This window comes from Notechis scutatus, chromosome 1, assembly GCF_049901735.1.
Source record: "Notechis scutatus isolate UNSWTSFEM ecotype Mainland chromosome 1, rNotScu1.2, whole genome shotgun sequence".
In the NCBI taxonomy this organism is placed as follows: Eukaryota; Metazoa; Chordata; class Lepidosauria; order Squamata; family Elapidae; genus Notechis; species Notechis scutatus.
The window spans coordinates 49,664,460-49,808,638 of record NC_142009.1 but is presented as its reverse complement, the minus strand read 5'-3'; the positions used below and the strand labels follow the sequence as shown (position 1 = coordinate 49,808,638).

Here is a 144,179-nt window from a genome sequence, read left to right as displayed (position 1 = left end):
CCCATTCGGTTGGGCTTGCTTTAGGTGGGGCGTTGCTGACGTCTTGGCAACGTTGACAAGTAGCGACCCAGGCCTCGATTCGTTTGTCGATTCCCAGCCACCAGGCATAGCTCCGTGCGAGTGCTTTCATCCGCACGATGCCGGATGTCCGTCGTGCAATACCGCTAAAACAGTTCGTTGCAGTTTGCTCGGGATTACGACTCTATCGCCCCACAAGATGCAGCCCTTTTGAGAAAACAGTTCGGTTTGGCGTGCTTTAAACGGCGCCCATTCAGGTGATAGCTGTTCTGTTGGCCAACCACGCTCAACCCAGCGTAGGATGTGTTGCAAGACCGGATCTCGTTTTGTCTCGAGGGCAATGTCTCTCGCCGTCAATGGCGGCGCGTGTAGAGTCTCAATTTGCAACGTTGTGATGGTTGGGGCTGGATCTTCAACCGATTCTGGAAGCGGTGTTCTGCTCAATGCATCAGTGTGGAGAATTGATTTCCCAGGGCGGTGTTGCAAGGTGTAATTGTACGCCGCCAAGAATTCAGACCAGCGGGTCATTCTGGGGGACAATATATACGGGGTTGGTTTATTACCCACAATAATCCCCAGTAGTGGTTTATGATCAGTAATTATTGTAAACGCACGCCCATACACATATTCATGAAACCTTTTAACTGCCGCCACAATAGCTAAAGCTTCTTTATCCAGCTGACTATAATTTCTTTCAGCTTTAGCTAAAGTTTGTGAAAAATGTGACGGGAGCTTCTGCTCCGTTCGTAATACGTGGGCTAGGATTGCTCCAACCCCAAAAGGTGAGCGTCACAAGTAATAGTTAACGGCAGAGTCTCGTTGTACTGCATAAGTACAGAATCAGAAGTTAGCAATTTCTTTACTTGTTGGAAAGCGTTTTGTTCACGTTGTCCCCAAACCCACGTTGCTTTTTTGTCTAAGAGTCTATGTAATGGTTCAGCTACGGTTGCTTTATTGGGTAAAAAGACGTTATAGAAATTGATAAGTCCAAGGAACGCCTGTAGATCTGCCTTGTTCCTTGGAGTGGGGGCCTTCTTAATTGCCTTTAATTTGTCCTCAGTGGGATGGATTCCTTGACTGTCCAGGAGGTATCCCAAAAACTCCACCCTTTTGGTACATAACTGGCATTTATTTTTTTTAACTTTGAGGCCTGCGTTTTGGAACCTTTGCAAAACTATGCGGAGTCGTTTTTCTAGAATGTCTCTGTTCGGGCGGCAATGAGCACATCGTCGAAATACGGTACGACCCCTCTTATTCCTTGTAACAGCCTTTCCATTAAGCTCTGAAAAATTCCTGGAGCGACGCTCACCCGAACTGTAGCCGGTTGCATTTAAATGCGCCCTATGACGATAGTTTGCGCCTCCGCGGTGGCCGGATCTACAGGCAATTGTTGATATACCTGGGCTAGGTCTAGTTTAGCGAAAACTTTCCCGCCACCCAGGGAATGGAGCAGGTGTTGCACTACCAGCACTGGATACGCACTTTGCTGAAGTGCGTGGTTTAGGTGGCCCGGTAGTCTCCGCAAATTCTCAGTGACCCATCAGGCTTGATAGGCGTCACTATTGGGGTTTCCCATCGGGCGTGGTCGGTGGGTTCCAGCACGCCCTGTTCTATTAGCTTATCGAGTTGTTCATCGATTTTAGGTTTCAGGGCGAACGGCACCCACGCGGCTTAAGGCGGATGGGTGCTACCTCGGGGTTCAAGTTAAATGAGATCGGGTCCCCTTGTACTTGCCTAGTCCGTTCGCAAAAGCGTCTTGGAATTCTTGCACGAGGGCTTCCTCCCAATCGTTGCTCTCGGCATGGTGGACTCGGCTACTGTGATTCCAAGCGGTCTGAACCATTGAAGGCCTAAAAGACTAGGCCGGTCACGGTCCACGACAGTCAGTGGCAGTGCGATGGTGCGGTCCTTGAAAGAGACCTGGAATCGGCGGGACCCGACAACGGGAATTCGGTTACCCTGGTAATCTTTGAGGATAACCCTTTGAGGGTTTAGGTCTTGGCGGCGAATCGTCGGAATGAGCTGTTGAAGCGTCTTCCAGGACACCATCGAGAGGGATGATCCTGAGTCCACCTCCATTACACAAGGTTTGTTTTCGATAGCGACCTCTACTCGGATTTTCCCGGCATCAAGGGATGTAGCGTGGCCTATGGTAATTGTTTGGTGGGTCTCTTCCCGCCTGGTTTCTTCACGCCTGGTGGAAGTGGTGGACGGTTTGTTTCTGTAGGAGTGGCTTCCCCATTGGTGATTCAGTTTGTCTCGGGGTGTGCCGAAGAATCCTGAAGACTGGTATTCGGCCTGTCGGGGTTTGGAGTTTTGTTTGCTTCTGCAAACCTTTGCGATGTGACCTCTTTTTCGCAAACGCGGCAGAGTGCGTCGAGGAATTTGCAGCTGGATCGGGGTGATTCGCCCCACATCCTGCACAAGGTCGAGATGAGGGTTGTGTGAACTGGTCTCGTTCCGTTCGAGTCGGTTGACCTCTTCCTCATCGCTTTCTGATGGGGATTCTAGGTCCTCGTGGTGAGTCGATACCGGGTGTCTCTCTGAGCGAGGCGAGGTATCTTTGGCGAGTTGACGTAGCGGTGCGTTGGTGCGGCGCATTCGGGCTGCCGACTTTTTGGTCGCCTCCGCTGCAGTGGCTTCTTTGAGGGCATCGGTGAGGCTGATGTCCCCTTAGCCATAATTTTGCTCTGGATCGTGCCGTCTTCTAGGCCCAGAACCAGGCGGTCTCGGAGGGCTTCTTCTAAATCAGAGAATCCGCAGAGGCCTCCAAGGTTGCGGAGATCTGTGATATAGTTGGCAAGGCTTTCACCTTTCCGTTGGTCCCTCTGGTAATATTCGTGTCTTCTGACTAAGGTTGGCACGGTGGGCGCGTAGTGAGCCCGTAGTAAAGGCTCGAGGACGTCCCAGTCCATCTCTTTTACTTCGGCTGGCTTGGCAAGTGATTTTGCCATTTTAAACACGGTAGGCCCGCAGTGAGTTAGAAATATAGCTCTTTTTTGCCGGTTGTTGCATCTTTCAAATTGTTGGTCTCCAGAAACATCTGGAACCTATCCATGTACGACTCCCAGTCTTCGGTTTCTGGGTTGAATGGAGCGGGTGGTATGGCACCGCTGGCCATGTTGCCGTTGATGGTGCGTGTTCGACCACGTGCTCTGTGTGTTGCTCTGTAAATCAGTCAGCTCTTCGGTCTCCGTATCACACCCTCGTCGCCAGTGTTATGTTTGGAGAGTAATGGAGACCAGACATCTGACCAGTGACTTCAACTCTTTATTAACAGTAAATAGAACAGAACAGAGCAAGGCTATGAGCAGCAGTAACCCTTTTATAGGGTTGGCTGCTACCCTATTAACCAATAATAAGTGCATAAGGTCCAAACCAATAACCAATAGGAAGTGTCCTAGGTTTGGCCAATCAGGGCTTTTATGAACCAATCCTTGTTTGCTGTTCAAGGACCAATCAAATGTGCAGGCTTCCAAAACCTACTTTGCATTTGGCTTATTTACTTTATTCATTCACAACAGTGCCAGCAGTCCAGTCATGCCTGGGATTGAATCCATCTGCCTAGAAAAGGGGCAAAGATAACCAGGGATAAGATGGAAATCCTCCAGAAGGAGGAAAGGCTCTTATTTAACTTTATAGAAGAGCTCAACTTTAAATATAGAAGGCAAAACATTCTATTATAAAGTATAAGCTGGATCTGAAATAATTGTTTTATGTTAATTATTTTGTGGTGATTATTTTAAGAATTTCCTTTGACTGAATTCACAAAGTTGGTAATATCGTTGACTAAAGCAAGATTTGACCACTCAATATGGACCATGTGCTTTAACTGCCTCAGAGAAACCTGAGATGTTTTTTCTTTTGATGGTGCACATTTCTGAAGCCAAAACAATTTAAATCAAAAGTTAAACAACATTTTTAAAGTTACAATTACTTATTTTTATGACGCATGGATTGAAGAACTGTAATGTCTAACAGTGAGATGACAATTGTTGAAAAGCTTTAAAATGTTGAATTGATTTTATCAGACTTGTGATTGAAACTGATTCATCAAAAGATTCTATTTCAACTTTCTTAGTTAATCCAAACAATGAAAATTGAAAGTTGGATATCAGATTTTCTCTATTAGCAATGTAACAAAATGTGAGGGCTCATTGACTGATTTGCTTTTGTGAGTGATTGGCATTCTTTTGGAACAGTGTTTTAATGTATATAAATAGATTTAAGGGGAAAATTTATTGTTAAATATGTTGCTGAATTATATTCTAAAAATGCGGAATTTGATTGTTCTTGAAGAACTCTAGATGTATTGGGTGTGGATAATTTTTAAGAATTACAGTATTTTGTGTACAGGTAGACCTCAACTTTATAGAAAGTTAGCACCCACCCCTCTCCTAGAAGAATGAAATATTCTAGTAAATATTAAAAAGGCAGAATATTATATTTCCCTGGATGAGAAAAGGAGAAACATGTTTTAAAGACAAAGCAGCTTCCTGCAGGTAGCTCCCTGCCCCCCCTTCAGCTCCAGGGTGATGGGATTAAGACATGGCCCTCAGAAATGATAGGATTACCCATCTCTCACTACATGACATCTGGGAAGATTGCATCAGCCAGCACTCAGGTGAAGCCATGTGGTCCAGACAAAGTTGACAAAGTTAGCTAAGACCCCCGCCTCTGGGAGTCTGACAGCCAATGGGATACATTTCTTACACAGGAACAGGAAACACTAAGGAGGGGCTCAACAGAGGGTATAAAACCAAGGGATTCTCAGCATCTCTTCCCTTTTCACTCAGGAGATCCCAGGCATGTGGTCCTGTCCACCATTAAACCTTTCCAAGCAACTTCCATGAATCCAGTGTCTTTTTCCCCACTTGGAACTTGTTGTGAATCAATAAAAAGTAACTAGGCCCAAATGCAAAGCAGGTTTGGAAAGCCTGCACACCTGATTGGTCCTTAAACAACGAACAGGGATTGGTCCATAACAAGCCCCTGATTGGCCAATATTAGGACACTTCTTATTGGGTATTAGTTGAACTTGTTGCACATATTATTGGTTAATAGGGTAGCAGCAAACCCTATAAAAGGGTTACTGCTGCCCATAGCTTTGCTCTGTTCTGTTCTATCTACTGTTATTAAAGACTTTGAAGTCACTGGTCAGATGTTAATGAGACCCTACCCATCGCCGTCACATGCGATGCCTCACCATTTGGCGTCGGCGCTGTCCTCAGCCATACACTCCCAGACGGAAAAGAAGCACCCATCGCTTTCTTTTCAAGAACACTCAGCAAACCCGAAAGAAACTACAGCCAATTAGATAAGGAGGCACTGGCCATCGTCGCAGCAGTAAAGAAGTTCCACGAGTACCTCTACGGCCGCCGATTCACCCTCATCACGGACCACAAGCCGCTGCTAGGCATCCTGGCGGGGAACAAGGCCACCCCGAACATCCTATCCCCCAGGATGACAAGGTGGTCTGAGTTCCTCGCCGCCACGACTACCTGGCTCACACACAGACCGGGTAAGACGATCTCCCATGCAGACGCGTTGAGCCGCTCGCCGCTTCCCGACCTAGACGACGATCCAGCTCCCACGACGACCACCCTCAGCATAGAGACATTGCCGGACCTACCCATAACCGCGTCAGACATTGCCCGAGAGACTAATAAAGACAAGCGTCTGGCGCGGGTATTACATTGGGTAGCAAGGGGATGGCCAGAGAAAGACAGCGATGATGCATTCAGGACATTCCGAAACCGGCAAACAGAACTGTCACTACAGAAAGGTTGTTTGTTATGGGGGGACAGGGTGGTCATACCGGAAAAACTGCAAGGGAAGGTATTACAATTATACACGAAGGGCACCCGGGGATTGTGAGGACTAAAGCTTTAGCCAGAAGCTATGCTTGGTGGCCAGGTATGGACAAGGAGATCGAGGCCTGGGTAGCCAAGTGCTCGCGCTGCCAAGAAACCAGACCAAATCCCCCCGCAGCACCAATTTTAGAATGGGAAACGCCCAGGGGACCATGGTCGAGACTCCATATAGACTTTGCCGGGCCCACAAAAGGGAACACATTCCTCATCACGGTGGATGCTTACTCCAACTGGCTGGAGGTAAGCAACATGAAGACCACCACAACAGACGCAGTAACCAAGGTCTTAAACAAACTCTTCGCAACCCACGGTCTCCCGGATGTCATCGTGTCAGACAACGGACCCCAGTTCACCTCACTGGAATTCGAAAGATTCCTAGCGGAACGAGGCATACGACACGCACTGACAGCGACGGCGCATCCGGCGGCCAATGGTAGGGCAGAACGGATGGTTCAATTTACAAAAAGAACCCTCCAAAAGATCGAACACGGGGACATACAAGAAAAAATAAATAAAATGCTCCTAATACAACATATCACCCCTAACACAACGACTAACAAAAGCCCGGCAGAATTACTAATGGGGAGAAAACTAAGGTCACCACTCGACAGACTACACCCCACATACAACCCGAAAAACCCCGGACTCATCTAGCAAGCACCGGGTTTTTGCACCAGGCGACGCAGTCTATGCAAAAAACCTTACCGGAGACCCACTATGGGTACCGGCAACTATAACCCAACTGACAGGACCCCACTCCTACCGCTACGGACAACCGACGGACAAACATGGAAACGCCACATCGATCAAATAAGATCAAGAACAAAAAACACAACCGACACGCAACCAAACACAGACGACACCGATAACACAAACCAAGAGGGGAGGGAAGACACAGAGGATCAAATAGGAAATAACCAGCAATACTCACCAGTCAACAGCCAGCCCGAAGTATCACCAGGAAGGAACAGCCAGGCCAGCTCAACCAGCCCGGAAAGACCAGGCAGGAGCGGCGAAAGTCGCAGCTCGACCAACCCGGGTAGACCGGGAGGGAGCTGCAACAAGAGGCCCAGCGACACCTTCCAGGAGGTTCCATCGACAGGGCCAAGAGAAACAGAAGTCCCGACCGAACCGGCCGGGAACCAAACAACAACTAAGCTGCGCAAGTCAAGTAGACAAGTACGAAGCCCCGCCTACCTACGGGACTACGTTACGTAGGACCGAACCAAGAGGGGAGGGGTGTTCTGTACAAGTCAATTTACATACTCGTAGCCCCCGTCGCGATTGGTTAAGGCGCGCGGCGACCGGATTGGTCGAGCGAGCCGCACTGATTGGTCCGCTGCGAATCCCCCGCGATTGGTGGAAACTAATCGCGGGAGATTCAAGCGGTGTCATTGGTCATGACCGCCGCGGCTCGAGAATAAAAAGCCGCAGTTTTTCCCTTCAAGCTCAAGCTGTATCATGAGCCAATAAAGAGCTGAAACCAAGTCACTGACTCCGAGCTTCCTTTCTCGACGGACACGACAGCTCCCATGATGTGGGTGATTCCCATCCTGCTCGTTTTTTAGAGGGTTTTGCAGACTTGGTTTTGTTTTTTTCAGTCAAACCTTTGGCAAGGGCAACTGAACCCCATCTCCTTTCTGGATAGTGTGAGCCTGCTTTTCATTGTTGCTGGTTTCTGCCATCTTTTTTCCTTGTGTTTACTATTGCATTATTTTACTCTCTTTTTTCCCTGTGGAGCTTGTTTACTTGTTTTGCTTATAAAGTACCCAAGGTCTCTGAGAATTAAGCAGTGCACAAATTTAATAAATACTATTGCCCCACTGTAATCCAAGGTATAAGAACTGACCTCTAGGCCATAGACAGGGCAGAAGCCACATTATTCCTAGTGTGGTGATGGGGAAAACAGTCAGGTATTTTTCCCACCAGTCAGCTAATCAGCATGATCTGCTGGCCCTCTAGAAATAGACTGTTGGTTGTTATCATTGCAACTGGGAGATAGTGAGCTCGTCAGCTGATCAGGTTGAGCATGTTGAATAGATTGATAGGTGGGAAAAGCACTCTGACATTTATCTTGACTGGATCACTAATGTTCTGCTGCTAACAGCAATGAGAATTCAACTGTCTAGGCTGAATTACTGAGAGAATGGTAGTTACTTCGTTATTTTGTGGGGTTTTTCTGCATTGCTTCAGGTCACTTGCTCCTTCATAACAGAAAACCTGTAAACTTTAGCGACATCAGAAGTATCTATCACCCAGCAGAAAGGGAAGGGAAGGGGGAGAGGGGTACCCAATTTAACATTCAGCCTGGGAACACACGAGTGCCCAGAGAATTCATGGTAACTGGGCCCTTTTATTTTTAGAAAATAAAGAAAATGGTGCCTGTTATGTTTGGAGAGTAATGGAGACCAGACATCTGACCAGTGACTTCAACTCTTTATTAACAGTAAATAGAACAGAACAGAGCAAGGCTATGAGCAGCAGTAACCCTTTTATAGGGTTGGCTGCTACCCTATTAACCAATAATAAGTGCATAAGGTCCAAACCAATAACCAATAGGAAGTGTCCTAAGTTTGGCCAATCAGGGGCTTTTATGAACCAATCCTTGTTCGCTGTTCAAGGACCAATCAAATGTGCAGGCTTCCAAAACCTACTTTGCATTTGGCTTATTTACTTTATTCATTCACAACACCCCTCCCCCTTGGGTTCCGTTTGAGGGGAGCTGTAACAAAATCTTCAAGGTAGACAGGCCGTTTGGTCTGTCTGGATGATTTCCGTGGCTCCACCGGGCTTGTTCTCAAGTCCGGTTCCGGTGGAGCGTTTGGATGATCTTTATTAAGTTCCGTTTCGCTGCACAGTGATTCTGTGCTGCTTCCGTTGTTGTTGTCTCCGCCAATCAGTGTTTCTTCGGGGTTTCGCAGTTCGGTTTCCCCCGTGTTCAAGTCCCATGGAAAAGTCAACTCCCTCCCCGCTTCAATCCCCGGTACTTCGCTGGGCCGTAGGTTTCCCGTTGGCCTGCTATCCGTCGTATCGAAGTCAATTTCCTTGATATTTCCTCCCCTCAGTTGGTGAACCCGGGAGCCATGGGCGTTGGGTAGTAATCTCGAACGGAGTTGGTCTATGTGGCGTTTCCACACCCTCCCATCATCTGTTAGCAGGCGGTAAGATTTAGGCCCAGTGAGGTGGGTAACAGTTGCGGGTATCCATAAAGGGTCGCCGGAGAAGTTTTTGGCAAAGATTAAATCGCCTACCTTAAATTCCCGGCATTTGCTGCTGGAGCCGAAAGGCTTTTTGGGTGCGTATGCGGGGTGGAGCTGGTCGAGGTGCGATCGTAGTTTCCGCCCCATAAGAAGTTCGGCGGGAGTTTTGTTGGTGACGCTGTGGGGCGTGATGTGCTGCAACAATAAAAGCCGATTGATTTTCTCATCGATGTTTCCGAATTCCATTTTGTGGAGGGTCTTTTTTACAAACTGTACCATGCGCTCTGCACGCCCGTTCGCCGCAGGGTGCACGGGCGAGGTCAGCGCATGGCGGATGCCCCAGTCAGCAAGATATTGTTCAAATGGTAATGCTGTGAACTGTGGGCCGTTATCCGAGACGAGGACGTCCGGAAAACCATGTGTGGCAAATAACCTGTTTAATTTGTTGATAACTGAGTCCATTGTAGTTGTGCTCATTCGATGGATCTCGAGCCAATTTGAATAGGTATCGACTGTAATAAGGAAAGTGTGCCCTTTTGTAGGCCCCGCAAAGTCAATATGGATACGGGACCATGGTCCTCTCGGAGTTTCCCATTCGGTTGGGCTTGCTTTAGGTGGGGTGTTGCTGACGTCTTGGCAACGTTGACAAGTAGCGACCCAGGCCTCGATTCGTTTGTCGATTCCCGGCCACCAGGCATAGCTCCGTGCGAGTGCTTTCATCCGCACGATGCCCGGATGTCCGTCGTGCAATACCGCTAAAACAGTTCGTTGCAGTTTGCTCGGGATTACGACTCTATCGCCCCACAAGATGCAGCCCTTTTGAGAAAACAGTTCGGTTTGGCGTGCTTTAAACGGCGCCCATTCAGGTGATAGCTGTTCTGTTGGCCAACCACGCTCAACCCAGCGTAGGAGGTGTTGCAAGACCGGATCTCGTTTTGTCTCGAGGGCAATGTCTCTCGCCGTCAATGGCGGCGCGTGTAGAGTCTCAATTTGCAACGTTGTGATGGTTGGGGCTGGATCTTCAACCGATTCTGGAAGCGGTGTTCTGCTCAATGCATCAGCGTGGAGAATTGATTTCCCTGGGCGGTGTTGCAAGGTGTAATTGTACGCCGCCAAGAATTCAGACCAGCGGGTCATTCTGGGGGACAATATATACGGGGTTGGTTTATTACCCGCAATAATCCCCAGTAGTGGTTTATGATCAGTAATTATTGTAAACGCACGCCCATACACATATTCATGAAACCTTTTAACTGCCGCCACAATAGCTAAAGCTTCTTTATCCAGCTGACTATAATTTCTTTCAGCTTTAGCTAAAGTTCGTGAAAAAAATGTGACGGGAGCTTCTGCTCCGTTCGGTAATACGTGGGCTAGGATTGCTCCAACCCCAAAAGGTGAGGCGTCACAAGTAATAGTTAACGGCAGAGTCTCGTTGTACTGCATAAGTACAGAATCAGAAGTTAGCAATTTCTTTACTTGTTGGAAAGCGTTTTGTTCACGTTGTCCCCAAACCCACGTTGCTTTTTTGTCTAAGAGTCTATGTAATGGTTCAGCTACGGTTGCTTTATTGGGTAAAAAGACGTTATAGAAATTGATAAGTCCAAGGAACGCCTGTAGATCTGCCTTGTTCCTTGGAGTGGGGGCCTTCTTAATTGCCTTTAATTTGTCCTCAGTGGGATGGATTCCTTGACTGTCCAGGAGGTATCCCAAAAACTCCACCCTTTTGGTACATAACTGGCATTTATTTTTTTTAACTTTGAGGCCTGCGTTTTGGAACCTTTGCAAAACTATGCGGAGTCGTTTTTCTAGAATGTCTCTGTTCGGGGCGGCGATGAGCACATCGTCGAAATATGGTACGACCCCTCTTATTCCTTGTAACAGCCTTTCCATTAAGCTCTGAAAAATTCCTGGAGCGACGCTCACCCCAAACTGTAGCCGGTTGCATTTAAATGCGCCCCTATGCGTGACAATAGTTTGCGCCTCCGCGGTGGCCGGATCTACAGGCAATTGTTGATATGCCTGGGCTAGGTCTAGTTTAGCGAAAACTTTCCCGCCACCCAGGGAATGGAGCAGGTGTTGCACTACCGGCACTGGATACGCACTTTGCTGAAGTGCGTGGTTTAGGGTGGCCCGGTAGTCTCCGCAAATTCTCAGTGACCCATCAGGCTTGATAGGCGTCACTATTGGGGTTTCCCATCGGGCGTGGTTGGTGGGTTCCAGCACGCCCTGTTCTATTAGCTTATCGAGTTGTTCATCAATTTTAGGTTTCAGGGCGAACGGCACCCGACGCGGCTTAAGGCGGATGGGTGCTACCTCGGGGTTCAAGTTAAATGAGATTGGGGTCCCCTTGTACTTGCCTAGTCCGTTCGCGAAAACGTCTTGGAATTCTTGCACGAGGGCTTCCTCCCAATCGTTGCTCTCGGCATGGTGGACTCCGGCTACTGTGATTCCAAGCGGTCTGAACCATTGAAGGCCTAAAAGACTAGGCCGGTCACGGTCCACGACAGTCAGTGGCAGTGCGACGGTGCGGTCCTTGAAAGAGACCTGGAATCGGCGGGACCCGACAACGGGAATTCGGTTACCCTGGTAATCTTTGAGGATAACCCTTTGAGGGTTTAGGTCTTGGCGGCGAATCGTCGGAATGAGCTGTTGAAGCGCCTTCCAGGACACCATCGAGAGGGATGATCCTGAGTCCACCTCCATTACACAAGGTTTGTTTTCGATAGCGACCTCTACTCGGATTTTCCCGGCATCAAGGGATGTAGCGTGGCCTATGGTAATTGTTTGGTGGGTCTCTTCCCGCCTGGTTTCTTCACGCCTGGTGGAAGTGGTGGACGGTTTGTTTCTGTAGGAGTGGCTTCCCCATTGGTGATTCAGTTTGTCTCGGGGTGTGCCAAGAATCCTGAAGACTGGTATTCGCCTGTCGGGGTTTGGAGTTTTGTTTGCTTCTGCAAACCTTTGCGATGTGACCTCTTTTCCGCAAACGCGGCAGAGTGCGTCGAGGAATTTGCAGCTGGATCGGGGTGATTCGCCCCACATCCTGCACAAGGTCGAGATGAGGGTTGTGTGAACTGGTCTCGCTCCGCTCGGAGTCGGTTGACCTCTTCCTCATCGCTTTCTGATGGGGATTCTAGGTCCTCGTGGTGAGTCGATACCGGGTGTCTCTCTGAGCGAGGCGAGGTATCTTTGGCGAGTTGACGTAGCGGTGCGTTGGTGCGGCGCATTCGGGCTGCCGACTTTTTGGTCGCCTCCGCTGCAGTGGCTTCTTTGAGGGCATCGGTGAGGCTGATGTCCCCTTAGCCATAATTTTGCTCTGGATCGTGCTGTCTTCTAGGCCCAGAACCAGGCGGTCTCGGAGGGCTTCTTCTAAATCAGAGAATCCGCAGAGGCCTCCAAGGTTGCGGAGATCTGTGATGTAGTTGGCAAGGCTTTCACCTTTCCGTTGGTCCCTCTGGTAATATTCGTGTCTTCTGACTAAGGTTGGCACGGTGGGCGCGTAGTGAGCCCGTAGTAAAGGCTCGAGGACGTCCCAGTCCATCTCTTTTACTTCGGCTGGCTTGGCAAGTGATTTTGCCATTTTAAACACGGTAGGCCCGCAGTGAGTTAGAAATATAGCTCTTTTTTTGCCGGTTGTTGCATCTTTCAAATTGTTGGTCTCCAGAAACATCTGGAACCTATCCATGTACGACTCCCAGTCTTCGGTTTCTGGGTTGAATGGAGCGGGTGGTATGGCACCGCTGGCCATGTTGCCGTTGATGGTGCGTGTTCGACCACGTGCTCTGTGTGTTGCTCTGTAAATCAGTCAGCTCTTCGGTCTCCGTATCCCACCCTCGTCGCCAGTGTTATGTTTGGAGAGTAATGGAGACCAGACATCTGACCAGTGACTTCAACTCTTTATTAACAGTAAATAGAACAGAACAGAGCAAGGCTATGAGCAGCAGTAACCCTTTTATAGGGTTGGCTGCTACCCTATTAACCAATAATAAGTGCATAAGGTCCAAACCAATAACCAATAGGAAGTGTCCTAGGTTTGGCCAATCAGGGGCTTTTATGAACCAATCCTTGTTTGCTGTTCAAGGACCAATCAAATGTGCAGGCTTCCAAAACCTACTTTGCATTTGGCTTATTTACTTTATTCATTCACAACAGTGCCAGCAGTCCAGTCATGCCTGGGATTGAATCCATCTGCCTAGAAAAGGGGCAAAGATAACCAGGGATAAGATGGAAATCCTCCAGAAGGAGGAAAGGCTCTTATTTAACTTTATAGAAGAGCTCAACTTTAAATATAGAAGGCAAAACATTCTATTATAAAGTATAAGCTGGATCTGAAATAATTGTTTTATGTTAATTATTTTGTGGTGATTATTTTAAGAATTTCCTTTGACTGAATTCACAAAGTTGGTAATATCGTTGACTAAAGCAAGATTTGACCACTCAATATGGACCATGTGCTTTAACTGCCTCAGAGAAACCTGAGATGTTTTTTCTTTTGATGGTGCACATTTCTGAAGCCAAAACAATTTAAATCAAAAGTTAAACAACATTTTTAAAGTTACAATTACTTATTTTTATGACGCATGGATTGAAGAACTATAATGTCTAACAGTGAGAAGACAATTGTTGAAAAGCTTAAAAATGTTAAATTGATTTTATCAGACTTGTGATTGAAACTGATTCATCAAAAGATTCTATTTCAACTTTCTTAGATAATCCAAACAATGAAAGTTGAAAGTTGGATATCAGATTTTCTCTATTAGCAATGTAAACAAAATGTGAGGGCTCATTGACTGATTTTCTTTTGTGAGTGATTGGCATTCTTTTGGAACAATGTTTTAATGTATATAAATAGATTTAAGGGGAAAATTTATTGTTAAATATGTTGCTGAATTATATTCTAAAAATGCGGAATTTGATTGTTCTTGAAGAACTCTAGATGTATTGGGTGTGGATAATTTTTAAGAATTACAGTATTTTGTGTACAGGTAGACCTCAACTTTATAGAAAGTTAGCACCCACCCCTCTCCTAGAAGAACGAAATATTCTAGTAAATATTAAACAGGCAGAATATTATATTTCCCTGGATGAGAAAAGGAGAAACATGTTTTAAAGACAAAGCAGCTTCCTGCAGGTAGCTCCCTGCCCCCCCTTCAGCTCCAGGGTGATGGGAAGATTGCATCAGCCAGCACTCAGGTGAAGCCATGTGGTCCAGACAAAGTTGACAAAGTTAGCTAAGACCCCCGCCTCTGGGAGTCTGACAGCCAATGGGATACATTTCTTACACAGGAACAGGAAACACTAAGGAGGGGCTCAACAGAGGGTATAAAACCAAGGGATTCTCAGCATCTCTTCCCTTTTCACTCAGGAGATCCCAGGCATGTGGTCCTGTCCACCATTAAACCTTTCCAAGCAACTTCCATGAATCCAGTGTCTTTTTCCCCACTTGGAACTGAACCCAGAAGGATATTTCTTCCAACAACTTATAATCACAAGTGAGCCCAAAATTTCTGTTTGCTAAGTTAGGACTTTGTTAAGTGAGTTTTGCCCCATTTTACAACCTTTCTTGCTACAGTTGTTAAGTGAATCACCGTGGTTGCTAAGTTAGTAACACAGTTGTTACGTGAATCTGGCTTTCTCATTAACAAAATCTGAGACTGCAACCATCATAAATATAAGTCAGTTGCCAAGCATCTGAATTTTGATGATGGGGATGGTCGTAAGTATGAAAAACAGTCATAGGTCACTTTTTTCAGTGCTGTTGTAAATTTCAATGGTCAGTAAATGAGCTCTTATAAATTGAGGACTAACTGTAATTGGAAAAAATATTATTCTGGCTTTTAAGGATTGAACTCAAGCCACATGTTTATCCACTTATGAAAAGGTAATCTTTTTTACTCATCTAATCTTAATCCTATTACAATTACTACTACTACTACTACTAATTTACTAATCATAAGATGATGTCATAAATTTTCCTCTTGCACAAATTTCATAATAATTTATAGTAGCTTTTCTACAATCTTTTTGACAAGAGGCAAACATGCGCAATGCTAACAAGCACAATGTTGCCTCTGAACTCTTACAGAAAATATATTGTCTGGGCCCAGATTGAAATCTAGCCCCTTTTAATATCACACTTGCCCTCTTGAATTTATTCCCTAACCCATCCCCTCTACCACCATTACTACTACTACTATCATCACCACCACTGGAGATACACCGGCAAGATTTGTGAAATGAGCTGAGCTACAATTGGCAGGAAATCATATATTGTTCGAAGGCACAAACTAGAAAAGCCATATTATGCTTTTAGTGGAAAGTGTGAACCAGGTCACAGTTTTTCTGTAGTATATGATTGAATATGACAGAACGTGCTTCATGGAAGGTCATGTCCTCTGTTTATATCTAGCACAGAATTGTCTACTTTGATTGTCGATCAAAGTATCTCAGCACTATGACTATCCTTAACCAGGTTCATTGGCACTAAAATGACAATAATGATGTCATTATGTAAAGGATCCTAGCATCTGGTTTTACAGTGATTTGCTTCATTTTAATCACAGTATCATGCTGCATTTATCAGTAGTTCCATGCTTGCTCCTCCAATCCCTACCTCTCCTCCAAAGATGCCCATGCCAAGATTAAAGTTGTTCCTGAATCTTGGGACAGAACTAAATACCTTCAGCATGCAACTTAAGCGTCTGGCTTCATGTGATGCATGACCCAGTCATTAACTTAAAACAGAGTCCCCAACATTTCCAGCCCTATGGACTGGTGGGGGGAAAGAGAGGTGGTTTCGTGCAAACGGCCGGCAAGCATGCGCACAGCTCCATTTGCACGAGCAGCATGCATGCATGTCTGCTTCTCACTTAGTGCATGTGCTCGCCCGCTGCTCACATAAGTGAGGATGTGCATGTGTACCCTCACCAGCTGTTTCTGTGGCCCAGTTCCATGGCAAACCCTTTATGGCCCACAGGTTGGGGACCCCTGACATAAAAGTCATTGTGGGGTCTTTGTGTTTATATGTAAATTTCAAATTCAGGTAAAATCTCAGTTTAACAAAGCGTTTGTTGGGAAGGGTGTCCATTAATCCTGAAACACCATTAAATCCACCCACCACACAAATGGGCACGTGCACACACTTCTTTCTTTCCTTTCTGGGAGGTCAGCTCCTGAGAAAATACCCTCCCTTTCTTTAAGGAAGCCAGGCACTCACAAAGTCAGCTTTCTAAGGCTCAAGGATGCTCTTTTTTTTTTTTTTTACCTGCTCTGACTGTCAGTAAGGAAGTGCTAGACACCAAGGTGGAAGAAAGGATCACCATTGCTATCACTAACCTAGGCTATTTTTTGCAAGCCACCTACCTACCTTGTTGGCTCAATCAACTTACCTTCCCAGAACTTTCCTTCTCCCTTTCCCCAACCTTAAATTAAAATATGAAGTACGCATACATCTCTTTTTTGGGGGGAATGGACAGGTCTATTATTTCAGGATGCCATCTAAATGTAAATGTTTTCATTATATCTGAAGGCCATTACTGTGAGATCCACTGAGGCAAGAATTTACCATAACTTGATCTAGATCACCTACAGTAGCTGCCTTGAAGGCAACAGACAGGTAGGAAGTTACATTGTCCTTCCTTTTTTTAAAAAAAAAATAATCAAATTCTAACACAAAATGTTATGGACTTTGTTTCCAATACGGATGCCGTGATACACATCAGCCTTATTTCTGAAATGTTGATATGGCACTTGTAACTACAATGTCCAAACACTCTCCACTGCTGCTCGGTTCCTGGAAAGTTACAGTATTCCTCAGTAACTGGAACCCAGCCAGCAGAAGTGAATGAGAGGCAGGAATTTCCTGTTTCATCTTGCCTGAGACCCACCCTCAGCACCTTCATCTTACTGGAGCAAAGATAACAATAAATTCTAGATTACATGCATAGTAAATGGTTGTGCTGGGTATTTTATGACCATAAGCTTCCCTTTTGTGTCTGATTGACATAAATAAGTTTGTGCTTCTAAACAGGAAAAAAAAAATCATGAGCAAACCAAAAAGAGTGGATAAAGTATAGTATAATTTTGGATTTGGGAGAATGAGACCCATTGACAAGCTGGTGTCCAGTTCAGCATTATGTCTTGTAGGATATTAGGGTCATCTTTCCATTATCTCTCTCATGGCAATCAGATTTTATATACCAGGACTACCATATTTGGTCAGCAAAAATACAAATGTCCACTAAATGGCAGCATGTAGCACAAATGACTCTAATTCTTTATTGCTATTTAGTGGTATTTGGAATTTTTGCAACCTTCTCTGATAACCTAGCCTTGACCTTTAGCATTTTAAAATTGAATGTATACAGGTGAAACTTGAAAAATTAGAATATTGTGCAAAAGTTCATTTATTTCAGTAATGCAACTTAAAAGGTGAACCTAATATAGACTCATTACATGCAAGGCAAGATAGTTCAAGCCGTGATTTGTCATAATTGAGATGATTATTTCTTACAGCTCATAAAAACCCCAAATCCACAATGTCAGAAAATTAGAATATTACATGCAATCAATAAAACAAGGATTGTACATAGAACAATATCGGACCTCTGAAAAGTATAAGCATGCATATGTACTCAGTACTTGGTTTGGGCCCCTTTTGCAGCAATTACTGCCTCAATGTGGCGTAGCATGGAAGCTATCAGCCTGTGGCACTGCTGAGGTGTTATGGAAGACCAGGATGCTTCAATAGCGGCCTTCAGCTCTTCTGCATTGTTCGGTCTAATGTCTCTCATCTTTCTCTTGGCAATGCCCCATAGATTCTCTATGGGGTACAGGTCAGGCGAGTTTGCTGGCCAATCAAGCACAGTAATCCCATGGTCATTGAACCAGGTTTTGGTGCTTTTGGCAGTATGGGCAGGTGCCAAGTCCTGCTGGAAAATGAAGTCAGCATCCCCGTAAAGCTCGTCTGCGGAAGGAAGCATGAAGTGCTCCAATATCTCCTGGTAGATGGCTGTGTTGACCCTGGACTTAATGAAGCACAGCGGACCAACACCAGCAGATGACATGGCTCCCCAAATCAACACAGACTATGGAAACTTCACACTGGACTTCAAGCATCTTGCAGTGTGTGCCTCTCCATTCTTCCTCCAGACTCTGGGTCCTTGGTTTCCAAATGAGATGCAAAAGTTGCTCTCATCAGAAAAGAAGACTTTGGACCACTGAGCAACAGACCAGTTCTGTTTTTCTTTAGCCCAGGTAAGACACTTCTGATGTTGTTTGTTGTTCAGGAGCGGCTTGACAAGAGGAATACGACATTTGAAGCCCATGACCAGGATCCGTCCATGTGCGGTGGCTCTTGATGCACTGACTCCAGCCTCACTCCACTCCTTGTGAAAGTCCCCAACACTTTTGAATGGCTTTTTCCTGACAATGCTCTTCAGGGTGCGGTCATCCCTGCTGCTTGTACACCTTTTTCTTCCACACTTTTCCCTTCCACATAACTTTCTATTAATGTGCTTTGATACAGCACTTTGGGAACATCCAACTTCCTTTACTATTACCAATTTTGAGGCTTTCCCTCCTTATGGAGGGTGTCAATGATGGTTTTCTGCACAACTGTCAGGTCAACAGTCTTTCCCATGATTGTGATTCCTACTGAACCAGACTGAGAGACCATTTAAACGCTCAGGAACCCTTTGCAGGTGTTATGGCTTAATTAGCTGACTAGAGTGGGACACTTTGAGCCTAGAATATCGAACCTTTTCACAATATTCTAATTTTCTGAGATTGTGGATTTGGGGTTTTCATGAGCTGTAAGCCATAATCATCTCAATTATGACAAATCACGGCTTGAACTATCTTGCTTTGCATGTAATGAGTCTATCTCATATATTAGGTTCACCTTTTAAGTTGCATTACTGAAATAAATGAACTTTTGCACAATATTCTAATTTTTCAAGTTCCTGTAAGATTAATATCCTGCCTTTCCAGTATTCTAGGACTAGGACAGTAATCTGCCTTTCCACTAACAATCAAGCCAATTTACATAATATTTTAAAAAAGAAACAGAGATGACATGTTAAACTCCACTAGAATAATTGAAAGAAGAACTATTCCAGCAAGGTAACAAGAAAGTTTCAATTTCCCAACACTGCTTTATATCTGTTTTATTCAGCATCTTTCTATCAATCACACCTAAGTTGAAAACAAATATAAATGCATACGTTTGATTGCCACAATACTCAAAAATAGAACTAAATTTCAGAACTAAAAAGCTGCTAAAGGGACAGTTAAAATGATCAGGACATTGTGAGCAATTTCCATGCAAATACTGGTTATAATAATAAGAGTCATTCTTTTTTTAAAAAAAAGCAAACAAGACCAAGAAGACAATGGAGGTTTATAATACTGGGCTTGGTATGACTTAGAATAACTTTATTGTCACTTTAAATGTACACTTATCAGCATACATTAAAATGAAATTTCATTGCATACAGCTGTCAAAGGGTCACCATCTCCAAAACATGGACAAAATGGGCAGGACATTTTTCTTTTCCTCACTTATAGAAGATCTCTACATTAGCAATTTAAAATACCACCCAGATATCACTGAGTTGATATACCACTAATGTAGACATATTTAGGATGTGAATTTTTATGGGGCTACTATATGAATTTTTGGCCTGCCCAGCAAGGCTTTCTTTTCTTTCATTTCTTCTCTCATGCTGAACTACCTCAGAAAACCACATTAAGCATGAAATGGGGTTTTTCTGTGATGCCCTGGAGTTGGAAGAAAATCAAGAATAGTGAGTACTGGATAGATAAATAGCTTCTTTCAAGATGTTAGAATCTTAACTTGCATTCAGAAAAAGACTACCATGTAAGACTACCATGTACTGCCTGCTCCAAATTGTATTTTTCCTAATTGCTCTGGTCTGAGCCAAGTCTTTCCTCATCACCACCCTCTCTTCATTTAAGTGAGAAAGGTCAGTTTGATTTTTCCAAAACGGATACAAATCTTTAATTTTAGATACTACATTTCCAAGGACTGTGCCAACAATGTGACAGAGGAAGAAAGAGGGTCTGCTTGCATTGCAGCTGATGTTGCTCTGAAATGGTAGGGAAGGTCACCAAGCCAGCCCTGGAATTATGGCCACGAGACAGTCCAGAAATTCCATGCACTGCGCCAAAAAAACCCTAAACCAAAACAGACAAAAGGCTCACGTGGTCCCCCTGCACTGTAGTAGGTGGAGCTCCTGAAAGGGTCATTCACTACTCTGGCAAGCTTATCTCACATGGACAGCACAGACACCTGCCAAGTGTTAAAGCTGATTTGTGTTTTGAAAATTCCAAAAAGTTTGCTAATGTTCAATCTCTTTCTCTTTTACACAGACCCCTACACACAGAGACATACACACAAGCATAAACAAGTACAGAGATTAAATGGCATAAGAACTTCGCATAGTAGGAGCTAAATAATTAGGTGAATCCCTTCCCATTAGCTCATGTCAATGAGCTAAATTATGTTCAGTTGAGCTATTGATTCATCTAGTCCGATGCCTCCTGCAGAATATGTTTCTGCTCTTTCTCCCACAAATCCTTGTAACATCAGTTATATATTACTACCTCAAATAAATTAACACATAATTCCCACAGAACTGTCTCATTTCTCATCTTTTCTCATTGTCTATGAAGATTCTCAGTCACCCAGGTCATGGTTGTCCCAAAGGTGCTTTTTCAAGAGGCAACTGGACTTTCTAGTTTTTCTTTGAGGACGTTTCGCTTCTCATTCAAGAAGCTTCTTCAGCTCTTCAGTTGCTTCTTGAAAAAGTGCCTTGGGAACATCTTTTTCTCATCTTCCCATCTTTCCTACTTTCTTCTATTGATTTCTTATGATTTATCAATTGTTGTTTGTAACTTATGATTAATGATTGTAACTATAATTAAGACCTACCCTGTGAGCTTATGCATCGGAGACAGATTCCTTGTGTGTATGATCATATTTGACCAATAAAGAATACCTATTCTATTCTATTCTATTCTATTCTATTCTATTCATTCTATTCTATTCCATTCTATACATAAATACATAAAACTATTGTCCAAGGATTTATTTGGAGATTAGTTTATGCCAACTAATCTCCGTATGCTCTCTGAACAGTTAAATTTACTCTATTTTGTATATCATCGACAGGAGGTGCACCTCAAAAATTTGCTCATTGCTTTTTTTCTTTTATAAAGTTTAAATCCAATTTCCTTGCTTTCTCACTCCAAACTTTGAAAGCCATTGGTCAGAGATCCTAATCCAACTTTTTAAACTTTACACTCTGCAGATATATTGGCACCACTGCAGCTCTTAGTGGGGTTGATTGTGGTTTCTGAACTATATTAAAATGGAAGGAAGTGATTGATATGGCAGACAAGAATATTATTTTAACACAAAAGAACAGATCCAGAAAATCTTTAATATCATTCAACTAAAATTAAGCCAGATGCCCCCTTGTGATTGCATTTATAATGACATTATCCACTCAGTAATCTGATGTTGTGGGGCAACTTAACCAGGCAGGCCCTGTTCTATTTCTGAGGAAAATTTTTGTTCTGGGGATTAATGATGGTAGAATAAATATATGTCTGAAAAAAGTGCACTGGTTTTTGAGTCTATTTATTGATATTGCACTACTGAATATAATCTGGAGTAGCAGTAACGTAATCTGCAGGAATAAAGAGTAAAAATGTTTTTATTCTGTGAACTAATAACCAACACTTGTCAGTAATAGAGTAAGATCTCCCTCTCTCTCTCTTTCAAAAATCTGTTAAATAAATTCATTTTCTCTTTCCTAGCTTCCTGCAAATAACCTTAAAAGTGTCCCTCAGTAGTCCTTGCTATGTTATTGTTCAGAGCAGCTCTTTAAGCAGCCAAGACTTGAACAAAGCAAAGGAAAAGTACCCCCCTTCCATCAGAAAGCCCCTAAAGCTATGGCATTTCTGATTTGTGCCATAAAACCCCGTCCCCAATTTTCATAAGTACCTTCTTTGGATCCAGCTGGGTCATAGAAATTTAAATGCCACTGTTTCAAGGGAAAAGCGTATGTCATCCAACAAAAGATTTATCTCTGTTACAACAGTCTCATCCCTTTCTGAATATATGAACAAGCTGCTTTTAAGTCTGTATCATCATCATCATTATCATCATTATCATCATCTTGTTGTTATTGTTGTTGCTGCTGCTGCTGTTGTTATTCAGTGGATTTTTCTCATTCTTAAAGTAAGTTGGTACACACACACACACACACACACACACACACACATATATATATATATATATATATATATATATATACACACACACACACACACACACACACACACACACACACACACACATACACACATACATACATACATACATACACACAGGTCCCCTAAGGAAAGAATTCTATTCCTGACTTTTAAAACATCTGTATTTTCTTTCAAGGAGTTCTATCCCTTAAGGCGCCTGAAAACTGTAATTGCACAATAAGAGAAGGTTGCAAAAGAACCATCAGGATGAAACATCCAGAAGAGCAAATACAGATAAAGCATTCGACAACAATCACCTGAGCTTGTAACTTGCATCTTTAATACATGCATTCCTCCCGCTTCCTTCCTTTCTTTGTTCCCTCAGTCAGGGACCACAGTCTCAAAGAATCAGTGTGCCTAACAGCAAAATAAGCCACATGACAGGCTCAAAAGCAGCCAGCACAACTGTCTGTGATGCCTGCCAATGAACCAGATGCCGCCACATATTGGCATCTGGGATCTGGAATATCAAGCCTGTTCTCCCTGATTTGGCTGGATATTCTGATCCAGACTGCTGAAGGATACAAAAGACAAAGAAAATAGAAAGGGTGAGAAGGAGAAATCACCTAAAGATAACCTCCTTGGGACTGACTTATATGTGCTCCTATTTCTTCTTTGCTCATCTATAACATCTAACAGTGTACATCAAAAACAGAGGACCAAATTGGCTACTCTTCAGAAACCAGAAGTATTTGTTTACCACAGTTGATCTTCATAAACTACCTTTCTTCAAAGTTGAGTCCGTGTTTATTCTCTTCCAGTATTGATCTGTCAAGAAGAGAGGACCAGGTATCAGGGTCTGTTATGTGAACTTCAGGATGAAATCCTAAACATAAAGTGAAGGATGTAAACTCTGTGGAGTTCGGTGAATATATAATACATCCTGTTATATTTGGGGTTGAATGAATGAAAACCAGAAAATGATCTTCAGCTAAAGTTCTTTATTAACACAGTGAAACAACCAGCAACAGTCTGGCTGACAGCGCTCCTTTTATAGGGAGCTGTTCTCCCGCCTAAATGGTGGACGTGACTGAAGACTTCAGCTCTTGGTTTCAGTAACTAATTACAATATTTAACACTCCAAATAAATATAACTGCCTGTTTCAAGGAAAAATTATTCCTTTCTAATGGATATCACATTTGTACTTCCTGACAATGGATAACAGTTCCCCTAGCATTGGTTTCTAAAGTAAAGTTGATTGTGTGGCTTTTCTCTTATTTTTAACCAGGCCTTTTAACCAGATATGGTGACCTCAGCCCAGTGTTTGTTGAATATCAACCATTTTGCATGATAGAGGAGTGACATTAGTGCTCCTCCAGTCCCTAATATGGCTAAAATAGGAGAATACAAGTGCTCCAGGCAGAGTCTTTTCTGCAATCTTCCACACTTACATAGACCATGCAATCTATGCTCATCAGGAACCATCAATGCAGCTTTTTTTAAAAATAACACAAACCTTATTTATTTATCCAAGGTTTTTTTTTAAATGAACCCGGGTGACCATAGGCCAATTACCTTTAAGCCTCAATTCCCTCATCAGGTCATTTTGAGGATAAAATAAAAAGGAGGATCATTATTGTCCTCACAAATTAAAACAGGCCTCTGCTGATTAAAAATCTGAAATGAATAACTTAGTTCTTCAGTTTAGCCCTTGGAGAGCTACTTTGGTCTCTTATTTTACTACTAGAGATTGCATGGAATATAAAATGACTTCCTCACAGCAGTCAGAAGTTCTAGGGGTGAAGCATTTCCCTGTATTTGGCCAATAATGGAAACATTTGCATTTATAGATAGGTTAAGCATAAGTCAGTTGTCCCCCATCTGACTCCTAGGGAAGTGGCTTACAATCCCAGTGAACCAATTTCTGCATAGGTTTCTACCCCAATACTTTAAACCTCAAGCATTCTGATATTTCCATGTGCAAAGTAGAAAAATGAAAAATTCATCTATCTTAGCATCTCCCTTCTAAGTGATGGTTTAGTGGGGTGGGTGCAGAGGTGGTATTCAGCAGGTTCTGACCAGTTCTGGAGAACTGGTAGCAGAAATTTTGAGTAGTTTGGAGAACCGGCAAATACCATTTCTGACTGGAGATTTTACAGTATCCTTCCACGGGCACACCCACCAAGCCCACAGAACCGGTAGTAAAAAAAAATTGAATCCCACCACTGGGTGGGTGGGTTGTGGCTTACATGAGTGTCAACCCCATTATTGCACCTTGTTCAACTACCATGGTTAAGCTAACCGCAGTAACATAGTATTAAAATCCAATCTGTTCATATTATGTCTTGGCTGAAATAAAAGGAGAACTGATCCAGTGTCGCATCTTATAAAGAGAACATGTGGCAATCAAAACTCAGGAATAGGCAAATAAATCTCAATCTTCTTTTCTTATCATTGACTGTAATTTGGGGGCTCTGCAGAAAGTTTGATGAGGATGTCTTTTCCTCCCAAGAGAGACAGCAATATTTGTTATAGATCATATTTGAAGACATAATATGATCAGGAATGTAAGAAGTATAAAGTGATAGATAAAATAATTTACAAGTGCAATATAAATGAGAAATAGAAATAGCTGGTGTTCAGAAGGGCAACTTTTTGCCCTTACTCTGTGAAACCTGGCTGGACAAAATGATGAGCTAAACAGTTTCCTGCATATTAGGGCCTATAATTCAATTAATTTGCCTTTCCATCATATTTGGGGAAGAAAATTGCTCAGAATTTTGCATAGTGCCAAGGCAAGACTATTCAGAAATACGCCGCTTATTAACCCCCAGTCAAATTAGAAAGAGGTTTTGCATTGCCGGTTTTTTGAAAGAGCCTCTGACCATCACGACATCTGTTGTTTTCTTGGCCAGCCCTCCCCTAATTCAGTTTTCAGCTTCCCTAGCCAGATCATTTGCCAGCTGGCCAATGTGGTTTATTTCCCCCAGAAGGGCTTTTCCCAGATCAGCCAAACCCAGGATCTGGGGTTTACAGCTGCAAAAGAATCAGGGTGATTGTCCCTCCTCTGCATCGTTCAATGGATGCCCAGTATAAGGCTATATCATCTCACAAGCAGAAACGCTTTAATTCTCACTGGGCATTATGCTTGCCAAGAAGACAGAGGTACAGCTGTCATTGGAGAATTTTTGCCTGTGGTCCCCAACAGCTGGAGCATTGCCTTAAGGGTCACCCGGTAGCAGAACCTGGTCCTCTAAAACGAGTTTCTGTCTCCTCCGTTTTGCATCAGCACTTGCTTGTCCAGCAGCAAGGACACAAGGCCACAATTCGTCTTGTGCTGCACAAAATAATGCAATGCTTCTTGACCTCACTTTAACCTCCTGACTTTCAGAGAAGCATCTCTGGTTATATTCTGTCTTGTATCAAAACTTATTCCTGTTTTGTGAGTTCTCTCCCATAGCTACCCTGATAGCTGTGGGTGCAAGTGTTTATCTTTTACCAAAATGTTTGCCAGAGAGCTGGCTTTGGCCTCTTTCCCACTTCCAGCACTCTTGGGTATGTTGGGGTACAAAAGAAAAGGCTTCCTCAAAATGAGTTCAGCTACTAGTGGCCATATGGGTGTCTGGTTCATACCAATGGTGCAGAAATGGTTTTCATTGCCTTTCTCTAAAAGGTCTTTTTGAATTCTCAGTCTAGTTTATAGTTCTTACAGTCTTAGGAGTTCCTACTGGTCTCCCATTTAAACTTTAACCAGAAATTAGCTAAAGTTAACTAGGGACTGTCCATGCAGGGCTAACTGTTCCCATAATTTCCAATTAATGTGGCCACTGCCTGGCATGGACTTTTAAAAGATGAACTGTGGGGAAAGGTACCATTTTTTCTGCACTGAGGCTTGGCTAAACTTTTAGCCTAATTACATTTGCTTTAGTGCATCCAGTTGAGCCTATGTACCAAGTTGATATAAAATGTCATCAAGAAACATTTCACTCTTTTGAACTTCTGCCACAGTTTCAATCAGTTGCCAAGCAGCAGAGAAGGTGACCGTCTTGTGCATTTGTAGGAAGTGGAAGAAAAGCTGCTTTTCTGGGAAGCAGAGGGGTTTTTTTTTTTTTTAAAAAAAAAAAACACCTTAAAAAACACTTTAAAACACTTTTTTAAAACACTTTAAAAAAAAACCCTCCCCCCCAAATTGTATGTGAAAGGTGTTAAGTATTAGTGTACTTCAGACTCTGAGACCGATAGGTTGTATTGGATTTTGTTGCTTGCTTTCTTCTCTTGGAAATGTACATACTTCAGAATTGTGAGAAAATGAGTCTAAAATGTTTCTCACTTAGATTACAAGCATTTCCTGATTAAATATTCTCCACCACCTCCATCTAAACAGCAGGATTCAACTGATATTTGAACTTCTTCTCACAAGGCATTAAGAGCTTTCAAAGCAAATAAGAGCTCATTTTATTACTTAAATCACTATCATAAATCTTATCAAAGAGGAAGTTGCTGTTTCTTCAGCTTCCCCTTCAGTGTCCTTGAGAAAACAAATGACATGACAATTACAAGAAATTGCAATGGGTAATACTTCCCATGCCTTTGGCGCTTGTTTAGTTTACCTCACTTTTTTGCACATGAATTTGATGGTCAGGTCCACTTTGTTACAGTTAGTTGCCCTCCAAGTTTTCTTTGCCCGGGACTCTTAAATGCTTTGGAGAGTTATTTGCATATATGCCTTGCAGTTCTAATTCCATTCACTTAGGCAGAGAATCCTGGAGCACACACGGCCCTTCTGGGAAAATCACATACTCAAATGAGGGCCTCTAAGCAGAGTTTTCCATCCTGATACAAGGATTGAGACTCTAGGAGCTCAGTTGTGAGCACAGACTCACAAGATTTTACTTTTCTATAACTGAAAATATTGTTTTCTTAGAATAAAATCAGCCACAGATTACGTTTGATTTAGATTCGAAGTGAGGTCTTCACAAGGAAGGAGCTGCCTCACTTTAGAATTGCCAGGTGGGAGATATCCATAGATTGTCTACAGACTGCTACTATGCTCTCTTTGTATCACATGCAGGATCGAAATCCCCTCTTTAATGAGGGTGTGAGGGGATTTTAATCCAGAATATGATACAATCCCAGCAAATAATTAACTCTACCTACAATTATATGGGTGGCTTCTTCCCTTCTTTCTTTTTTCAACAATGGGGGAAATAAATATTATTTGCTGACATCAAAAACAACAGCCCTTTCTGATTAAAAGTTATTTTTCTACCTGATTGGAGTATTCACTAGGTTAAATCTTCACTTTTAATAGGATTACTCTATAGAGATTGCAAAACTGTGCACACTGGATAGCAGTAACAACAGATAGAAAATATATTTTCTGCCATGTCTGGATTTTTGTAGCCCAGACATTTTAGCCCTTGTTTTAAAGAACTATTTTCAGTTCTGTTTTCACTATATAATGATGGGATGAGGAATAATAAAAAAGATAATATATCTGCTGTCAGATGGTGAAACAGTGATTCAAACTTTTTGTTCTTGTGAAAAGTTGAAGTTTACCTTGACACGTTGGAGTATTGCACAAGTCTTCTTTTTCCTCTCTCGGAATTCTTATTTTCTTCATGCTTCCCAACCAGTCTTCCATTGCCATCAGCCCTTCTCTCCTTGCACCCCACCTTCTTAGGAGAGGAAATTATAAAGATGTAAGTTGGGAGCACATAACATTCAGTGCTAGTATTCAAAGATCTTATCCGGGCCCTTTTTTTGTAAGACACTGAACCCTTCTGTCTTCCTCACACCATGCATTTTTCCATTCTCTTCTTCCAAATGCTAATGGAAGATTCCTGCTCAGTCTTAGGTTTTTCTTGATTGCATCCTAGGTTTTTCTTCCAAATATTTTGAGTAGTTATGCAAGAAAATAAGCCACCCAGAGGCATTGACTGTGAGCTGGGTGGCTATAGAAATTGAATGAATGAATGAATGAATGAATGAATGAGCTAGCTAACTAGCTAGCTAACTAACTTTAGGTTAGGGGTGGGGGCATCTCTCAACTGAGTCCCAAAACTCAAACATACATATTTTTTTTAAAGATCATTGAAATTTGTAAGGTGCAGTAAGCTTTGACGATGTAGTTAGATCACTCGTAAATCCCACTAGTGAGTTACCAGCTGAGACCACCATGAAGACAGACATTGGGTAATATCTGAGGCTAAGAAATGGGCCTCTGTTTATGCAATGAAAGTTCCATCCCTTTCCACCCTTATTTCTCTCCCTTTGTTCCATGGGTACCCCATCTTCCAGAGCAGGTTTCAGGATTAAGCAAAGACACATCAATTTCCCCAGCACGTAGCACATCTTTGGATATGGTGCTATTTTCCCCTCTGCTGCCTTAATCATTTGTTTTCATTCATTTATTCTTTTTCCACAGGGAGGGGGGGGAAATTGTTACCTGATTCAGAACTGACACAGTAATCTTAAAAAATGCTGCTAGAAGGATATCAACCAATCAAGAGGCAGCAGCGCAGCCAACCAGCCCAGAACACCAGCCCCTCCCCCAGTATTTATAGAGATGGCAGCTCCGATCACACACTGCTTGCACTGGCACGAAGCCGAAAGTACCAGCCTGAGGATGGCGAGTGGGACCTCGCCAAAACGTCGCCAAGATACTCTTAATCTTACACGGGAAAAGACCCGAACACACCTAGACACACACACACACACATATATATTATACTAAATATATTATATTAATTATATTATTTTTAAAAATGTATAGATGAAATCCGGGCAAAAGCAAACCAAAGGCCCACTCCTTCTACTTGCTTTGGGACTGCAATTCCCAACCTCCTGCTGGAGAGAAGACTATCCTAGAAAGACTCAAAATTCCAACAATAAAGAATGACTAAAGGTTCACGGTCACAACTGGAAGTTTTCTTCTCTTCCAAAACCATCACATGGCCACTGCTGGAAGGAAGCTCTGCATTTCTCTCAGCTTCAGAAATTTCCTCACCTCTCAGCACAGGAAGTTGTTGTTGCAGCTCACCTGAGGGAGTTCCTGTTATGTAGCAGTGGAAGAGTTTTGTTCAAATGAAGTTTTGGAGAATGATGTAATATCAGATAGCCCTCCATAATAGTAATTCTTTTGGTGACCTGGTTACAGCCTACGGTGTTATTACAGTCTCGTGGTTTGTGTTTTTATCACAAGGGGTGGAGGTAGGGGAAATCAGGAGCAGGATAATTTCAAAAGGAACAAAACAGAGCTTCCAGATTTCCTTTGGATCAATGAAGTCTTTTCCTTTTTCCACTTTATAGTAGCACCAGTTCTAGCTTCCAACAGATGCAGCCTGTCAGATGCACATAGGGAATGGCCTGTAAAAATCTTAACTTCCAGTGTGAACTAGGATAAATAGCAGGAATTACTAAAAAGCCTAAATATTTCTTTACCAAAGAAATTTACCCTTTGGTCTCCAAATAAAACTAAAGGAAACAAATAGACAAGAGTCTGTACTATACAATAATGTATAGGCACCATGTAATTGATCAGATTGTGTACATTTACACAGATAAAAGAATACTGCTGTTCATAATTCAGATCATCTGATTCTTTTTGCTATATGTCCCATTAGGGAATTGCCAACTTGATCAATATTCCTGGAAATGGTTTAATTCTTCTTAATTGGGGACTTTGCCTTCATTGTAAACAAAAAGCTCTTCATTTCTACTGTTGAAGAGTAAAAATTTCACTCCTTCCTCCTGTAATCCTGAAACAGCAGTCCCCAAATTTCTTGGGAGATAACCCATGTTAAGCTCCCTGGGAAGTATTTCAGAGCCATGTAGACTGTTCATAAGAGATAACAAGTGAGAAAGGCATAGCATCAGGTGCAAATAGAGGGAAGGGTTGCCAGTGTTAGGATGAATTTAAGGAAGTAACAAGGCACATGTTTGTATGGTATTTTAATATATGCTTTTAGAGCTTAATATCTTAATGAGTCATCCTAAAGTAGTTATTACAGATTTTTACATGTACTAACACAATGACCTTTTAAAAGAGCGAGCCTTTATTTAAATTAATATTAACTTTAGGTTGTCTTATTCTCAATTTGACAAAATTATCAACAGATTAAAGACAAACTGCCAAATCACAATTACTCCAATTATATCAGAAGTCAGCAGTCTTCTGAAGCAGCTTTTTGGCAAATATATTAAGAAAACAATATTCATGAAAAGCACAAGAAATCCCTTGTAGACATCTCATCTATCCCTTTTCAGTTGGGCTTGTTCATGGCACATACAATGGAATTCCAATTGTGAAACACCAGTGCGTGTAAAAGGTTTCCAAATATTCTTTCTGATAGAGCACTTTAATATAAAAGTCCAAATTTTCTCAGAACAGTTGTTTGAAGACTCTCCTCCTTAGGAGGGATTCACATTGATAAAACACATAAAATAATGTTTCTAAACGAAGAAACAAAGTTGTAACAAAATTTAGAAGCTAAAACACTTTTAGAATTCACCCAGGCAAATAAAAACACATGTACATGTAAGTGGAATTCTACAAACTTGAACATTTTCCATGTAAGCAAAAAGAAAAAAAAACTACCATAAAAATATTAGAGTTATATGAAAGCATGAATTACCATACAATAAATGCTAGCTTTCCGTACATCCATATATTTTTCTGCCTTATATTTTCTTGATCCATTTAAATTACTAATAGTTATCTAGATGAGAGATTTTTTGATCTTGTAGTGATTTAAAACTTGAGGTTAAAATTAGTGCTTTAAAACAAACATTGCATTGCAACCAACAAGCACAAAATAGCAATAGCTAGATTACATTTTCCCATCCTTTAAGAGATGACACTTAACCATTTTGGAATTACATTGCATGATACTAGCTTTCATTCTCCTGCCATCCCCCTCTCCAAATTAGACATATTAAATGTCAAGTTTTGCAGAAGCACCATAATATTTTATTTAGCATATGTTATTGATAAGTTATTTTTCCCCCTGTTCTCCAGTCTACTTAAATTCAACTGTGCCAAGGCTACCGAAGGATAAAAAAGGGGATTCTATGAGGGGTGGGATTCACATTTTTTAACAACCAGTTCTGTGGGCGTGGCTTAGTTGCTGGGCATGGCTTGGTGGTCATGTGACTGGCTGGGCATGGCCAACTCAATATCACTCACATTGAGGCACGCATCTCCTCGCCTGGCCTCTCATGACTGTGGGGATGCTGCAACAGTTGTAAGTGTGAAAAACAGTCATAAGTCACTTTTTTCAGTGCCATTGTAACTTTGAATGGTCACTCCACACAAGCAAAGTACCAGCAAAGAAGGGGGGAAAAACTCCACAGAAGTTCCAGAGACTGGAAGTCTAGTCCTGCCAAGAATGTCATAAGGGTTAACAGAGGCAGTTTCTGTAAGCAACACCAGAATATTTCCTTCCTGCCTCCCTTACAGGATTAGGCCAGTAATTTCTTCTAACAACCAGTTCTCTGAACTGCTTAGAATGTTAACAACTGGTTCTAGCGAATAGGTGCGAACTGGTAGAATCCCACCCCTGGGTTCTATTCAACTGGCATACTCAATAGATATTGGAATGTACAAGAGAAATTCCACAACTCATCATCATTTAAAATAAAACCAAATACAAGGAGTCCATTCTTATTTGCATAATCCCCCACCAACACCAGGGCTAGATGTGACTTCAGTCACAAGGCAACTGCCAAAAACGGTGCCAAATCTTTTCCATCCCATGATTTGCAATGGGGGTAAGGATATACGTGACATGCAATGGCAAACGCTTGTAATGCCCTGCAATTAGCGCTACACATGATTCCAACACAAAAGAAGAATTGAAGTCAGTCCCTAGCAGTGTGAACTACACCTTTCTTTTGTCCAATCAAGTTTAAACATTTCAGATGGTGTTTGGATTCCAATTTCCAATTTATTCATCCTGGTCTGGAAACATCTAAAATCTTCATAATGGCAGCAAGCCAAGAACATTGTCTGTTGGAAGTCTGCAGCCTAAGCATAGACATCTTGTACAGTTTTTTAGTTAGATAATTCGGTCCAATCAATGGTGGCAAAAAACGGGTGTGCTTTGATGTCTTCAACTCCAGCAATTCCAGCACCAAGACGTTCCACAGAATTGAATTGCAAAAGCTGAAAAGAAAAGAACACACCAATCAACCCAAGCTTGTCTGGTTATAGCTCATCAGCATAGAGGATTGCATCCTCTGGAATTAATGCCTACATTTCAATAATATTTATAATAAATTTAATTTTTCCCCAATATGGCTATTAAAAAATACTAGCACATTAAAAAAATCAGGATCAGGATAGTCTCCTCTCATAGTTACAGTGCTAGTTTTATCATATAGTTGGCCATCCTCTTTCCCCTAAGACATTTATCGTTAGTACATTATTGTTGCAATATAATAGCCTGTTTGTTGGAACCTGTTTTTACATATCAATTACTTTGGAGGATGATTTTGATATATTTTAGAACATCTTCTCTTCCATCTTTCACAGCAATTCTGAAATTACTAATCTTAGAACTAATTACCTCACCTGCCATTATGTGGAGAACATGTAGTGAACAAAGCAGCATGTGATCAACCATATTGAAATGGTTTCCATGCTACTGATCAACTTAAGTATCTGTGTGTTTTTTGAGACTGAAAGACAAAAAAATAAAATAAAATTTTGTACTGTTAACTTCTATTTCTTCAAAACTGGTTCTCTTTTAGAGCCTTTATAAATAAGTAACAAATGTAGCCTGATAATCTGGTTGATTTCCCTTGCTTATGTGAGGGTAAGCAATACCAGCGCTATAGAACAGGGTAAATTATCAGAATTGTACAACAAACATGACTAATAATCTTTGAAACATCTGGCAGAGGTCAAGACAGTAAACTGAAGCAACTGATTCTAATATTGAAATGTAATTGGATTTATTTATTTCACTCTCAGAGCAATCTTTTCCTAAAGAACTCAACAAAGCCTATGTATTGCTCCAAATGCCCTCACCTAGGAAACATACATAGTTTAAGGCAATTACCTCCCTGATAACTACTATATATAGGAAGTAATGGAGATGTCTGCATACATTTTATAGGAAGGTAAATGCTCTTTCCTGTAAAGAAATCCACACAAATTCTGTTCTCTTCTTCTATGACAGGTTATTATTCCTTTTATTTATTTTTTCAAAAACCCTGTAAAAATATTTTAAAAGATCAACGTCCAATCACCAATTTTCTTTTATCAATATCATATTCATACAAAACACTATCAGTTCTTCTAATATGTCAAGCTTATTCTTTACTGAACCCTTTCCTAACCTGTCAAATGGACATATTGATGTAAGAAAGTTCTAGATTCATAAAGCATGTCTTCTGAAGAATCACCTAACCTAAGTATAATCTGATCAGTCTGAATCTTCAGATTCATAAACTGAAGACCTTGCAGTTTGCAACCAGAATTAGCTGATGAGAGCTAAATCAGCTCATTAAGAATGTAGTCAAAGTCCCAAGGCCAGCAACATGTTGCAAATTAAGAGACAGCAGAGGAAGTCAAGTGTTCTGCTTGAAAGAAAGAAACACTGACCATTAGTCAAACTGAGAGATAGTTTCTAGAGATGGCTATTTTGAGGCAAACCTATCTCCTACCTGTGACTCCGATTGTATGTTCTTGTTGGATTGTCATTTTAGACCAGAAAAAGATTATACTTGAATCTTCCTGAACTTGAGCTATCTCTCTGGATTCTTTTGTAAGCTCTTGTGAATATTTTCTACACAGAAACCTTTTGAGTTTACAATATGCTTCATGTTATTTTGGTGAAAGATTTACAATTGCAACTTATCTTGAACTTGTTATCAGAAGCTGTATGTATATTTAACTGGCAATAAAGAATATTCCATAGACTTCTCTGAACAGTATAACAAATCTGCAGGATGATTTGACAAGGAAGAATTGGCCATATCCTTGCTATTTCTCACATTCTCTAAGCAATTGCCTAAGTTGCAAATTGTGATCATGTGATTGCAGGATGCTGCAACCAATCATAAATGTGAGCCAATTGCCAAGCACCCAAATTGTGATGACTATGGAACTGGTGCAGGTCAAAAGTCCTTTTCCCCAAGGCCATCATAACTTTGTCATTAAACCAATGGTTGTAAATCAAGGACTATCTATAGTGACTTGACATTAATTTTACAATATCTGTAATGTATCCCAATCTCTAAACATAATTATATCTGGTCACCTATTATACAGTATATTTAAGCAGACCTGTAAGTAACTTTATGCTTGTGGCTTCCCTGTTGTATTTAGATTTGTTTTTACTAAACCTGATTACATGTGAAACTTAAGCTGTACTGGATCTTTGCCCTTTGCTTGTAAGGCCTAGACTACTGAAGTATAATGTTTTTAAGTTAATGGAGAATACACAAGTTTTTAATTATAACACTAGAAATGTATCTGAGTAAACATGTAATAAAAATGAAATATGAAAACTTGTCATAGCTCATAAAAGCATGTAGAATTAAAGTATTTCAGATAAAATATTGGCTGCTATGTAAATGTAGGGAGGAAGGTAGAGAATGGCTTCTGGAATTCTTTTCTTGACCAAAAATAGACATAGGAGGCATCTGTATTTAATTTTATAAGTAACATGTTGCATCTATTTAAGTGTACACTTATTCTCTTCTTCGTGTTGCATCTCTGTGTATGTGCACCAGGAAGCACGGAGTGAACTGCATAGGTTCTGCTCTGAATCAAGCGATGAAGGAGGAGGAAGGTGGAGTGAGAAAAGCAGGATTTCAAGCTGTTGTCCATGACCTCTTCCATATGGATATATATCTGAGAGTTTCTTCAGCTTTTTTCCCCCTCTACTGCTTTTCAGCTGAATCTCGCCTATTTCAAACTTGGTCTTCTTTTGCCAGCTTCTCCCATAACACTAGATTTGTTCCTATTCTGTTCTGTTCCCAGAAGACCATCTTACTGATGGATGAACACCTTTACATAATTTTCTAATATGGGGGGGGGGGCCCCTAGGAAGACAAAACCAGTGCTTGAGTATATATCTGAATTATCTGAATTTTATCTGCAACAAGAACCTATTACATTATACATGAGACTTATTAATGGCAGTTAACTGCCAGTAATTTTATTTCAAACTATCAAATATCAGCTCCTTTAAGCCTTAGTTGTTTCTGAAATAATCCTGAACATTCCACTTACTGGTTTGTAAGTGCAGATTAAGAGGAAGAAAAAGAATATATCAGCAAATACCTGTTGTATTAAAACACTCTGTTGTCATTGTTAAGAGTAAGATATTTTATACTGCCTCTTATATTTATTAGCCTACAAAAAATACAAGGAAAAAAGATGGACAGTCTCCACTTAGTGTGGATGAAAACTAAATTTCCTTTTACCTGATTTTAATGAAGGTGTATGAGACAACCAGTGTTTAAGACATCAGGCTAGAAACCAGGTCATTGAAAGTTTTACCCAAAAAGACATCAGGGTGTCCTTGGGCCAGTCATTCTCTCTCAGCCCTAGGAAGGAGGCAATGGCAAAGCACTTCTGAAATCTTGCCAAGAAAACTGAGGGACTAAGTCCAGGCGGTTACCAGGAATCTCGAAGATACACAGATGCACAATGAAGGTATGTCACAGAATGGATGCCTATTTGCACTACATGCAAAAGGTATTTGTCTAAATCATATGGGAAAAGATAAAAATACTGCTTGATGGGTAGTCCCAGCACGGGGTTTCAGTGAAAACCAATGTGATCAGATCAGACAGAGGAAACTAAGAGGAACTGATGCTTTTCAGACAATTAAAATATTTATCTTAAAAAGTCTTCAAAGAGGCCCAAGGAGCTTTGGCAGCTAAAGACTCACAAATGAAATGTAAAGAAATGGTAGAATTGATTGCTAGTAATAATACTAAGTAGGTTTTTTTTAAAAAAAATGCACATTAAAGTCAAAAGGGGGGTGAATATATACATAGAAAGTGAAGTGAAGTCTTCTTATCTGCAACTTCTGATGGAAAATGTTTGAAAGGAAGTAACCAGCAAAGCATAAAAATATTTATAAAGGATAAAGGAACTGAAGTTTACATTTCTTCCTTCTTATGAGTCTGTCACATTTTAAATAAGCAGTTCAAAAGAATAATTTCATTTCTAAGTTTCCTTTAAAGGGAACTATAGCATAATGCAGTTGTCTTTGGTATTATTTGGGGCGCATGCCTTCATATGCATACATCTAATAATCAAAGAGAGAAATTTTCTCATAAAATGTATTCATTTGCACATCTTAAGTTGGCTCTGCCACTTAAAACTGCTCTAACCCTCACTTAGTAAAATAACTCAGATAACAAAACAAGCCTTCTTTGTGAATATACATGAGTTAGTAGATAAGCAGTCAGAAAACAGTCACTAGATCCTCTTCTGGAAAATATAACAGCTGATACCAGGTGGAAAAGTTAAGTACAAAGACATTTATGTTCTCAAGGCTTTCCCAGTTACAAGGTGGGGGGGGGGACTTTTAATATGAGAAAGAAAATGCAAAATAAACTGCATTAAAGCTGCATTGTTCAAAAGGAGACTGGTTATTATGCTAACTGGGACAGCTTTCAAGAAATATGATGTCAATTAAGAGAGCCTTAAGAATTTCATCTGTATCTTCAGGTAATCAAAATAAGAAATAATGCCTCTGAAGTATGTAGCTACTAGCTGGCTAGATCGGGGTGGGGTGTTATTTTTTCAATGAGGTCACGGATTTTGAAATCCATGTCATGGGACACATTTGGCATGTATCTGCACACTGTTTCTCTCCTAGACATTCTGTGATGGGCTGACCCAAGCAACCTGTGAAGCGGGGTGGAAGAGGAAAATCATAATGACAAATGACTAGCTATGCCAAGAGTCCCTTTTTCCTTTTCCTGACAAAACTTCCTCAAAAATGAATGGTAGTTTCCTTCGAAAGACACACAAAAGAAAGTTGATTTACTAGCCAATGGAGCAGACTCTTCAACTGTAAAGTCAGCCACATGCAGCCCAGAGATGAAACACTTCCTTTTGGACATGGGTAACCTTGAACCTGGGGGAGGAGGGAAAATAACAAATGGTCTGGCATAAAGTGCTAGATGTTGCTATGTATGGCTTTAATAAACTCCCAAAGATACCAGTGGTAAAATTCCATTCATTTTCAGTCTCCTTTCTGGGATGGAGAATAAAATATCCTCTATTCTACAAGTCTAAAAGCTAGATGAATTTTAATTGATCTTAATAGCACATGTATACTTTTATTCTTATTTATTTATTTTAGGAGACTTTTCTACTACTCCCGCTGAATACTGACTATAAATGGTTTATAATCCTATCTGCTTAAGTAGATTAAAACAATAAAAATAACCACAATTTTTAAAAACTAGATCTGATCAAAACATAAGAATCATAACATTCACACAACAGGACAGATTTAAATCAGTTTGGCTCCATCGTCAAAGTTTATTACAATAATCAAGTTTTAGCATGTTTCTAAATCCTAATAGATTATGCTAACTTTAATATTAAAAATATACTTTTACTCCCAAATCATCTATGTCAGGAGAAATAATTAAAGATAAATCAATGGATTTCTGCAGCAATTTTGTGCCCTAGCTGTATTTGGTGACAACAGGTGGATAGGTCTTTTATACTTCTTTATCATTCCTTTCCTCCTTTCCAAAATTAAATAATGAAGTCCAGTGTTCATTCGTGTTTACCTGACAAAACTGGCTCCTATGTTTTTTATAATTGTATAACTGTAGGACTTTTCTACTCTACACATTAATAGTTTAGTTTCTTTACTTGTTCATATATTAAACAGAATTTTACTGCTAAGAAGATGTAGCTACTGGGGACACTAAGATAAACCACAATCCTATTAGTATATTTTCAGATGCTGATTTTAAACATTTCTCCCAAATCTTTTATAAAAGCTTCTAAAGATAAATAGGAAAGATAGGAAACCCTTTACACCATCAAGTATGAAAAGAACAAAGCTAATTTTATTAATGCTGTAAGGTGATAAGAGGCTGTCATTTCCATTGAGTGGGAAAAAAAATCCATTTATTACATTTTTGTAATATAATAAACTGAACATTTTTGATATGTTCAGTAAAATATATGGCATACATTTTAGCCGTGGCAAGGAGTACAACATTTATACATATTCATCATGAATTTACCTGTTGAAGGAGTGATCTGGCTTCTTCTGAAATGTGATCTGGCAAGTTTAAACAGGTATGAGTATTTATTCCTGCTGGATGGCACTCCAAGAGAGTCTATGGCAAACCAACAAGAAATGTGTCATATTCATGTTATGGTAAAGAATGGCAATGCATATTACTATATTCAAAAACTTAAAATAATCTTCCTTAATTTATGCTAATATTTCCATAACTATTAATCAGAAAGTGACTGATATTGCTGACTGGAAATGAAGGAGGTTGTAATTCAACTAGCTGAGCTAGTTAATCAGGGGTAATAGAACTGATTATCAGTAGAACAGAACAATGCAGGCTTGCATTATTTTGGGAGCTTTACTTTTTGAATATTCATTATCCATGCCTAAAATCTCATTCCTGTTGTGAGATGGGAAAAAATGGAGGTGCAAACCAAGGTATACAGATTCAAACAGGTAATTATGACCTCTGTGAATATCCCTAACAATAATGGAACAGAAAATCTCATTAAAACACAAAGCAATTACAGTGGGTATCTCCTGACCAAAAATTGTATGTAGACTTGTTCTGCATTGTGCATATACATACTGTCCATTTCCACTGCAAACAAATCTGGAAAACAAGCTGATAGATTGTTCCCAAAGGTGTTCTGAAAATGTGAATGGGGGCACGAGGATCAAGGAGGTACAGACCTCTGCTCCATTTCTCAGCCAGATTACCCAGCCTAATTATGTTCTTTTACACGGACATAACCTAACCTAATTCTCATCAACTTCAGGAATAGTGGAAATTATATTTCAACATACACCAAGGCTAGAAAAAGGAAATTAATTCAGAAACACGTTAGGACAGGGATATCCAACCTTGGCACCTTTAAAACTTGTGGACTTTAACTCCCAGAATCCCCCCAGCCAGGGTGACTGGGGCATTCTGGGAGTTGAAGTCCACAAGTGTTAAATTTGCCAAGGTTGGACACCCCTGCTTTAGGACAGAGTTCCCCCAGCTTTCCGGCTTTGCGACTGGCAGGAGGGATGGGTTGGTTCTTCACAAGCAGCTGGCAAGCACACGCATGCACGTATACTGTTGTGAAGCTCCATTTGCGCAAACGGCAGGCATGCATGCCTGCCACTCACATAAGTGGGGATGCGCATGCGCTCACCTGCCATTTCCACAGTCAAGTTGCAAATAGCTCACAGCCCACTAGTAGGCTATGTCCCAGAGTTTGGGGACCTCTGCTTTAGGGGACATCATTTTCTTTCAGAAGAAGCAAAAGGAAAGAGGCTAATGAGCCCATCTTTCCAACAAAAAGACATGTCTTCTTCTTACATAATTTAACCCTTTCACCAGGCTGGAGGCAGGAAGATGAAATTGGAGGAAGAGATTGATTTGTTGAACAAAATAATGTGGTCCCAGGTTGAGCCAAACAACTATTCCAAGTAATTGTTGTTTTAAAAAATCCCTTTGAATCTTGGTTCATCTTCCTGAAGATCTATAAAGATGGGCCGAATTCAAAACATTAAAAATCTGTTCTATTCAAACGAGGAACAATTAAATAAGATACATCTTTTTCATGAGTTCACTTCCAGAGTTTACCCCAACAACTTGCATTCATTGTTAATTACTTCCTGTTCCTTTGTGTTACATTTCAAAGGGAATACTTCTTTTCCATCTATAGTTTTGTCCCCCAAAACACATTATGTACTTTAAATCCCAATAGCATGTCCTATTGACAGCACTAATTTTTTTTCCTTGAAAGAAAAATACATATTCAGTGTCTGGATTCATCCCCATGCTAAGTCATATGTTCAGTTTCAGTTTGAAACACTATGTGAACTAGTAATGTGGTATAGGCTATTGTCAGGAGTGGGATTCAACTGGTGTTACTACCAGTTTGGTGACTATATTTTGCGCGCATATGTGTGTTTTGTGTGCACGCAACTGATGTGTGCTGTGCGTACATGTAAAATAACCTTAGCCTGTGCTGCCAGGACACCTGAAAAGCGCTGCGCGCAAGTGCGCAGCGTTTGAAAAGCCTCTTTTTCCCTGCTTTTTCAACCTCAGCTGAGCCGCACAAAGCAGCTGAGGTTGAAAAAGCACGAAATAAAGGACAGGTAAAAGCCAGGGTGGGTGGGTGGGCCAAAAAGCAGCAAGCACAGAACTGGTTCGGTGTCTGCTGCTCTTCAGAGCTACCGGCTCTATAAAACTGGGCAGAACCAGTAGCATCCCATCCCTGGCTATTGTTTATGGCTTAGCATGTTGTAAGCACCTGGCCATCTGTGGTTATTTAGCAAATGATATATATGGTCGAGTGCCAGTTTGGTCTAGTAGTTAAGGCACCAGAACATGGGAGACCATGAATTCAAGTCCTGTCTTAGCCATGAAAGCTAGCTGGGTAATTTTGGGCCAATCACTCTCTCTCAGCCCAACCCACCTCACAGAATTGTTATTGTGAGCAAAATAGGAGGAAGGTGTTTTACAAATAACTCATTACCTTGAGTTATTTGTAAAACTAATAAAGGTAGGCAATAAATGCACAAATAAAAAGTAGTATCTTCAATTGTTCTGAAGTTTTTTCTTACAATATGAAAGTTTCTATCTTATATTTTTGTTGCTCTATAGTATGATATTACTAAACTCTCTAGGCTGCAAAAATCCTGATGTCCACTAAATGGCAGCAAAACATTAGTTTTTCTGTATCTCTTAGCTGCCTTTGGATATTTACAGTCTAGAACTAATTCCCTAATTTTCTGTAGGATTCAGGGCATGGCATATTTTTTTTCTTACCGTTCCAGTAAGGAGCTCAAAGAGAAGGGCACCCAAACTCCACCAGTCACAGGCCTCCGTTTCTTCAAAAACAACACCAACTTCTGAATGAAAGGTGAACACAGTTAAAATTCAAACATCAAATACCCTTTCAAACTTACATTTGCAAGAAGGCTCAGACCATAACAGAACACCTTTCCCCAATTATCTAGACATCACTAGGCATACCAGTTTGACACAGCAATCAGGATTGTCAAATGTTTATCCTCTAAACACAATACACACTATTGAGTTCACCCATCATGCTAAACCATAAATAGTTTGAGCTTAACATGTTGCATAAACCAACCATTGTGGTTTGTAATAACTGTGGCTTTTTCAACAAATTGTTGTTACAACAAGCCATAGCTAAGTATGATGCATGCTTCACTATCACCCCCCTCACTTGGCTGAAGGAACAATCTAATTAGCTGAATTAAAACAATTCCTAATAATCCCAAATAAAAATAAAACACACTAATAACAACATATAAAATGACAAAACATATAACACGTTCACAATGGTGACAACAGAAACACCGTAACGGGCACAGTGATTTCAGTCAAACCCACACAGGTTGGTATTTCTCATTCACTTTGGTGTATTCAGGGAAGGAATTCCAGAGTCAGGACCTGCCATTTCCATTCTGAAAGGAGCTACATCTCCTCTTCATGTAAGAAACAGGAATCTGCTTCTAGAGCAATTGTCCTCACCCTGGTGCCCTCCAGGGCAAGGAATTATGCAAGCTGTTTTTCTGGGCATTTACATCTGGAGGTCTCTAGGTCAAAAAAGACAGCCATACCTCCTATTTTAGTGAAAGGACAGGATTATAGAATTCACTGAGCAGCCTTGAGAAAGCAATTATCTCTCAGCAATGTAGCATGCAGTAGATTTAGCACTATAATGAGAGCCTTTTATCTTTAAGTGCTGTTGTTTTTAGGGTGGGGTACATTATAAATTAAAAAAAAACATGGCTATTGTAATGGATTTCTGGCAAATTTTGCCTGAAGTGAAATCAGAAAGGAATGGAATTTCTGGGCAAAACCTTTGCGCATTGAACCTTTGGGTGGTGATGCAGCACAGAGGCTGAACTGTAGGAGCTTCCTTGATGAGATCGAGGTTTCTCTATGTGCACCTATGATTGAAAGGTAGCAGGATAAGCTTTGCAAGCAACTTCTTAGTGTATTTAGAGTTGCAAAGCTTTAAAGAGTTTGACAGTTCATGGGCATGCCAAAGTATATAACAATGGTATATAAAGGTGTATAAAAATGATATAACTTCTACACTCCAAGACCAGAAATATACAACATTTCTTCTCTGATATTAGTTTTCAAACCAAAAAAATGTAGCACTAGAACTTTTTATACATTTAGATCATATTAACAAGGCCTGACCATAATCAAAGTAGAGGGGGGTGGACTAGAGCAGGGGGTTCAAGTAGAAGACCTCCAAGGTCCCTTCCAATTCTGTTATTCTATTATTTTGTTAAAGTAATGTATTAATTTAATAAAAAAGCGTTATGAAATGTTGAAGTTTATACCAAGCTCACTTTTTGTTCAACATCCTGTTACAGGCATATCTGTCCATGGTAAGTACTTATAGTTATTGTATGAGTTGGATAGACCATTAGATTGTACCCACATAATTAATTAAAATGCAAAGCAATATAACTTTGAATACCCACAAGGCTCAATCTGCAAATCTATTTTAAGCTATGATTTTGTATCTCTTCACCATACTTCATTATGAACGTTAATATTAGGTGGGCCTATGCAACTATGCCTATGATTTTACTGCATAGTTATGAGGAACACCTCTACACTTGCAGTGATCATACATCCAGATCACCCATTATTGTGGAAATTCTACTGTTTAAATGTTCTGGTGGATTTTGGGGTCTCGATGCTGATCCTCTCCCTCATCCAGGAACAATTTTTCCTTTGTGACTAGTCTAAAAGAAGGCATCTGAGTCCAATGTGCACAAAGTTAGCTTGCTGCCCATTGGTACTGCTGAGGTGAATGGCTAAGAAAAATGGGGGGAAAAACCAGCCATCACAACCTTTTTAGCCGGTGAGTGGGATGGAGATACCCACTTCAGAATACCATGGCGTCACTTATTGGAAAAAGCTTCAGATAAATTTTTCCTCTGCACTCTCCTTCTCTTGCATTTTATCTGCAACATATTGATATAATAACCTTTGTATATCACATCGTTAAAGCAACCTTTACTCTCAGTAATACATCATAGAGAGAAAAATAAGAAAATGATAGATTGCAAAATACATTTAAAGCTCAGTAAGCTAATGTAATTCTGCATAGCGAAAAAGCTCTCCGTGTTCCAACCATCAAAAAGTTTTAATATTGCAATAAATCTTACCCAAATGCCAGTTCTCAATAATGAAGCCATTTCACTCATATCAGCTAAGACATTTATATAATAAAAAGTGGTAGCCTATAAACCTAAGCAACCATTTGCCTTGCTATTAGAACTGTATTTCTAACAGTTCTCTGCCTTACCTATATAGCGATCATTCAGAAGAGAATGTCAGGATATTTATTTATTTATTATTATTTATTTATTTATTTATTTATTTATTTATTTATTTATTTATTTATTTAGTCAAGCAATTATAAGATAACAGGTATAAGTATAAACATAGTTATGAATACATGAAATGGATACATATAAGAAAAAAAAGAAACAACAGGACAGGGACGGTAGACACGTTGGTGTGCTGATGCATGCTACATGATATCTGCATTTGTACTAACTAGCACTATCTGAAGATATGTATGTATGGTATGTATGTATGTATGTATGTATGTATACAGAGTCAATCTGGTGTAGTTAAAGTGCTGGCCCAGAACCCAAAAGACTGAGAGTTCCAGTCCCACTTTAAGTATGAAAACTTGCTCGGTGACTTTGGGCCAGTAATTTTCTTTTAGTCCAACCCACATCAGAGTTGTACTTGTGAGGATAATAGGGAGGAGTATTATATATGCTCATCATCTTGAGTTATATATAAAGTAATAAAGGTGGGATAAAAATATAATAAATAAATAAAATATCAAGTCAGAATAGACTGTCTTGCTCAATATTGTCCACTAACTGACAGTACATCTTAAGTGTTCCAAGCAGGTATTTTTCCCACCCGTTCTAGAAATATCAGAAGCTCAACTCCCAGAGTATGCATTTAGCGACTGAGCAATAATTCTTTCTTAACTAATTCTCAATCATTTCCTTATGAAAGAATCCTATTTATACAATATATCAGCTCGTATATTCTGATGATATGTCTACGGCGTAATCACTTCAGCCTTTACAAGAGAATTTAATTGAGAAAAAGCTACATGCAAATGTGTAGCTGCACAAATCTATACAAAATATGTACCAGCTCAAACAAATCTTTCATCACATCTAGAACAATCTCCCTGTTAATTTAGTTTAAGGATTTACATCTTCCCTAACTTTTTTTTAAATAGTTAGATGTTAAATAGATGTTAAAACTAAGGAAAGGCATTCTTCTTCAGAATCCCTGCAAACAAAAAATGGTTTCTGTCTGTCAATCTAACCTCTTTATTAAAATATTTCTATTCTAATATTTTTGTGGACAAGCATGTGTATGCACAAGAATCCTAATTCAAACAACACCTACATTCGTGCACTGACAACTTTATTCTCTTTTCTTCAAAACCAAAGTTATAATGTCAGAGACAACCCATTTCATCCTATTGTGAAATCGTCATTGTCACAAAACTATCATTGTCACAGTTTGAGATCTCAGAAAACTATTCTGGCTCTAAAAAAAAGCCACTGGGTAATGTTTTTGTTTTATTTTGCTCATGAGAATCAGATTGGATATTAGGATAAATTAACACAAGCTTTTACAGATCCCATTATTAAGATTTCCACTTTCTCTCTGTCTACAATTCTAATACTTAAGCTTACTTTACTGTCCTATCATATTAAAATTGTCATAAGGCATTTATCACAACATTGTTTAAACTGTCTCAACAAACCATGTTTCTTAAAGCTTCTTTGTCTTTCTGAATTGGACAAAATATGTGGCACAAAAAAGCCATTGAAAGATACATGCTCAGCATTACAAAACAAGATAGAAAGACCTGCACATGGATTAGAGAACAACCAAAAGTATACAATATCATCAAGAGAATAAAAGAATTGAAATAGAAAAGGGCTGGTCCCATAGGAAGAAGAACTGATGGCAGGTTGGACCAAGGCAGTCATAGAATGGATTCCACTTAATAAAAAGCACGCAAGAAAGAGACGTAAAACAAGATGGATCAACGATATCTGCAAGTATTGCAGACCCAATTGGCAAAAGAAAGCTCAGGACTGTATTGATTGGAAACATTCAGAAGAGGCTTTCATCCTGCAGTGGATAGACAATGGCTAAAATGATGGTGATAATGATTCAACAGCTAGTTCTAGCCATTAAAGGGTTTATAGCAACCTCCACATCGGGTTTTCTTTAAAGAATCAAGGCAATATTTACACATTTCATTTAAAATAATACAAGCTTTAAGAAAATGGAAAGGTTTTTTTTTTTCTTGTTAGCTACCTCCAAGACAAAGTTTAAACTTTCTCTAAGCTATCTACTAATAAAGAGTGGACAAGTTTTTTAGTTCCATCAAATTATGGTAAACAAACACTCCTAGTCTTACTTCTTCCCAATTATATGGACAAGGAACTAATTTTCTCCCATACACACCCAATATGTACACAAAATGATGTTTAGATCTCATGGTCTAATGGAAGAGATTCCTTTGAGAATTATGGGTGTCACTGACAAGTATAGGCTGAACTTTACTCTTGTTATCTTGGAGATAACCATTAGGGGTATTCTGTTGATCATATTTTTTTTCAAACAAAATCATTTGCTTATTCATTGAGAACATAAAGTAGATTAAAACTCTGCATTCACAACTGATCTTTGGGAACTCCAAGTATCACAGAAAGCTTCCTTATGATTATGTTTTTTCTACAATGCCTTTTTCTCAGAAATATTCAAATGCACAAGCTGTAATAATGTGTGACAATGAGACAGACAAGGCTGTTGCTCAACAGCAACAAGTCCTAAATATTTTTATCAAAACGTTCTTCAGGAGCTTTCAGAAAGCCAGAGACTGATATTGGCAAGATGGATCAGTTTATAAACAGAAAGGGTGAAAAATCATCTGATCTGAAAAAAACTATTCCACCATTCTGCATTTGTGGAAGCAAACTGCAGACATTCAAAAAAATTTCAATCAAATGGCAGGGGCAGGAGGAAGGGGAAATCGGCTAGAACTGGAGATATTTGATAATGACATTGGAAGACTCACAGTTAATTTGTGCAATTGTTTTTACAGGCAGATCTCAGGTATCATGCAATCTGAAATGATTACATTGGAGATCCTAATCTAAAAGGATTAGCTGGCAGATACAAAAGGCTTAAAACGCCAGACTATTCTGCCAACCGAAATATACCAGAGTTGCATAACTGGTATCTTTCAGATTTAGCTTCCATGATCAATAGCATAATCCGGTAGAAGCTATAGTTTAAAACATTTATAGAGCCCCAAGTAGCCTAATCTTTGAATAGACAACATGGAATTAAATGGGTCAGAATGTTGTACGTTCATACATTACTGACAGTAAACTCTACAATGAATGAAATTGTTCTATGAATCAATTCATATATTCCTTATGCGATTCTTACCTTCTGCAGTTTAAAAAGACGTTATGGCTAATTTTTACACATTCTCTCTAATACCTACTTTATACTTTTCAGATTGTTTGTGAACTACGACGTATAACTTAATATTTTCCTCATTTCAGCAGCAGTTATTCTTTGAAATTTAAGATCATAAATTTGGCAAGGGGGGAAAAAAGGCCATAACAGAAGGTGATCATTTGAATTTCAAAATGAATCTTTCTTGCTTTCTCCTCAATTAGACCAAAACATGTTGATTTAAAAGGTTTGTGTCTGTATGTTTCTTTTTTCAAACTTATTTTTAGACAGAATAATGCCCCCCCGCTAGCTTGGCATTTGCTCAAAATTTTTGTCCCTGCAAATCAAATCTGTTGCTGGAATTTTTCCCTCTGCTTTCCCTGCTCCCCCTCCTCCCCCTTTCAAAATACCAAGGCACATTAACCAAAAGATAAAAAGGTTGGTTGCTGATATTACAAAGCGCAAGGCAGGTGGTTAATGTTTTTTTTTAGCACAAATATCTGATAAGATTCCCGGGGGACACTAGAAGCAAAAGGATGTTTCAACAGAAGTGAAACATTTGCATCATGAGTTGGGGATAACCTTATTTTTAATCTTTACCCTAAGATTTGTCTAATAATTTAAAAACAAAAAACATATTTTTAATGACATGAACAGACATTGAGAAATTTGGACATCTAATTGGCTATGAAATATTGTGAACTAGTAAGAAATGTGCTGTTTAGGAAGTGCTTATAGCAAATCAGAGCATCTATCCATCTATAGTACTGACTCTAACTTTCAGATAGCAATATCTTTCTTAGCTCTTACTTGAAGTACTTGGGAATTAAAATGTCCATGTGCAAAAGATATGCTTTCCAATTTTTCATTTCTGGTAGTGGTTATTTTTCTACAGTCTACAACCTCCAGTGGCATCCATCTCTTTAATTATTTGGGCCTAAATAGACCTTCTGCCTCCTTTCTTTTTCCTCATCTCCTTTGTGCATTTGATTATTAATGGAAGAAAATGGCAGCCCCTATTGCACTTCATTCTTATTGCTTTCTACTCTGTATTTTTGACCACTGTAACAAAGAAGAAAACTCTGAGCACCAAGAAATAGGAGAAGCATGAGACTCCACGTTTAACAATTGCCTCCTTAACAGATTCACCCAACCGTATTTATACATTAGACATTCTGCTTCACTGGAACAGGATTTTTATTATTATTATATTGTGCAGACTTTTTATACTTATTATTATGGATTTTAATAATTACCATCATTCTATGAATTTATGAATTCTTTGGGCGGGTAAGAGCATTATGTTTTGGAAATAGAATGACAAGTTATTTATATTTTCAAACCATGTCCCACAAAATCTTTGGATTCTCCAGGAACCTGATTGGATTCTTTGACAGCCTTTTCCTTTACATTTCATTCAAACACAGACAATTGTCTATCACAAGAACATTGTCTCTTCATCAGGAGTTCTGGGAACTTTTCTTTTAAACTAACAGTTTCTGAAGCCTGGAAAACCCCGATTTGTATCACCTTAAAGTTTCTGAAGTCACCTTCATTGGAATCAAGGGAATAGCCTGATAAATGGTAATACTAAAATACTCAGCAACTTGCACTGCTGAAAAAGCAGTTAAGTACAATTATAATTAATTATAACACAGCTTCTTCTCTATCTGGGGTTCTCCCATAAGAAACTGCTGGGTCTGATTGTAGACAACAGTTAATGGTAGGTTGCCACCTACTGGTCAACTTTGAGAAATCTCCCTTGGCAAAAAGACATTCTTGGGCAAATGTACTATATGATGGTGGTTGTGATGGAGGTTTTCTAATCCAAGCACTGAGTTTCAACTTCAGAGGTTTAATTCTTTCCAGGCATCCTGTTCCATTCTTAATTGCTCCTACTATTATCATTAGGCAGAATTTCCAGAATACAGGTCTCAACATCCACTGGAGGTGGCAATTTACAAGTGGGAAAATAGCAGGGTCAGAAAAGATTAAACGGGGTGCTCCTCAGATTCAAATCGCCATAAGAAGATTCTGAGCAGCACGTGGCTCTATTCTGACAAGGAGAAAATTTGTTTTATTTGCCAGAAGATGCTCTTCCAAAAGTGTGTTTTTCAGCTAAATATTTAAAATGAATTGGACTACAAGACTTTTCCCTCTGCAATTAGAAAAACAACATACTTTCTTCAGAGTGTCATATTTGAAAAAAAAAAAGCATTAGGGACATAAAAAGACAGAGCATCTAAGCATAGATTTTTATGGGGGGGGGGGGGTGGACATCATTACCCGCTAAGGAAAAAACTGCTTTGCTCAGATATTTTAAGACTTTCGTTGTATTAAACCAAAATCTCATTCCTTCTATTTTTTTCTGTCTCCAATAATCTTTGGCCAGGTGTTTTGAATGTTCTTAAGATGACCATGGAGGAAATGACCTTCTCAAATTTGTCCACATCTGATATTGGAAGATGTACTTTATCTTGACACAGAGTGTCCATTTTAACTACATTTTACTTAGAAGCGTTCGTTTAGAGACCGTCCAAAGTTATAACAGTACTGAAAAAAGTGACTTATGACTGTTTTCACACTTATGACCATTGCAACAGCCCCATGGTCACATGATCAAAATTTGGATCATTGGCAACTGGTTCTATTCATGGCGGCTGCAGTGTCCCAGGGTCTTTTGCAACCTTCTGACAAGTAACGTCAATGAGGAAGCCAGATTCACTTAACTGTGGCAAGAAAAGTCATAAGGTGGAACAAAACCTGCTTAATAACTGTCTCATTTAGCAACAGAAATATTAGGCTCCATTGTGGTCATAAGTTGAGAACCACTGTCCTATACTGTATCTAAAAGGAAGAAATCAAGCTGTGCTTTGTAAATATCTAGTCTTTTGAAAGATTCAAAAGGTCTTTTCAATTGAAAATTCATTTAAAATCCTGAAAAATTACTGGTACTTTTCTGTCTAATCATTTATCAAAAACAAAAGCAGAAGCAGTTGTTTTGAAGAGGGTTATAACTGGGCTGGTATATATTGTGTGTTAATGTAACTAGGGGCAAGGTCTTTCCTAACAACCTTTCCATTCTGTATAGTCTTGATAGGGATAAGCAAAGCATATAGATCTGGCCTCTTTTCGTATATTCTAATCAATCTATCATGGAAAATTGTGTGTCTTTGCAAAACAATACTTGGTTCCAATAGAAAATTTGCTTGTTACAAATGAAAAATAACAGAAGCATCATTTCTTTTGGTGACCTTACTGGCTTCATGCCCTTTTTTTTTTTTTTTTTTGACACAACAAGAAGATCCAATATGATAAGAGATCCTGACATAATCCAATGTTCCCCAACTGCTGATCTTCAGGTACACTGAGGAATACCAGATTGGGGAAAGCTGAAGCAGAATCTCTCCCCAATTTCCCAGCACGATGATTCATACTGGTTTGCTACTTACATTTGGATGCATAACTGCAATTACCTCCAGAAACTCTAAAATATGCCTATCTCTTCTTGAGTAAAGCTTATGTTTTCCCATCCGTATTTTGGACAATGGTTGTTTGGGAGGGGAAAAATATGCAGAGTGACAAATAAGTCATACATTTTCCATTCCTATATACATGAATATACATTTTCTTATTCCTATCACATATGGAGGAGGTGGTTGATCAGATGACAGCACTAAGCCAACCTTGGCTGATAACACTTAAAAGGGTCTGGCTTGAGTGGTACCTGGAGACTACCAGGAAATTATAGCAATTCAAAATTCAAAAAGGAACAGCAAATCTTTGCACTGGTGTCAGGAAAATAACATTTTATTTGTTTGATTTCTATAGCCGTCTATCTCAACAAGTGACTCTGGCCATAGAGTATTATTATACTACCTTCCTTGTCAGGAATTCAAATAGTGGGTCTCTAATCCAGCACAGTATTCTACCTTTTAAAGAGAATCTATGGAGAGACATCACTATTACACAATGCCAGGGCAGTAGAAACTAGCAAAAGATACAGGACTGCATCTTGTGCCACAACTATGAATAATCAGAGTAAATATTATTAGTCTTTTTCCTGATGATTTCAAAGTTCATCAGGTGAAATATACAGATTTACAAAGCTTTGGCTGATAGAACAGAGAAGCACAACTTGCTTAATAGCTCTTGATCCTACATCAGAGAGTGAGGAACTTGTGAGTGACTAAATGTTTGTTGATCTATAACTCTCACTATCCTCATCATAGGCTTGTTGGGAGGCAGAAGGGCTGGAAGTTACAATTCAACAATATCTGAAAGTCACAGGCTTCCATCCCTATTCCATATCATTTTTACTTTGTGAAAATATTGCAAGTTATAGCACGTGGTGAAATATTCCAAAATACCACATTAACAAATAAACCTAAGTATGCAATAATATATCCAGCTTTGTTGTGACATACTGTTTGTCTAGAAAGTGACAGAGTTTTTTCTCACAATTAATTAATAAGTTATATCCTGTATATTTATAGTAAGGCGTATATCTATACACCATAATATTTAATGAATATTACCGTACTTAAAATAATGAATATTTCCCCATCATTGCTCCCACTTCCATCTCTAAAATAGCATTCCCCTGGAGATTAAACTTGTAGCAACATTATTGGGATTTAGGAAAGCAGTCAAAACTTGGCTATTTCAATAGACCTCTAAGAGAGAGATGAATTTATGTTCTTCCTCTGTCTGATTTCTTTTATTTAAGCAGCAAAGTAAGAGACAACAAATGAACATCAAATTCTACTAATTAGGGGACAAGGACAATAAAATTAAGATAGATGATTCAACATACTCCTAGTCACATGTATTTTTCATGTGTTCAGGAATACTTTTGAGTTATATATAACTTTTTTTTAAAAAAAGACTAATGAGGTATTATTACATTTTATAGATTTTTAAATAAAGTACTACATTGCAAATTTATAAAATTAAAAAACTGAATAACTGAAATATTCCAAGCCGTAAATAAATTGAGAAGTGTGCATCAACTCAGTTTACAGAAGAATTCAAAGAATTTGATAAAAATAAAAGCAATGGAATTATCTGATAAAAATTTCACCAGAATTTTTGTTAAATCAATTAAGCTTCCCAGGGGAGTCAAGATCACCCAATTAGTGATGAGTTCTCAACAAGAGAAAGTTGTCCTTCAGTCTATCAAGACTCAAGAGACTTAAAATTATTTTGTCTTGGTCTTGGAAGTGAACAAGGAGCCAATAGAGAATATGTCTCCAGCAAAATTATTTAGCGAGGGTATGTCAACAGAGTATTTGGGAACAACAGTCTCAAGATGACCTCTAAACATGTTCCTGCTTGAAGTAATTATTAAAAATATAAAGAAGAGTTCATAGATCTTATTCATAAATTTTCTCAGAAACAAGTATTTAAACATTATGATACTACAAATAAAGGACCCCACGTAACTCTTCAAATACTTGTTATCAGTCAAGAAGCTTCCGAGGGTAGGTTTGCCTTCAGACAGAATATAGACTGTTCTACAACTGGGCACTTGTACCTCTCCCAGAAAAAAGATTTATTCTCAGTAAAATCAGGACTTTGATGACACTTTATGAATAAAAACTTTCTCTGCACAAAGAAAAATAGCCTTTCAGGTAGTTTTCTATAAAAAGACAGCCTTTTGTACTGAGGTACAGTTAGCTGTGTGAGATTCTTCCGGCCTTCTACAATTTAAAATAGTACAATGCAAAAGCCAGATTAACAATCTTAATCAAAACTAGGACTTTGATATCACAGGGGGTTCCTCCATAATACCACCATAAAAAAAAATACTTTAAGAAACAGCACTAATCTTTTGAAGCCTAAATGATTTATAGTTATAGTCTCTTTATTCTGGGTTTGGTCCAGGCTAAACTGTTGCACCTCATTTTTTCTGAAACCTTTATAAGTGAAATCACTATATGTGATTTCATTCTCTCGAGTCAAAGCAAGTGGCAGCATCTCAGTGGCCTTAACTAAACTCAAAAACAAGAGAATTGAATCTAAATCATATTTGGACTGGGTGACGACAAAGGAATCATAGGGCTGTAAACTAGAAACCCTTTTTTTTTAAATGATCAACCACTTTAGCCTTGTTACCAAAAAACATGAATATACCCATATAGTCTCCAGGAATCACATTCAATCTGAGGGATATCTTATCTACTCTTTCTTGTAATCAGTTTTGTTCAGACACTTTTACTTAATGTAATCTTAATTATTCTTACTAACATTAAAGCTAATCAAAATATGTTACTTATACATCACTTGCTTGGATGCCCATTTTATTTTTCCATATTCAGTATTTATATCTATTGTAGATTTACAGCCACAGTTAGATTAAAATTTACTGAATATTTTCCTCCAATATGTATGTGCAAAGGAAAACCTGTTCAAAATGTGATACGTTTAACCCTTCTTCATTTCAACAATAAACAGTTTCAAGAACTCTTTCTACTTAAGCAGATTTCATAAATCTTTAGGCTTATCCATTACATCTAACATTATTTATTTATTCATTCATTCATTCATTTTTCAAATTTAAACTTTGATAGTGAATTCTTTTAAACCAGTGTTTCTCAACCTTAGCAACTTTTAGAAGTCACGACTGCAACTCTCAGAATTACCCCGCTAGCATGCCTGGCTGGAGAATTCAGAATAACAGAGTTGGGAAGGGACCTTGGAGATCTTCTAGTCCAACCTCCTGCTCAAGCAGGAAACCCTACACCATTTCAGACAAATAGTTGTCCAATGTTTTCTTAAAAATCACCAGTGTTGGAGCACCCACAACTTCTGGAGGGAACTGATTAATTGCTCAAACTGTTAGGAAATTTCTCCTTAGTTTTGGTTGGCTCTCTCCTTATTAGTTTCCATCCACTGCTTCTTGTCCTGCCTTAGGTGCTTTGGAGAATAGATCGACCCCCTCTTCATGCATTCCTAGCCCTTTTTTTCATTCAAGAGATACCCAATTCCTGCAACTGTTTTTCATATGTTTAGAATATCATATTCCAAAATAGCACATACACTCTCTCTCTCTCTGTGTGTAATATATATATATATATATATATATATATATATATATATATATATATATATATATATATATATATATTATGAGGTTTTCGTGGGTATTTGTATGTGGATCTTTGGTTATTCAGGTTTCCTCCCGTGTAAAATTGGAAATATCTAGGCGACGTTTCGATGAAATCTCATTCATCATCTTCAGCTTCGATGTCATATCCCTCTTCACCCAAGTGCCTATAAAAGAAGCCTTGACAGCCATCCAAAACAAATACAACCCCCCCAAGCACATCCTAGATCTGACCAACCACTGCCTATCCAATACATACTTCACCTACAACGGACAAAAATACAAACAAATAGAAGGAGCGCCCATGGGATCACCCCTCTCACCTGTCATTGCAAACCTCTACATGGAACACTTTGAAACACAAGCTCTAGAAAAATATGATCACAAATCCAAACTCTGGCTCAGATACATAGATGACACCTTCATAATCTGGCCACATGGGAAAGAAAAACTGAACAACTTCCTCACACACCTCAACAGCCTACTCCCCAAAATACAATTCACCATGGAAACAGAAGCTAACAATCAACTTCCCTTCCTAGATGTCTTAGTATACAAAAAATCCAATGGCTCCCTAGGACACACCATCTACCAGAAGAAAACACATACAAACTGCTATCTACATGCACTCTCACACCACCACCCAGCACAGATCAATTCCATAGCCGAGACACTCATTTCCAAAACAAAATGCTTAGCCGACGAACGACACCTAAAAACCGAACTACACACTCTCACTAACGTACTAACAGCCAATGGATTCCAAAGAAAGATTACCCACCTAATCCAAAAAGAAACCCCAACCAAAATCCAAGACAGAGAACAAGAGAACGGCATAGCCCTCCTCCCGTATATAAAAGACACTACAGGCAAAATCAGCAAGATCCTCCAAAAAACAACATTAAAACAGCATTCTGCACAAACAGAAAAATATCCACCATCCTAAGAAACCCTAAAGACAAAATCGAGTTAGAAAACCAAGGAGTATACGAAATCCCTTGCACCGCCTGCCCCACCACATACATCGGACAAACTAACAGAAGAATAAGTGCACGCATTGAAGAACACAAGAACTCAATCAAAAAAGAAGAACCGACCTCTTCCCTGGTCCAACACCTCAAAGCCACAGGACATGAGATTGACTTTAAAAATACCAGAACTATCGCCAAAACCGAACACTTCAACAACAGAATAATCAGAGAAGCCATAGAGATAGAAAAACGCCCACACAGCATGAATAAACAAGATGATACCTCCCGCCTACCAGCCATTTGGAAACCCGCCCTCATTAACAAACGAGTACCTAACATGAAGAATGACACCAGACCCACACCCACTAGGGCCACACAAGATGCCACCACCACACTTCCACGTAGAAAGCAGACTCACACCCACACAGAAGATGAGACACGACCACGGACCAGAAGCCATACCGCAGCTGCATCACTACCCGCTTCAAACCCCTCCGACCCATACATGAAGCGAACTGATGCCCACCATGAAGATGTGGCACGACCACGAACACGAAGCCAAACAACAGGATCACAGCTCACCAGCTCAAATCCCCCAGCAACTTAGACTAACCTGAGCACAACCAAGCCCCCACCTGAACAGAACACACCCCCAGCCAATCAGAACACAGCTAACCCCCCAACCAATCAGAACACACCCCCAGCCAATCAGAACACAGCCAAGCCCCCACCCAATCAAGTCACACCCCCACTTCCAATTTTATGCGGGAGAAAACCCGAATAACCAAATATATATATATTAATGGTATTCAACTTTGTTCGGGTATTTTCCCACGTCATTATAGTTGTGCTTTTAAAGTTGTAGCAACGTTTCGGCATAATCTCATCTGCCATCATCAGGCTTTTGTATTGTGTTCATCTGTGAGTCAGACTTTTATGTATGTATGTTGTAAGTGTGTGTGTGTGTGTGTGTGTGTGTGTGTGTGTGTGTGTGTGTGTGTATATATATATATATATATATATATATATATATATATATATATATATATATATATATATATATATATATAAAAATAAAGGGGTAAGCAGATACTGAACAGCTTGTATTCCCAAGAACAGAGAAACGATGGAATGGGATGAAAGTTCTGTGAGAAAATGAAAGCTGCTAATCTGTTTTCCAAGTGAAACATTTGAGGTGATTGCTCTAACCTGGGGCACAGTACATTCTCTCTATGGCATCGTTGTCACAGGAATCTTCAACCTCACTCCACCTGCTAAAATACGTTAGCTGAATGTGTCCTAAAAACAAAATGACAGGAGAAATCAAAACATTTTTCCCTTCCATTTTATGCAGAAGTGAACTGTAATTACTCCTTTTGTAGCTAAAAACAGTATCATTAAGAATAATGGCATCATTAAGTACTAGAAGCTATTACTGGGGGTGAATTTGCTGCACTGATAATGAAGCTCTAGACAGGAAATGAAGATACTAATTACAAGATAAAACGCCTTCTCAGTTAATTGGGAGCAACAGCGAATAAAAAGAAATGCATTTGCAAAAGTTCCTGACCTCGATCATTCAATAAGATGTTGTTTGGGTTCAAATCACGGCACACAATTCCTTCCTGATGCAAGGCATCAAGGGCTACCACCATTTCAGCTGCCCATCTTTGAACACAGCCTTCAGGGAGGTAAAATCTGGAGGTTAGTGCTAATCTCTCATCCAAGTCCCGAAAAAGATGGTGTATTTCATTCTCTCCTCTGCTCCTCACATCCAACTCTTTGCTTTCTGCTTTGTGTGACAAAGAGGGGGCTGTTCCCTCTTTACAGTGTTCTTCAGTATGATCAGAAAACAGCAACACAGCTTCACTGTCCACATCTAAGCTGTCTTCCGTAACAACTACTTGTGCACTGGCAGCCATGACATTGTCCTTTATGCCGAAAATATCTAATGATGATGATGTTGCTTCTCTGAGTCCTTGAAAGGCCATCCTGTCTCCAAAACCAACTGAGTCACTAGCAGCTGTATGGAATGTCCTAGCTGTTTCCTGATTGTCCTTGCATAGTCCTTGTGATTTTTCTTCCTTCAGATGCTCTACCTTTTCTTCGAGCACTCTGCTTTGTTCTGCACTGTTATTCAATTGCAAGACATCAGGGGTTTCCAAAAGTTTGCTTTCCAAAATGTCTCCATTCTGTTCCATCAGTTTTGTTGGCCTGTCCACTGAAGCTTCTTTCATTTGCTCCATAATGCCTGGCAAGTTGACCAAAAGGTCAGGTCTCCCTTCTTCAATACTACCAACCTCATCAAAGGCTACATCCTTAAATGATATCACAGGCACAGAGTCATTAGAACCCCTGCTGATAGTATCCTGAGATGCAAAGCCTAATTTGTTTTCAATGATTTCAAGGCTCTTATCCTGATCTAATGTAGGAAAAAATGGCTTGAAAGATTCTGATTTTAAGTTATGAAGTTTATCTCCAAAATCAAGACCCAAAAGTTCACTGGTGCTATCTTTACTATCAATTCTGAAAAATTCCATGGGGCTGTTCTTGGATTTATTTAATGATTCTGATATCATAGTAGGATTGGCAGCTTCTGGATCCACATCGTCAGCAAACTCTTTTATTTCCTGACATGTGAATGCAGATTCCAAGTTCCCTGGAACAACTTCATCTTGGGCTTTGAGGCCTCTTTGCTCTTTGGAAAGGAGAACGTTATCATCTGGTTTCAGGACAGGTTCCTCATTTAATGAACCAGGGTCAATTTTTTCTTGACTATATTCGTTGCATAATGTAAGATAACTTGTGGTACATTCCTCTTCGGAACTAGACCCAGAATCAAACCACTTAGGAGAGCTTTCCTGATCTTCTTCTTGGTTACTACTACCATCTTGAGAACTTGGAATGAGACTGGTCTGCAGTGGTAAAACCTTTAATACATTGTCCCCATTACTTCTGGAGCCAAGGCTACTGTTGATATCCTGAGGACTAGGACTTGCCTGATGCAAATGTATTTTGGTAGAGCTGGATTTTCTGGATTTAGGGGCTTCAAAGCTTTCTTCGGGGCTCCTGTTCAAGAATTTACTAATGTAAGACCAAAGTTTGCCTCCTGTAAGAAAAAAAACAAAGTAACCAAAGTTAGTTGTATTTCATTAACCGAACTATGGAAGATGGTAAAATTATATGTAAGTAGTAGATGTTATCTATGCATTTTTATACCATCCATCATCTGCAACAGCAGAGTGATATTTAAACATTCTAAATGGTTTGCAATGAATGATTTCTATTTACAAATGAAAAACTTAGGCTGACATTTTTTGGCACTTTCATCCTACAAACCCTGCATCTTAATCTAGTATTGTTTGGTGACATACATGAGGTCCCAGGTATGCAAAGCATGGGATATTCCAACCCATGAGTAAGATGGGTGGGTGGATGAATGGGTGGATGAGCAACTAACTGCTAGGGTTGAGCCTCAGTCAAACTGCCTGGGTGATTGGCAGGGCCAAGGGGTAGGGGTGTGTCATTCTGGCAAACAACAGCAACCTATCAGCAGTTTCCCAGCTGGTGGCCCTTTGTCTATAGACCAGCCATTTGCATCCACAGAGATGGGGCAGGATCTGCCTCTTTACAAAAAGACTACCAATGCCTGATATAAAGTATTAGCTGCCCCTCCCAATGTTATATCATATTCAACTTTCTAAGCATCCCAACTCTTTCATCCAAATTATTGCTAAAAACATGGAGTGGTCCAGGGCCCAGGCCAGTGCCATATGTCCAACATCACTTGCATAAAGAGAAATTTGATTGGTACACAGAGCATATGATATAACGCTTGGCACACCAAAACAAAAGATGGCCAAATTCTAATGGAGGTAAACCAATTCTTCAACAATTCTGGGGTTGGGAAAGTGGGCAAACTTTTTGGGGCACTGTAGGTTGTAAGAATAGGGGAATGACAAAGCACTTTTTAATGACTACAAGGAAATTTGAGGGCAGTACTATTGGTGGCAGATTTTTGATAGAACAGCTGTGTGAAGTCTATGTGGAGGTTTTACATACTTACTGTACTGTTTATGTTTAAATGACCTTGCTACCAAGTTTTAGTGACATAATCTGAGGTGCCTTCTGGGAACCACAGGAAAGAAGTTGGGCTACCTTTCCTGACTCAGAATTTGACTCAGAATTTAAATACTAAAGAATTATAGCATTGACAAAATTAAAATAGGGAATAGTTCTGTTTCCTGCTCGTAGGGCAACATATGATCATTAGGGCTCAAGGAGGAAGGCTACTAAACATTGCCCCCTATAGAATTAGTGTTCATTAACAGGAAACATCATCATTTTGAAGTTTCTTGTATGCTTTCCAGATGAATATGAATTCCAACACATTTATGCTGAAAAAGATTTGACACTTCCCAGCAGCCACTCAAGTTTAAGTTTGATCTCCATCAAAATCTTCCCTCAATGTCCCTCAAGACTCTTTTTGAAGCATCTGTTTTTACCATTTCTGGCACTGATGCCACTAAGTAGTAGTGAAGCTTCAACATGTCTTGCCAAGTGCTTTGTGACAAAACTAACAGATGCTTTATGAATGTTCTCACCTTTAACAAACCATTTACTACATTGTAATGTGGAGGAGGCTTGTACTGGATTCAGTGCTAATGCTTGGAAAAAAGAGAAAATCTTTTCATTACTGATCCTTATTTTCAATTGAGGTGTTAACCTTTTAGATCCTATAAATCCAACTTAATATTTAGACTGAACGGATACTTTCTGCAATTGTGGAAAGACTGCTGGATGGATGAAAGCAGTAGGAATTAATCTACAGTTGTTTGACATGAAATTGGAGCTTCTCCATCTCCTACCCATATACAATTTTTTCCAGATGGTAATTCTGTAAATAAGTGTGGAGGTAAAGCTTACCATGGTAAGTTGGCACCTTAAAAATTTAAATATTGGCTTTTGTTGCAGTGACATAAGTAACATCACTTTACTGGCATGCTAGTGCCAAAGAATAGGCAAGTTCCAATGCCCATCTTAATTGGGCCACTATGAATTTTAAACAAATGCATTTTTTAAAATAAAAGATAGCAGGAAGCAGCAGCCTCCCAAAAACTTCTGAGGTAACTGGAGGCCTGTCAAATTCTGAGCATCTGCCACCAACTCACCACTGTATTTACATTAGGTGGCTACTGAGTGAGTCAACTGTATCATAGTTCCCAAAATTAAATATTTATTTTATTTATTTATTTATTTATTTATTTATTATTTATTTATTTATTTATTTATTTATTTATTTATTTATTTATTTATTTGATTTGCAATTGTTTACAAGATAATAAGTATAAGTATACATAGTTGTAAACATAGTTCCCAAAATTAGAAATAGACGGTAGGCCGTTGGTGCGCTATGCGCAAATAGCACTGGAGATCACACCAGAAGCTATTACTAGCCAAAACTAGGCTTAATTCCATTCATGGTGATTTTTTTTAACATGTGACTGTACACAGGCAAAGGAGTTGGGATTTTTGCCTAGAGGTAAATCATGTTTATATGACCCAGGCCAAGGAATTTGTCTCAATATTCTTACTGAGCCCAAATAGGCAAGTTATTCTTACAAATAACTATTGTTTTGTTAAAACGTACCAGGAGCATCCGCAGGGAGGCATCGAAACGAAATTGATGACAATGGATATGCTTCTCTCTTCAATTCATATTGTTTACTTCAGTGCAAGTAAGGCCCTTTTGGAGAGTTTCTCACCTTTTCTTGAGAAGCGATTATGGTTAACTAAAACCTGATTTGGTTAGTCTGAAATTCTACAACCGAAGGTCCATCTCTTTGAACATGCTTGGCATGTAGATGCGTGACCCAGAGGTCTCACTAAAGAAAACAGTACCTTAGTGGATCATCCTGCCCCTCATATACCGATTGGATCTATGGATTTGGCAATATGCATTCACAGACACCAGTGAAGTTTCTGCCTGACACACACAGAAGCCATACAAACATCCTTTACCATCTGGATCAGGACTACTGCAGCAACAACCAAGACTCAGCCAGATAGGTTTCTTTTTAAAAACAATTTCTCTACGGTTATCACTTGTTCTAGGAGCATCATATGGAGTAATTATTTGAAGCAGTAAGGATTTACAAACAGTATAAACAGACCAGCCTATCAGTGCATGGGATAAATATTTACCTCACTGTTTTATTCAAAAAGCACCTTAAGGTAGCATTTGGCTTGTGTAACCTAAAAGCTTTACATCCAAAGAGGAAGGCAGCTGCTTTGCTGAACAGTAGAGCTATAGCTACAAGAACTTTAATGGGATGAAAAACTGTAAAAAGCAATAATGTAGCATAACAAAGAGCATGTATGCCTCAAAACCCTTTGCCACAGTGTTCAAGACAATCCCCAAAATTTTGATTCAGAAGATAAACTTCTACCATCTGGATGGTATCACCTGAAGAAGCTGAGGCTTTCTTTTTTCCCCTACTACCATCTCCCCTGCCTCCCCTCCCTTTCCCACAGCTCATCTGAAGCCACAGACCAACCTTCTGCGTGATGCAGCACAAGGAAGACCGATTCCTCTGAGATGATGTACTTGTGCAAAGCCACCATGTTGGGCACACTGCGGGGGATGATGGTCTTTCTCTTCCTGCTGCATTCGCTACTTTTTCTTAGACCCTGACAGAGAACAGAAAGGTCAGTTGTACCCTCAGTTGCCTTTGGAGCATGCTGTGCTCTGTGCTTATCAACCAAACTAATCTATCCAAGTTACTCCAGGCTTCAGAGAAACCACTCATCTGCTGTTCTGTGCCCCTCAGTCCCCTGAGGCCCTGCTGATGGCATCTGGCGCACATCCAGAGAACAGAAGATGGCACAAAGCTGCCATTAAAATCAATTACATGGGTCAATGTTTTCATTAGAATCTCTCACAAACCAAGTCATCAGAATGACACTCAGTTATTTCTCTATGACCTTTTTCCCCCAGATATCTTTTGGGGGGGAGGGGCAGGGAGGGCAGGGCCCGTACTTTAAGGATCAAAGCAAACTGCTAAATCCATTCACATTCCAAAGGCAAGTCTTGCCCCACCTTCAATTTGATGGACTCGAGTTTCCATCAATTCTCACATTTCCATTGGGTCGAAGGGAAGATAGACTGGTAATGTGATTTGTTTCCTGGAGGTGTTATAGATTTTTAAAGATGGCACACATAAAAAAAAAAACCTCATGCAAAAAGCACTGCAGATAAATAAAGTGTGGCTGAATTACCGAAGATCACAATTAGTTTTCACATGACCTCCGGCTACTGCTAGGGAAAAAAAAACCAGCCCTGATTCTCTTCATCTCTTGGCAATGTCAAGAGGAGGAATGTATAAAACAATGCGATAAAACAAAAATATGCATTACTACTATGCAAATGTTCCAGCTAACCCTCCACTTTGTTTAGTGACCTAACCGTGCTCATTCAGCTTTATTAGATGATATTAGGAAATGGAAAAAGAGATGCAGGATTGTCATTCTCTCATCTCATACATTGTTTGTGGCTGGCCTTGTCATCTTCATGCTGCTTCCAAATTTGCAAATTAAACAAAGGCTTCTTCAAGTGGAAAAATATTAGATGAATAGGAATAGAAAACTCTAAAGCAGTTAAGGCCCCAACACATTGGCAAAGGCTTCAGGAAGGGGGAAAGCTTTGTGATATATCCTATGGATGGGGACTGATCTCCCAGATATTGTAGTACCACAACTTGTAGCAGACTCAGCCAACATGCCAATCGTGAAGAATATTAAGAAATATTCAGATTTAGCAAATCTGAATTTCACATGCAAAATAAGGTGGGCTGGGGGAACAAAGGAAAACAACAGCAATGTACAAAGCCCCATAAATGAGTACAGTAATGGCCCCTGAATTATCTCTCCTATTCACTGTAAATATGAATCATGGCAAAATAAGCACTACAAGTGCTGGGAGAGAGTGAAGAATTACTTTAATGTCAATAATTACTACTTCTACTATTGAACTGACCTAGATATTTCAGTGAAGAAAATGTAAACTATGCCATGGGACACTGACTGTAAAAAAAACTCCCTTTCCTTTGATGGTCAAAGCAGAAATAAGTTTTGCCAATAGCAGAAACCATTTATTAGTTCTATAGTCTGCCACTGAAGTTTAACAAATAAAACACAAACTCCATAAACCTGACTGATGACATTCTGCATTCTGGGTTTTGTGGGCTAAACAGCGGGAAACAGCTCGCCATTGGCAAAGTGAAAAATTTAGGAAAAATAATGACTTACCTTCAATATATATGTTTGTTGTGTCCTAGTATCCATTACAAGCAAAACCTAAATGGAAGAAGTAATTGAAATTAATCCAATCTGTCGGAATTTTAAGTTATCAGTATTAATATTTCCTCTCTAATGATCAGAACTATATGTCTCTAATATGGACGTGACAGGAAGTATATACATAACAATTAATTTCTTTTTTATAAGATATGATAGCTGCAATACTTAATCAATGAATCAATTAGACTGATTATTTAAAAGTAAATCAGTAATACTGTCAATTAAAAATCTATCTCTAATTAGTAGAAGCATATTTTAAGCAGTTAATTATTTTTTAATGAAATATTTATAGGCATTAAAAATGGCAGGCAGAAAAGGCATGGCCATCCTTGTAATCTCATAAATAGCACATTTGCTATGTTATTTAAAAACAAAAGGATGACATGAAAAAAAGGTGTTTTACCTTCAAAATTATTTTCACCTGAAAACGTATGCAGTTCCAAGAACAGTTCACTGAGAAATCTCATAAGCTTAGTTATTTTTAAAAAACTGCATGAAAGCCCTTAAAGTTTGCTATCTATTCCTATTCTTTGGATCCGGCTTACACACTGCACCAGAATTAAAGATGTATGTCCTGTTCTGTAAGGCACAGCAAGCAGAACTGAAGTTTTTTATACTGACCCAGTTCATGCAGAACTTTTAAATGTAAACAAGATGGAGTGAGAATTGTCAACTTACTTGTCTCTAGAACAGCTTGGATTAATTCATGGGCAAGAGCTAACCACTCTTGCTAGTCAAAATCCTGTCCCAGTGCCTGGAGTCTAATGGAGACTGGCTGAGGTGGAATAGGCTTAGGTACATTCTTAGAAAGACAATAAGCAAGTGGCAGGCTCTGAGGTTCTTTGCACAGGTATATCTGGTGCATTTACACTCATTTATCTTTTGGGAAGACCTATTCATGGTCAATCATACTTTAGATCGCTCTCATTTGAGCTACTACATGCAATATGCTCTACATGGGGCTTCCCTTTAAAATCATGCAGAAGCTTTAATTCATGGGTGTCCAACCTTTTGGCTTGTCTGGACTGCATTGAGCGAAGAGGAATTGTTTTGGACTGTATATAAAATATATGATCATAGCTAATGCACTGTATATAAATCACACAATAGTGTTAAAAGTTTACAATCTTGTGGGGCCGCATGACTAGAGCTATCCAAGGCTGCGTACAGCCCACAGGCCATAGGTCGCACACACCTGCTTTAAATAGTCCTGAATGCAATAAGCAAGTACTTACATGGGTATATCTCATTTCATCCACCTGATACATTTACTGCATGAGCTATACTAGTTACTAGTTGGGTTTCAGATGTACTTCAGTGTGTTGGTTGTCTCCTAGAGCAGTGTTTTTCAACCTTGGCAACTTTCAGATGCGTGAACTTCCCTCCAAGAATTGCTGGTTGAGGATTTTGCGAGTTGAGGTCCATACATCTGAAAGTTGCTAGGGTTGAGAAACACTGTCCTAAAGAACTCTTCCCATCTTGGGGCCTAGACACTAGAAGGACTGTGATTGCTTCTGCCTGTCCTCTGAGGTCTGACAGGATCAACATGCTCCAGTCACATGAGCAAAACGATGCCATCTTGTAGGACCTTGGAAACAGGCTTTCCCTGAGGCTATGCTTGCCCTCTGGAACAACATTCCCCCCCCCGCAAGTCCTTATGATTCTGACGATATGGACATTTAGGAAAGTTATTAAGATCTAGCTTTTTATCAACAATCCCCATAAGAAGAAGACAATTTATAACCCCGCTGTTGTGTATTGTTTGTATAATTGCTTCCCAATGTGGATGCTTTTTGTTTGCTATTTTAAACTGTTATTTTATTTATAAACACCACCTAGAGTTTCTTAAGCCAGCATTGTTTTCCTTTTTAGCATTTGCCCTGCTTAGTTGTAGGCTTCACTTTGCTTAGTTTACACAGTGAAGCCATCGAAGCACAACACAAAAGGGTTTGTTCTGCAACTGCCTTACACGTTATCTCCTGCAGCACATACTGTATAACTTTGCAAACATGAGTGGGAACATTCTTAGCCCCACATTTCTTCTCACAAAGCAATTGTATCATGCTTGGAACTGGGCTATAGAAACAGCAGTTCTTACCTCAAACCAGCCCAGCCAACATAAGTATTTCTCATTCCTAATATTCTGGTTTAATTTAATCCACATTGAGATAGTGATAAGTGATCAATACTGCTCCCACAACATATTTTATTGGATCAATGAGAAGGGTTGCTTGTGGAACACCAAAAAGGGATATATTAACCCACTCAACTACTTCCAATGGATTAAATACAACCCAAACTAGAGCTAGCTACTTTTTTACAGAATTCCCTTTAATTAATGCCTGACAGCCCAGAATCTAAGGTTAATATATGTGGTCGCTAAAATCCATTCAACCACCAGGTGGCAGCCAAAAAACTACAGTAAATAGTTTTGCAGCCTAGATCAGGGGTGTCCAACCTTTCACCTTCCCTGTGTTGCTCGTCCCACCTCGCGCCTACCTCTCCTCCTGCAAATGCAGCGGCGGCGGCGGCGGCGGCGGCAACAGCAGGAGGTGGCGGGCGGGACTTTTGGGCTGCGGCTGCCCGCCTTTTCTGTTGCTCGCCTCGCCCCGCCTCGCGCCTACCTCTCCTGCAAATGCAGCAGCGGTGGCGGCGGCAACAGCAGGAGGTGGCAGGCGGGACTTTTGGGCTGCGGCTGCCCGCCTTTTCTGTTGCTCGCCTCGCCCCGCCTCACGCCTGCCTCTCCTCCTCCTCCTCGCTGGATCTTTCATGAAGGTTGGGGTGGGCGTTGGGCCGCATTACGAGGCGACCTGGGCCGCATGCGGCCCATGGGCCTTGAGTTGGACAAGCCTGGCCTAGATCTTGTATGCCTAGTTTCTTTCAAAACACTGATTGGCTACAATGACCAAGCTGCTCCTAATACTACCTGTGTTTTAGCAATAGTGAAGAGCCTATCACACTGCTCCAGAAGTACAGTACCCCTAACAGTGATTCCTGATCTGATTACAATGTGTTGCCAGAACATTGCTAAGGGTATCTGGCTAAATCAGAGGTGAAGCATACTGTGGAACAGGACCAAAGAATGATAATCTCATCTAGACTTGCATTTAAAACCACATTTAGCTCTGAATATGACTTTCTTAATTCACTTATTTATTTATCAAATTGGTAAACTGCCTGTCTCACAGAGTAGGTCTTATGTGTTCACACTTAGCAGGATGGCAAAGGCTTATCTGATCTTCGAACCAGTATGCACACACACATGCAGAATTGCATGCACACATGCGTGGCTACACAGATATGTAGAATTAAGAAATATTTCAGCTGCCTCTATAAATATGAATTTAAAGCATGCTTTAAACATGTGTTTATGTCATTAGTTGAGAATTTTTCATCAAGACAGTAAATAACAGCAATTTAAAAATGGACTAGGAACTGATGGGATAAATCATAAGAAGACAACTGAGTTGTAGTTTCCCTCTTTAGTCACAAGACATGGGGTAGAAGATATGCCAAATTAAAATAGATAAAATGGTTAAAAATGATGCATCAATTTTCCTAGGGACTTTGTCTTTTCAACCAAGTTTATTTGCAGCTAGCTAACATTCACATTGAGGTAGTAAATACAAGAACATATGTGATTTTTTTTTAATGTGCCCTTTGACTGTCAATTTTTCCCAAACAGGTGTTGGTTAAATGATTATAAATTGGCCCCTGGATACACCTCTTCAACTGAGCCGTACAGGACTGGAGATAATATAATTAGAGTAAAAACATCAGGCTGGTGAATGCTTTCCATCTGTTTGGCAATAATATTTAGTTAACAATAGTCTTTAAAAAGAAGCACCTTCAACTTCCCTTCTTAAAGTTATTTATAGAGCCATTCTTAACACCCCAGCACTCTTGCTAACAAGAGCTTTAGCCACTTGGAAATTATTAACCATACGGCTAATAGCATGAAGAAACGTCTGTACACAGCATCTGCAGCTCTCCAAATTTACACGAAGCAACCTCATTTTAGAGTCATTTCTTAATGAATGGGCTTACGACTCTGCATTAATATTATCATTGCATACACAAAAGATCATAAGGAGCCAAGCATTTAAACAAAACAAAAAAAACCAACACTAGGCTAATCGGTAGTGAAGCCATCAGCATAAAGGACAGAATAATCACTTATTTAACCCTCAAGAGGGCTGGATCATTTATAGGGTAGAACACACAATTTAATAACACTGCTCATGGCTTTGCTCACCTTTCTAAAGACAAAAATCTAATTTGAACTAATTTGATATGTCTTCCCAATCAAAAGCATCCAACACAGACTTTCAATTCAGGATAAAACAAATGCTACAACCAAGCTGTCATGAAATAATTACCTTTGATAAGTATATCATTTTGGGGGTGGTTACAATTAAAAGAAAGCTTCTTTTAATTCCACATATTTGTTTATCTACATTTACCTACTATGCAACTAAGCTTTAATTGAATATGTTGCCTAAGAAGGTGTCACTCACAAACAGCATCAGGGTAAACTGTATCAGGGTAGTTTTTCTTAGCTGCTTCAGAATCCCAGCGATTAACCTTGAGTGTAGCTCACACATCCTATACTTATCAAATGTGGAGTTACCATTTATGGTAGGTTTGCCAGCCTATGGTTTGATACAATTTCTCTGTGACAGTGGATGCCATAATGTTATAAAAAATAGGATGCCAACAGGATGCCCTTGCCAGAGACAGCAAATGAGAAAAAGTGGACTGAGTAGATTGCTTATCATTTCCTTATTTCGTTTGAATGAATGACTGTTTACCAAAGAACTGTGGAAACCTATTGTTACGTGCATTATTAGGTGTATTCACATATCCTGGTACAGTGGAGAACTTGTAGCTGTTCTCCCCCTCCACCACCACCCCCAAAAAAATTGCACTCTGAATTCCCATCCACTTAACCAGCACAACCAAAATAACTGTAGACTTACAACATCTGGATGACACAGATTCTTTACCTATTGTAATGCTACATGTATCAAAATAATGACAGAGGAAGTTTCCTTACGTCAGGTCAAACAATTTTCCATCTGTTCTATTAATGCCTACTCCTACTATCAGCAACTCTCCAAGATCTTGGGCAAGCATCTTGCACATCATAAGATAACTGATTTGTTGTTGTGTTTTTTAAAAAAAGCTGCTACAACCTATCTAAGACCTTTTAAATACAAAACAGATAACATATAATTCACCTCTGGTCCCTTTCTGCAATTAGCTGCCACTGCAACACTTCTCTCTGAACTAACTTCCATAACCATTATTATCAGTCCTTCCCTTGAAGCAGATAACAATTTACTGGAAGGGCTAGAAAGGAAAAGCCAACCCAATGCCATGCTCTTGCATTGTTTTATTGATATTATTAAATTACTGGGAATCATGGAACAACAATGACTTGCAAATCAGTGAGAGCTAACTTTTGCTCAACCTGCTTAAAGTCAGTTAATGTTTTCCTGAGTTAACCAAATTCTAGTCTGGACTAGAATTTCAGATTACCAACTTCCTTAATAAATAAATGATCAGGCAGTGCTCCTTAGGAGTCAGGCTTGGCCTAAGTGGTTTCAGTTTCCCCTAGCTTATTTTAAATAATAAGATAGCCAAAGTAGTACCTGTCTACTATTTTCAAAATAATGATGGCAAACGCCCTAGAAATGCATTAAAGACAAATACGCAGATCATGTTTTTTTAAACAACAACTAGAAAAACCGCATCAGCCACTTCAAAGGAGTCTTTGTGCTTTGACAGTACTTTCAGCCTCCAAGAGCAGTATTAAAGATACAAAATGTATGTAAATTAGGACAAATTGCTATATATGGAACAGAATTTATGATAGCACTGAGTAAGTTTAGAAAAAGGGAGGACTCCAAAAAATTAAGAGTTCTTTAGTTTCTGAATTGCAAAAGTTAAACATACTGTGATTCTAGTCTTCTAATCCTATTGAGCAAAGATACGTGCTGATAGAAAGCACAAATACATAGTAGTTTACGCCACAGTTATTCCCACTGAATTTAATGGGCTTGTTGTCAGTTAAGTATTACACAGATTGCAACCTTGTTTCCCTACAAAGGGCTTATGTGGGAAGAGGTGAAGTCAACATTACTTTTATCCCACTTCACAAAATTACACATAAAATTCTGAGTGTTTTGATTGGGATCCAGCAGTTCAGTCTGCTACAAAGAAAAAAAGGGTTTATAAATAAATGCACTGGAAAAAAAAGGAGCAAAATGATGGTAAATAATCACTCTTTAGCCTAAAGAAAATAGTTGATTTTAGATGCCTTTAAACACATAAACATTAGCAACTGTTTCAGTATGCTAATTTTTTAATTAAAAGATACTTCTGCAGCAAGAGCTCTTTCATATGCACTGCTGACTCTTCATCAAAAGCAAAGTTTCCAACTTAATACCTGCATAGCTGGTGGCAGCCTGAAGGGTTACCATCTGCTGCCACCCCAAGTCATGGTGGCCACTTTCAGAACATATGCATCAAAGTGCCAAGATTAGAGGCCGAAGGAATAGAGAAGTTGGCAGAAGGGAGCCGTAGGCCCAGAGGCAGGCAACAGGCAAGCCACCAGCAGCAAAGAATATGGCGAGCCATTAGTCACCTTATTCAACTCCTTGCCAAGGTCACAAGGACGTAACTGGATGAATTAAGAGTCTAGAATGAAACTTTCCATCTCCACAGGTTGTTGTAAAAGTAAATTGAGCTGGCCTACCAATTGTGACAACTGCTTTACCACCCCACCACACTACCCATGTTGTTTCCTTGGGGTTTTTTTTCCTCAGAAGATAACTTTTTCTGATTCCTCTTTCAAATTACGGAAATGTTCTTTTTAGTTTAAATAATCAGTTTTGCATTTGACTAGGAAGAGCAGGGTCCTGGCTAGGAAAGAAAAGTTGCTGCTTAAGCGAGAGACTGGTGGGAGGGAGAAATGCCACAACATTAGTGCCACAACATTCTTTCCACAGGATGTTGAGGAACTTGAAAAGTTGTGGACTTGCATAGAAAAAAATGGCAAACTGAAGATGGCCCCAATAATCACAGCAGAATGAAGAGTCAACAAATAGATTCTCTGTTAAAACCTCTTCAGACAAGGAGAGAACTTGAACTCATCCACAAGTGTTCCATATACTTACTTGTGAGGAGACCGCAAATACAGTGGTGTCTGGTAGGTTTAGCACTCTGAGAGATGAGAGAATTAAATTCTTGCTCAAAGCACAGTTGGTACTTTCAAAAGGACACTCAGTTTGCATACTTCCTTTTCTAATCACTTTGGAAGGAGCTTGTTAATTGTTTTTCAGCTATTGCATTGACAAGCTTTTGGGTGAGTTTTCTCCAATTCTTAGTGAAAGAAATTTTAAATACAAGTTTAAGCACTTGTTGCTAAGCCATGGAACCTTATTAAGATTTTTAAACATAAGCCCAATTCCATTTTTATGTTTTAAAGGACATCTTAATTGTTTATAGTGGCTTCAGCTATTTCAATTGTTTGAACAGTCAAGATTCTGCAGTTCTAAACCACCTGTAACAAAAGTGTATACCTAGTGCAACTTCCAATCCAGACCAGCATTTCTGGCCTTCAACTCCCAGAATTCCCTATTCCCAGTCTTCAAATTGCTAAGGTTCACACATCTTCATGTTGCCACAGTAAAGAAAGATCCAAAGATTTCTACCAAATTGAATGCAGCAGCAGAAAGGGGAAATTGTTATATTTGTAATGTGATCATACTGAACATATTTCATATACAGTATTTAAATCAAACCTCACTATTCTCCTGCTTCTACCAACCCTGGCAGTGCCAGTTTTGGACTATAGCCCTTGCATGCTATTCAGTGGTCAGGCACAGCCCAAGGCCCCCCAAATGGTTGTGTACTGCTGGCCGATAGACAATGATTGATTAATATGATAATTAATCACAAGGATAATAGTGCAGAGATGTAAAATAAAACAATAGTAGAGGTATGTATCCATTTATTCTGAGGGACATCTTATTCCCCCAGACACTTGGCTAGATATAAATTGTTGCCACACAAATCATTCTTTTCATGGACATTATGGCCACTGTCATAAATCTAAAGCCAGTTTTAACATAAAAAGCAGTCTTACTCTCTCAGATGCACATACATACCCAAATTGGAATCCCCTTCCTATTTCCTATATATAGATCATAATATAATAAGTTTGCTAGGGTTTAGATTAAACTGGTTCACCTTCAGCAACCAATTGGCCATTCCTGATTTGATTAGCCCATTTGCTACAAGGATTACCTTGAGTCAGCCAAAATCCCATAGCCTGGCTGCATTTTTATTTTTTCCATTTTATTAACAAGAAAATATATATACTCTGTGTGTGTGTGTGTGTGTGTGTGTGTGTGTGTGTGTGTGTGTGTGTGTGTGCACGCGCACACACACACACACATACACTGTAAAGTGGTTGGTTCTATCCTAGTCACTCTAATCCATTCAGCTCCCTTCTCACCTCTAGCAAATGTGTATCAACTTCATCTTCCAATAGAATTTAGTCTCTGATACTAGTTCACATATCACCAGGCATTGTATAATATTTTTAAGAAGACTAAGAATGTTCAGTATCCAATTGAAATATATTTTTCTACAACAATCTTGAAAAGCCATTTTAACTTTCTTAAGGAACTCAAGAAAGATCATAGCAACACATAAACATTGTATAATTTATTCCTTGATTTTCTATACATTTATATTTCTATAGAATCTTCCATATTTGTTCTAGGAATTTTGCAAAACTATTTCAAGAATTCAAACAATACTGTGATCTGATTGCCTATCAATAACTAATAAAAGTTGTGAATGAATTGGCCCTGGAACCAAGGATTTTCAACATTCAGCTCAAAAAGCTGGCTAAGCTATGCCAACCATTTGCCATCAGTATCTTTCTTTATAACCTATTATTAACCCAGTTTTGTTTGATAATACAATATATAGCATTGCTAAACATCAACAACCATTTTTAGACATTTATATCCTGCCTTTATTATTTTTATAAAGAAGTCAAGATGGTGACTGTGGCGGTTGTTTCATGGGCTGAAAAAAAAATGACTGGCCCAAAGTCACCCAGCTGGCTTTCTTGTCTTTCATGACAAAGGCAAGTCCAGAACTCACAGTCTAGCCTGGTGCCTTAACCACTAGACTAAATTCATAGCAGCTTTATTTTAGGTATTTCAGTTACCCAAATCTCATTCATTATTTGTATCACCTGGAGATCTGAGGAAAGAAGAACCAGCAGACCTAAAAAAGAAAAAGATTAAATAATTGTCTCTACCAAAACTGTAGTAAACAAAGCTGAAGAAATTCTTTGTTGGTATTTGACCTTAGTTTTTGAGTTAGGGCTGCCAGTTTTCAGTGGCTGACGAATTTTCCAACTTGCCTTCTTTCAAAGTTGTTTATCCCCTGGTACCATCTTGGCAACTTTCTGAAAGTGCACAGAGCAATTCTTTTTAAAACCAAGGCCCTTCTCACAGAATGGAACCAAACATAATTCTTTTACTCAAATATATTTTGCATGACCTTACATGAATTGCTTAGATAAAAGCCTTTCTTTTCCTTCTACTTTTGTTATTTTAAAGTGCAGATGCATTTGAGTCATTTTCCTCCTTTGTTTCATATCCTTAAGAACCGCAGCTTCAAAGACAGAATGTCAGCATGCAGTCGATTTATGACTGAACTCTTGAAGAGACACTGAAGAATTACCTTGTCAATCACCCCAAGGACTCGAAAGGCCTTCAGTTCCTCGGCAGGGCTCCTTAGGTTCCAAGAGGGCCTTGAACTTAGTGATCCTGGAGGCTAATGGAAGATATCAAAGATTACAACATCAATCAGGGTGGTACTTGAAGGAAGGTTGCCTGCTGAAGCAAATGCCAGGCTGAAGGAAACTAAATTTATCATAAATCAGAGGGAAAGCAGATGAAAGAAGTTTTCTGTTTGTCCTTAATGCAAAGAAGGGAAAAAAATAAGTTGATAGTAAATAATTTGCAAGAGATGAAAATGGATATAGGACAAAAAGGAATATTAATATTTTTTAAAATATTCACAATTTATACAGTTCCCTGGTTCTTTGCGCAAACAGGAAAACTTGGGTGAAATGCTGGAGAACTTATTCATGCACATTACTCAAATTCTAAAGGAACAGAAACAGGGTCAAAAAATAAAGCATATCCATAAATAATATTTGTATGCAATGCCTTAGCTTGGAAAAAAGTTTGAGGACAAGTACATTTGTTACTAAATGAATACATTTATTTTTTAAGTTTTCAACCTTGATGAGATCTGCTACAGAATTCCAAGGAATGAATTACATTAAGAATACAACAAATGACCCATAAGTAAAGCCACATAAGTAAATATTAATCTTCCTCATTACAGACTGTCATTTTCCTCATCTAAATGGAAGCATTCTTTCTCCTTGTCATCTTCAATTGTCTATCATCTTTATAATCACCAACCTGATGGCAATACATGCCACTCAAAACTGCAATCTGAAATGGAATAGGCCATTTTACACTTCTGGGTGCTATCACCTTAGTCCTCTACATAAGTTGACCAGTTTCCAGAATTAAGGGCTAATTTCTGTGGCAAGAATTTGCAGAATCTCATTAAGACATAAGAGTTTATTATATGTCCTAAATCTAGGTATGGTATTGAAGGCAGACACTAGGGAACTTCTCCAGTGAAATCACAGAAAAACCTATCTTATTTTATTTTGTATAGCCAGAACTAGTGTTATTAATTTGCAAAAGAAAGACCACAAGTACACTTGGTACTGCTAATGCAAATTAGCCATTCCAGATGACTAACTCTCATGAACAATCTTCTTTCCCAGGGTTTCTTACAAAAGTGCACCTACCGTATAAACATCCTTTAGCAATATTAAAGATCATAAAATACAGAGGAGAAGATTGAAAACTCATACATTCATATTCATGCCCAAATACAGTTCAATAGGTAATACAGAACTGTTTACAATTCTTAAAATTATGTTTAAGGCAGATAATATGTTTTACAAGTATTTTCTAACTCATATTCAGGGCCATTATCAGAGAAAACCCAGGTTTGATGTTTTTCACAAATTTAAATTACTCTATTTTTGTCCTACTACCACAAGCCACTCTGTGACATATCATTTCATGAGAAAATGTGATAAAATATGGATGAAGAAAACTAATATAAATTAAGGCCACCTTATATGAAATTAATTACAGTAGCAACATTCCTTCTGATATGGCAGCTTAAAAGCAAAGTATGGGTTCTTCTTATATGGAGGACAGTCTAACAGTTGAACTATATTAGTCTGTAAATTAAAAGAAGAAGAAATAGCTTGATGAAGCCTTAACATTTTCACAAATCTTCAGAAGCAACTTCGAAGGGTGGAAGGGTGAGAATGAATGGAATGAATGAATTGAATGAATGAATTGAATGAATGAATGAATGAATGAATGAATTGAATGAATGAATGAATGAATGAATGAATAAATAAATAAATAAATAAATAAATAAATAAATAAATAAATAAATAAATAAATAAATACATACATACATACATACATACATACATACATACATACATACATAAATAAATAAATAAATAAATAAATAAATAAATAAATAGGCCTTTCGCCTATTTTATTACCCAAGTAGAATTACTGAAAGAATTAGAAGGAAGTTTTCCCCTATTCCATCGTTTTACAGAGCAGTAATGGCTAGAATATGAGATGTTTTAAAAGACAGAAAGCATTACTATAATTTTCTTTTTTTCCTAACTTTTCACTTGATAAACATAGATTGGCACTGCAAGAAGCTTGTTCCACTCCGGCTGGATTGCCAAAAATAACCTGTGTATTGGGAATAAGAGTGCCTCAAATTTGCTGTGGATTGCTTTTGGTAAATTTCAGACACATACCTTTTCCATTTTATTCCAGCTTGTACCTACTTAAATTTATCCCAGAAAATGTAAAAAGGGATACTGGGGAAAAAACTAAATTTTGAAAATGCCAGGCTAAGACTAGGATTTACACCAAAAACTATTATTTGAGCCTGGGCATCTCACATCCATCCTTTTACATCCTGGATTCTTTTGCTACACAATTCTGCATAAATAGGTAGAGTATTCTTCAAGTCACAGGTACTAGTGACAAAACAGACAGATTACCTCTCATAATGCAAATTTGCACATAGAATTTAGTGCCATGTAAGGAAATTTGTATTTCATTAAGCAGATCAGTATTATAAGGCTGGAAAGAACCCTAAGGGAATTTTAACTTTAGTCTCTGCTATGGCTGGGTCCCTTCACACATATGCATGCCTACAGATTAAGTTAAAATTAAGCAGTCCACAGGAGGAGGGGGAACTGAGGAACCCTTCAAAGCTTACATGAAGACTTCTATTGCAGAAGAGATTTCCCCCAGTTTTTTTCTCTCTATGAAAACAGACTTAAAAAGCAGAGTAGTTGCAATAGATTATTCCTCTGTATGCTCACCTTGCAACATTCCCCTATATCCACCAAACAGCTTGAACTATTATCAGGATTGTTTAAAGTAAAGCCAAGGACTCTATGGCCATTTTGTGATCCAAATGGGAATCTGAAATTTTAACATTTCTACACCAGTGCAATCAGCAAACAATCACACAAGAGCTGTAGAAAAGATTCCCAGAGTAAGAAGAAAAAGGGAGGTTCATTTTATTATTTTATTACGGTATATTGTTGCTGTTACTGAGGTAAAGTCAAGAATTGTCAAAAGCTCTTGAGCTTGGAATTCAAGAAAAAAACACAGCAATTCCAATTTACTGAATTTATATTGCTGTCTATTCGCCCAGAATTCGCCCAATACTACAAATGCCGGACTAGTTCTATCTCTTTTGTTAAAGAAAAACTCCATGTAAAAAAAAATCGCAGCATCAGAAAATTTCAGTTTTCAGAGGTGACCCTAAAAACATTATCACATTCCTACAGGATAAGATCTCCAATGTTCCCAAACTGCTTTCTCCAAATCTGGCCTCGTTATCATTTCACTTTATTTCCAATTATGTGTTTCTGCACTGTTTGCATTCTGAGTGCAGCATTTTTTGTTTTGACAAACTGACTTCATGGAAAGCTCAATCTGATCAGGACCAAAGCATTGTTCTGACCCTTCCTCTCCTTCTCCTCCCACAAGGAGAGGAGTTTAATAAGTCCTCACTGGTGTCAGTGAAATCAGAGCACAGAGAAGAGCAAAAGAGATAATTAGAGGAGTGGAGGCTAAAACATTCGAAGAATAGTTGCTGGAATTGGGTATGTCTAGTTTAATGAAAAGAGAGGTGACATGATAGCAGTGTTCCAATATCTAAGGGACTGCCACATAGTAGAGGGAGTCAAGCTATTCTCCAAAGCACCTGAGGGCAGGACAAGAAGCAATGGGTGGAAACTAATCAAGGAGAGAAGCAACTTAGAACTAAGGAGAACTTTCCTTACTGTTAGAACAATTAATCAGTGGAACGACTTGCCTCCAAAAGTTGTGGATGCTCCAACACTAGAAGAGATTAGAAAACAATTTGTCTGAAATGGTATAGGGTTTCCTGCCTGAGCAGGGGGTTGGACTAGAAGACCTCCAAGTTCCCTTCCAATGTGGTTATTCTGTTAATCTTTTGCTTGGCAATGTTAATTTCAGGAACACAGAACACATTCCAGATTGCATTGCAGCAAGAGAAGAATTAACACTCCATGCTTATCACACCAGGATCCCAATCTGAGACAATCATCTGTCCCTAATTATTTCTCTAATACACACACAATCTGTACCCAAGATAACAGATTGCCTGATCCTCACAAATAAGATCTAAGGGTTATATCCATCTTCTCTACATTCAGCATTACAGAAATCTCTCCAGCAATTTACTTGTTCTTATCTCACTAATAAGGAAAAAAATTAAAAAGTGCTTTCCTTAGCTACATATAATGATGCTAATGCTGATCTTGACTGTGGTATTCTTTCTTAACTGATAATGGATAAATATGTAACATTTCTGAAGAATCAACTAGGACCAGAAGACTGTCAGATATTTTCCTTCACTATGTTTTTAGCCCTTTATTCCATATATGCATGCATTTATTTATCTAGCATAAAACATATTTATTTACAGTAGAATCTCTGGTCACAACCATAATTCATTCCATAACTTTGGCGATTTCTTCATCTTCTAATGTTTCATCTTCAGGAATTTCTGGATCAGGGATCATGTTTGATCGCCACCTGAGTATGTGTTCCTGTGACCAGATTCAAAAATTTTGTGAATTTTTTGGTCAGAACCCGATTTGGTCATGGTCAGAAGCTTTTGTGATCAGAGGTTCTACTGTACTTATATATCACATTTATATTTTGGATACTGTGTTAACCATAAAGAAATTAAATCAGTTGTGAAAGAGACACAATAAATGTCCATATGTGTACACCAACACAAGAAAATTAAGTTATTTTAGAAATAAAAAGAACCTACACCAAATATTGAGCCATCTTCTGATGAGGGTCTACAGTAAAGGCTGGAAATTTTTTCTGCTCTCATCAGATATTCTGAAGTCTTCCTCTTCACTGCTTCACGACGAGTTGGACTTGATTCTCCTGTGTACCATAAAGGAATATATTTATAAGCCTGAAACCTCTGCAACTATTTCTTTTTCAGTTATGGTCTGAGAAAAGTGGTCACAATAGAAGTTTTAATGCATTGTTGCTCCTATCACCTAATGGCTACCACAGGATGTTCATCAAAAATTGGCAACTATAGTAAGATATTATATCACTAGATACTCGTGTGCAAATATCTGTGATGATGTCTAAACACCAAAAACGCAAAACCATGCTACAAACCCATTTTTTTTTCTATAATAGAATCCTATTTCTCAGAAAGTTTATGGAAACTCATCCTCCACTCCGATCATGCAAGATTTACTTATTCTAGCCTTCACATTTTTCCATACAACTGTTCTACAGATTCCCTAATATGATCCACTGTAATGAGTAGTGTGTCCAATCCTTGATCCTATTTAAGTGTTTTCTCTTCCCACCTTATTTTTGTTTATATATCACATTTAGAAACCCCCCATCTCACTCAGATCTGTAAGATCGCTCACCTCTCAGAGAGATGTGAATTTGGGTATGTCTCTAAATTTTATATAAAAAACATAAAAATCTGATATAGGTAGTCCTTGACTTACAACAGATCATTTAGTGACCGTTCATAATTACGACGGCTCTGAAAAAAGTGACTTTTGACCATTTTTCACATTTACAACTGTTGCAGCATCCCCAGGACCATATGATCAAAATTCAGACACTTGCAAACTGACTCACATTTATGACTGTTGTAGTGTCTTGGGGTCATGTGATCTTTTTCCATCTTTTGCGATCTTCTGACAAGTGAAGTCAATGGGAAAACCAGACTCACTTAACAATTAGTCATACTAATTTAACAACTGCAGTGATTCACTTAACAACTGTGGCAAGAAAGGTCATAAAATGGAACAAAATTTACTGAACAAATGTCTCACTTAGAAACAAAAATGTTGGGCTCATTTGTGGTCGTAAGTTAAGGACAACCTGTATTTCAATAAAAGGAGGCCATTAAAACAAGAATAGAATAATCCAAGTTAAAAGGGCAGGGGGAGGGCTCTCAAAGCGTTAACCAATCCCAAGGTTGTGTGTTCCTCTGAGATTCCCACACAAGTCAACAGAGCTGAGTCTTCAGACTCTTCCAAAAGGAGAGTGGGGTCTTGCCTTGAGCTATTGCAATTTATTTTCCTCTCCATTCCAATGTTAGTCTAAATATATCCCCATGAAATAAATGAGAAATGTTTCCCAGTGATTCCATAAAATCTTGCCTGTAATATATAAAATTAATCAATCTTTAAATTCACACTTCTATACAAGAACAAATTTTTACAAAATGTAGCTACCTAGCATAGAGTGGGGGCAGGGGGAAACAGTTCCTCCTTCACATATAGGTGAAACTTGAAAAATTAGAATATCGTGCAAAAGTTCATTTATTTCAGTAATGCAACTTAAAAGGTGAAACTAATATAGGAGATAAGACTCATTACATGCAAAGCAAGATAGTTCAAGCCGTGATTTGTCATAATTGAGATGATTATGGCTTACAGCTCACAAAAACCCCAAATCCACAATCTCAGAAAATTAGAATATTGTGGAAAGGTTCAATATTCTAGGCTCAAAGTGTCCCACTCTAATCAGCTAATTAAGCCAAAACACCTGCAAAGGGTTCCTGAGCCTTTAAATGGTCTCTTGATCTGATTCAGTAGGAAGCACAATCATGGGAAAGACTGCTGACCTGACAGTTGTGCAGAAAACCATCATTGACACCCTCCATAAGGAGGGAAAGCCTCAAAAGGTAATTGCAAAAGAAGTTGGATGTTCCCAAAGTGCTGTATCAAAGCACATTAATAGAAGTTATGTGGAAGGGAAAAGTGTGGAAGAAAAAGGTGCACAAGCAGCAGGGATGACTGCAGCCTGGAGAGGATTGTCAGGAAAAGGCCATTCAAAAGTGTTGGGGACTTTCACAAGGAGTGGACTGAGGCTGGAGTCAGTGCATCAAGAGCCACTACACACACACACGGATCCTGGAAATGGGCTTCAAATGTTGTATTCCTCTTGTCAAGCTGCTCCTGAACAACAAACAACATCAGAAGCGTCTTACCTGGGCTAAAGAAAAACAGACCTGGTCTGTTGCTCAGTGGTCCAAAGTCCTCTTTGCTGATGAGAGCAACATCTGCATCTTTTCTGATGAGAGCAACATCTGGAAACCAAGGACCCAGAGTCTGGAGGAAGAATGGAAAGGCACACGCTGCAAGATGCTTGAAGTCCAGTGTGAAGTTTCCACAGTCTGTATTGATTTGGGGAGCCATGTCATCTGCTGGTGTTGGTCCACTGTGCTTCATTAAGTCCAGGGTCAACGCAGCTGTCTACCAGGAGATTTTGGAGCACTTCATGCTTCCTTCCGCAGATGAGCTTTATGGGGATGCTGACTTCAGTTTCCAGCAGGACTTGGCACCTGCCCACACTGCCAAAAGCACCAAAACCTGGTTCAATAACTGTGGGATTATTGTGCTTGACTGGCCAGCAAACTAAAGAAGCCAGCAAACCTGACCTGAACCTCATGGAGAATCTATGGGGCATTGCCAAAAGAAAGATGAGAGGCATGAGACCTAACAATGCAAAAGAGCTGAAGGCCGCTATTGAAGTATCCTGGTCTTCCATAACACCTCAGAAGTGCCACAGGCTGATAGCTTCCATGCCACGCCACATTGAGGCAGTAATTGCTGCAAACGGGGCCCAAACCAAGTACTGAATATATATGCATGCTTATACTTTTCAGAGGTCTGATATTGTTCTATGTACAATCCTTGTTTTATTGATTGCATGTAATATTCTAAATTTCTGAGATTGTGGATTTGGGATTTTCATGAGCTGTAAACCATAATCATCTCAATTATGACAAATCACAGCTTGAACTATCTTGCTTTGCATGTAATGAGTCTATCTCATATATTAGTTTCACCTTTTAAGTTGCATTACTGAAATAAATGAACTTTTGCACGATATTCTAATTTTTCGAGTTTCATCTGTAGATATAGCCAATAAAAAGTATATTTTCATTTTTTAAAGATTTTATGATGTTCTAGTGGGTGGCTTAAACCTTCAAGTTCGTATGGCACTTTTTTCCTCTTAAAATTCCTATAGACACTCATATACCCAGAAAGAAACAAAAAGACATAATAAATCTAGGGATTAGGTATATGTTTGGTAGGTTATGATAGCACCAAATTCAATTAGTGAATTTCTATCTTCTTTTGTTCCTCCTTTCTACTTTTCTCAGATACTCACTCACTGGACATAGAATTATCTTAATTTTCAAGATATGCCAAATTTTAAGATTTTTATTTTACTATCTATTACATGTGTTGAATGTTATATATAATTAATCAGTTAATATCTCACAATGTAAATATTTTTATGTGCTACTTTCAGTTATTTCTTGTTTCTCCTTAAATGCAAGAACTATAATACCAATTATTTATAATAATTAATTTTTATTAATGAAATAAGAATAACATCCCTGCTAAAGAAAATACCTCTAATTGTATTGCTAAAAACATTAAAAGCCAAAATTAATGATTTTCAAATATTCCAGTTCACGTTGCCTTCATGTGTCCTGAGATTTTCAACAGAATTTGAAGTCATGTTACGTCTGAATAATCCTTGAGATTTTTATGCTTTGAGATTTTTTTTCCAAACATTAAAAAATACATCAGGAATATGTGTTAGGTATTATTAAAGCTTTTAATTAGTCTTTATAGTACAATCAAGCAAGGTCATCTTTCTTCAAACGAAATATTCATTTCCTATTTAGGTGTCTTCCTTGATACCAGCAGATATTTGTGTTTCATTTGATGAAGATCACAAGGTTTTTACCTGAATCAGACTTTTATAAATAAGGCAATGTTGGTTTATTTATATTTTTTTAAAAAAGATCATCCTCTGAAGAAAGATATAAAAAGTGTGATAATGTTGATGACAGAGACCTTCAAATAAAAACCCTTTGAGATTCCTCTGTTTCTCTTTCCCTCTCTCTCCCTCTCTCCATTTGCTATACCGCAGCTGTGCCTCGCACAAATTCACATGAATGAAAATATTTAGGCGAGAAACCACCCCCTTAGCTTGTTTTCCATATGACTTTCCTGTAATTATTTTGTAATCTGTTCGCACAACAATATATAAAAACATCTGCAAAAACAGGTAATTAATGTGTCAAGCTAAACTAATGCATTTTTATGGTGGCCATGCTTCGTCAACTGTAATTATAACTCTTTTTAAGCAAATGATGATGTGTTTGTTGCAATGTGAAAGTGGTTATTTTAGATGCTCTGTTCGCCATTCCTGCAAACAGAATATTAAAAAAGAAACGATGAAAAATAACTATACTGCTACCAAGCAACACATATAGGCTTCTAGCCATTTTTAGTTTTTTGCTGCTTCCATTGCAAATCATCCTGTATGTTTTTTTAAAAAGGAAAATTTTATTTTATTTGCATCAGCAGCTGAGTGGGTTTATATCTGCTGCAACTATGCTAGCATAACACTTGGGTTCTCGCAGCGTGGAAAGGATAAATATAGGCTCCTAGCCTGGCACCTGAGCCAGCTTCAAGTGTGAAAAGGCCCCACAGTCTTCTCAGTGAGTACTGGTGAATATGTGCGATGACGATGACAAAAGCATTCTGAACATTTGGGGCTAATTTCCATTTCTAAAAATATAAGAAGGGTCTTGTGGATTAAGCCAAAATCATGTCTCGACCAGAATGGACCCAACCAGGGAAATCTGAGAAATTTACAAAGAGATACAGAAAAGTTATAATCCTCTTCCATGTTTTTTTTCCCCCAGCAGCTGGTTTTCCAGGCTTTCTGCCTAGGATTCTAAAATCATAGTCATTAAGCCTAGTAGCCACTGCTAATCTGATCTTCCATGAATCTGTCCAATTCTCCTTTAAAACTGTCTAAATGGGTAACCATCATCACACCTGAAGTTAGCAAATACCAGTGTAACTGTGTCATGAAAAACAACAAATTGAGTTCATATTAGTTTTGAACCTCTTTCTGTCTTCTGTTACTTCATAAATATACTTCAGAAGGGCTCAGAAGGAATTAATGAAGTTTGCTGTCTTTTAAATTATCTCTAGTTTAGCTTGTTGTCGAAACTATAAGCTATGTTTGATTGTAATTATGGTTAATCAAAATAAAACAAAGTCATAAACTCTTAAATGAAGTTGGCTTCTTTCCATTTATTCAAGTTAAGAGTTATATTGTTCCTCCAAGGTCAGACAGCACAGCAAGCTGCAGTTAATCTGAAATGTAAAATGAAGATTATGGATTTGTTTGGCTGGTTGCTGTGTTAAAGAAGGTGGGGAGCAGTGGTGGGATTCAAATTTTTTTACTACTGGTTCTGTGGGCGTGGCTTGGTGGGCCTGACAGGGGAAGAATACTGTAAAATCTCCAGTCAGAGGTGGTATTTGCTGGTTCTCTGGACTACTCAAAATTTCCACTACGGGTTCTCCAGAACTGGTCAGAACCTGCTGAATACCACCTCTGGTGGAGAGACCATGCAAGTATAAAAGCTTGTCTAGATTTGTTCTGGTGACTTTTACTAGGGATTAACATTATTATCATTAAATAAATTATCAATACTAACAAAATAATATCATTAATAAAAACTATTATCTGTACCGTCCACCAATGAAAAACAAGGGGAGAATTAAATTAAGACATAGCATCATGTCTTAAATTCCCATTGTTTATTTATAAAGTTACGTTGCTTTTTAATCAAACTGAACTCAGCATACAATAAGCATTACTGAAAATTAATAGTAATGTGTAAATAGTTGACTGGTTAACTATTTAGAGCAACTAAATTAAATTAAAATATAGAATAAAAAATTAGGTCACTAAACCCCAAATAAATGGTACTAACTGGATTTGTAAAGTGGAGCAAGCAAACTTTCTGCAGCTGAGGTCATGCTTATTAGTATCAGGCCCCAATTGCTATCGGCAGCATAGGCAAGTGTGCATTGATCTCACTAAGTAAGGGATTAAAATGTGCATTCCATTTGATGAAAAGGTACATTTATGGAGTAAACAAGGAATTAATTCACTTATTTGCATATTATTTTAGCAAAACATAGCAAAAAAACATGCCACTAAACATGAGCATTTTTGCTCCTAAATTTCAGCCACCCAAATTGAGAATATTTTTAAGGTTGCAAGTCAGGGTTAAGTGGGGTTCTTGTAGGTGCAGATTGCCTAATCTGATATAGTGTAATACTCATACAACTTGGAATAATAATGATCTAATACATGGACATGCTCACCATATATGAAGCTCAACAAATTTGGAGTAGTTCTACTTTTAGAGAAACTAATGAATATCCATTATGATGATATTTTATCTGGCAATATAGCTTTAAGTTGTCAGACAGTATATGACAACAATGCATTCTTGTCACATTCATATACTCGGTCCGTAATATATTATTTATGGAGTAGCTTAAAAAATTTAAGAGATGTGGGACTTCCGGTTTGAAGGGCTTCGGCGACAGACAGAAATCCGCAATCATGCACGGTTTCTGTCTGGGCTCGTCGCTGGAGCGCCCCGAGCCGGCTGGTTTCGGGGCTAAGCCACCCCGTAGAGGTGAAGAGGGGGGAGACCGCCAGCAGGGTTGAGGAGAGCTGCATCTCTCCTCCTCAGCTGGCCATTACTCCCTTTCCCAAAGGCAGTAGCAGCAGTGGTCAGAAATGGCCACCACAAAGAAGAACTCAACTGGAAAAGAACGTGCAGGAGGAAGATTTGAAGTGAAAGTTTTGGCTGACTGGGTTAAATTGTAAAAGCAACAACCAAGGTACCCTGGAATTTAAACTTACAAAAAATAACATTGCTCCCAAAGAAGAGTCGGAAGCAGCGAAGGAAAGTGAAAAGGGAAAGGTTTGTTTGTTTTTTTCTTCTCTCTCCTTCCCTATACTGACAACTAAGAGACTTAAATAAGAAATCAGAAAAATCCGCTTTGACATCAATAGGCAATTAAGCTGAAAATAAAACAAAATGCCAAAGGGATAATAAAGATTTCTGGACATTAAAAACTTTCTTTTTCATAAGCAGGAAGGGAGAGAAAAAGAATAAGGGCAGGATCTGGAAGAGGGAGGAGACTGCCTGGAATTAAAAAGAATCTAAAGTAAAACTTCAACAAGACTTCTAAAAGATACATTTTAACTGAAACTTTGCAACTAAATAGTAACCCCAGGAAGAGAAAGTGAAAAAAAAAAAAAGCAAAAAAGAAACAGCTTGCATGTATTTGGATTATTTGGTGATTTTGGGATTTTTGGTTATTATATTTGAATGACTAAAATCAATTGGGTGGTTGCTTAAAAATTTATACAATGGCACCACTTCTGGATGAATTGAAAATGGAACTTAAAAAGTACAAAGAAGATGCACAAGAAGGGAAGGGTTCTTTTGGCTTCGTTTTTCAATTCTTAGAAATGGAGATTTGGAACTATGAGAAACAACAAGAAAAGACTGCAAAACAAGAAGACTGGGACAAAGAAGAAGCCATCTTTAATGAACAAGTAATTCTATGTGGGGAAGAAAAAGGAAAGGGGGGAAAGAGAATGGAGAATTTAAGACTTAAAAAAACAATCAAAGAAAAGAAAAATAATTCGAAAAATAAGTATAATACTGGAAAGCAACAGAAAAGGGGAATACAGAAGAGAGAAATAGAGGTAGAGAGACAAGGGGGTAAAAAGGGGAGAAAGAAGAAGAGAGGGAAGAAGGAAAGGAAAAGAAGTTACAAAGGACCGGAGCAAGATATAGAGAAACAGGACCTATTTAGAGATAATGGGTGAAAATCTAACTGAAAAAGGGATTCTGTAAAGGTACATAAGATTGTATTGTTATATTAGTAGTAGAAATAACTTTAGAAAATTGGAAACAACGTATGATTAAAATGAGAGATAAAATAGTGTAATTTAGTGAAATGTTTGTGAATAAAATAAGTGAAATAAAATAAATGAGAAAATTGAATTAGGAAGGAACGTGAACATTTTAATTAGTCAATGTTTTATAAAATATAAGTGAAGGTGGGGAATTAACTATGGAAAGTTTATAATTGTTCCCATAGAAGTATGATATTTAATTGAAAAGTAATGTTAAAGATGTTAAGACTTTAATGAATATTAATATTAATGATAGAACTGAATTGGAATGGAATGTTGTTTTAATTATATACATTTATAATTTTTTTCTTTTTTTAAGAATACAGTGTGTATTTTAAGAATGTACCAAGCAGAATCCGAATGGAAGTTATGTATTATATTGAATGTTACAACTTTAGGGAAAAGATATAAAGTAACTACAGGAGAAATTTTGTTTAATGAGAAAAGATAATAGATAATTGAAACAGGACAGACAAAAAATATAAATACAATGATTTGAATTGAGATTAGATAATTAAAATAAAATTGAGAAAATTAAAAGAGGGGAGAAGCTATGCAGAAAATGTAAAATAGTAATAAGATATGGAATAGAATATAAAAATGAGCATGAACCTGAATTTGTGTCTATACGAAGAAATGTAACCCGGGATTATGCTGCTTTCAAAAAAGATGTTTTATTTGTATTTTTTTCTCTTTGTGAAAACTCAAATAAAATTTACAAAAAAAAAAAAATTAAGAGATGTGCAAACCTAAATATGAAATGCTCACTTATTTAGAATTGTTAATATATATTTTACAACTGCTGTCAATTTAATGCTTTGCACCTTCATTTTACCAATGGAACTAAGAGATATTAATTTTTAAAATTATTATACAGCCAGCAAAAAAGTGACAAGACAATTGAAACCTAAATGAGATTTGTATGTGTGTGTGTGTGTGTATTTGTCAAACGACTTTCCTCAGTAGGCTTCAAAGCCAATGGAAAATCGGAAAAACTGTTTTATCAGTGAAGGTCTCTGTTTGTTAATTTCACAACAGAAGCTTCAGGGCTCAACAATGGTAAGCGGGACCAGGAATCCTCAGTGCAGAAGTTCATTAATTCAGGAGGGACCAAGGTTAATTTGATCATCAATAAGTGTCAATGACATAATAAAATGTGGGGGTTTGTTGTTTCTGTAAGCAGATGACACAAAATATTTAACTTGGTTTTGTGTGTGTGTGTGTGTGTGTGTGTGTGTGTGTGTGTGTGTGTGTGTTTTACCTTACCTTTATACCACTCCAATCTAAAAGACTTTGGACCACGGACAAGTTTATAATATAATTGATGATAATATTTATCTGTAATAACATCATAATATAACATTATAAACTAAAAACAGAAACAAATATTAGAAAACACCCACAATTCTTCACAAATGGCCAAATGTTCCCTGAAATAAATGTCTTTATGCTTTTTGAAATGTTAAGAGAATAACAGCAAAGTATATCCTCATTAGATAGAGCAGGGGTCGACAACCTTTTGGACCTCGGGGACCACCAAACTCATAATTTTAAATCCTACGGACCAGAGACCTTGGGAAAATCCCCAAAAAAGTCTGCAGGAAAATTCCTCACCCCATTTTCCTACCGATCAATCATTCTTTTTGGGATCGCAGGATACCATCTCCAACTCTGTTCTCGGGGGAGAGAGAAAGAGAAAGAGACTTTTGGCTTCATGCAAGGAAAGCAGCAGAAGCAGCAGAAGTCTTTTTTTCTCTCCCCCAAACTCCGCCAGAAATGAGTCTTTGTGAGACTTGTCATGCCAGCACAGAATGACTTGCAGGGAGCAGAATGACTTGCAGGGTCCAAAAGACTCATTTCTGGTGGCGTTTGGGGGGAGAAAAAGACTTGCTGCTTTCCTTGCATGCAGCCAAAAGCACAAGAGGAAAGAAGCAGCCCAGTGGCCCGGCGAGGCACGTGGAGCGAGTGGGACAAGTTCCCCCCTGCCCTTTCCCCCCTCCCCCCACTACCTCATGTTGTTTGCAATGCAAGCAACGCAAGCCTTGTGTTCCCGCAGGCCATGTGGGCGGCGCAGCTTTGCGTTCCCACTCACCCTGGATTAATTGCTTTGGGTGGTGCTTTGGGTGTGACATTTCTCTGCGGACCACCAAAATTTTCTTGCGGACCATCAGTGGTCCCCAGCCCATTAGTTGACAACCACTGAGGTAGAGGCCACTACTGAAGAGGCCTTTCTTCTGGTCCACACCCTTGCTATGGGGGTGGGACTTTGAGCAGGCTTTCTCTATTGGGTCGGATAGGAGGGGCAGAATCATATTTAGCAAAGTAGTCCTTGATACAACCTGGCATCATGCCATATACTATGGCAAATCTAGACAGCATATTAAAAAGCAGAAACATGACCTTGCCAACAAAGGTCTGTATAGTTTTTCCAGTAGTAATGTATGGCTCTGAGAGTTGGGCCATTAGCAAGTCTAAGCGCCAAAGAATTGATGCTTTTGAATTGATGCTCTTGAGAGTCTTTTGGACTGCAAAAAGATCAAATGAGTCAATCCTAAAGGAAATCAATCATGACTGTTTTTTAGAAGGACAGATACTGAAGCTGAAGCTCAAATACTCACCACCTATTGAGAAGTGAGGACTCCTTGAAAAATACCCTGACATTGGGAAAGATTGAAGGAGAAGGGGGTGGCAGAGGATGAGATGGTTAGATAGTGTCATCAATGCAATGAACATGAATTTGGGCAAAGTCCAGGAGAAAAGTAGAGGGCAGGAGAGACTGGCATGCTATGGTCCAAGGAGTTGCGAAGAGTCAGAATTAGCAACTGAACAACAACTGTGCTATATACAGCTTTATCAAAGATAACCAGCATGTTGAACTGGGCTCAGGGGTCATGTAAAAACCAATGGTAGCTTTGACTTCTTTGGCATTCTCCTGTAGAGACTGTTTCAAGAGTCTTGAAGTATGCCCACTCTTTGAGTTATCCTAAATCCAGACCTGACATCTTCTGTCATTCTAACTCAGGGTGCAAATAGAGACCCAGAAAAAACCTCTGAGTTACACTTGTGGACTTCAACTCCCAGAATTCCTGAGCTAACATGTCTGGAAGAAGAATTCTGGGAGTTGAAGTCCACAAGTCTTAAAGTTGCCAAGTTTGGGGAGCCCTGGCCTAATTGGGAGTGACCATAAACCATATCAGGAAATGTATGTCACAGGGGCTTCCTTTCATTTAGCATCTCTCAAGATACAAGTAAAATTAGCTTTCTGAAACTATAAGGCATTCTTATTTGGACTGTTATTTAACAAACACAGTTAAACTGGCACGAGATAACTTTGTAAAGGCTGCCTGCGGTTTTTGTTGAATTTCAGTCCCTGGGATTTTAATTAACAGGGGGAAAAAGCCCTCCTCAGAAATAGCTTCTCTATTTTGATAAGGAAATAAAAATATGTCAAACCTCTTCTTCTTCCAGCGTTAAGTTTTGGAGTAAACAGGAGGAGGTTATTTTCAAAGCCATGTTCGAAGGTTGCTCAGCCAGACCCCAATCACAGCAGCACGGAGCAAGTGAGAAGAGTGAAAAGGATTCCCATCCCCTTTGCATTCTGTTCTGGAAGTAACGCTTTCAGCCCAGCTCAGATAAAAATGGCCAAGAAACAGAGTATCATAAGAGGAACTTGTTAGACAACAAAAGAGGAACCCAGCAGACTCCTGATCCTGGGAAACCAGCTTGAACAGGGAATGCACGTTCAATACAGGGACTGCAGGAAAAATATTTGCATTACACATTTCCTGGACGATATTGCAGTGCCCGATTTATTTATTTATTTTTGTATCTGCAAAGCCTGTAGATTTTCCTCCTTTTCTACAACTACTTTAAATAACTGTAGTTTCAATCTAGGTATGGCTTGATGCAAAGCACATCTATGTAAGAAATAAAAGGAAACCTACTGCAAGAAAATCACGTGTGTGCTTCACAAGCCATAACTGTAGAGAGTGGGTATACTCCAGAATGCTCTGCAAGAAGTAAGGGTCTTCTGGTCTTTAATAAAAACATTTGCCTTCCAGTTTTGCATGACGACCCTCAGGGCAATTGATTCAAAAAAATAAAATAAACCAACAACATCCGTATAGAAAGTAATAGTAAGAAAATACCAACAGTGAAAATTCTTTCATTGGAAAGACTGTTCAAAGTATGCTTCTGGCCTTCTTTCCAACCCATCTATAAAAGTAGGGAAGAGATTGATGTGATGCACAGTTCGTTTGAGGACTTACTAGAAAGAATCAATTAACAAAAAGGGTATTCGCTAAATCAGAAGGCAACAAATGGGCCTGGAGGGGTGTACCAACCTTAGGCTGCTCTTCATATTAATAAACTCCAGCATCAGTTTTACAGATGATCTAGATCATGTCCTTCTCTACAACTGGTGTAGCAAATTTCAGCCAGAATCCATGAAGTTTTACAGCCATCTTCCCTATTCTGATGCCCTCTGGATGTGCTGAGATTTTAATCCCCAGAATTCTTAGACAGCGTGGGCAAGCATTAAGGGGCGGGTGACATCCAAATACATAGAAGGCATCAAGTTGGTGACGGCTGATTCAGGGCATCACTTTGAAGGAGGCATGCAGGCAGCTAGAAAACCATTCTGTAGAAACACAGAGGCCTGAATCAAATTTGATGCTAAAAATTATTTTAGCTACTATCTTTGCATACTGTATACCAGAATTTCATCTACCTGCTAGATTGGGAGGGGGAGTTTGGGGGGAGGAGACATCACATTTCCTTTTTAATACCGTGCTAGGGACTCTACTCCTGGTGAAATATTGAATTTAAGCTTAATTAAAATTAAATTATTTAACTACAGTTCACATAATTACTCTCCACTTGGTTCTGAAAACAAAAAACAAACCCCAAAACACAACACTGCTGAAAATTTTGTCATCTTGCTGCCAAATCGGAGTGGAGCCAGGAAAGATACATGCGGCACGTACATGCAGCACATAGGCTCTCCCACTTCTATTATAGAATCAAAAAAAAGAGGGCCAGAAGTAGGCTAATGGAAGCAGCATAGATTCTGGGAATGACAAAAGTAGGTTCTTTCATTAGCCTGAAGGATTACTGTGTGTCCTTGATTAAACCTTAACCTTGCTGTCAGCAAAAATCAAAAGTCCAGATGGATAGCTAGGCCTTTCCAAACCAACACTTTCATTTCTGAGCTGGGAAAGCGTTTCATAATTGAGGTGCTACAGCTAAGAAATCCTGCTGTGTCTCCATATAATCCAATGGGAGGATGCAGACAATAATTCTTTGGTAATCTTAACATTCTGACTTATAAAGAAAAGGGTAGTTTGATATTTTTAAGTATTTTGAAAATAATCATTAACTTCTATTGATATAGATATGTACAAAAAATTTCCATCCATCCATCCATCTATCCATCTATCTTAATTGATTTTTTTCTTTGTGTCTTTCAAGATAACCTCATGAATTTCCCAGAATAGTTCCTCTCTAAGTGTATTTATTTCTAAAATTTATTAATATCAATCTTATGAAGATTGAAACATTTCTGGCAACCTTGAGAGCATTCCTAAGTCCAGGGTTGGGATTCTACCTGTTCGGGCTGGTTTAGGCCAACTGGTAGCTCCAAGGATCAGCTGTGAGAGAACCAGTTTGCTCTGATGATTAGCTGTTGGGCCCACCACCCGCCCTGGCTCTAGTCTGTGCTTTAAATCCTTGTTTTCAAGCTCAGCTGATTTGCGCAGCACAGCAGATTGCCGCCCATCAGCTGTTTAACATACTGAGGTCGCTGAAGAAGGTCAGTAGTAAATGCTCTGTGCGCACACAAAGCACGCACTCACCGAACCGGTTGTTACACCGGTTGAATCGCACCCCTGCTAAAGACATCTATACACTCATGTTAGAAAACAAAATAAACTTTGGCCTGAGCTTAAAAAATTATTTGTATGCATTTAACATTATAGTATGTGTAACGTTCTACTAAAATACAGAATTCAGAATAACAGATTTGGAAGGGATCTTGGAGACCTTCTAGTGCAAACCCTGCTCAGGCAGGAGGCCCTATTCTATTCCAGATAAATGGATGTCCAATCTCTCCTTTAAAACCTCCAGTGATGGAATACCCAGAACTTCTGAAGGCAAGCTATTCTACTAATTGATTAATCTCACTGACAGGAAATTTCTCCTTAGTTCTAGGTTGGATTTCTCTCACTTATTTATTAAATTTATTTGCTGCCTATTTTGCTATGTGGCTATTCTAGACAGCTTTCTTTTTTCTTTCTCTTTTTAAGCTTCCATTGGTGACTTCTTTGTGTTGCTTTCAGATGCTTTGGAAAATAGGTTGACACTCTCCTCTCTGTGAATATTGAAAAACTGCTATCATGTCATTCCTAGTCCTTCTCTTCACACACACACACACACACACACACACACACACATCCTATGATTTAAAACTAGGACAATTTAATATATTAAAGGAACATAATTATTGTCATGACAAAACAAATAGAAATAAATCAGACTAATCCTACGTCTTACTTATTTTACTGATACATAAAGACTCCTTTTTTCTAGAACATCCCTAATGAGAAGAATTTGGCTGAAGTGGTAGGACTCAGAAAGCAGCTTCTCGGTCTCAAACCAAAGCTTAATATATAATGCATTTCACCCTGAAGTGACAGGCTGATCACTTTTCTTGGAAATACTTCTAAGTGAAAAGTAACAAGGGAGAGTAAGCAACATCTACAAAACATAGCTAAGGTTTTCAAATAACTCAAAGTAAATTTCTTGGGTCCTGAGAAACAGTTCTGGCAATCTTCAGATAGCTAATTTCGTGACCAACATTTCCAGCTAGAGCACAGCCCTTGTTGAAAGGTTACAACTCAAGGAAATACCATATTTCTTTCCTTTTCTGTTTCTCTTGTTGGACTACGCACAAAATTTTATTGAAAAAATGTTTTCTACAAAGAGGAAAATAAAAACACAGGAGTCTATCAACGGGCAGTGTTATTTTGTGATGAGGAAATTCTGATCACCAGCTGACCTCCTTTAATAAATGTGCAGGCAGCACATTTACTTTTGCCACAGATGTGCATTGTTTTGTTTCATCAAATCATTCTCCTTCATGAAAGTATTAACTGTATTCATTCTTGCTTTTTTCTTTTTTTCTAATAAAATTTTATTACAAAATACAATATTTGGACTTCAAAATCTCTGTTAATTTCAATCATAGACTGATTTTACTCCTAACACTCCCAAATAAATCTGATATTTTTACCAGAAACTCTTTAAAGAGCAGTCTTTAAGGAAAGGGGTGGTCAGGACATATTTATCCCCTAAATTTGGAGTAGTAAAGGCACTTCTGTTTGTATTTAGCTGTTACAAATATCCAATATATTCCTTACAAGAAAGCTACTAATAACCTCTCCTGTTGAGATGGTGAGAGAACCACTAGCCCAGAAGCAGTTTTCAGTTATAGCCCTTGCCTCCCCTTGAGTTAATATCTCCTAAACTCAAATACATAGTTTCCTGGAATTGATGTAATGGTATGTGGGAATGACTGCAGGAGACAAGAGGGAGAGCTGGAGACTGGCCAACCAGTGTGTAAAAGATATTTCAGGCCATAGAAGGAGGGACTGTGGGGAAAATATTTCAAAGAGATCATCCCTAGTTTTCTGGAGAATAAAAGGGAAATATTAGACAGCTTGGATTAGATAATTAGACCGCTAACATGTGGACCTAAGAGAAGAAGTGGTTTCTTTAAGGACCTGTCAACAGATACAGTAAATATGGCCATTAAACTGGTCCAAACTGTATTTTCCATTTCAAATACATTTTATCTTTTTGCCTTAGGGAACAAAAAGTCCTACAATGGCCTGGCAAGAGCTTCTCTTGAACAATATCTTGCTCACTGCTACTTACTTCTTACTTACTTACTTCTGTGACACAAAGGCACAGAAAACTGTTCATCAGCAGAGGATGGAGTGCATTTAGGCTTGGTGAAAATACTATTAAATTATTGGCAAAGCTGATTGGGAATTTGGGACCTGCAAACTTAACGTGTGAAGGGTGTCAGTTTGGAGAAATCTTCCTTAGTGGATCAGAGCTTCTTGGTATATAAATTCCTGCAAGGAAGATTCTTTGAAGATAAAATGTCTGAAAACCACTTCCACCATCTTGAATGGGAATTAAAGAATATCAAAAATGTTATTTTAGAAAAACTGTTAACTAATGTTATCTTCAGGAAAACACAAATGGTTATAGCGTATTTTACTCTGGAAGCAACTGCAATTCAAGTATACTAAAGCAGACTGGCATTGAAGAGCAGTTTTTTCTTTTATTTAAAAAAACGTTTCTATATCTTAAAGGAAGTTCAATACACATATATACAAAAATGAGTCCAAGATAAATGTCTATAAAGAAGAAAAACTGTAGCTCATTAGTAGGACACATTCTTAGGACACCACCATCACCAAAGACAAGATTCAATTTCTAGCTAGTGTAGACTATACCAAGCAAAGTGAAACAACGTGATTTGTTAAAATATGACAAATTGTAAAAAAAAAAAAAAAAAAACAGGGAGAGGGAAAGGTGGGATTATTTTATGTTCAGTAGATATCAGATAAAGTTTGGGATATACCTATTCTACATGCTTGATGCCACCATGTGGCAATAGCTTGTATTTGTATTTGTGTGTAGTAGAAAATGAAACCCTGTTTCTTTTTAAAGACATCAGCACACAATCCTATGCAATGTTTGTGATTCCCAAATTAGGTTCAGCTGTAAAATAGCATCCTGGTTAGAAGTTAAAGGGAGAGATTGGAGAGAAGGATTTTAAAAAGATCAAGGACTCAAGGACAGAGGTACCAGAAGATAGTTTTCTCACAACAAAAGGCAACAAGAATGGAGAAAGTCATTTGAAGTCTCAGCCTTTCTTTCAGTTTTTAACACAACTCTGGGAACAAGCTGAAATAAGAGTTACTGACTCAAAATCACCCAATGAGATTTCTCAGCTGACAGTGGACTTCAACCAGGGAATCTCCAATCCAAATACACACTATAACAAACACACTATGATACATTATTAACTGTAATTATACTGCTACATAATGCTACAGAAAGCTAAAACTGCTTAAGTGCTGGAAAGATTCAAGTTCTAGTACCCCCTTAGGCATGGAAGCAAGCTATGGAAGCAAGCTGACCTTGGTCCAGCCATTTCCTCTCAGCTTAGATCAATGTCAAGCTCTGCAATAAGCAGCTGATAAACAAACCCTCATCACTGTTTCATGGATTAATAGCTTCACTGCAAAAACTAGGTGAGTACAATCTTAAAAAAGCAGGCCCTTCAATCACACAGGGCAAACAAGTAAGACGACTATTACTACAGCATACTAAGCATTCCCTAAGTGGTATCAACAAATTCAATATACCATTAGTGTACACTTCCAGAATATGAACAAATACTGGCTGTACATCTGTCCTCTGAAATAATATTCCCTCAGATATTTCTATAATGTCTACCTTACCAGCCTTTAAAGAAAGCATTACAGCATTTTGTATAATTATACTTGTTCATAACTTAGATCTTCCTCTCTCTTTCTGCTGGTGGAGAGAGTTTGGTTATTTCTTTGTGTGATGCTATCTATTGCAGCAGTCGCCAACCGGTGGGTGGGCCAGGAGAAAATTTTGGTGGGCCACAGAGAAATGTCAACTCCAGAGCACACACCCCCAAAGCAATTAATCCAGGCTGCACAGAAACACAAGACTGCGCCACCCACATGGTCTGCAGGAACCCTCCCCTCCCAATCTTACCTGGCAAACTTGCCTGCTAAGTTGCTACTTTTTTCCTCCCCCCCCCGACCATCAGCTGTTTTGCTGTGCCAGGAGATTTAGATTAGCTAGGAAGCAGGAAATGGTTGGATTTCTTGCTTTCTAGATAGCCTTTAGATCTTCGGCTCTGCTTTTAAGCACAGTCGAACCTCCCTTAGGACTGAAGGTTCTATTATTTAGTGCAGACTCATGGCAAGCTAATTTTATGTGACAGACTCAGGTAACTGATGCCAGATAGATAGATCAATGAATGATTCTGTGAGCAACTCAATCTGCCTGCCTGCTTTGCCTGATTTTGGGTAAAAGTTGCTCTTTTTTATATAAAAAAATTCAATATTTACATACATGGTGTGTTGTGAGTTAATTTTGTGAGTTTACTTGCTAGCAAATTTTATGAATTTGCTTGCAAGCAAATTTTATGTGGCAGACTGAGCTAGCCAATGGCAGATAGATAGATCAATGAATAAATCTGTGATTCTGTGAGCAACTCAATCTGCTGTCTGCTTTGCCTGATTCTGGGTAAAAGTTGCCCTTAGTTTTATAAAAAATTCAATATTTATATAAATATTTATAATAGTTACATACAAGCCATGCCCAGCCAGTCATGTCCACCAAGCCACACCCACAAATTAGGCCATGCCCACAGAATCAGTTAATGATCCCTGGGGTTTAAAATTATGAGTTTGGTGGTCCCTGAGGTCCAAAAGGTTGGTGACCCCTGATCTATTGGGTTTTATTGTTTATAGTATTGTTTTGTATATGTTAAGTTGCCCAGAAGATAAGATAGGATAGGATAGGATAGGATAGGATAGGATAGGATAGGATAGGATAGGATAGGATAGATCCAGATTTGATAGTACATAAGTCTCCAATTTTATTTGTGAAAAAAGTATACTAGTTTCACTCATTTATTAATGCGAAAATCCTGATGGGAACTGTTTTGGCACAATTAGTTTGTTAAGAAACTTGGGACATTCAAAAATATTACCTTCCAGTTATCAATTCATATTCAGTGGAAAGGATTCTCTTATCCCCTAGAGAAAAATAGAAGACTTTGCCTTGAGCACCCCCCTGTGGGCTCAGATTAGAACTTCAAGAAAGGGTTCTTTACATTGTGTCATAATAACTCTTGCTTTATATGCTGGGAACAATATAGCGTCCCTCAAGAAGCTGTGTACTTATCATCTTAAACTTTACTTCTATTTCTGATTATCCATATTGGAGATTTGTTCTCAATCATGTGAAATAATCATTATATGAAATAAAGTAACTTCAACTTATGGTTTATAAGGTGGTCTGTTTCTACAAACCCAAAAGATAAATAATACTATAGGCTCCGAAATATTGCTAAGTTGTGGTTAAATAAAATCGGAAATGAAAACTTTGAAACTCTCATTGTAATATCCAAATGCAACTGGGGGGGCGAGGGTGGAGTAAAACTCCTACTGAATCATATGCAAAGAAGAGTTTTTAAGGTATGTCGAAAACAGACAGAGCTAGAATTTTACCTATTGAAGTTATGGAAGTAAACTTGCTGGTCAGAAGTTCCTTGCTCCTAGCAAAAGCCACTGGACTGATTTGAAAAAAAACTTTCATTCTACCAGAAGCCTCACCTGCTAAACCTGCCTCAGAGGAATGGATCAGAGAGCAAACAGCAGTCAGAGATTATTTCACCCTAAGTAGAAACCACCTTTTCCCCCTATCAGCTGGTGCTGCCAAACGTATCAGAGGGAGAAGTCCTTCTACTGCAGGGTTGTCAAACTTGCGGTCCACGGGCCGGATGCATCACATGCTGGCCACATCCACGCCCAGTTTAGCGAAGGGGGGGAAAGTCCCAATACATCACCTGATGCCGCCATGACAATGTGAGTTTGACACCCCTGTTCTATTGCATCCTGATCTTCAACCTGCTAAATTTTGTAACTAAAACAACCTCCTTTTAATGCCTTGGATGGCTTGCTTACTTGCTTTCTCTTTTCCTTCTGCATACTGACTTTTAGCCTGTAAGCCTATGAGTAAAGTACCATTTCTGTTCTTTATAAGCTTTTCTATTTCAACAAAGAAAGAAAGAAATGTAAAGTGACCCAGGGTGGCTTTTTTTCCCTTTAATATCCAATTATTTAATTAAAATTCAAACTTGCTGCATAGAGGATAAAGGCTTAAGTAAATTAAAATTCAGTGTTAAAATAAATGAGGTCATACCTTGAACTCCTTCTAAAAGCAGATCAACTCCTTTTCTATAAAAGCCAAACGCAGCTTCATAATCTTCCTCTTCCTCCTTCTTCAAGGCCAGCTTTATCAGTTCTCCAGCTTTGTCCAAGTAATCTCTTCTGCCAAGTTTGGCCTTCAAGCTCCCAGTGAATAAACCCCGACTCTCCCTCTCACTCTCAGATTTGCTCCATTCATGATCTAAAATGGCAGGTGCCAATACTGCAGGTTCAGCAGCAAAGCTGAGACCAAGTGATGTGCTGGGGGAATCCTGGTTAGATGCCATTCCATCATCTAACTCAACAAGAGAATCTGCACCAATGGTCAAAGAAATCAAGTCACTGTCACTGGATAAACCTGTAATGCAAGGAAAGAATGGCAAGCGAAGGAATTAATGTTCTTCTCCCTTTGTCCTCTAAAGAAACCCTACTAGCAAGTCTTGATTTAGAAGGTGAGTACAAGAAGTATCCATGAAAGATATTAAATATTTTAGCCTCAGATCACTGCCTCTAAAAAAGATAGTGGTCTTTCTTTTATATGGTGATTAGATGTGATATACTTTAAGCACTCAGAAACTATATCATAAATTCTAATGATGATGAAATTTTTTGATGAAGATCATACAATTCATAACTTATTTTTGTTCAACCTAAATCATATAACCTATTCCACTGGTGAGTATAAAAAAAAAGTACTCTGCCAGGTTAAACTAAAAATCCATCTAGTTGAGAATTTAATTCATACTATGGCTCAAGAAAAGCCCACTGGAGACCATCACTCATGCAGCCCAACAATTAATTTTGAGAAATGTATGGCTACAGAGGTAGAGGTACTGCCATGTATGGTGCTTGCCATCAGTGACAATTTTTCCTATTTGAATTTATTTAATTTTCTTTCAAATCATTCTAGGTCAGTGACTATTATCAAAAAACTTGGGATGCTACTTCTATAATTCCAAGTGAGGAAACGCTTCTTTTTATCTGTTGCAAACCTCCTAACATTGGATTTATTGGATGAATCCAAGTTCCAATTCAATGGGAAAGGAATACAATCTTCTTTGTCCATTTCCATTATTGTTTATATTATGCAAAGCTGATGAATCTTTTTTTAACCTAATCTAATAAGTCTCAGTGTAAATATCTATGAAGTTTCTCAATCATCCAGGTCATGGTTGTCCTAAAGGGGGTGTTCAAAAGGCAACTGGGCTTTCTTAGGTGGGGGGTTTCCCCTTGAAAACATGCCGCTTCTGATCCAAAAAGCTTCTTCAGTTCTTCAAAAGTGAAATGTATTCAAGGGAAAACAAACCAAGAAAGTACAATTGCCTTTTGAACAGCACCTTTGGGACAAATCTCGGTGCAATATTCCTCATAAAGGAGTGATAGATTTGCTTTATTACAATTTCTGTCTGGACAATTAAAGCACAGTTGGTAGAAATATACTTTATCTATCTATATTAGCTGTCCAGGATATTTTGACAGTATTTCAGACTGCTGAACCTACCCATACCTCAATATTTCTTCTTCTTTAGTGGTTCTCCAAGAGATTTGGCTCCTAGGTTATTTGAGTAACATAATTTTCTCAAAGTACATAATGACATTTAATAGTCACTCATCTTTCTTTTAACAAGTAAATAAAATGCAGTAAGCAGGTGAATAACACTAAAATAGCCCCCATTGCTTGGAGATTTATAATCTGTATTCCTGCATCTATTTAGAGCACTTTTGTAAATAAATTGATGGAATAGTCAAAAAGTCACTGATTATTTGAATAAGATGCTTATTTGTACACCAATTCATATTCAGTGGACAACTTATTTTATTGCTGTAAAATAGAACCGGTGTAAAATTAGAGCATTCCAAAAGTTCTCATACTGAAAGTGTAAACCAGATGAGCATTATGCAAAACTCAAATTAAAAGAACCAGTGAAGTAGCACAGCTTGAAATTGAAGTCAAAATCTGGTAAACTTCCAGTTCAAATCTATCTTCTGCCAAAAATGAATTTGGCGATCTTAAGCTGGAGGAGATGAGCAATAGTTTAATAGAAAGGCCAATGTTTTGCACATAGAATGTCTCAGATTATAGCAACTTGCTCTCTCTCTCTCTCTCTCTCTCTCTCTCTCTCTCTCTCTCTGACACTACAACAAATCAGGATGAATAAGATCCAAATGCAATCCATTGTGTTCATGTTCCTTAAAAGCCCCATTTAGCTTGGAATCTGGTAATGTTCAAAACTGTACGCTGCAAGTGGAGTCCACCCTAAAGGGCTGGTGCATTATGGGTAAATCTCTCTCTTTTTTTTCAATTAAATAATGAATTAACCAAACACTGCTCAATTTACTCCATTCTTTCTTACCTCCATATTCTGACTGGCTAAGCGTCACTTCATCAAGGACATCTTTCCGAGCTATAGAAACAAAAATAAAATGAAGCCAACATTAATTACACATAGGTTTGACAAAGGAGAGGCTTAGGAAATTCTAAAAAATAACGGGGGAAAGGGGCACAGTTTGTTGGGTATATGTACTCTAGAAAAATATAGATGTTTTATTATAAAAGCCTAAACCAGCTTCTCTCAACCATTCACCCTTCAGATATGTAGGATTTCCAACTAACCTGATCAATAACCTATACTGAAGATGCACCACAAGTCCATAAGTGTTCAGATATCTGAGCTGTATTTTCCCCTGATATTCTTGTTTTCATCCAAGTCTCTATTTCTTTTCAGATTTTACATTAAGTTCTACTGCATTTTTTACCACAACCTCATTTGGTGAATCCCCCTAAAGAGCACTGGCTATTGGATGGTCTAGAAATGCACCAAAAAGCCAATCATAAAGAGGATTATGAGGATCGTTTACAGTCAGAACATTAGATTAAAAATTGCCTGAACAGTTATTACTACAATAGGTGTTATTCCATCATTGTTTCTGCACAACAGAGAAAACCAAACCAGGAAAAATTTACTACTTGCCCAATCAAGAAAATTAGAACTGAAATATAATGCTGCCATCTAGAGGAGATGAAAGATTAAGAGACCATAAGAAGTTGTTACCAAATCTAATTTAAATGTGACAGAAAGACAGGAAATGTTAAGGCATGACTGAAAAGTATTGACATATTTTATTGTTTTCTTCTTACAGATCCCTTCTTTCTGCCCACTTGGGGAAACAAAGAAAGAAAGAATATATCAAAATAGTTAAAATTCCAATTTAGATTTAATTCTATTTTGGAGAAATGGGTGTCCAGCATGCCACTCAAAAGCCAAGGAAACAATTGCATAATATATTAAATCAGGATTGTTTCGATCTCAGTGCACCATGGAGATCAAGTGGTCCAAACGTGCTATATAAAATTCCTCAACTGCCTTTCCCAAAAGAAACTAGAGTTTAAAAAAAATCTGGAACTAGATTACAAAAAGTTAGAAGAGAGAGCCAACCTTCAGAACTGCAGGTAGATAAGCTGTCTGTCAGAGAGTCTACCAGAGGTTCTGCAGGACCAATCAATTCAGATCCATCATGCACCTCTCCATCCTTAAAATAGAGAGAAACAATATACATAGATGGAGGGAGGGAGGGAGAGGGGAAGGAGAGGGAGAGAGAGAGATTTCAAGTTGGTAAAGATTAATTTTAAATTATTTCCAGATTCAGTCCAAGTATACATTGAAAGAAAGAATAGTCAATAAAATCAAAAGTATTCCTAAATCAAATGGACTGATTTACAACATCTTCCAGCTGACATATATTCCCATCCTAGAAAAATGATATTGAAGAGTGCCATCTGTTTTCAAAAAGATATCATTTTAAAGCAACAATATTAGCTTTTAGGATAAAATAGATTTTTAAACCCGAGAGGCATTCTGGCTATACACAAAATTCCTCAAAGAGGCTTAGAACTTCCTCATTAAACAATCTGCATGGATACATCAAAGATGTACCAGATCCCTGCTCCATCTGCTAGAAAAGAAAGCTGTCTTATCTTAAATTAACTGTCGCCCATATTTTAGTTTGATATCTCTCAAACTAGAATGGTTCTCTAGAAAATATCTTTGCTGGTTTTTATATCAGCTTAGCAGCCTTATTCTTGTTGTACCAATTTAATTGTTACACCATAATTATAAATTATAATGAACTCCACTGTAAACCTACCACAAACAATGTTTACCAGTCACACAAAGGTTGTGATTTCTCAGTCAGGTTCATATAAAACGCATTTTGGCTTCCCAACACAGTTGGACTGTAATATGATACAGTTGAGCTTAAGCACATCTGGATCTGATTAGAACCTAGGCAAAGCCTGTGTTCTCCATGCTTGTCTCTCTAATTTCTCATGGAAGAAATACTGGGTGTACATAAACAAGCTTCCCTGACCACAGTTTGGTATGATGTGTGAAGTTAGCCAAAACCAAATGGATCAGATCTGGACTGCAAAAATCTGCATGGCTATCAATAGTAGCAAAAAGGTACAGAATACATATATAGAGGCTTTGCTACCATCTTAGTGATGTCTGGATATTTGCAGCTCTAGGGAACATAATATTCCCTATTATGTAGAAGTTTGGGTGTCTACAGGAAAGATCAAGGAGGAACAAATGACATGTACTTAATGCTACGGAATATCTGATTTTTGCATTATCTTGACATAATCACTTTATTGCATCTGCATTGCCAACTGACATCATCTCTGTTTGCTAAAAAAACACTCAATAGAATATCAGCAATATGCAGTTACCAATCTAACTGCTAACTATTAGACACTCTCTTTACTTCCAATGTGCATCAATAATGTATTTAAGGCAGAAAATAGTAGCAAAGTAGAAGTTGTTTGTCTATCTAATATAATCTATAGGGTACTTTATTCATTTGTTTCACAATATTTGTATACTGTCCCAATCGAAAATTCTCTGGTTGTTCTTCATTCTAATAAAGTGCATTTCTGTTTTATATCATATAGAGAATGATTTGTAATAGTAACTATCAGTTTAGCCTACTTACATCACCCAGAACTCTATTTTAAACAGGCATAATTTTCTGAGTAAGTGGTTGCATATGGGGGTATGAAAGAATGGAGATTTTATGTTTGTTTGTTTGTTGCCATACTATAGAGAATCTGTTTCAGCCTTAGGTCAATCCTGAGAACCTATTATTTGCAACTGTTTAGATGGGAAGTTGAGGCTATGGATAGCTGCCCTTGAGCAAATACACAGAGATTGCTTACATTTTCCTGAGATTTATGGTAAACTGCATTTTTTTATTTTTTGTTTTAAATATGATTTTACATTGTGTAAGCCGCCTTGAATCGCCATGGGCGAATAGGTGGCAATATAAATCAAATAAATAAATAAATTTGTATTAGTTTTTGCAGAGCAATAGCACTATGAACAAGCATTCCACTCACACAGTGAAATGAAATAATCTATTAGACAGGCTAGCTGAAAAAAGATTAACCTTAAAGAAATCTTCAAGCTGCTTGCTATTGTAGAGCATGGGGATGTTAGCAGAAAACTGAAGCAAATCTTCCGCGCACTGTCTTCTCTCTTCAATCACACCTTCTTCAAATCGCCCTGAAACACAAACAAAATCAACATTCTGAGAAAAAAGCTGGGTTTTTTTCTGACAAAAACCTTTTATGAGGAAAAAAAGGACTTGCATCTACAACTGCTTCAGGAGACCGGATCAAATATCTGGGCTCAAATGTCCCAGAATGTTTTACCATCTATTGAAGATACATATAATTTGGCAGCCCTAATGGATTGTATAGCTCCATCTTTTATGAGAACATGTTGACCAGCCAATAAAACACTATATATATATATACCCTCAATATCAAAAATAAATAAATGAGAGAATCTATTCTGTACTGTGCCCACTTCAACCCTAATCCCTTATGGTTGCAGACTTCAGCTCTTTGGTTGGTGCTAAAAACAAAGACTTGGATTCTGAATTTCTCTTCACTGAACATCATGCATACAACAGTCTTGCTACTGGAAGACTAGACACTTAACAGACTCCATGGTCAAGTCTCATCTCCTGGCAATGTTTCTATTTGAGAAAGAGAGGGTGCCATTTCAGCTGGGTACTGATAAATGCCAATTCATCCAGCTGCTTTATCCAATGAGTGAAGCAAGAGAGAAAAGTAGGCTGCCCTTCATCAGTCTACTGGCAGCAGATTTGTTTCTCTCCTATAATGACCCTCAAAAAGGGAAGTTCAACTAGCCAGGGCAAATGCAATGTTCATTTTTAAAAAGGCAGGAAGCAAGAGTCCAATTACAGCAGGGGTCTCCAACCTTGGCAACTTTAAGACTTGTGGACTTCAACTCCCAGAATTCCTCAGCCAGCAAAGCTGGCTGAGGAGAGTCTGGGAGTTGAAGTCCACAAGTCTTAAAGTTGCCAAGGTTGGAGACCCCTGAATTACAGTGTTGTAGCTATCCCTTGGTGTGTGTGTTTTTAACTCTATTTTTGCAAATGCTGACTCTAAAACATCTTCCACAGGAAGTTGTCTTTTGTCCTTCTCATTTTGCTGGTTTTAAAATATGTTTTCACAGGAAGACTTTGAGACTAAAAATCCTTTTCAGTCAAATTTGATACATAGATCAAGCTAATGCACATAAGCCCCAATTGGTTAGGTTCACACATCTTACGAAGTTCAAACCCACTACATTATAGCTTAGCACACACTATACTTCATTACATTGTTCTTTTAAAGACTTACTATACTTATTTCTCTTTTGTATTGCTACTTTAGTATTTTACTACTATTTTATCAATTACTTTAATTTACCATTGTTGATTACCTTGAACAAAACTGAGGAAAGACAGGGTATACACATTTTAAATTTTAAACAACCTTGAGTGCTTCTATTTTTATTTATGTCCAATATTGGATTACCAGTTCAGTTTGGACATTGTTAACTATGGTTTGTACCAACTGTAAAATGAGAAGACACTACAAATAATTTGGGCTTCCAGACATGTTACAGGAAAACCAGGTTTTAGAGCTGCTTGATAATATCCACATCCATTTACTCAATAGTCAGCTTCCTAAATGTTTAATCTTACCACTGCATCCATGATACAATGGCTTCTTGAAGTAGATAAATTATGCTGAATGTCTGCCTGTGTATCTAAGAACAGTGCCTCAAAAGAAGGCATCATTACTAGATTGGTTGATCACAGAAACTAAGTAGAATCAGCCTTGGTCAGGTAAAGGGAGGTTGTCTGAGAATTCCAGTTGGCAGATGACACTCAGAAGTTGAAGTTGAAAAACATCCCAGAAAAATGTTTTCCATAATATATCCAATCTATTCCATAATAATGCCAAGAAAACTACAGGAAGACGGTCACCAGAAATCAAGGGAAAATATTTTTATTTTATTTTATACAAGAATAAGGAACAGAAAAGTTACATAGCACCACTGCCATAAAAATACATAACTATCAAATCTTATCCAGGAAAAAGTACTATTTTTATTTTTTGCTTTTTAGAGGTATATATGTTTTTAAAAGGGAGAGATATGGATAATCTATCAAGATCAAGAATGAAGACAATCACCACCACATTATAAATTGAGGAAACTGTTGTTCTTTCAGAAAGATTACGTATTTCAATGATTGAATCATGGATCCAATCTGAGCATATCAGCATTGGATGACAGTAAAATGACAGACATATCTGAATGTCCTCCTTTTATTACCCAATCTTTATCCTTTACATCTCTTCCTCCAAGGAGCTCAGAGTAGTGTGCATAAACATCTCTTGAAAAAGATGCAAAATATGCACACACATATATACACACTTTTTTTAAACTGACAACAGTCCCAAGAGGCAAGATAAACTGAAAGACAATGAAAGGCAAAACCTCAACTAGTCAGCTTCTTGATCACATTGAGATTTCATTCAGAGTCTCCCTAACCCCAATCGAATGTTCTCGGCACTGCACTGTAATAGTTTACAGTTTATATTCTCCTCATTTTTTCCAAAATCAGAAAAAACAACAGCACTTGAGCATCTCAGAAGAGGGCATCTTGTCCAAAATTATATCAGACATGTATTTTAAAACGTTTTTCAATGTCAACATGCTTATAAATTCAAAAAATTCAAGAACAAAAAAGTTTATATCCAAATAATAAAAATATGCTATTGGGACATCCAACAGTTTACTTGTGGGACTGCCTCTCCCTGAGGATATCTCTCCTGGGTGCATTCCAGGTCCCCTTCCTTAAATGTTTCCATCTGATGGGACCTCAAAGGCATGCTTTATTGGTGGTCACCTCAAGTCTTTTGGAACAGCCTCCGACTGGAAATCAGAGGAACCCCTAATCTTTTGGCAAATTTGGGCACTTGGCAACAAGTGAGCATTTGTGATCACTGTAGCATCCCATAATCACATGATCACCATTTGCATACTTCACATCCCCTTTCCAACAGAGTCAATAGAGAAGCCAGAAGTAAAATCACAAATTGTGGTCATGTGTTGTCTAACTGTAATCATTGCAGTGATTCACTTAATGATCACAGGGGGAATTATATAGTTGTCAGTTCCAAATGTGATTGTTAAATGAGTATTACCTGTATTATTTCATAATTTTATTAATCAAAGTCCTTTTAAAATTTTAATCAACAGAGCATAATGGGAACTTACGGTGGTTTCTAAACAATTACAAGAAAAGGGTATAGAAGGAGTTCAACATAAACATTAAAAAGCATGTTTTTTCTATCATTCAGCTATAAGAAAATATTTGAAAAGAACACTATACTTAAATATTAGCAAGTAAATAAAATATTCTGCATTTTCCTGGAGTGATTAATGTCAAACAAGTAAAGACTCTTTCACACACAGAAGCACCCTCACAACAAAACACATTTTACAGGCACACAAAGGTACTTCTTCCTCTTTCCAATGTAAACAGCAAAAAATAAAGAAAAACAGAATGAAGATATAGCAAGAAGAACAGGTGGCTGCAGCAGAAACAGAATGAAGACAAAGGGGAAATTTGAGGAGGAGCTATGAAAACAAAAATTAGCTAGAGGGAGAACAAAACAAAAGAATACAACCTCTGCTTAGGCATTACAGTTTAACAAGGCAATTTAACTAGCCAAGCAGTCCTCAGATAATGATATTCAGGCTTATGTGAATATCAGGTTTTTCAGCAGAGATAACTGCAGACATCACACTCTGACCCAACTGTTTGTTTTCAACAGTTCCTTATATTTATGTCAGGAATATAAGACAAATTATGATTTGGAACTGATCATGACTAAGAAAATGGTTTATATATACCGTATTTGCCGGCGTATAAGACGACCCGGCGTATAAGACGACCCCCACCACCACCGGAAACGCCCTCCAGAAATCCCGGGCTGCAGCGGCAGGGCAGAGTGCCAGGGGCCGTGGGAAGAGCAGTAAGGCTGCAGCCTCGGGCGGAGCGAGGCGAGCGGGATGAGCGGAAGCGACGCAGGGGATCCAGGAAGCCAGAGGCGCCTTCGCTGCGCCCAACAAGCCTCCGAAAGCCGGCAGTGGATATACCGGCGCATAAGACGACCCCCACTTGGAGGCATGTTTTTCGGGGCAAAAAGTCATCTTATACGCCGGCAAATACGGTAAATTAACACTGGCCCACAATTAGATCCAGAATCAGGAATGGAAATCTGTACAAATGAGATTTATACAGTAACAAGTTATCTTGACATTCTAATTGTAATTAGAATGTAGACTTCCGGTGATGTCTTCCTCGCTGACAGACCGGAGACCGCAATCATCCGTGGCTTTGATCTGTGCTCTCCCATCGGAGGGCCCCGATCACCTGCATTTGGGGCCAGAACCACCCTGTAGGGATGATGAAGAAAGGGGAGAGCGCCAGCTGAATCGAGGGGAGCCGCATCTCCCCTCCTTGGCTAGGCATACTCCCCTCTGAAGACAGCTCTAGCGGTGATCAAATATGGCCACCCTGACAAGAAGAGCTAACCAGGACAAGATTGTGCAGGAGCAGTGAAGAAGAGGACAGCATGAAAATCGGGCTAATCAGGTGCAACATTTAAACACAAGGTACCCCGGAATTAAAATTTTAAGGAATTTTTAAGAGAAATAATCAAAGCAGCGGCCAGAGAAAGTGAAGAAAAAAAATTTGACAGCTGAAAGTGGCTCTGAACTTTGAAAGGAAGAAGCCAGAAGAAGATATCTGTTTAAATTGGATAAATATATGATCTTGATACTAAATATGCATAACTAAAGCTGAATTTGAACATGTCAAAGAAAAAACAAAAAAACATTAATTGATATTTGGACTTATTGGAATTTTGAATTTTAAAAGCCTTAAATAGAGAGAAAACGCGGGGGGAGAGTGGAATTCGGACATAACAGAGAGTGCCATCTATGGTAAAATAAATTATTTGTGACTCTATAACCTGGCTCTCTTAAAAGTTGGATCTGATACAAAGCAAGTGAAATTTTGTTACAATAAAATAGAGACCCTGGAAAGTGAAAGTGGAATATTGAACATTAAAACAAAGAAAGAAGCAGGAAGAAACTATTTTGGGATTGTTTGGTGATCTTGGCATAAACTTAAATTTATGGATAGTGGACTATTTGATGAATCTGGGCAAACCTAAAGAGGAATTAATAAAATGTGATTGTTGGAAATAAATTCTATAGACATTGGTTGAATCCAAGTACTGGACAGAAGTGTTTAAAAGTGGCAGAACTTTTTTTTACACAGAGATAAATGGAATAAATGTGAAAAAAGAGAAATTATGATAAGTTTATTAACTATGTTTAGTTAATGTATAGAATATAGTTGAAATGAATTATGAGGATTGTTATAATGGAATTAATATCAGTTTTTATGATGAATTGAATAGATTAATTTTTCTTTTTGAAATTATAAATGTTTCCGATGTAACTGAAGGGGAAAGTACCATGCAGAATCTGACTTAAAAGGTATATATGTTATGTAGTTGCTAGGAGATTATTGTTATTAATTTTAAGGTGATAATTAAAAAGTTAAATGATTACTGGGATTTAAAGGGGAACTAATTAAATGATATATAAGGTATAGGGGTGGCACACTCTAATTGGTAATTGTGGGGGAAACATTTTTGAAATGTTTGAATTGAGATGGAATTTTTGAAATGATGAAATAAGAATATGCAATGAAATTGCAAACCTGACAGATAAAAGTATAAAGTACAATGGATATGAAGATAGGAGAATTATTTAAAATTAAAAGAAATGGGTTATGAATTGAAAATTTATAAAATAAGCTTGAGGAAAGTATTTGAGAAAAATAATAGAAAATATGTAAAGTAATGGTAAGATATGAAATTAAATGTGAAAGATGAATATGTAATCAAAGTCATGTTTGTATGGAAATGTGAAAACCTGGAATCATGCTGTTCACTAAAAAAGATGTTTTTAAAATGTGGAAAACTGAAATAAAACTTTTTATTAAAAAAAAAAAAAAGAATCTATAATGAGATATACAATGGATATCTAATACATATAGGACATATTATTACTTTGTGCCCAAGTCAGCCTGGCTCTTGATCCTTGTGGACAAGTCCCTTGCAGTTTTCTTGGGAACATTTTTCAGAAGTGGTTTGCCATTGCTTGGCAATCCAATTATTCTATTTCACGATGAACAAAAATATATTCCCAAATTATTTAATGATTTGAAAAAGATGCTTACCAAATACTATTGCTTTAGCAAAAGGAGGAAACAATTCTGTATGCCTGAATAAGTGCTTATGAATCTGCCAGAGTTCTTTGTGCAATTTCTTAAAGTCACTGTATCTCTTCCAAACGACTATCTGAAGCAAAATAAAACAAAACAGAAAACAAAAACACCCATGAGGCAATTAGTCCTTCTAATAAAGCATTTATAAAAATTACAAAATAGCAGAAACCATTACAGCCACAAAAATATTAGCCAGCAATATAAACCTAGATTTTGCTGTGATATCCTTTTTCCTTCCCTCCCTTTTTCTACTTAAAGAACAGATCTACTAAGACGTATCAAGTAAGAATTTTAATCCAGGAAATCACTTAATACTTAGTTTTGTTCATAAATTAATGGAGAGAATTCTAATTGAATTCTTACCTAATAATGTATTTAAATTCAGTTTAGTCATGTAAAATATATATTTTAATGTACTGTTTCAGCCCATTTTAAATCTGTAAATAACTGCACAAAAATAGTAAGGTTAAAAAAAAGGTTAAAGTTTCCTTTGTCCAGTTGTGTCTGACTTAAGGGGAGCAATGCTCAGAGCTGTTTTCCTAGCCGAGGGAGCCAGTCTGAAAACAGTTCTATGATCATGTGGCTATATGTCGAGGCACACAGAATGCTGTTACAGTCCCACCGAAGTGGTACCTATTTATCTCCTTGCATTTGCGTGCTTTTGAACTTCTAGGTTGAGAGGGAGCTGGGGCAAAAATGGGAGTTTGCCCATCATGCAGTAAGCATGAATTCATATTCATATCCCCACTCTCTCTCCCTCTCCTTCCCTTTCTCTCTCTCTCTCTCTCTTACTCTCTTTTGCAAAGCTACTCACATAACCCTATTTCTTTTCTGCAACCTATCGTTATGTTTTCCAATGGATTTATTTGTTGTAAAAATCCAGTGCCAGCCTGGAATTCTTAACTGTTTCTTAAGAATTGCTTTTTCTTGTTAGGGGCACCAAGATCCCATATACCCCATATTGTACACCTACATTTGCACAAACACAAGTTATTAAAAAGATAACATTATTCAGAATGTATAAATTCAAAGGCATATATAGCCATTCCACCATTCCCTTTTGGAATAAGTAACACAGAATGCAGGAAAGAAGTAGGAAATGGGAAACCACAGAAATTAGAGTTATGAAATAAAAAAAAGAAAGGTATCGTAGTTAAAATTAGTACACAGTAACACCATTCTCTTATTATATTTCTGCATACCTTTCTAGTCTTGCACATCATCCTTGTTTCCACCACCACTTTACATACTACATTTTAAATTTCTTATCCCTCTGTTCTTGGACATCTCATCAACTCCATTCAACCCTTCCTTTCTCAATCTTTCCCTTCCTCCTATCCAAGTCACTCTTCTTTTACACTTGTCTGTATTTCAACCCTTTCCCATTCTCCCCCCCATACAGATAGTCCTGTTTAACAACCATTCTCAGCTGCGGCGATAAACGCAATATTACAACCTATCCTCCCATTTACAACTTTTGCAGGTCTGTAAAGCAAAGCAAAGCTGAGATAAGATCACAAGCATAGTCACAGTTTCACTTAATGATGCCTAGCTTAATAACGAAGTTCCAATTGTGGTCATTAAATGAGGACTACCTGTATATGACCAAAGCAACTTTGTATATTTCTTTCATTCTGGTCAATCACTTTTGCATTCAATCCACATTCATTCAGCACCCATGTTATTATTTACACGTTCTGTTAAGTCCTCAATTCCCATTGCCTTCAAACTACTTTTTGCCATGATGTACTTAAGTCTCTCTGCCCTATAGTAGAGTGGACAGAAGTACACTCCTCAACCCTTTTCATTTCTTTTGGCAAACATTTATCCCTAACAGCAGACCACAACTGCCTATTATCTTTCTACAAACATTTTGCATATTTTAATGTTTTTCTATTTTAACCTAGTGCCCCTGTTGTTCACCACTCAGTACTGAACTATTTTTTAATATATCTATAGCATATGTAAGAATTAAACATTATTCCAGATATTGGTGCTCAAAGATTTTATTCAGTACAGATTTAGAAGTGACAGTCCTAATTTGCATCTTCCAGATAAAAATTCCGATCAGAAAGAATAAGAAACACTCTTGGCAATTCTGTCTTTCTTCTGTTTCTCTGATGCTGTTTCCAACTCCATGAAATGTTAAAACGCTAAAAGAACATGATTGTATATCATGTATTTTACTGCTGTATAAAATATTTTCCTAGCCTTAGAACTTTTTATACATAGTTATACAGTGTGCAACTAGGAAAAAGACCTGCCAAGCTCAACAGAAACATCTATGCCTATTTGCTCAAAAGAAAGACAAAAAAGGTTAAAAAATTATTTAAAGCTTTTGGGCTAGGCTAGATTTTTTTTATAATAACACCAAAGTGCTGTTTATAATTGTAAACATTAAACTTGTTTTTAAAAAAGTTAAAATAAATAAGTAGCCAGAAGACATAAGTTTCCAGTTTCGGCCTTATGCAGAGTCTATAAGTTATCTGTTTGCCAGTATCAAATGATATTAACCAATTATCATATTTGCCAAACCAAATGAAATATCTCCACTGAAGAACAAGCCAGGAAGTGTTTTTGAATATATATTTTTTAAAAACACTACTAAATTCAACATGAATATATAGGCCAACTAGATCTAACAAGGCAAATCATTCTAAAAATCTAGATGAAGTAGCATCATATAATACAGATAAATAATGTATTATCTTACATTAAGTTACATGAACTTGAAAGGCTAGAGTTTGTGGCATTGATATATTTTTGATATTATTGCACATACTATATTTTTAGAGTTGGAAGGACTGAAACCATAAAAGTACTTTAAATAAACAAATAAGTAAATAAGCAAGCAAGCATGGAGATAGTTGGGGGAATATGTTGTAAGGGCCTTGTACTCCTTGCAACGGTCAAATGGTCAATTTCTCCTCTCCAGCCCTCTTCAGGGTGGGATGAGTATAAGACTTTCCTTATACCCCATCCCATTCTCTCACTCAGGAGGTGGGCTATAAGCCTCTTCCATATTCCTCCCTTCTTCCACCTAACCATCCTCTGCTCATATCCTCTTCCATTTCCTATCCAATCACAGACCCCACAATTTTTCCATATACTCCGAGCAATCTTTCCTGCTCCTCTTTTTCCACCGCAACTCCAATCTGTAGCATTCTTTCCATCTTCATCTTCCCCACTCTTGTCTCCAACAGTCTTTAATCTAATTTTCTCCAAAGATTCCTCCAACTCTAATCTGTAGCACAGTCCTTTAGTCGAATTTTCTTCTAGTTCCTTCTCTTTCTGTTTCACAGTATATGGAGTTTTAATTCTTCCCTTCTAAGTTCTGATTCTGAGGAAGATTCTGATCATCAGGGCTGAATTTATCACTGGGATTGGTAAACACCCTACCTGCAAGAAGATGTTCTTTCAACTCTTTGAATGTTGGGAGGTTGCTGATGAAATTCACTGACACTGCAATGGAGGAAAAATGTGTCCTCTACTGCAGTGGCCCCCAACCTTTTTTGTGCCACGGCCTGGTACCGGCATCACAAAATGATCCACGGCCCGGTACCGGCATCAGCACGTATGACCAAGGCAAGGCAAGCCGAGCGACCGGCCAGCCAGCCGTCCCCCGCTTCTCCCCACCTTCAACTCCTCCTTTGTACCTTTTTTGTGCTTTCTTAATCTCCTCCGCCATCGGGACGGCTCTTCGTTCGAAGCTGCACCCCCCCCTTCGATGAAACTAAGGCGCGAGGATTCCTTCAGGACCCAAACGCTGCTTTCCAACCGGAAAAGCTCAGCCGGAAGCACTTTCTCATCGAAACAAGATGGCGGCGCCCAGCAAACCGGCGGCCCGGTAGAAAATGATCCACGGACCGGTACCGGTCCGGGCCCCGGTGGTTGGGGGCCACTGCTCTACTGTATCTTGTCTTAACAGACTAGCCTTCTCTGAGATCAGAAGCTAAGCTCGGTTGGACAAGGAATATCAGACTGTACCCTAAAATGACAGGTTGAAGAGTCATCCTAAAAGAAGCAATACATGCTATGTCCATACTACTGCCAAATAAATTACATATACAGTATATGTGTATACAAGAGACTTTATTTTTTCAGTCTCCACACTACATACACATTAAACACTCTCCCTTAATATTATTTAAAAATAAGATAAGATTACCTGATTTACAATTAACACAACAAGGGATAAATCTCAGCTTTTGTTGGAATTGCAACTGTGAGGAAAATGATTAAACTTTCCTAACTTACATATTGGAATGATAATTAAATATAAATGGATTCTTTTTAAAAACAAAAAACAAAATGGCACTTCATGCTATGCACTTAACACAATGAGCAACAGCCCTCATCTTTGCCTTCAGCTTATCTTAGTCAAACAGAACATCTTCAATTGAACTTGCTACAATCAATTCTATCATCATATTCCTTCCAAGTTTATTTGTCTTTTTTTATGAGGACTCCAAATTCTTCCTTTGCTTGATTTCTAATTCCTTGTCTCCTAGTCAACTCATTTTCTTCTTAACTGGAACTTACTATATAGTTGTGATTCTTTGTGCCTGACAAAGCCAACTGTACAGGAATATAGACTACAGGTGAAACTCGAAAAATTAGAATATCGTGCAAAAGTTCATTTATTTCTGTAATGCAACTTAAAAGGTAAACTTAATATATGAGATAGACTCATTACATGCAAAGCAAGATAGTTCAAGCCGTGATTTGCCATAATTGAGATGATTATGGCTTACAGCTCATTAAAACCCCAAATCCACAATCTCAGAAAATTAGAATATTGTGAAAAGATTCAATATTCTAGGCTCAAAGTATCCCACTCTAATCAGCTGATTAAGCCATAACACCTGCAAAGGGTTCCTGAGCCCTTAAATGGTCTCTCAGTCTGATTCAGTAGGAAACACAATCATGGGAAAGACTGCTGACCTGACAATTGTGCAGAAAACCATCACTGACACCCTCCATACGGAGGGAAAGCCTCAAAAGGTAATTGCAAAAGAAGTTGGATGTTCCCAAAGTGCTGTATCAAAGCACATTAATAGAAAGTTATGCGGAAGGGAAAAGGGAGGACCACAGCCTGGAGAGGATTGTCAGGAAAAGGCCATTCAAAAGTGTTGGGGACTTTCACAAGGAGTGGACTGAGGCTGGAGTCAGTGCATCAAGAGCTGCCACACAGAGACAGATCCTGGACATGGGGTTCAAATGTCGTATTCCTCTTGTCAAGCCGCTCCTGAACAATAAACAACGTCAGAAGCATCTTACCTGGGCTAAAGAAAAACAGAACTGGTCTGTTGCTCAGTGGTCCAAAGTCCTCTTTGCTGATGAGAGCAACTTTTGCATCTCATTTGGAAATCAAGGACCCAGAGTCTGGAGGAAGAATGGAGAGGCACACACTGCAAGATGCTTGAAGTCCAGTGTGCAGTTTCCACAGTCTGTGTGGATTTGGGGAGCCATGTCATCTGCTGGTGTTGGTCCACTGTGCTTCATTAAGTCCAGGGTCAATGCAGCTGTCTACCAGCAGATTTTGGAGCACTTCATGCTTCCTTCCGCAGACGAGCTTTATGGGGATGCTGACTTCATTTTCCAGCAGGACTTGGCACCTGCCCACACTGCCAAAAGCACCAAAACCTGGTTCAATAACCATGGGATTACTGTGCTTGACTGGCCAGCAAACTCACCTGACCTGAACCCCATAGAGAATCTATGGGGCATTGCCAAAAGAAAGATGAGAGATATGAGACTGAACAATGCAGAAGAGCTGAAGGCCGCTATTGAAGCATCCTGGTCTTCCATAACACCTCAGCAGTGCCACAGGCTGATAGCTTCCATGCCACGCCGCATTGAGGCAGTAATTGCTGCAAAGGGGGCCCAAAACAAGTACTGAGTACATATGCATGCTTATACTTTTCAGAGGTCTGATATTGTTCTATGTACAATCCTTGTTTTATTGATTGCATGTAATATTCTAATTTTTTGAGACGGTGGATTTGCGGTTTTCATGAGCTGTAAGCCATAATCATCACAATTATGACAAATCGTGGCTTGAACTATCTTGCTTTGCATTTAATGAGTCTATCTCATATATTAGGTTCAACTTTTAAGTTGCATTACTGAAATAAATGAACTTTTGCACGATATTCTAATTTTTCGAGTTTCACCTGTAGAATACAGAAGAACAGAGTTGGCAGGGACTTTGGAAGTCTTTAGTCCAACCCCCTGATACAACATTCCGTGCAAATGGCTACCCAATTTCTTCTTAAAAACCTCCAGTGATGAAGCTACCACAATTTCTGGAGGCAAACCATTCCACTCATTAACTGTTCTCACTGTCAGGAAATTACTCCTTAGGTCTAGGTTGGTTCTCTCCTTGGTAAGTCTCTAAGACTTTTTGTCTTGCCCTCAAATGCTTTGGAGAATAGGTTGAGCCCCTCTTTTTGTGACATCTGCTGAAACTATATACATAAAATGTGTCCAGACAATTCAGGAAACCTGCTGGGCACATTATTCACATAACAGGATAAAAGTCTCTCCCCCTTCGATATGGAACTGCAGAAGGAATATTTTTTCATTTTGTCCATTTCATTTGTTCATTTGAGCCAAAGCTTAGAAGAATTTTCTAAACTTCCTCAGTATTTTACAAATAAATCTTTGTCAAAATACATTCACTATAGTGTGCTGGTCTTTGATCATAAAAAGATTTAATTTGAACATATATCAGAATGATATTCAGGGATGACAAACTGTATACTGATTAAATGTTGGGCTTTCAGGGAGAATCTGAGCTATGATTAACATTCTAGCTCTCCATTCCCTCCTCCCAGCCCAACCACTATGGACAGTGGTGGCATTCAAAAATTTTTACTACTGATTCTGTGGGCGTGGCTTGGTGGGCGTGGTGTGGCTTGGTGGGCGTGGCAGGGGAAAGATACTGCAAAATATCCATTCTCTCCCCACCCCACTAATCTGCTTTCCAGCTCGGTTCTCCTGCACAGGGCAACAAAAAAAGACCCAGCTGATCAGCTGGGACTCAGGAGGCAGAGAATAGATGGGGGCGGTCCAGTCAGAGATAGTATTCCGAACTACTCAAAATTTCCGCTACCAGTTCTCCGAGCTCCTCAAAATTTCTGCTACCAGTTCTCCAGAACTGGTCAGAACCTACCACCTCTGACTATTGAAAACCCTCAGGAATACATATCACCAATTTCACCAACCTTTAGCTGTGGAACCAAAGAGGCTGCTGTGGGCTGTCTTATTCTGTTCTTTTTATGAATGTTTTCAGAGTTATCATAATTGCCTTCATCACTCTGCTTTCTTTGCTATCAACCCCATTTTACTTTCTCCTTAGGAACACATACTGGTTCAGAAATAAGCACACTGCATTAGTCACTGAATGCATATTTGTAAAGGGGCCAAAATCAATGCCTTCCAGTCAGTTAAAAAGGTCAGGAAACGGGATAAGAATGACCTCTACCTGGGAGTCTGACACCAGAGAAGATAAATACTGGGCTGTATGATCTGAGAGTCTGGTCTAGAATAAGGAACTTTTTTAAATTTCCTTCATTCTTTATCAAAACTGTTTTGTATTCCTTTCCTCTCATCTTGTAACACCTTAAAATTCCTAACACTCTGCAGTCTCTCAAATCATATTTCTGCATTTATTTTAAAATACCAGTACATATCTCAACTTGACAGTGCATTGTTATTACTTGAAGGCAGCTACTGAGACTTTCTTATGGTGTGGGTGGATGATGGCATTATCATGCAGATGCTGAGACATATATCTCCTGATAAGAGGTCAATGTTACTTTTAAAAGGACAAACTTTAAAAAATGTGAACAAAAGAGCCTTCATTACCTCTTGAACATCTTCTGGATTTTTTCGTGAAACAATCTGAAAAACAAAAAGCAAGGTCTTTTTAGTGCTCAAGGCTTTTAAAAGGATAAAAAATAACAAATGAAATAATACTGTTAACACAGACTGAACTAGGAAATCTGTTTTGTTGTGGAACCCTTGACGCTCTGTGAGTTTAGTTGTACGTTTGCAGATGTTTCATTAACTAATTAGGTAACATCATCAATGTGAGAAAGTGTGGATGTTACATGCACTCCCAGATCCGATTTATGGTCACTCACTCACACAATGACAGCCCTGGTCAATAACCAGGAAACAATTAAACAATTACCTCAGATCACTTTCAACCAAACACTGAGGCAGAATTCACAAGTGATCCAGTGAATTTAAAATAACAGCAAAATTTACTGGTTACAATGTACATTTTCTCTTTTTCACATGCACATACATACCCCCTCCAGGTTCTTCACAACTAGACTACCAGGCACTAGATACTGGGATGGAAGCCACCACGTCTAGATCCAAAGCAATTCAAAGTCTTTAGGGCAGACTTTAGAATGCCTTTAGTCTCTCAAAGTCCTTACTTTATTGATTCACAAGACTCACAGCTACTCTGTCCTTGTTATAACAGGGCACTCAAACTCGTGGTCCGCGGGTTGGATGCGTCCTGGCCACGCCCATGCCCGGTTTAGTGAAGGGGGTGGGAAAGTTGTGATATGTCACATGACGACACTGTGATGACACAAGTTTGACATCCCTGAATTATAAGGATGATGATGGAGGACAAGGATCAAGGAGGATGGAGGAAGAGGAAGTGGAGGGGGGATTTCCATGTGCTCAAGCCCAGTTTTTTTTTTTTGTCTTTTCCTTTGTTTTCTCAAGGACTTGTTCCTTCTTAACTACCTCCCCCAATGAAACCTTTAAACATTTAATCTTTAAATATGGCAATTTCAGCCTAGCCTTACACATTTCTCCCTTTGGCATTGAGTTGCCACCAAACAGGGCTCGCTAATCACCCAGAGCATTACAAGGGTTTTTTTTTAATGTATTCTTGACAATAGGTTTGCTCTCCAATTGGCATAGACATACAATATTTCAGAAAAATAGATTTAACACATTGAAAAATTGAGGAAATTAATATGGAGGAAAACAATACAAATAGCAAGGTTACGATAGGTCTCATTTATGTTGAGGTGATAGGCTTACCTGTGTGGGAGACAGGGCATATTATTTAACACCATATAGAAAAACCCTATGGCAGAATCCCTCGCCCTCCCCCCCGCCCATGCTCTCACAACAAAAAGAAATATTTAGCTAAAAATAAAGAGGGAGAGGCATAGCAGATACTATGACGTTTCCACAGATAAAAACAGGAGCGTTGGAGGACAGTGGATATTTACCGGTATTATTCCCAAACTTAGTGAAATATTGACTCCTACTGGTTGCATCTAAAAAATTTAGAGTGATTCTCTTCTAGTTTGTCCATGGTTTTGGTTCTGGAAAGGATCTAAAGTGAAAAAACGCATTCCCTCCCATGAGTTATTAGTAAAATATTTTAAAGCAGTAATATCTTTTAAACTTGAGGGTATACCAAAGAAACAGAGCGATGTGACCTTCCCACCATAAATAGTCACTTATGAAATGATGGGGGAGGGGGGAACAAAAGAGGGATTGAAGACAAAAGGAATCAAGCATTTAAACAGACTTAATTTGAGAGTGGTATTAGTATCTGTTTATGTTCAGGTACACTAAGTGGGGTGAAATTACATCAACTGTGTGTGGTTCCTTCCACCGTGATCCCAGGGCTGCCAAACCCATTTCCCCATCAAGATTATCTAGCAGAGCTGTCACCTGGGAGCCCAGGCAGTAACAAAGCATCTGTTTGTTAGTCATCTCCAGATTTCCTCAAGGGATAACTAATCACTGGAATAAAATATTCAGAGGATCAAATCCATGCATCCCACCTCAATACCAATAAAAACATTGGTGGAAGCATTACTGACAACTACATTATGAAGAATATAAGAAGCTACAGGTTCTAAAGAATATCAGAGGGTCTATAAAGGTAAACCCTACTTCATTATCCTTTTAAAGTCAATAGGCCTTTGGACGGGGATGGTCAACACATGGATTTTCAAAAGATTTCTGACAAAATACCTTTTCAAAATAAACATAATATTCATGAAGCACTATCTTCTTACAAAGCAGTAACTGGTTAAAAAGAAAGAAAGCAAAGAATAAAAACGGACAGTTCTTGCAATGCATGGATCTAAATGGTGAGGACCCAGAGTTCTGTACTGGAACTAGTACATTTTATAATGTTCAATAAAAATTGAGAAAAAGAGGCAGGGGTGACCAATGAGCTATCAATTTTTGTAACAACATCAGATGATTTTACATAATTAAAGTAAAATTTGAAAGATGTCCTAAAGGAGTCTATAAACTTGCAGAATGAGGTTTAAAATGGTAAATGTTGCTCGAAATAAAAGTGTGTCATGTAGTCTTTCTGTCACTGAGGCTTCAAAACCAAAATGTAATCCTATTAACTCTGGGATTAAAAATATTGTTTTATTCCCTTAATCAAACCCTTTTATGATTTGAACACTCACCCACCTCTCGTGTGATGACCCAGGGTGGGATACAAAAGCAACAAAATCACAAAAACAGGTGAAGTCCCTTTAATTCCTTCAACTTGGCTTCAAAGGTCCAATTATCATTGACTGGAGAAAAAATTCCCCCACAAACAGTTGTGAAAAGGAAGAACTTCCGTTCAAACTCAAAATACATATAAATTATAAATAGAAAAAAACAACACAAACCACACTGAAGCAATTAATGAGACAAAGCAGGATAAGGGCTTGAAGACATCCACAGATATTGAAATACACACACTGGGACACCAGAACTCAGATAAGAACTGACAAACTAGAAGTATTTTCACACTTTGCTTCCAGCACTGGCCCATGCACAGTTTGCCCTTTTAAATAGTCCTCACAGCTGCAGCCCTTTCCTCCCCCATAGACCACGTAGACCACGCCGTTCACGTTTCTCCCTTATCCACTCCTCCCTGCGTGCCCTAGGATGAAGAGGAGATGGGCCTGGGTCTTCCTCTGAATGCCCAGCAAACCTGTGCCCTTCCCCAGTTTCCTCCAAAACCTCCGGAACCACACTCCCACTCCCTGTCGGCTGTTCCTCCTCCCTCCCCCCCTCCTCTCTCTCTAAGTCAGATTCTAACAGGGGCATGACATCTCACCTCTGAGATAATGGGATTTCATAGAATATGGTGAAGCTGTAAAACAGCATACCCATTTTAAAAACATTTAAGCAAGAGTTTTTTTACTACTTATCTATTGGCTGTCAATTCTTGTTCTCCCAGGACTAAATGTATATTTATAAATTTGTCATTGTGACAAACTGAAATCACTCTAGAGCTAAGACTCAGAGCTTCCCTCAGACCCATTCTTCCACCCATAACCTTTTATATGTCTCTCTCTCTCTACTCATTTCTCATTCCCTCCTGAATATATACTTGCAGAAGGCACTCCACATTAACAGTCTTTGCATGGCAGTTCTCATATCTAATCATCAAAATGAGATGCATAGAAGGGAAAATCCTGGCTTCACACAACCACTTAAAAAAATCTCAGCTAGCAGTGATTGAAACCAGAAATAGGTCTTATGTTTGTGATGGATTAATATTATGAGAACTTAAGTGGCTGCACTGAAAAAGATAAAATTTCACATTGGAGATGACTAGGAAAGAAATCGGAAATAAAATTGGAATTATCCTGATGCTCTTCTGTAATCTTATGGGATAACACTTGCATTTTTGTGCAGGAAACTACACACAGACACACATACATATACAATTTATTACTTATCTACCTATTATTTATTTATTTGATTTATATCATTAATGACTCTGCCAATAATGATTCCCATTTACTGCTGAACATAACAACTAACGGGGTGCAAACATTTTATGGAAACTCAATTTCCTTCTTGGTAAAAGTGTTAACATCCGTTATTAAATGTTCACATGCATGATAAATTGATGGTTATCAATTCACAAGGTTGAGCATCAAATGCACTATTTACAGCATCTCTGCTCTGAAGAGTGAGAAGTATGCATGTAGATAATATTGTTACATCTTTCCTGTAACACATATTTTCTCTAAGGCATTGCAAGCTTGAGGTGTTAATTACATAGGAGCTATCTAATGCCCAGAGAGCATGATGCAATGTGCATTAGCTTCTGCAAGTCGAAAAAAAGAATCCAACCCATTTTTCTGTTTTCTGTTTAAGCATTTTATAACTGGTAAGGGTATATGTACATTCTGTATGTCTTCTACATTACTGTATGTTTATAAGAATTTAACTTTCAACTGCAAAATAGTTCACTGCTTTATGACACATGACTTGCACTATCTCTTTGTCAATATATACCTATCCCATTTTCTTGTTTTCTCCCCTACTATCCCTTCAAATTATTTTGTAACATCCAAAAAACTCATGAGAAAGATTACACCAAGTTAAGCCAACTCTGTAATTCTTGGAGATAAAAGTATTGCAATTTGTTCTTCTCCATATTGAAATTACCCAAGTTTGGTCAGGAATAGAGAACATTTTGAAATTCGAAGGCATATATTACTAGTTGTTTAGACATACCCATGTTACACACCACATATTTTCACACATAGTCAGATTATCAACAGAACTATTCAATCTTGGGCACAATCTTGAGCACAATCACTGGGAGGAAGTAGAAGTACTTTCTCTTTCCTCCTAGTTATTTTAGTGCAGATCTCTAGCTTTCCCACCTAGCAGCAGTCTTCAATGAGGCATCTTTCCCCCATATAACAACCATGCTCAGAGCAATATAGTTAGATTTTCAATTAGAATTACTAGAGCAGGAACGCAAACAAGGGCAAGGTTTTTCAAATCAGGTTGCACAGAACTGAGGTTCATTCCATAAGCATTTGATGGGATTCCACAAGAGACTAAGGCCAAAAAATATCAAATAACTGTATAAATGTGCGTAAATAAAGTATACTATGCACCTGTTCATTTCTTTTGTTTTCTATCCCTAACCCAACCGAAGTTTCCGAAAGCAAACACAGATAAATTCCAAAACTGAAATGTTCATGGCTTTATTCCACAAATAACCCTCTTTGTAGATAACAGATGGCTTGCAGCCCATTAGTCCAATAAATCAGAGTCTGTAATCATCACACTAACTCCTTCAAACTTTTGCCTTTTGCCTTTTGCAAAGGCAAAAGCCATTTGAAACCAGGCTTATATTCCCTAGAGGGAGGGGCCATTAATTAGCATTCTTACTCCCGAGTCGCCTGTGCTGCTCTTCCATGAATCATCCTGCTCTCACTCACCCAGCACAGGCTTCTCGGGAACGTCCTCCTGATTGCTGCCACAACAATTACCAAGAATTTGTGAGAGTTGCAGGCCAGTACATTTGGAGAGGACTCTTTTAAAGAATGTGAAGCTTTCTGAGCATTCTATAATGCTACATCCATACTATTATTATTATTCTCCTGCAAAGGAATATTCTATAGAACAAAGTCAGGGCAGTTTAGACAGAGAAATGCCATGAGTTAAAATCAAAGAGAAGGCTGCCTGTACTTTCTTCCAAGAAAGCACAAAGTATTTTAAATATTCTTCAACTCAAAAGTCTCTGATAAATGAAAACAATTTAAGATCTCAAATTAATAAAAAGTACTGGGAATACTCTCCCATTTATCATAAACAGAAACTAGCCCAGTACAGTTCTGTCTGCATCATGTTTTTATGCTATTACTCTGTTGCCTTGTCATTACTATTGTTGAATGTCCACATTCAATAAAAACACATTCTTAAAAAAAAGATGGACAAAATTAAGTGGTTATATGAAATAGAAGTACATTAAGGATCTTTAGAACTTTCCTTCAGCAGTAAGGTTATTCCGAGGGTCCAAAATATTTAATAGATACAATATTTAGGTAAGGTCTCGTAATTATGGACAGAGATTGGAAATTCAAAGAGGATCGACTCTCTGAAATAAGATTCCCTGTAATATTCAATGCATTTCTACCAATGTTCAAAATAACCGTGTAGTGATTAACACAGTAGCTTGGGCTGTGTTTTTTAATCCAAACTGGGAATGAGCTTCCAAAAAATATCTGCTGTTTGAAGTATGAATGGGACTGGTTTGATTTGTACACAGAACAAAACCTTCATCCCCTTTAATTATTTTTAATATGATTCTTACACTGAACTCCAGGGAACATGGGCCTTGCAATTTAATCACCTTTTGCCCTTCAAGGTAAATACCCAGAACAATCCATAACCTTCTGTTGCCCTTTGCAAACATACATCAAGTATACACTGGCTGTTGCTCTGGTTCTGTCATCCTACTTGGATGTATGATGACAGCTGCTCCTTCCAATGTAGTCTTGCACAGTGCAAATTTTGACTGCTCTTCTCCCAGTACATTTTTACCAGGGAACACCTGTCACTCCCAATTCTGACAAATCCTTGGTACTTTACCCAAACGTAAGACCTCTTATATGCACTGTGGTTTACCTGAGACAAGCAATATCATTTCTGCACGTATTCTTTGTTCTCTCCTCCCCATTCCACAAAGGAAGGATGGATGTGAGATGAGAGTTACCTTCTTCCATTTTCTACCATAGGGAGATAGGAGATGGAGGGGCATCGCAGTTTCTCATAATCAAGAAAGTTTTTAAGAATACAAACAATAAATATATTTTGTGTGATGGGAAACTTTTATAGAAAGAGGTGGAGATTCTGTGCCGTTTCCCGGTTCACGCTGTAAAAAGACTTGGGTGAGGGATGCTAAAAATAATCTGCTGAGGGGAGGAAGAGAAACACCTTAGCTCAGCAGTAAAAAACCTATGCACTGACTGCAAAGAGCCTCAGGTCCAAATCCTGCTGCCTTCAGCTTTCAAAGACTGCGGACAACAGAACCAGGGAAAGATGCCAGAGGACGGAGCAGCTTGATACACGCGCAAGATGTCTTGGCAAAAGAAACAGCCCTGCGTTCCCTTGGATGTGCCGCACGGAGCTCACCGACGCCTAGTCACAGCTAGGAGCGCCAGGCGGCTTGCTCCCGCCCCGCTACCGGAGATCTAACGCGCAGCTTCAAGGAAACCCAGAACAAGGTTCGGGGATCTTGGAGGGAATCGGCTCCTACGATCGGCTCTGCAACCCCCGACCCTCGGCCATTGAAAATCATCGCTTTCCTGACCTCCTCAAAGGCAACTCACCCTCGCGGTGACCTTATATACCGTGTATCCCCGCGGGTGGCGTTTGGGCTCGGTGACCGTGTAGAATCGGGCCACCTCCCCGCCTCGATTCCGCGGGGAGATCATCCTTGCCCCAGTGGCTGATGGTGCAGCGGCCCTGTCGGAGGTGCCGAGGCTGCCGCTTCCCGGGCGCCAGCTGGGCGCCGCCTCTCAGAGCTGTCAGTCAATCGATCCACTCCCGGGTCAGGCCCTGACTCGAGGCGGAAGCAGCTACGGAAGTACTGTGGCGGTCCCGTTACCCTCGTAGTAATTCAGCCAGCGGCGAAGACCGGTATCTTTTCCCGTTAGTAGCAAGTCGATCCATATTCCACCCACCCACTCTTAGGGGCTGGAGACAAGAAAAAAGGAGCGGAAGGATCCTCGCAACGATGTTAAAATCGAGCAGTAAATGTTGGTGCATAAACAACTGTGGCGCTTTTTTGGTATCAAAATAAATAAATAAATGGAAAAAACCGCTCGGTTTTGCCTGGTATTCCCATTCTGATAGGGAATTCAAGAGTTTAATTCAGTGGGGTTTAGACTCCTTAAGATTTGTTTTCATCGTAGTCCTCGGCGTGCAGTGTAAATGCATCTTTGTGGCATTTTTCTAATTTTTCTAATGTTGCTGTATGCTATTCTGTCTGGGAAGGATGTAAGACAGAATTAAGAGAGAGAAACAGGTTTTTTTCCTACTTAGAAAAAAAATCCACTTAGTAATTTCCAGACAGATGTTACCTTACTTCAGGTGTTGAACCAAAAAAATAATACTGCAGTTTAACTGATTATGCAAAATTGGGCACTTGTTTCAATGACATGTAAGGGAGTTGCAATTATACAAAACACTTGAAATAAGGTAATATAAAAATAAGAAATGAACCCTTATTAGGGAACTTTGCTGAACAGTGGACTGTTGTAGGAATAATGGCAGAATGCAGTTTAACCAGCTATATTCACCAAAGTACAATGAGATGCAAAATAAGCTAAAATTTTCCCCAGGAATCATGTTCCACCACCAATTCAGCCAACCAAATTTCTGGCATTACTAGGGGATCCTGATTAAAAAAATTCAACTCTCCAAAGTAACCAAATTTTGAGTTTTGGAGGGTTTATGTTCAAATCAACTGATAAATTGGGATAATTGGGAAGTAGACTTTCCAAACCATGTTGAGTGGTTCAGTTGTTACATTATCTAACTATATACCATGTGTGTGCATGTGTACATGTACACACACATTATATATTATATGTAGCATTCAAACATTTCCTTTATTTTTTGGACCAGGGCACAGAGGAGAGGAAAATACTGATACAAAACATGGGAAGTAACCACTCCACCAGGCAGACTATTTAAAAGGCAAATGTCTACATACACAAAAGCCCCATCCCCATCTTTGCAGATCCCCATCTCTGCAGAAATAAGCGCCAAGCACTATATAGCATACGCAGCTGGGGGGAAACTTTATACTAGTACTAGTACTAATAGCAGCAAAAACAGTAAAATGTCACTGTCAGTCTGTGCTCCATTCAAAATCCAAGAAAGAAATACTTAGACTCCATAGATTAAAGAATTCTTTTACTGAAAAATGAAGTGGTAGCATCAAGTAGGATTCTGAATCTGAGAATTTAGACGCACAGATCACATATACAAAGTGATGAAGTTGTTCCCACCCCCCATAGTTCAAAAGATTCTTCCAATTAGAAGTTCTGAATATGATCATGTGGACATCTTCAGGTGGTGATGAGGCCTCTATCAGTTGACCTTGGCATATTTTGATAAAGGTTTGCAGCTGCGCAGAGAAAAGAAAGCTAAGCAAGAAATAGAAACCTAAAAGCAGGAATTTATACTCCCCCCCACTCATTTACACAACACAAGAATGTAACACCTCCAGCTCTCTTCCCAGACCATTCCCCCCTCCTCCCCCCCCCTTACTTATGGCAGCCAAAAGATGCAAGGCAGTAGAAAAGATGCAAGATCTTGAAGGCTGACAGTCACAAATTTAATATAAAATTTGTAAGTTGCCCCTGGATCCTGGCTCGAGGTTTTGCTTTATATCAATTTCACAAAAGGATCAATGGATGTTGTTCAATGGTGTTTCATGTGTGCAGAATCCTACACAATGTGCAGATAAGTCATTATAGAATTAGTACAATTAAGATAGCCTCTATCTGTAATTTACTGACAGCCAAATCTCTGAAAATTGTTATATGATGGCAAAATAAATAAAAAATAGAAGTGCAGGATTATAAACGCTAAAAATTTATTACATTAGCTTCTGTGAGTCTTGCTTATACATTCTAGGGACAAATACAGACCAAAACCTTTCTTCATTAATGTGTTGTCATGCTATAACCTGCACAATTAAAATCTATAAATTTGGGTAGGCTATACTGACCAACTTATAAACAAATAGGTTTTTTTTTAAATAAACAACTGCAGATGTATAATTATGGTAATGGGGAAGATCTTTTGTTTGACAATGTCACAATGTGGCTGTATTGCTGCCAAATGTAACACAGAATATACATCTGATGATTTTCTCTGAAGGCTGCTTGTACAGAACAATTGGGATTTGTCTATTACACTAACTACACAACTTGAGATTCTCCTCATTTTAGAATGTGAGATCACCACAATGCTTCTATGTTCTAGGTATAGCAGTCAGTATTTTCATGACAACTTCACTACTGTACTGTATATATTTTAATGAACATTCTTACTGTATTTGGTTTTAAAAGGATAGAATCAATTTTGATTGCTCAGTGACTTCTGCTTCATTCAGTTAAAACTAGATGAGGAATGGCATCATGACAATAAGGTTTGTAATATATGAATTTGTCAGATACTTAACACTCATTTAATTGCCATGTATCAAAACACCGATTCTCTTTACTGAGAAGTGAACAATAGTTGTTTTTACTTAATCACACTCATCTCAGCACATTTAAGACAACTGTTTAAGGAAGGTTATGCTAAAACTTAGAACTAAATCCCAAGTTAATATTGAAGCTATGTAGCACTATACACACGCACATATAAGTTTGTAAAAACTTTTAAAAGGGAAGATAAAAATACAAATAAATATAAAATAAGAAAAAAAGAAAAATCAGAAAAAAGCTAACAGGTTTAGAAAACAAAAATAGAAAAAAAAATACACTCTTTTCATAATCTCTCAAATCATCAAAACATCATCTAGTCAACAGTAAACAACTAAAATGGGAGGAATAGCCAACCATTTAGAAATTAGATCTAGAAGGATCTTGACCGACTTCAACTCTGGGCCTTATCCAGCAAAATGGAAACTCATGAATGCAGCTTTGCATAAGCCTTCTCAGTCAACATCAATGCAAACTTACAGCTCTTGAATAAGTTAATCACACATACAAATATTATAAGCACAATGTAATGTTCTTTGTGTAAAAAAAATAGTTATATTAAGTCCAAATGTATTTGATAAACACATTTTTCAGGATTGCACTGAATTTTTGGTTAGAAAGCTGAATGTGTGAACTTCAGTCACTCTGTTTCTGCCAAATTCACCCCATGGGAATCACTATGAATGTTGAAATCTACCAATGAACTTCTTTAAACAAGGCACAATATAAAAATAATGACAACTGCAATTCAAATATAAATAGATGTATACTGAAAAACATCATTTTAAAAATGTCTTCATCTGTCTTCATCAAATAGTTTCAAAAGCAGTCTATAAATTCGGTAAGTGACAGAATTCTTGTCCAGAATTAAATAGCAAAAAGTATCTAAACGAAGCGTCCTGCCCAAGTCCATCCTCCATACACAGAGCTGGGCCAGCAACTGCTACTCAGAGGAATCTGCTGCGCTCACTGCAGGTTTTGACTCAGGTACTGAAGAAACATGCCGCCCAGCTGGGGCAGATTTTGTTCGCCTTCTCCCGGGTGCATCTTGGCATAACTGAGGAACTGCCTTCGCAGGCGGCTCAGCTCAGCCAGGCTGACCGGCCTGTTAAGCGCAAGCCTAGAGGCTCTCGGCCGCCTCCTGCTAGCCCATCCACCGCCACCGGAATGAACTGTCCGGCCTGGGCGCCGTCCCTCTGAGCAGCCATGACGGCAGCCAGCACCTCTTGGGTCAGGCGGTCGAGTTGATGAAGGAAGCCGGCGGATTGGAGCGGCTGGGAGCGCGTGGACTGGTTGGGAGGAGGCGGGCGTCGCTCCAAGAGGGCAGCGCGGATCTCGGGCAGGGGCAGAGGCTCGGCGGGGTCCTCGGGCGCCAGAAAGAGAGGCCAGTCCCAGCGGTTTTGCGAGTCCGGCGGCTCCAAAGGAGGGCGGTCGGGAAGCGCGCCACCTCCCGGGCAGAGCACCAAGCAGTGCGGGGTCTCCGCGTGCTTGCTGAGGCAATATAGCTCGTAGCGGAAGCTCTTCAGCTCGCTGCCCGCGTCGACGATTACCACGTCCCGCTGGTTCAGCAGACGCTCGGCCGCCGCCCGCAAGGCAGCCCGGCCTCCGGCCACGTCTGCCTCGGACACAACGAAGGCGCGCCGTTCGCCTTCAGCGACCAAAGCGGCGCGCAGCTCTTCGGCGCGCCGGCTCTTGCCGCTGCCCGGCAGCCCGCAGAGCAACACCAGCGGCATCGCGCCTTCTTCGCTCACTCTGCCGAGGAAACCTCTCGGTCTCTCATTTCTGCTTCCGCCCAACGCTGAGATGGCGACAGCGACGTTTCCGTTAAAAACAAGAGGGTTTTTTCGAGTGCGCTTTTCTTTTCCGGTTCCTCCCCTCCTCCAGTCACTTCTTCGAGATTTGGCCTTCGGAAAGACGAAAGAGATAAAATAATGAAGAGTAGTTTTCCGGTTCAAACTTCCTGCCTCGCAGCAAACCTTTAGATGAATCCATCCGCCCGCCACGAAATGACCGTTAAAAGAGTTAAAAACTAGTCACCTCTTTGATCCTTCAGCAGAGCTGGGGTTCCCAAGCAGTTTCCTAAACGGGGAAAATAGGAGGGGTTTAAAGAACCCCAAAACAGTTTCTCAACGGCTTATTTTTCGTGAGTCTACGGAAACGTGATCGAAAGTAACGCCCGTGGAAAAAAAATAAAACTACAAGTCCCATGCGCCGAAGCGAAAGCAGAGGTGGGGTGGGGGGAAGAAACAGGTGTGCTTTGTTCTGCGGGAGGAGTGGCTGGTTGAGAGCGCGCGGGGGCCTGACTCCTGATCGCGCGCGGTGAATGAAAGAGGCGGCGGCGGCGGCAGCAGCCTGAGATGACCCGTCGGGCGAGTGGCGGTGGAGAGCAGAGGTCTGGCCGGGAGAGCGGAAGTGGCCCGCTCGGAGGTAAAGATACGGACCTCCCTCGTGGCCTAGGACAGGCTCCCCGAATCTTACTGCCGTCGGATATGTTGGACTACAACTCGCATCACTCCCTTGATATGAGTATGGTCACTGTAGTCGAGCATCACCGGGAAACGCTGGCCAGAAGGATAAGGACTGCCCCTTCGGATTTCACCTGCTTGGGGGGGATAGTGTTTTCTTGCAAGACATCATCAGTGCTAGCATGTTACCTAGTTTGGGTAATGAAACGTCTGCAAGAAAACAAGCTCAAAGAGCACCAAGGACCCCTCATGTCGCCCTCTGATCTACAAATACTCTCCTTTATCAATAGGCTGAGTTAAACGTCTGTAGAGATTCTCAGTCATCCAGGTCATGGTTGTCCCAAAGGTGTTTTTTTCAGGAGGCAGCTGGACTTCCTTGTTTTTTTTTTCTTTTGAAGACATTTTGCTTCTCATCCAAGAAGCTTCTTCATCTCTGACAGAATAGTGGGAAATGGAAGGATTTCTATTCCTTGCAGACAGCTGGTCATTTGCATCCTTTTAGAGGGTCCTTGAAGCACTTGGAGATTTATCTTTGTCCTCAGGGTCACCTGAGTATAATATTCCTGGTTCCTGTAGTTGCAATTTTTTCCTCTGGAAATCCATTCCTACCCCCACACCATTCAAAGGGTGTTCATCCCAAATTGTACAGCTACAATTCTGCAGACTTTTAGCTACACACCCTGCATTATGCAGTCATTCTTAAATTATATTTGTGTTCAGTTTGAAGGGTCTATCATAATCACCAAAATGTTTCAGGAAGCAAACAAAAAAGTTTTTGGGAAAAAAAAGTTTTATTGTCCAGTGTTATGTGATTCTAATTGAGCTTGAGTGCTGTATAACCAACTCATTTAAAAAAAGACTTTGGGTATCCACAAAGTTTTTATGGCATAAAAATAATGTCTTCCCTAAATTCCTTTTAAGATGAAGGCTGTGGCTTGGATCAAATTTGTATGGCAATATTTAGTGTAAGCATGTTGTTAATGTCATTTTGTCAGCAGGTGCCAATAATTTTCAAGCTAGCACCAAACTAGGAATCCTGACTCTAGTCCTGTTATAATATTGAAACACACTTCCTCTGTTTGTTGTAGAATATAAATACAAATGTTGTAAAATACAAGTTACAAGCTCCAAGTCTGTAACAAAACACAATTTAAAAAAAAATTAATTTAGCCAGTTTATTTTGCAAAAAACTTGTATTTCAATAGACATTACTTTAAAAAAAAAAAAAGATCCGGGGTGGGGTTATTCACACATGATTAATTGCAAACAAGGAGGTACTGTTTATTCACAGTCTTGGAGTTGGCACATTGGTGTTGCCCATCATGTCAGGGCTAAAAAAGAAATGGTATCAAGCTAAAAAGATATCCAAAATTGTATTCATACAGTTACTATCATGTCTACTGTACTTTAGTTCAAAAAGATACTCAGATTGTAAATGAAAAGACCTGTTACAAATGTAGCAGGAGAACAAAATGTCCAGCATTCTGTACCGTCTGTGGGCAACTAGAAAACAGTAATATACAGATAATCCTTGACTTAAGACCACAATTGGGAATTTTTGTTGCCTATCATGGAAGTTGTTAACTTGCACTTGATTTTTTGATCTTTTTTACCATAGTTATTAAGTTAATTATTGCAGTTGTTAAGTGAATCATGTTGTTAAACAAATCCAGCTTCTTCCAATAACTTTGCTTATAGAAAGCTGGCTAGGAAGGTTGCAAATGGTGGTCACATGGCCCTGAAATGCTGCAACCATCATAAATATATGCCAGTAAGTGCGAGAACTGGTAGTAAGTCACTTTTTTCAGTGCTGTTATAATTTCGAACAACCTCTAAACAAATGATTGTAAATCAAGGAGTACCTGTACCACAAAAAGTATGTGAAGGCAGAAATATTTTCCCACTGACCCAGCAACTGGCTTCTACCTATACTTTCTAATACTGAAATATTGATGTCAGTAAGTGATGCTTATGCACTTTCATAGACAGCTATCTTAAACATTATACAAATGACACCAGTCTAAATTTTTAGATAATTGTAGCAATAGCAATAGTATTTAGACTTATATACCGCTTTACAGTGCTTTACGGCCCTCTCTAAACGATTTATAGAGTCAGCATATTGCCCCCAACAATTTGGCTCCTCATTTTACCCACCTCAGAAGGATGGAAGGCTGAGTCAACCTTGAGCCTGGTGGTATTTGAACTGCTAAATTGCAGGCAGACAGCAGAAATAGCCTGCAGTACTACACTCATTGCACCACCTTTTCCCTCTTATCCTTCTCCATTTATTCTTTCTCCTTTCCATTTTAAATTTTATATTACAGAAATCTAACTACTGTTGCTTTTCTTCTAGATATCCCATGCTGTCCCGCCACGTTCACAGGCTGGTTAGAGATTGGGGCTTTTACCAGAATCATCTTCAAAGATATCTCCAGAATGCTCAAGCTTTTCAGTGCCTGAAGTGTGTGAAATACTATTCTTGGGCTTGCTACCCATACTTGAAACTTCAGAATTTTGGGGAGAATTTGAGACTTCCCCTATTCTGGAACTTGCAACTTTCTCCCAATCTCTGGCAAAACTATTCCATTAATTTTTGTACAGCAAAAATGAAATCCGAGGACTATGAACCAGTTTGTAAAAAAAGAAGAGATAGCGAAGTGCAGGACATTAGTTGCAGTGTTGAAACAAAAATAAATGTATCTTCTTTAAATGAAAAATCATCATCTCCACTTAAAGAAGAAAACACTCCAAAACTAAAAAGTAAGATGGCATTTTATTATGTTGATTGTTTGTCTTAATAGGATATGGATAATTAGTTGGATTATAGAGAGAATTTGAATACTCTTGTCTAATTTTTATGATTGCCCAACTCTGGATAACGAACAGAATAAAAACATAATCAACCAAGAACCCCCCCAAAGGAACCCCCCCAAACCAAGAAAAGAGCCCCATGAAAATCTCAGATCATACACAATGCACATACATGAGAGCCCTCATAACTAATATTCCTGAGCAAAGAACCAAGTCTTCACAGTCTTCCTACAGGCCAATTGGGTTGGGTCATCTGCATTTCTGGGGACAGGTTGCTTAATAGAGCACGTGCAGGTGCCTATGAGAGGAAAAGGTATACTTCCTGGGATCCATCAGGTGACACAGCTTCATCAAAAGACCCAGAACATTCCCACTGCGAGATCGAGTAGGATGGGCAGAGATCAGTGGATTGGCAGTCCCACAAGTAACCTAAGTAAACAGGTCCCTAATCCAACACATTGAGTGAGACTTTGAAAAAGATAAGTTGTTGCCTGATGCCTGCTGTAAGTTCTTTGGAGGAACAACAGGATGCCATCTGATTTTAGTTCCTCAATTCTTCAAGTACACTGACTTGCATTTATTCAGATTTTTTTTAAAATTCATAATTATCTTATTAATGTGTATATTTTTATTACCTCTCCTCCAAAGAATCCTAATTACTAGAATTATGTGTAGATATCCCAGAGTGCACTTTTTGGGGTCTATGAAATTATTTCTTCTTAAAGATACCCTGAGGAGTCTTTTAGATAATTTTGCTATGCTATTACTGTTAATCTTGTCATCACTCCTTATCACCCATCCCCTCCCACTTGGGACTGTAACTTTGTTGCTTGTATACTTATGATTTATAGTGACTGTTTTCTAGTATGATTTGATTGCTTATTGTACCTTATGACTATCATTGTGTCGTACCTTATGATTTTCGATTCTTGATGAATGTATCTTTTATGTATACTGAGAGTATTTACACCAAGACAAATTCCTTGTGTGTCCAATCACACTTGGCCAATAAATTATTCTATTCTATCTATGCTATGCTATGCTATGCTATGCTATACTATGAATAAACATTTTTGATAATAAAGATGCACCCATCTTTTTAAATGGGAGTCAGTGTTAATGGAAAATAGCAGTATTATACAATAAGAAAAAATAATCAACTTGGCATCTTCTAGATTTCTTCTTGATTATTGTTAATGCACTGTCCCTGCTATGCATCTGGTAATTAGATCAAAATTTGATTAGATTTATATTAACTTACTAGATCTATAATTAATTTATATTTATATTTATATTATTTATATTTATATTTATATTTTATATATATATAAATAAATAAAAGCACAACTATAATGACCTGGGAAAATACCCGAACAAAGCTGAATACCATACATGTAAATACCCGCGAAAACTTAAGAAAACATATATGTGTGTGTGTGTCTAGGTGTGTTTGGGTCTTTTCCTGTGTAAGATTAAGAGTATCTTGGCGACGTTTCAGCGAGATCCCACTCGCCATCCTCAGGCTGATGCTTTCGGCTTCGTGCCAGTGCAAGCAGTGTGTGATCGGAGCTGCCGTCTCTCTATAAATACTGATGATGGGGGCTGGTGTGCTGGGCTGGTTGGCTGCGCTGCTGCCTCTTGATTGGTTGATGGAGTTGATGTTGGTATAATGGGCTGTGTGATGGCCTTGTGAGTTTTATTGTGGAGATATCCTGGATCTTGTGCTGTAAAACAGTGCCACAATAAAACTCACAAGGTTTTATTTTATATATATATAAAATTAAACCTTATTTCCATCCTTTGATTTATTGTGTTTTGCCAGGATTGATCAAGAGACATTGGGAATACTTTTGCCATCAAAGCAAAAAAACAACAATTATTGGAGACAAGATACAGATCAACCAAGATGATAAAGACCCACAGGCAACATTTGATTTTACTGTAATGTCATACAACATTCTTTCCCAGGACTTATTAGAATACAATCCCCACCTTTACAAACACTGCCAGCAGCAAATACTAGCTTGGAATTATCGCTTTCCCAACATTCTTGCCGATATCAAACAACTTGATGCAGATGTAAGTAGAAAGCTGCCAGTAAAAAAACTGATCAAAATAAATGCAATAAATAAGAATACCCGGTGTGCTCCAACTAATTTCCCAACTCCTGTGTCTAGGAACAAATCCAGGCCTTCAAGGCCTTTCAAAAAGCCAGCAGGGTCAGGAGGTATGGTGTTTCAAAATACACTTCTCTGACAAATCTGACATCAAAATGAAAGTTTTTTTTTCTTGAATCTTGACTTATTTTCTTGCAGCACAATGTTATTTATGCTTACTTAGAAGTGGATCGCTTTCAAGTGGAAGAACATTGGAAAAGCCAACCCTTTTGCAGAATATGTATTTATTTAGCATTGTGTGCTACCCTAAGCCTAGTAGTATTTACATAAATGTGCATAGCATTGTGACCATGTAACCGCCCCATTGCTTTTGCTGGAAAAGCTATATGTATATTAACTCTATCTCTCTCAAATCGGTAAGACTTGGAAAATTTTTAACTTTGCTTGGATGTATCCAGTCCTTTTCATCAATCCTTTTATTTAGTGTTAAATTATCTGCATTAATTTTTATTACTGTATTAATTAGAATTCAAATCACTTTTAAAATTGTCATAATAATACTGTTAGGTGATGACATGGCTCTTTCATTGTGGATCGCCTGTTTCTCCACCCACAGGTACTTTGTTTGCAGGAAGTCCAAGAAGACCAATATGGAGTAGAGATCAAACCAAGCTTAGAAGCCCTAGGTATTATACTTCCATTAAATGTAACCAAAAATATCCTGCATAGTAAAACAGTTAGCTTTTTTACTTAATTATAAAAATATATAGAGTACTCTTCCTTACTTTACACCCTGCGTTCTATTTATCCCCAGCCCAGTTTCAGTACTGAAAAGTGAGCAATTTGTAGGAAAGCAGCAGTACCTAATAGGTTTGCTCTCTTTTCTAATATAAACATAATAAATAATCCTATTAGCAAACCAACAAAGGCTTTTAATTATGTGAACATATACTATATATAATAGGTTCTTTTATGTGTCATTAATTCTTCAGAATTTGTTCCTTATGAAACATACATTCTGTCTAATCATTCCTGCCTAACCATGATGCTAAATTGTTTTGCTTAACTATTTTTGTTAAATCATAAATTTAAACAATACAGCCAAAAGATGAATAAAGGTAGATGCAAGCATTTCGTATTGACTCATCAGTACCTACATTACAATAATGATAATACTGATGAGGCAATATGAAGTGCTTCCATCTCCCTCTGTTTGTCTTTTGACTGTATTATTTAACTAATTAAAAGGGACTAATTGTTTTAAATCATAAATGCTGAATTGTCAGACTGTGCTAACCCCTGATTTCTTTACCCGTGCTTTGTTAAACCTACTGTAATGAATAGATTCACCTGGTGCCCTAAGCCAAAAGTAAACTGCATTACAGAATTATGAGGCATAATTCTTGCTCAATTTCTACGCTTGTAGTTTTTGGAAATCATGAAACTTGTCCTTTTCTGTTTTTTTCTAGGCTATCACTGTGAATACAAAATGAGGACAGGAAGAAAGCCTGATGGCTGTGCCATATGCTTCAAGACCTCCAAATTCAGTCTTCTTTCCTCCAAACCTGTGGAATTCTTCCGTCACAATATCCCACTTTTGGATAGAGATAATGTGGGGCTAGTTCTGCTCCTGCAGCCTCAGTTTTCCTACAAAGCCCCCACAGCCATCTGTGTGGCCAATACACATCTCCTGTATAATCCAAGGCGGGGAGACATTAAACTAACCCAGCTAGCCATGCTCCTGGCAGAAATTACCAGTGTTGCCATTCGTGAAGACGGGCGTTTTTGTCCCCTTGTCATCTGTGGTGATTTCAATTCTGTCCCTCATTCTCCTCTGTACAATTTCTTGACAGAAGGAAAGTTGAATTATGATGGTCTGGCAATAGGAAAAGTAAGTACCAGTTTGTGAAGCTGCTGTGAAAACAAAGGTAGACAAACAAGCGTCCCTCAAAATTAGTCAGCAACAATTATTAATTTCTTGCAAAAAGTAACAGTAAGAGTAGAGATTGCACTAAGGCCTGTGTGAATTGAAAGGCTTGAGATGAGGAAATGGAAAAATTCAGGGGAAAATGGGGAATCTCTCTTCTCCCCACCCACCCTCACACACAGTATATGATTAAAAAGTCCTGGAATTGGTTTCTTCCAATGTTTCTGGATTTTTCATTCCTTTCTCCCTTAGATCTTCCCCTCTCTAATGGAAAATAAAAAGGCATACACTTTAAAGTTTGTATACCATGCCTCGGCTTATCCTGATCTGTGACAAGAGGGTGATATATACAAAGGATCATTTGAAAGCAGAAATGAGAATGACAACAGTGCATTAAAGGATTGGTCCAGTAACACCTGCATACAGATCTTAGTCTTATGGATGCTATTATGAGCTCTTGGAGGAAAGCTTTGTTACAGAAGATTAAGACTATACACATTATACTTTGAAACAGACAAAGCATTTTTACATTTTAAATTCTTGAAATAATAGTCGGAAATGAGTATTAGAACCGCTAAGTTTATATGTGACACTAATTATTCTGGTGGGTGGAACACAAAGCTATGAGGATTGTTTTGAGAGAGCAGACTTACATTATAATTTCTAAGATTCCACCTACATCTTGTTTTGTTTTTGTTTTTAAGGTATCTGGCCAGGAACAGTCCCCAAGGGGCAATAGGATACTTCAGATTCCCATTTGGCCTCAAAGCCTTGGCATTTCTCAGGATTGTATGTACGAGGAACATCAGAAACGCCTAGTAAAAGAAAGAGGTAGATATTTTTTTTTTGAGACTAGGGAGTGGCTTTGTGAATATTCTTTTTCTCTCAAATATGAGTGTTAAGTGTTAAGAGGCTGAATGTTTGTACAGGAGCCTAGAAAGCAAATTTAATAGAACCAGGATTGTTGTTTTTTATAGTTATTCCAAGTGTTCAGCTGTAGGTATGGGCAACTTTTGGACAGAGTGGAAGGAGTCATAATATTGTATGAGTCTGTCTGAACATGTGCACAATATTTGTAGCTTCATGATAGAGTGTCTGCTTTACTTACTGAAGACCATTATATGAATTTTTGATTTATTCTTTTTTTAATATCAGAATAAGATGAAATTATTGGGGGGGGGGAATCTACCTAAAACTTTGGAGAGCCACTGCCACAGAAGAAAAATATTGGGTTGATCAAAGTTGGATAGAGTTTGAGGATCAGGACTTAACATTTTGAGGGGATCTGAGAGCCACAGAGTGGGTGGGCAAGACTGGATTTTTGTGACAAATTTTGGGGATTTTTAAAAACTAATAATGCTTGATGAAGCATTTAAGTAAGATAGGTGATTTTATAAAATCTCACTCGTGCTTTCCTGTAGTTGTAATGCAGTTTACATCTATTTCTACCTTAAAATTTATTCTACGTTTCATCTCATTGATTATATTTATAAGGCCCCTGGCATGCAACTTTAAAACAATTATATATACAAACAAAAAACAAAACCCAGGAATTCAGAAGAAAACTGTCAGTCTCTGAAAAGAGCCATTGGAATCACAAGAGGCCTGACACCCACTCCAACTCAAGGCCAGGGAGAAGAGCCAGACTTCAAGGGATCTTTTAAACAATGTGAAGGGGGGGGTGTCGATTTTGAGTTGATTTTGTCCCAGAGAGCAGAGAAGGCACTTCAGGAAACTTCACTTTTAATGCTAATCAATCGTGGTTAGAGGTGGTTTCTGCTGCAATGGGGCCACAGATGACTCACCTTGGGGCAGATAATTTTTGTAGAAACTGACCTTTCCAATTAATCAAACAGCAAGTTTTGAAGAAAAAAAAATCTACCTGAGGTTCTGAAAAAGTGAATGTTCAACCAAATAGATAAACTACCTGGTTCGAATGTCAGGTGTATATTCCTATCACCAGCATCTCTTTTTTCTAGAGAGCAAAGAGACTAAAGATGCAAGTTTAGAACAGTCAGAAGAGATCCTAATAATAGCAAAAAGGTAATTCTTCTCAATTTTTATTAATTTGCTTTTCAATTGTCAGTACTTAAAGCACCCAGATTTAGCTGGATTTTATAAATTCAAGCTTAAACTAAAGCAAAAACCATTCTAGAGAAATCATTGAACACAGACAAGGGAAGGGAAAGTAGCATATTTGTTAAGCCTGGATTCCCCAACGGGTGTTAAGGAAAACAAACTAAACAGAATGTGCAGCGAAGTCAGATAGGAAGACAGGTAAATGTGTGAGATAAGTTTTTTAGTTAACACGCAGTAAAAAATACAGATACGCTTGTGCTATCAAAAATATAGTTTATTCCATTTAAGAATTATAGCATAGTCAAAATAAACGGTCCATTAGTCATATATCATTTCAGTCAAGTCTTGTCGGGGATACTCTATTTGCAAAGTCCGTGTTGAATAGCCAATGTCAGTACACTTACAATAAATCAGTCCAATCTTTATCTTCTCTCCGTTGAGAAAAATCAACACTCCTTTTTCTCTCCCCGTTCCAGCAAGAATGCAGTCATCAATCCATCCAGTAATTAGGGATCAGTAAGCCAGAGAGAGAGAGCTGCAATTGCCTCGCTTCTTATATAGTGCTTTTACAACCACACCCTTAATTACATTCTTGCAGTTAAAGTTACACACACTTTAACTAACAAACCATGATACCTTATTTATTATTTTTACCCAAACCAGTTAGGGTAAACAATGTTATCCCTAACAATATTCATTCACCTTAATCATTAAGGGTAATTTAAGACATAGTGTAATTGGGGTCAATATGATCATGCTAAAACTGCAAAAGGAAAGAATAGAAAGATAGGCTTTCTCTGTTTCAAGTTTATTAAATCCTGATTAAACAGTATGGGGAAGATTTTCACTTAAAAGTATTTCAGGTTTGTACCCAGAGATATACAAAATCTTATATATCTTATAAAACCTAGGTTATTTATTCTGTGACAACTTGATAGCCGAAAAAAGGAAAATCAGCAGATGATCCTTTAAATGCTGGAGTAGAGGGGGATAGTTATGCTCCTGACTGTCTGCATAGGTAGCTTTTTATGTTGATAACTTAGATTTAGAAAGGAATATTCAGCTTTTTTATCACTTCTTCCATTTTAGATTGCCCACAGATTTACATCACAGCTTTCAATTGTCTTCAGTCTACTCTCATTATCTGCCTGACAGTGGAGTTCCAGAAGTAACAACCTGCCACTCTAGAAGTGCAGTGACTGTAGATTACATCTTCTATTCTGCAGCAAGGGATGATGTTACTCAGGAATCAGGTAATCAAATCTTGTATGAAACCTATGGCCAATTTGGTACATTTTCATCCATGGTGGGCCAAGTAAAAAGTGGTTTCTTCAGCTCCCTACAGCTTACAGTATCCTATAGACATAGAAGAGAGTTGATTTATACACAAGGCTGTATTTGAATTTTTGTATTGACTGCACAGATGGCTTGGTCCACATCCTAGCCTTGAATGAAGGCTTGCAACTTGCCAGCATTTTTTTTCCTTATCTTTATTGTAGTGAATTCCCTTTTTGCATAAATACTATCCTCAGAATGGTAGTGATCAAAAGTAAATCTAGCTGGCTCGTTCATATTTATTTTGCTTAAATTTAAGCTGCAAATGTGAACATGTAAAATTATTATGGCTTGAAAAAAATTGCACCCATGTTCTATTTTAATCCTGATAGTGTTTTTGTTTGGAGATAAAGTTATGACTCCTGCATGCTCTTGCATGCTCATATATTTAACAAATAATATATTCCGTAAAATGTGATCTGGTTTTGCTACTTCAGAAAATTTATATATATATATATATATATATATTTGTTTTCTGAGGTTCTCGTGGGTATTTGTATGTGGATCTTTGGTTATTCGGGTTTTCTCCCGCGTAAAATTGGAAGACACAAGCCTGAAGATGATGAATGAGACTTCATCGAAACGTCGCCTAGATACTTCCAATTTTACGCGGGAGAAAACCCGAATAACCAAAGATTATATATATATATATATATATATATATATATATATATATATATATATATAAGAGAGAAGAGAGAGAGAGAGAGAGAGAGAGAGAGAGAGAGAGAGAGAGAGAGAGTGTAATCTAGCAATAGAAAGTTTGACAATGATTCACTAGATGGTGCTAAAATGTTACCAGTCATTTGACCATCTTTTGGCAAGTAAACATGCTAAAACTCTTGCTATTGTTTGTGCATATTCCATCTGGTGCATCACACCTTCATTGGAAAGGCTTTTTTCATGTTATATCACATGAGGTCCGCACATCTGGATGTCCACATTGGAGAAAAGTACCCAGGATAGTAAATGCAATTCTTACTCATGTCAGACTCAGTGATAGCACTATAATATATCCAGATTTGGCCAGAGCTGTGACAAAAATGGAATTGCCTGGCAAGCAGTATCTATGTGTTCACACTATATATATCTAAAAAAGACTTTCTTCTTCTGACAGGAGCTGAACTTCTTTTCAGTGGAGGACTGAGTCTTCTGGGTAGACTGTCATTGGTCACTGAGCAAGATCTGTGGGGAGTCAATGGACTTCCTAATGAAAGCAATTCCTCTGACCATCTTCCTCTCCTGGCTAAGTTCAGGTTGGAAGAATAACTTTTGGATGAAAATAATTGGTGTCTTTTCTCTCCTTCTCTCATCTTAATTTTTATCAAATCCAGCAAAAATGACTGAAGATATTTTTAAAAGATCTGCTGTAAATTATCAATATCACTCACATAAAAAAGCAAGCTACTTTTCTGTAGGGATTTCTTTTTTAATAAATGAAAATATTTGTGCTGTATTTAAAAATGTATATGTAAATGTATATGTTTTCACAGAAGTGGTATAAATTACTTTTTAAAATAAAAAAATATTATTGCTATGCTGGCGTTTATTAGCATAATGTTATTAATTTTCAAGGTGAATAATATAACACATATCCTTATGTTCTTCCATGGAAACAGATCTCAGGTTATCTTTAATTTGGCCTATGGGAAGTCATAGATCATGCAGGTAGAAACAAAAATGGCACCGCTTTCCTTTACAAGGAAAGGCAGCAAACAACACCACCAATAGGTGTGGATAGTTAGCATTACAGATAAGTCTGGGACTACTTTTACTGCCAACCCACCATTACTATAATTGCATCGCAGCCCAGCCTTGTTTCGTGGATCCAATTGTTGATCACATCGCTTGAGGGATACTTTAAAACCTGGCATGTGAGACAGCTTCTGGAGACATACCACCTGTCTTAGAAAGTAGGAAAGCAACTTTGGATGCTGTGTTCATTTAAAAGACAGTATAGTTATATACAAATAAAATATTGCTAAGTACTGGAGGTCTTAGACAAAAAAACCTGTTCTCCAGACATATTCTCTGATAAAGTGGCCTCTTGGATGCCAAGCTTCAGTATTTCTGCTCAACAAGAGCCCAGCAGTTTATGATGATATGCATTTATTTTCTTTTACAAAGAGCAGAGCTAATTAACTGCATTTGAATATGTACAGCAACGAAAAGGATGTAGCTGATATCTTTGTTACGAAGGTTGCTACATTAAAAATAAAATCCAGACTCCGTTCTTCCCTATAGAGAATTGAATGAGCAGATGGAAATGCAATTCATTAGTTTAATCATCTAAATATAATTATCACTCTGCACTCTGCACCTTGGGGGAAGATACTTGCTGGTGGCTTAATAGGACACATGTAACATATGCAAATACGCTTTGGGTTGTGTAGCTCAGAGGTCCCCAACCACCGGGCCGCGGACCGGTACCGGTCCGTGGATCACTTTGCACCGGGCCGCAAAGAAATAAAAATAAAAAATAAAATAAAAATGGCGGCTTTCTTCGCCTTCGGTGAATGCTGCTGGGATCAGGGATCAAGGACACAAATGAAAGAAGGGGAGGGAGGAAGCAACCAAAGCCTGCCCTACTCTCCGGCTCAGTGGCTTCGGTTTCCTCCCGCCTCGTTCCTCTCTCAGTCGCTCTCTCGCTCCTCCACCAGCCCAGGAAGAAACTGCTTCAAAGAAGCCGGCAGGGTGGCTTTTCCTGTCGGCGCAGCTCCCCCGAAGTGCCCGTTCACCCCCACCCCGCCGCCAATCAATCCAGGTTCAATCCAGTGCTCCGTTCTGCCTGCCTGCCTGCCTTCGTTTCTGGTGGTTTCGGAGAAGCTTCGGCTGAGAATAATAACCATTCGCCTATTTTTCTCAGCCGAAGCTGCTCCGAAACAACCAGAAACGAAGGCAGGCAGGCAGGCAGAACGGAGCACTGGATTGAACCTGGATTGATTGGCGGCGGGTGGGGGTGAACAGGCGCTCGGGGAGCTGCGCCAACAGGAAAAGCCACCCTGCCGGCTTCTTTGAAGCAGTTTCTTCCTGGGCTGGTGGAGGAGCGAGAGAGCGACTGAGAGAGGAACGAGGCAGACACCTGAGGGATGAGGCTGAGGGAGGCAGGGCCGAGAGGTGGGGCTTCTCAGCCGTCCTGCAGGGACTTGTCCTGAGCCGCGGAAACAGCCGTGGGCCGCCGCCGCCCAGCACTCAGTTTTGAAGGCGCTCCTCAGCCCGGTGCAGTTCCTGAATCTGCAGCTGAAACCCTCCGTTTTAAATGTCCCAATAGAAGAGAATATCTGTCGCTCAGGGTTGCAATGAGGAGGCATTGGCGCTCCCTTAACTTGGTGGTTTGCTGGCAGACGTTTTATTACCCGACTAGGTAACAACATCAGATGTTACCTAGTCAGGTAATGAAACATCTGCAAGCAAACCACCAAACTCGGACTCCTCTCCCCCCCCC

General features: G+C 38.8%; 3 protein-coding genes across 10 annotated transcripts; 1 reads left to right on the top strand and 2 right to left on the bottom strand.

Moving 5' to 3' along the window:
- Positions 1–30,406: 30,406 nt before the first annotated feature.
- On the bottom strand, positions 30,407–125,317 carry RPS6KC1 (ribosomal protein S6 kinase C1). 8 transcript variants are annotated; one of them, XM_087963742.1, is made up of 17 exons: positions 125,106–125,317; positions 117,829–117,864; positions 109,909–110,029; positions 103,672–103,787; positions 101,664–101,757; positions 100,581–100,631; positions 98,222–98,584; positions 78,129–78,250; positions 73,353–73,445; positions 63,531–63,578; positions 61,781–61,913; positions 56,794–58,332; positions 56,433–56,522; positions 41,391–41,473; positions 38,610–38,705; positions 37,388–37,477; positions 30,407–32,535 (listed from the first exon to the last, which is right to left on the bottom strand). In XM_087963742.1, the coding sequence occupies exons 1-17, from the start codon at positions 125,208–125,210 to the stop codon at positions 32,425–32,427; spliced, it is 3,291 nt and encodes a 1,096-aa protein (XP_087819868.1). In that variant the 5' UTR covers positions 125,211–125,317; the 3' UTR covers positions 30,407–32,424. The 8 variants fall into 8 exon arrangements, with proteins under 8 accessions (XP_087819868.1, XP_026538594.2, XP_087819877.1 ...); XM_026682809.2 differs by lacking the exon at positions 37,388–37,477; XM_087963751.1 differs by lacking the exon at positions 56,433–56,522.
- Positions 125,318–128,744: 3,427 nt separating this feature from the next.
- Positions 128,745–129,730, bottom strand: KTI12 (KTI12 chromatin associated homolog). The gene is given in 2 exon segments (XM_026682837.2): positions 128,745–129,106; positions 129,109–129,730. Coding segments are annotated over 2 exon segments (765 nt in total). The 3' UTR covers positions 128,745–128,963.
- Positions 129,731–129,819: 89 nt separating this feature from the next.
- On the top strand, positions 129,820–142,278 carry ANGEL2 (angel homolog 2). The gene is made up of 9 exons (XM_026682850.2): positions 129,820–130,424; positions 132,819–133,225; positions 135,099–135,355; positions 136,010–136,079; positions 136,863–137,284; positions 138,025–138,151; positions 139,300–139,363; positions 140,489–140,652; positions 141,852–142,278. The coding sequence occupies exons 2-9, from the start codon at positions 132,826–132,828 to the stop codon at positions 142,001–142,003; spliced, it is 1,656 nt and encodes a 551-aa protein (XP_026538635.2). The 5' UTR covers positions 129,820–130,424; positions 132,819–132,825; the 3' UTR covers positions 142,004–142,278.
- The last annotated feature ends 1,901 nt before the right edge of the window (positions 142,279–144,179 follow it).

Excerpts from the sequence above, each read along its gene's own strand:
- ANGEL2 (XM_026682850.2), top strand. The coding sequence starts at position 132,826 with ATGCTGTCCCGCCACGTTCACAGGCTGGTTAGAGATTGGGGCTTTTAC. Across the intron at positions 138,152-139,299 it reads ACGCCTAGTAAAAGAAAGAG|AGAGCAAAGAGACTAAAGAT; the intron begins GTAGATATTTTT and ends TCTTTTTTCTAG. Across the intron at positions 140,653-141,851 it reads TGATGTTACTCAGGAATCAG|GAGCTGAACTTCTTTTCAGT; the intron begins GTAATCAAATCT and ends TTCTTCTGACAG.
- RPS6KC1 (XM_087963742.1), bottom strand. The coding sequence starts at position 125,210 with ATGATCTCCCCGCGGAATCGAGGCGGGGAGGTGGCCCGATTCTACACG. Across the intron at positions 103,788-109,908 it reads TGCTAAAGCAATAGTATTTG|GGCGATTTGAAGAAGGTGTG; the intron begins GTAAGCATCTTT and ends TTTGTGTTTCAG. Across the intron at positions 101,758-103,671 it reads AGCTTGAAGATTTCTTTAAG|GATGGAGAGGTGCATGATGG; the intron begins GTTAATCTTTTT and ends CTCTATTTTAAG.